The following is a 140,729-nucleotide window of genomic DNA, read 5'->3' as shown; positions in this document are numbered from 1 at the left end:
ACATGGGTATTCACATGGTTTCTTCTCATCTTTCCAGATCTGCTGTGAAACCCAATTTATGCTCAGCATAAGTGGGGGGGGCTCCCTAAGGGAACACTCACTTGAGGGAGTTGATTTCCAGGACCAGGTTGTCACAGGAAATGTTTTCTTCTTCACCCCTCTGTAACGTGCCCAGAACTTCATTCTGGAAAACTAATGACAGAAAGGACAGGTATTTAGAGACAAGAGGGGACAGCACAGACTCTTTAAACTGTTTCTTACTGAACAAACTACGGCCTTGGCATGTATGAAACAGAATTTCCCACTTCACAGGGACAGAAAAGTGTTTGGGTTAGTGCTCAGACATTGTTTAATTTAGGGTTACATGTATTACCTTCCTTTGCTAAGGACTACAGCTTTGAAGAGGAATTCAAGGACTGATTAAAAGCACAAGCATGCTCTGCTAAAATGTATCCTTGAAGGAGAGCTGCAAAGACCGATAAAGAGGAAACACCCAGCACTGTCAGGCACAGAGAGCTGGGGCATTGCCAGAGAGGCCTGAAGTCAACAGAAATGGGCAGGAACTAGGGCAAAGGGAAAGGTGTGTGTGGGAGATTGTGACCACCCACCCAATTGAAGGACTATGTAAATTACCTCCCTCCACACCTTTAAGGATCATACCTGCCAATTTAAATATGCTTGACCAATAGCAGTTGATGCAGTAATTACTAAACAATTAGCTTAAATTTAGGTGGGTCTTTCTAACCCTGTAACAAGATAGGTATGTTGTAGGTTCTGTGTGCTAGCTCTGGGAATTATCAGCTAGCACCTGCCCCTGCACAGTGAAACCAACCAACCACCTCTGCTCTGTGGGTATGCTGGTGTACTGTAGCACACCAGGCCAACGAGCCCACTTTTGGGACAACAGCCTGAACAAAGAGACCGTTCTGACACAATGTTTGTTTGCCAGTGTAAACTGGCACAAACCCACATCACTGTACTTATCAATAGTGGAGTATAATTCCCATAAAGGAGATGGCTACTAGATATCATTCACCTATCCACACAAACCAGAGCAAAGCTATTTGCCTCTGCAACCTTTCAAAGCAGAGTTTCTGACACCTTCACAGTCCAGCCTTACCTATTCAGAGAGCCTCACCTTCCCCTAACAATGTGAACTCAAATGTAAATGTTACTGGTTTCATTTCTTTTAGGGACATTTTATCATGAAAAAAGCTTTTTATTTTCTTCTTTTTTCCCCAATTTGGCTTGAACCCCTTTCAAATCCAGGTAAGCCTAACACAATAAAACAGAAACTCAAAATGTATTTGCCAAAAGAGGCAGATCCCATGAGGACATTTAATTCTCCAGTACAATTACAGCATTAAGCTGTCCACACAGAGAAACTCCTCTGGACCTTCCTACAATCTCCAAGTTCAGGCAATGCCATTTAAAGACAGCCCAGGGAGGTCACTCTCATGACTTTGATCAGGAGTGAGAAAGACAGAGGATCTTTGTCCAGCTTCTCATCCTTGGCCACTTTGGGTTATCACAACAGTAATAGAGGGAGTATTAAAGAACTGAGTGGAAAATGCAGGAAGTGAGGTCAGGAAGCAAACACAGACATCCACAGAATTTCAATACACTGAGAGAAAGCCGCACGAATCTCACACTCACTGCATTATCTGCAGAGTCACCTTACTTTTAACAGCCCATCTCTCACCTTTGATGTCATCTAGCTGAGGGGATGCTGCCCGACTGTCTGGCTCCTCAGAGCCCATGCTCAGGTCGCTGTCTGACTCACTCTCTTCCTCTGAATGCATAGCTGGGCCTGATGAAGAAGAGAAGATGCGCCATTCAACACTCAAAAACTGCATGAGGAACCAGGTGTCCCAGGTTCCCAACCAAGTCAGCAACTATATGTCCTTGCAAGGAACCTTCTACTTTCAGGTCCATATGATTAGATTTGCTGCAGAGGGAATGCTAGAGCTGGCACAGGAGAATGGGACTTTTTTTTTTTTAAGGATCTGCAGGCAGACAACAAAGGACAGGGACAGAAGCAAAGGCATTTTGTGCAGACTGCTGACTCACCACGGAGCAATGTCAGCAGACGCTGTCACCAGCAGGAAGAAAGCCAGCAGTACCCAGAATAGCCAAAGCATATTCCCTCTAAGGAAGGGCCTGGTAGCCCACAGTGCACCATTCACAGCGGAGAGTTCCGTGTATGAATGTAGGGACACATATAACAAACATCTTCCACAGAGCACAGGAGGAGAGAGAATCTGGTCCACCACCTGTTTCACCTCTCACCTTGCCCCCCAACACGTTATCTGGAGGCAGTCTGCTTCCCAAAGCACAGGTCTTATTCTAGACACAATTATCAGCATCCCAGTCGGATGCTTTCCCGACACAGGTCTGTCTGTCCATCCCCAGATGACCACACCAAACTTTTCCTCACCCCATAGGCTTTGTCTCTGCTCTTCTTCATCCTCTTCATTCTTGTCATCTGCTTTCCAGAGATAACCTCTGCCCTCTACACCCACATCCTTTTTGTTGTAACCTGAAAAAGAAATGACAATTAGGAGCTACATATACTGGATCTTCTGACAGGCAAACCTGAAAGACACCGGGGTACAACCCACACATCACTGCCCCTAAATATCCTTCATCAAGAGGGAGCTGGGATTCCTGCAGATGCATCAGGATTTCAGCTTTTATTTTCTCACTTGTCTTGAGAAGTGACCAACTCACTCCTCCCTACAGCAGCCACATTGAGCTGACTGTTTAGATCCCTCAACAAACCCCATCTGGTAGAAACAGCATTTTGCAAGGACAAAGCTCTAGGACATAGTCCAGGTACAAGGACACAAATCTTGCAACCTCCCTTGAACCAAACATCTCTTCCTTCTTCAGCTTACTGTGTCCCACAAAGTTCCTACTCTTAAGAAAAACACAAAATAGATGAGTCTCCAAAGATTTTTAATACTGGGGTAATGAGGTACATCTCAATGTCCAACTTGAGCCAAATATCCTTGCTTGCCCTACTAAAACCACACATGTTCCAAGCTGGTGGCAGCACTGAGCTCCAGCCTGGCACTGCAGAGACCAGAATGGGGGAAGGGAAAGACCCCAAAAGATCACAGAAGGCAGAACCACCTGCATGGAGCCAGAGCCTCTCATACCTTTCAGTCTCACTTTGCTTTCCTCCTTGTTCACACCAGAATCATCACTGAACTGGTCATCATCCTCTTCCTCCTCATCTGGTGGGTGCAGAGAGATCACTGTTCCCTCAGAAAGAGTGATGCCAGGACCTACTACTACCTGCAAATATATGCAACATCTTAATGAAGAAATCACTTGTACCTCCACCAGCAGGGACAAGAAGCATGCTAACAAGTGTAACTGCAGACATCAGCACTGCTAGGTCACATGCTGTCCTACCCATGCCAAACAAAAGGAAGGAAAAGGTGGGAGCTGTAGCAGACACCCCACCTCTGCAAAAAAGGTTTGGAGCAGCCCCATTTTCTGGTATGGCCTGGGGTAAGTCTAGTAGCCTGCCAAGAGAGGCAGAGAGTGGCACAGCCACAGATGCAGCTCACCTGAGAAGAGAGGACACAGCGGGGCTTTAGCTTTACTTTCTCTTTCACTTCAGCTTCATCACAGATGACAGAATGGCAGATCTCCACATTGTCTGCTATGTGTACTCTGTCCCAGAGAAAAGCTCCGTCCAAAATGACTTTATCACCTGGGATAAATCACCAAGCACAAATATGTTAATCAAGGCAGTTGGCGGCCTTCCCACACTCCTGAGCCCACTAGAAAGTGTCTTACTGAGTCCCAATGCCCTTGATGCATGACAGATGTTAGATGAAAGGTAAAAGTTTGCCTTAGAGGCCTACAGCCACTTCTCACCCAAAGCTGAAAGATGAGTGTGTTCTCTGGAGAGACTTAAACAAGTTGTCAGTAACAACTGACATCTTAGTTTTGCACAAGTACAGCCAAACCACAAAAAAATTCCAGACAAGACAAGAAGGGAGTACCAGGCAGCTCACAGAGCCAGGGACCTGTGTCCCTCATTGGCAGGATGCTGGTGGATGATAGCCATTGATCAGTAAAGGTCAGGCATTCCCTACAGCTGAAACAACTTAGTTGCATGAAACGCCTTCCACCTTTCAGCATCACTATGTTACTGTGAAAACTTTATCTCCTCTACTGAAAAAATGTCCTTTTTTCCTTTCTTCCCATTAGAAGTCAGTCAGTACCCACCTATCACCCTGCCAAATGCACTTTAATAGCTAAATCCCAACAACCTGCACCCTCAGGTCCCCGTGCCTGCACTCACCTATCCTGCAGTTCTGCCCAATGACGCTGTTCGTTATGGAGCAGTCGCTGCCGATGACGGTTCCCTGCCCGATGAGCACGTTCTCCTGCAGCACGCTGCCATGGCCAAGGCTAACGTCCACTCCCCGGTAGATGTTGTGTTTAGAGTGGGTGTAACTCTGGTTCTTGTCATCACTGAAGTTCATTTCTGGAGTCAGAGGATAGACCCAGCGCCGGATGATGTCAGAGCACACGGCTTCGTACATCAGCAAGTTGCATATATGGGCCCCGTACTCCTCTGTTGTTACATGCATATGGATCTGGTTCCCCAGGACCTGGAGACAGGCAGGAGTGCATCAGAAGCCTCTCTACTGCAAGGTAACAGGATCTCCCTTGAACAGCCCTCTCCTTACCTCCTCGTTCACCAACAGGCCACGCACAAAGTCATCCCGTGTCTGGTAGTCAAAATTGTCTGTGAACAGCTCAGCCACCTGCCAGGAATAAAATATAAGGAATGTACATATTAATATCTATAGAGTGTGTATATGTATATATATAAAAGATAAGAAATACATAGTTAGCAGCAAATGTTCCCAGGGAAGCCAGATAATTAACAGCTGCTCTCAGAGTGCCGAGTTTCACACTACAGGAAAGCGATGCTCTTGCCTAGAATAAAGCTTTGATTCCTTCTGCTAGGAGCGTTGACCTTCCCATCTCCTTCTAGTGGAAGCTGTGAAGAGATTCTGGTTTTCCCAAGGGGCAAAACATTACTTCAGCATTTCCAAGCAAACTACCCATCCTTACTTTGCAGCTTCACTCCCAAGGGAAGGCTGTAGACCAGCTTTTTCAGATGTGGAAGAGATGTTAGCGAGCCTAGGCTGGAATAACCCTGAATGTTACCCTAAAATGGTACCAGCTTGCATGTACTGACACTTTTCCATCTCACTTGGCATCACCTCAGCTCCACAGATGTTACTACACTCAGGGTGAAATCACTCATTTTCCAGAACAGTTTCATCCCATGCCTAATCAGACAGTCTACCAGTGCATCCTCTGCTAGCTCTACCTGTGCTGGAGCAATGGCAGCCTGGTACAGACTGAGCACTCTCCCAGCCCGCAGAGCAGTGCCACATTCAGGCTCTCAGCTCAGTCACTCAGCACAACTGGGAGTTCTGGGATCCAAACCCAGCACACACAGGCACACCAGCAGAGAACACCCTGAGAAGGGCAGAGCTCACCTGGGGAGAGCAGATGCTGATATGACAATCCAGCAAGTCGTGGCGCACCTCGATGTTCTCAATAGAGTTCTGGAACAGACTCTGAAGGAAGAAAAAATTCAGATGATCCGAGTGCCTCACACAGTACCAAACCCAAAAGCTTTCTATAAGACAGGAGTGGTAATGACTGAATAATTAAACTAGCTGAAGTTCTGAAGATCAGAGAACTCTACAATCTACACTGAAGCACAAGCGTAGCAGGCACAGCCAGCTCACACACACAGCAGCGTCAGTCAGCAGCGACTGCACTCGTCCTTACAGAGTGCAGCTCTCCAAGAAACAGCTTGTACTTTGAACAACCACTTTTCATCCAAGAGACTCCTTACCTTAGTTGCTGGGAGCTACCAATGTACAAAGAACAGTAACAAATCAAAATGCAATATTCATGGCTTCCGTTCCCCCTGTGATTGTTACAGCTGTGGGGGTTTTGTTGTTGTTGGGTTTCATTTGTTGGGGTTCTCTTTCCCCGATTTGGTTTCATAACATTCATTTGTGCTATCCTTTGAAGGAAACAAGGAGATGAAAATGCCATATAATGAGAGAGATGCAAAAAAGAACTCTCACTGGACAAGGATGCCTCCACAGGCTTTTTCAGAGCACTTACTGCAATATTAGCAGAGCCCATAACCTTTTTTGGTGAACAGTACAGGCAGAGGTAACAGTAGGCACCTGCTGTTATTCCACTCCCTGTGCCAGGCTCGGTGCTGCTCCAAAATGGTTTGTGTATGACAGTGACAAATGCATCTCAAATTGGGAAATTGTTGGAATATCCACAAGTTGTCCACCTCCCTTGTTTCACACAGGAGAAAACAAGTCAAATCCAAACACTTAATTGAGAAATAGGTCTGCCCCGTCTTCAGACTCTGAAATGAGTCCCAACCACACACAGGTCGCAGAACAGTTTCACCAAGCCTCAAATAAAGGTTAAAGGGGGAAAATAAAAAAGCCAGTTTACCAAGCGTTACTTCCTACCACCTGCTCCTCCAAAAGGAGCAGCAAGCACAGCTCCCCAGGCCTCTCTCAGGGAGGACCTCCTTGGGAAGGGGCGGGGGGCTGATGCACTACCGCAGCCCTTTTCCACCCGTCAGGTTCCTGACCCACCATCGGAAAGCGGAAGCGTTTCAGCCCCTGGGTTCTCTGGTAGTGAAGGACACGGTTTGTGGCGCTGTCCATAGCAATAACTATGTCATCCTCCTTGCACCTGGCATGGTGCCCAGGTGAGGACTCCTTGAATATCATCGTCATCACAGAAACGTTCTTCTCCATCTTACGACGCAACCTGAGAAAGAAGGGCAGGACTTGAGAGACTTAAAAGCCCAGAGCGTGGGGCACACCAGGTAAGTGCTCCTTTCAACACCTACTTGTGCTCTTCCAGGGCTTTGGATATATTGAAATTGGACACCACGTCTCCAGTGACGAGAATGAAGTCAGAGCGAACCAGGGACTTGGCGTCCACGTCTCGCAGCACGTCGCCCAGGGAGCGGTACAGGTCCGAGGTCACGAAGCGCACCGTGTTGGGAGAGGTGTGCCGGCACCACTTGGATTTTCTGGAAGGAGAAAACTGCATCAGGAAGGCATAAGGATGATATTCCTGCAGAGAACAGACTAGAACACGCTGCCCCAGGGCATGCCACATGCGTAAGAGAACGCAAGGAGAACGCTAGGAGCCCGCTATCCGTAGGCGCACAGCAGGTGAACTGAAGAGGGTTCGACTTTTGAGTAGCTTATGGAAACTTAGGAAGCCCAGCTTCACCAGGAGCCAAGTTTTGACACAGCAGAAGGAAAAGTTACACATAACCCAAGCTTAATTTCCACCCCCCCTTGGAAAGCAGCACTTCAGACAGGGGAAGATTCTGCATGCCAATTCTGCATGCTCCTCTTCAGCTTGCAAACCTGCAGCATGCAGAGGTAAAGGTGCTGAGAGAGCTGTTTCTGTATGCCACATGGTGCACCAAGGTGGGGCATGAGGCAAAAGGGGGCACTCTAATTTACACAGCTACCCACAAGAATTCCCTGCTTCTAGACAAGAAGAGAGAAATGCTAATATAAACCCTATTCCAAAATACCCAGCCCTTTTAACACACCCCACAGCCCCACTCCCTCACGGGAAGAACGGTCCTTTTTGAGACACAGTAGGAGAACAACTGTTGAAAGGAATTCCCCTGCACACAGTTTTCACCAGAAGGATCAGCGAGACCTTTGAGGCTTGTTGGGGGGATGCAAGAATCCTTTCCACAATAAAGTTAAAGAGAAGATTCTTACTGTAAATGCTCTTTTATCTCAGCTGACTTCCAACAGCAGAAAACAAAGGTTTCTTCCACTCCAGTTGCTGTTAGGAACTCCAAGGTATAGTCAATCATGGCCACATTTGCCATAGGTAAAAGAGCCTAAAAAATAAACCAGGGGGAAAAAATAGCTCAACAAACCATCTGTACCTCAACATCAGCAATAGACCCTTCCAATTTGAGGACACACCATCATCATTAGTACCAGAAAAATAACTAGTAATGTCTCCACCACCTTTTATCAAAAGCTTTTAGAGCAGACCTAAACAGTAAGAGCTAGTTTCTGGGCAGATCTTTGGTTCAGAGAGGAAAGCATAAATAAAAGGGAGGTTGTCACACACAAATCTCTTCAAGAGGATTCAAACAAATAAGAGACACTGGGGGAAAAAAAAAAAGTCCCAGAGTGCTGATTCCCTGACTCAGGCTTTAACTGCAGCAAGAAAAACCTGTCAGACATGGATGATGAAGCCACTGGAATATGAGCATCCAGAATTAAACACAGGGGGGAAAAACCCAACCCAAAGCACAGCAAGTGTTCTCTTGACTTGAGAGTGCAGCCACGCTTCCCAACCAAGTTACTGATTCACAACTGAGCGATCTCACACTATTCCTTAACTCATTCCTGGTGATGCTTTGTTTAAGGCCTGAGCTCGCGTCTGTAATTATGACCACCCCAAACATTTAACCAGCAGATGAGGCAAGATAATGCTTCAGACCCGAGTTCTCCAAAAGCACTCTTCTTTCCTGTAACACACAGCCTTCTGACCTGGGTAGTTAAAGCGCTTTGCCCACCCGTTTTCCCGGCCGTGCTCCTTCACCCACCGCTGCTGGCGAGGGGAAAGGCTTTGCCCCTGACCCTGCCAGGCGGGCGCCTGCCCCAGCCGCCGCCACCCCCGCCACAGACAAGCACGCGGGGCAGCCCGCCCTGCCATATGGACAAGCCAGCAGCGGCGCTCAGACCCGCGCTGCCTCTCCGGCGGCGGACACCGCCTGCTCTGCGCGGGGAGAACCGGCCACGGGCCTCCGCGGGACGGCGAGAGAAACCGTGGCGGTGGGGGCCGCCCGGGCGCGGGGCGACGCCGGGGCCCAGCAGCACCCGGCGCCGGCTGAGGCGCGGGGAGAGGGTCGTCTCCTCCCGACCCGGCCCGGGGCTCTCACGCCGCGGGCCCGGCCGAAGGTGCCGGCGGCTCCAGCTGCCCGGGGGGCCGGGGCCGGGACTGGCGGCCCCGGGGGCACCGGCCCGAGACGGCAGGCGGCAGGCGGAGGGGAAGGACTCCTCACCCGCGGCCGGTCCTTGGAGATGGGGAAGAAGCGGCGGTTGAAGCTGTCGGCGACCAGCACGGCCTGGAGCGGCGGCGGCGGCTCCTCCTGCGGGTCGGGCCCGCGGGCCGCCCTGGCGCCGGCCCCTCGCTTCGCGCTGCCGCGGGCCGCCATCTCCTCACGCTGCCTCGGCTCCCCTCCCCCTTCCGCTTCCGGGCCCGCGACGGAAGCAGCGACGGGAGCTCAGCGGGGTCAGAACAACGCAGGGCGCGGGAGCTGCGCGTTGCCTGCTCAGCCTCCGGCCCCATCCCGCCGCTTTGCTGGGGCAAAGCGCGGAGCTGGCGGGGGCCGCCGCGGGTGTCCCGCGCCTGTGCCCCGAGGAGAGGCGCCTTGCCAGCGTCCCAGGAGGAGGGCGAGGGCGGAGAGCAGAGCAGCGCTCCCTGCCACCCTGGGGCCCAGCGGGTGTGAGAGCCAGGGCTGGGTGCAGGGCTGGGTGCCCCCCCGATGGCCCCAGGGAGCGTGGTTTCTGGGGGGGGGCATTTGTCTTTCCCCCCAGTTTGGGTGCCGCAGGCGATGCTCCCTGACTGTGCACCCTGCTCACACCCTGCCAGCTCCCCGAGCTCCCCAGACACCCCGGCCCCAGCCCTGGTGAGGGTCTGGTTGTTCCTTCGTGTGTGTTTCAACACTGGGCTGGCGCTCAGGAGGGGATGGGCACAGCCCTGGGCACAGAAGCGATGCCCTTGTCCAGACTGCGCCGCCAGTCCCGGTGCCGCAGTCCCTCTTGCCTGGCACAGCTCTCGCAGCGCTGCTGCCCGCTCACTGCTCAGCCGCAGGAATCTGTGTGATAAGCCTTGTGTCCCGAACCAGGGAAACGGGCTGAGAGGCTTCCCCAGGGAGCTCCCGGCAGGCTGGCGGCAGGAGGGCTGCTGAGAGCCGGGAGCCTGGCAGCAGGAGGGGCACTACCCATGCTTGGTGCGGCAGGATCTGGTGCTCGCTGCCCTGCCCCATTGTCAGCCTCCTGCCCCTCTCCCACACGTGGGACAGGCGTTCACAGCCCCTGCTCTGCCTCCTCACCAGCCTCCCTCGGATTCCAGTTCTCCCTCACTCCCCACAAACCACACTGCTGTGAGTGTAATATGTCACACACAGCAGCCCTTGGCGTCAGTTGAATTGCAGGTTCTGGACTGACTTGGTAGAAAACAACTCTCCTCTGTCTCCTGAAGGACTCTGCAGTGCTGGGTATTCCCTGAAATTTTCTTACCAGTTAAAATATTCAGGCATCACTTACGTGGTGCCATCTGCGCCCAGTAACTTGTGACTGGGCCCTTGCTGTGCCGCCCCTCATGGCTGAGTTCCTTGACCTTAGCTGGTGGTTTGGAATAAAGCAGCAAGGATGGACACTGTGAGAAAATAGAAATGAGCTGCCCTAGGGAAATAAATCATCCCCATCCTTTTCAAAAATAGGTATCCGCATACCCTTGGGAGTCCTGTTGCCTCGGCAAAGAAGCTAACCCCGGAACAAAAGCTCCCAGATGGTTTCAGCCCAGGGGTTACAGCTTGAGGAGTGATCCAAGAGATGGATTTGTCATTGCCTGAGGGCAGGACAGCATCTTCTTCCTGCCTACATAGCACTAAGTGCATAAACAGCACCAGAAATCAGGTCTGATCCAGCCTGTGCAGCCACGGCCCATGTAGAGACCAGGCACACGGAGCTCGATAGGAGAATCAGCAGATTATCTGGCTAATTACATCCTGTTCTTTCCAAATGAGGCAAGTTTCCAAGACGTTGCCCTGGTAAGCTGGCAGGAGCAGGGTAAGACAAATCAAGGTAATTGCTAATGAACTGAACTCCAAATCAGCCTGATAAATATTCCTCAGGCTTCGCACACACATTTCCCTTTGGTTTCACTGGGGACTTGCAAGCTGGTAGCACCCAAGCCAAATATTTTCTGAAAGCAATATAATTCCAGGGAAGCTTTTAAAATTGAAATTAGCTCATGAAAATTGAAGTGAGGCTTAGTCTGGAGGTCCATCAATCCTGGTGTCCCACAGGGGCTGGGCAGGGGGCTGGGCAGACCCACAGACCGCAGGGCTTTTTCTCACTCCCTCACCCTGGGATATCCCTGGAGAGCTGGTGGCTGCTGCCCCATGATGCATCCTTGAGTGCCTCAGCAGAGCTATGGGATGTCTGTCACCTCAACTCCAGGCCACAGATGCGATTAGTGCCTAAACTCAACTCTTCCTCTCCCATTCCACACTGGGAGGGACCCTGGTTTGGTTTGGGTGACAGAGGTGACAGAGGCATGTGCCATGAACCTGGCACAGGGTGTCTGGGCTCAGGGGACTGTCCTGAGCTTACCCAGGATGGCTAATGCTCACTTGCCAGGTGTAGAGAGGGGTCTGCCTGCCCCAAACACCCTTGGGAAGAGCTTCTGCCCCTGGGCAAAGGGGTGGGCAACAGCCAGGATGTGCCTGTATCATCTAACCCTCCTGTATGCCTGAATGGCTCCGTGCCTGGCACAAGATGTACCTGAGCACCGGACCAAGTCCTGCAGGTAAAAAGATAACTGCAGACCACAAGTAAGTCAGCAATGTGAAAGTCCAGTCGGACTCTGCATCCCAACCTTTCTTCCTCCCTCCTCCCACACCCTGGGCTCTGGCCAAGCTGACAGCAGTGACACTGAGTCACAGGTTATTCCTCTGCTCTTTGCTCATTTGGGCCTCTCTCCTGTGCTCCTCAGCAGAGTGTTTCTGCCAGATGAACTGCTGGTCTTTCTCAGCTCCCAGCACCCTACTGCTTCTTTGTTGGCAGCCTTGAGAAAAGGAGCAAAAGACACGAGGCCACCCTGAGTTTCCACCTGCCCTGGGGTGCTGCTCACAGAACTCCCTGGTGGCCCTTTCCACCTGTGAGATGCTGGGCACAGCATCATTCATTCACCTGCTAACAGGGAGGAGGCACTACTGCTCCCCTTAGCTCGGCTGCCCTGTGTTTGACATTGCTCCTGTGCCAGGTGGAATGTGCAATGAGACGGGCGGCTCCAGCGCTGGCACCTCCCCAGCTGCCAGGATGGGGCCGGGGAGCAGAGTGCAGCAGGAGGGTGCTGCTGATGGATGCCCATCCTGTGTCACTGGGTACCATGCAGCTATACCAAGCTGAGCAGGTTCCCCATGGATGCCACAGGTGTCTCCAGAGGGACAGGACAGCTCAGAGAGGGGACACGCATGTGACAGTCTGTCTGCCACTGACAACCCTGCCTGGAGCTCAGGAACCTGAAATGAGAGGAGATGCAGAGAAAGCACAGCTAGGTCTCAGAGTAAACTCTAATTTACTTCTTCTCTGGGGCTCTTCCTGGTGCTGGGCTCTCCCCTCACAGACACAGACCGGGCTGCAGGCTACACTGCCCTGGATACTTTAGCCAAGTTTCCAGCCCTTTGTGAGCCTTGCTCCAGTTTCTCCCCCTTGCAATGGTTTTGCACTCATCCCATGGCCTCAGCAAGAAACAGCTACCTCCAGATTCCTCATGTAGCTCTTGGGTGAAGTCTGTACGATGGGATACCCTCCCCATCTTCCAGGACATTGCTTCCATCATCCCTCCTCAGTTTCTCTCCCGAGGAGAAACAGCATGCCCGGAGCAGTGGCACTCACACCCAGCTAACAGACATGGTCTTGTGCAGGTCACCACCGTGCAGATGCAAGGATGTGGGTGAGCTGCTCTTCTGCTATCGCTGCTCAGGCTCTGGCTCCATCCTTTGCTGATCAGTCTCTCCAGTCACTCTTGGAGACTGATGAGGCTTTAGGCATGGCAGGCACAGGCCTCACATTTGGCTCACAGGACACCCTGCCCAGGGGTGGGAAGTGAGTCAGCGCCCATCTAGGCTTGGCATGTGCTCCAGCCCCAGAGACAGCAGCGCCCGGAGGCAGCCACCCTGCGTGACCCCTCAAATCTGAAGAGCAAAACACAGTTCCCATGGGGGGGGACGCTGCTGGAGCAGTCATGGGAACCAGCACTCCCGGTCACACGAGGCACTGCCTGAGCAAAACCACCCTGGAGATCCCTTTGGCCCTGAGCAGGGCTCAGGAGTCTGCTGACTTACACTTCCCCTGTGCTTTCACTGTTCCTTCTTCACAAACAACTTTCTGTGCCTCAGCTACACTGGTCACACCTTCCCTGTGTCCCTGGCCTGCACAGTGTAGGTGCATCCAGGGTTTACCCCCAGCTTAATGCTCCCGTTTGGCTCCGCACTGAGCTGTGCGAAATGATGTGGTGGCCCACGAGCCCGTGCCTTTTCCCAGGCCAGTGATGCACAAAGTAGGAGGTAGCAGAACTGCCTCCTGTTTTCTCAGCTCACCCTTTTTCCAGCTCTGATCCGTGTGGATTCCTGTAGCAGGAGAAGCTGGGAGCAGCCCCTCCCAAGCAGGTGTGTAAGGGTAACCCGGAGAGGCTCGCGCTTGGTAATAAACAACATCTGATAGGAAGGGATCCATGGGCTGAGCCAGAGAGAACAAGGTGTCTCCTTTGGAAAGACAATGGGCTGAGCAAGACGATGAGCTGGACAACCTCACAACCACAGCCTTGAGACTGTGGGGATGGGCAGGGAAATGCTGTGCTGCAGAGGGTTATGGGGAGTGGACCTGGTGTTGCCTGCATCACGAGAGGGGAACCCATGGTGACAAACCAGGCTGCCAGGGGCAAGGAGAGAATTTCCTTGCTCTAAACATCCAGGGAAAATACCTAGGAGAAACACGACTGGCCACTTTCTGACCCAAGGCCTCATTTCAAGAGCTCCTTAGCTGGCTGCATCTCACCCCTCTGCTCCCTCCCACCCAGGGGCCTTATGCCACCAATGCAAAGCAGCTACCAGCAGGAACTGCTGCTCTGCTCCTGCTCCCTTGGTCCCCTGATGGGGCTGCTCCCCTCTCCTGTGTGAGGGCAGGAGGCAGGGTTGTTCCTCATCCCTCATCCCTTCCAGGGGAGGAAAAGAGCTCTCGCAGCATCCCCTCCTGGAGCAATCCTTGCTCTGCCTGGAGGAGATGCTGAAGGAGGAGTTGTCCATCCCTCAGCCTCCTCCCTGCTGCCAGCACCAGATGCATCATTTCAGAAGGAGGCAGCCCTGCTTCCCACCACTTCATCTGCCAGAAGGGAGAGCTTTGATCAAGGCACAGCTATCTGTGCTCCCATCGCTGCTCCTACAAGGGCCCCGTTCAGAGAGGAGGACACATTTCCTGTAACCCTTCCTTCCCTGCAAGCCTGGAGCTCCACAGGAAAGGCACATTTATCAGAGCTCCCAGCCCAGGGGGCTTCACATTTCCAGGGGTGGTTGGGAACAGGGCGATACTCAGTAGCTGCATCATTTCAAGGACCCATTGAGTTGCTCCTGCACCCGCAGTTTTGCTTTCAAGAAGCTTTGTGTTGGGGCTGCCTTAAGACCTAATTACTAAAGAGAGAGAAGGGAAACTTTCTCAGGGGAAGCCAGCGGCCCCTTCTCATCACATCAAAGCTGGTGAGAGATGCCCTTATCTTGACAGATGTTGTACTCTGCAGATCTGGTTACCGAACTTATGTTTCCCATGGACTCATTCCAACACTTCTTTCAATTTTTCAGGGATGTATTTCAAACTGTAATATGCACATGGCTGCAGAAAAGTAGAAGGAAGTAGCTGATTAATGACCTTTTTCCTGGTAGTGTAGATGTGCTGGTTCCAGCTGTAGGAGATACCAAAGAAAAGGTAAATATACTGGCAACCAGAAAAAATGAAGCCTCTTACTCTAGAGGTTCCTTTTACTGTTTCTTCCAAGTCAAAGCAATTAATAATGTTATGTGTTAGTAGAGAAATATATAATAAATAAATAAAATAATGTGCTAAGCCACATGATGAGGGTCTGTACCTAAGATACACTGAGGAATTCGCAGTGCTGCCACTTCTCTTCTGTCACATCAGTGGGAATGTGATACCTCGTCTCTGGGAGCAGCTTCCCAGTCTCCACTTGCCTGCAGCACCCTGCTTCGAGTCCTGGCTTGGGTGCCCTAAGCAGATGTACTATTTCTACTTCTTTTCATCCTTCTGCAGTCAAACACAGTCCGACACACTGGTGACACTGCCAGTCAGAGGTTTGGTACCTGCCACCTTGGAGCTATCAAGCACGTTTCTCGCTTGATGCAGTTACCTGAGATGAAATTATTAGCTCTACAGGGCAGGGATACACCCCTCTTTGGCACTCAGGCAGCTCCTGACCCAGTCAGGCTTGATGCAGAGTGCCTCTGGTGCTGTCTGCCCCCATCACAGGGCCACTGCTGCTGAAGAGGGACTCCAGGCACTGCTGCACTGCCAATGCTGTGGATGGGAATAAACTCTGTTAGCAGGATCATAATACCCTAACCCTGTTAGCTTTGATTGCAGGCACTTGGAGATAACCCCACAGCTCTGATCCCTGCTGTGCAGCCACACAAACAACCTCTTGGGCAGAGAGAGACATGTGCAAAGAGCTGGCTTGGATTTTGAGGGGGTGTCCGCAATGGCGCAACCACGCGACGTGCCAAACAGGGCAACGGTAAACCCAGGGACACCATGGCTGTAGTAGCTCAGCTCTGATGCAAGAAGAGAGTCCAGAGCAGGCAGGGCTCAGCTCGGCCCCCACATCTGGATGGTGGAGGGGTCACCCCTGCACGCAGGCATCACCCAGACCTTCTCTGGGTAACGCAGGTTTTCAGCCAGGGATTTGCTCTAAATTGCATCTCTGCCTGCAATCACAGGACGTCAGAGCGTGATCTGACAAACACCAGCAGTCAAATGTGTTCTAAGCCATCTCTGTGCAAAGCTCTGCCAACACACCAGGGAATGGAAAAGCAACAAACCATCCTGGAAAGCTGGACACAATTCGTGTCAGGCAGGAGCATCCTATGGGCACTGCAGGCAGCAGTCCTGGCTGCTTTAAAGGCAGAGGAGGCAGCAATGGGACTCACAAAGGCTGTGCAATGCCCAGGCTCATTTAACCCACCCACATGAAGAGCTGCTGTATTTCTCAAAGCAGGAGCAGCTGGTGATTGATGCTGGATGCGTCTCACTGACAAGGAGCTGAGTCTCAACAGGGTATTTTCCATTAGTTCAAACTGGTTCAATCTTCTGTCTTTAAGAGGGAGCCAGATGCTGCTCGCTGATGGGGAGGATCTTTTGCACAGCAGTGGCTTGAGACCTTGCTCTGCTCTTCGTACGGTGACTCTCCTCTGCCTCTACCACACGGTTTTCAGCAGTCGTGCATTTTTTAGGAGGAGGAACTGAGCCATGAGTTGGAGATGTGATATGGTAATAGAAGAAGCTGGTGACCACCCAAAGGACTGAGCACAGTCACCCCATGCTCATCCTGTAACCACGGGCTGGAGGAGGTGGTCCTCATGTTTTCAGTCTTTACATCCCCCAGCTCCCACGTGCTGTGGTCCCAGTCCTGGACAGAGGGCATGGGGGGCTGGAGGTTGGGCTGTTCTTTCGTTATCAGTATTAGCTGGGGCTGTAACTGGGCTGCAGACCCTAGAGCTGCTTCTCACTCATCGAGCACCAGCCTCATCTCTGCAGCCATGGCTGGGAAGGTTCCTGTCCTCCTGCATCGCGATGGAGAGGAGCACACAGCAGCCGGGGCCCTTTGTTTCCAGTTGACCTGACTAAGCCATGATTACACACAGGGCTTTTCCTATCAGTAGCTCAGGAACAGCTGGGGGACTCCCCCCACCCCCCACCCCCGCTGTCTGCAGAGCATGGGGCAGGCACGTGTTATGGCTGTTCTGGAAAGCAAACCTGCTCCAGACATACACTCTCCTGTTCAGGGCTCTATGTGGCCTTAGCACCAGCCTCAAGGTTTCAGACTGATCAGTAGTCCCTTTTGGGGAACATCTTCACTCCAAGCTTCACCTTGCCCAACCCAGGCTGTTGCCTAGGGTTTGTCCCAAACCTTTTGGTGTCCCACAACAGCAGCCCCCATGGTGCCACCGGTTGATGCAACAAGGGGAGTGGCCACCCAGACTGAGACCCATCCTCCCTGCACTCTGGCTCTAGTCCATCACCCAGGGGCCAAGAGCCCCCCAGGACACACGTGGTCATCTGCCATCTACTGCAGCCCCACACAGAGCCCCGTGAGGGGGGTGGTTTGCGATGCACAGGGGGTGCGTGGGGCTCCCAAGGATGTGGGGACCTGGGTGTTGTGGTGACATGGGAGTGTGGCTGCTGGTGCTCAGGCAGAACTTCCTGAGGAAGCAAAAGCAATTAGCTCAGCAAAATGAGATCCATGCAGGGGGGTTGTCTCAGGACCCCCCAGGGAACAAGTGCCGCCGCTTCCTCCCCCAGAAACAGAGCAGAACAAGTCTCCCCAGGCCCTGCCAACTGCTCACTGCTGCTGCCTTGAGTTCCCACACCTTTACTGCCTGGACACAGAGCTGCTCACCTTCCCCTGACACCCCAAGCATGACTCTCCAAAATCCTGCTCCTTGCCCCCTTCGCCCTGCTTGCAGCGAGGCTGGTCCCTGGTCCCTGACCACCTTGGGACCCGGCAGAGCCCCAGCTCCAGCTGCTGTGGCAAGGACAGAGCTGTTTGACTTCCAGTTTCCACTTTTTCCCAGTTTCAGGAGCACAGTGACAGTCCCAGAGCTCAAATGCTCTCTGACCTTTGTGTCCTCATTTGCTTCTAAAACTGGCTGATCACACTGGTGAGTTCCGAAACCGGTATCCCAGCTGGCCCCTTCCCCTCCATGTGGGATTCCAGGCACCCCTGGGGGCTCCCAGCATGTTTAATTATTTTTCTCCTTTTCATCTCTGCTGCCTGTGGTGTTTCCAATAGGGCAGAAACCTCCTTTCCCCTTGGACTGCCTGATGTGTGGTTGCTCAGGCTGCTTCATCCTTCCCATGCTCCTCAGAGGGATGCTTGGGAGCATGGGGGCAAACGCAGGCCAGTGGTTCCCTGGTTGTATGTGTGAGGCTGAAGAGCAGGGATACACTGTGGAAAATCCCATGAGATTGAAAACACATGGAGAAATAGAGACCTTAACTCCAGCAGTCCCTGCAGTGTTGCCTTCCTTATGGACCTGCTGCCAGGAGCTGGGGAAACATCCCATCTTGCAGGAGTGTGGCTTGCACAGATGTGAGGTACATTGTGACCAGCTGGGCTACCACCAACAAGCACCTCCAGAGGGCGAGGGCCGGTGGTGAGAGAGCTAATGGCATCTACAAACTGTGTCCTGGAGGAGGAGAAAGCAGCAGAAAGTGTTTGGAGTCACTGCTACATAGCATCACCGAGACCTTCAATGGATGCTGTCACTGCACAATGGATGTAGGAAATGGGGAGGATTGGGGGAACAGGAGGGAAGGCATGGCTACTGGCAAGCTCATCATCTGACAGAAGATCGAAGAGGTGGTGCTTGAACTGGGTGCTGCTTGGGGGAGCCCCAGAGTTGTGGGTGCTGGAGGGGGAAGTTTGCACCCTTACACAGAGCTGTCATGGCTGCACCCACACGTTGTTCTTCCTCCAGCTGTACAAAAATCACACCCAGCGCCGGGCAGCCGAGTGACCTTGCTGCTGTGCCTGGCTCTGCTGTTTCCACACAGCTGGAAGCAGTGACCCCTTCACCTCGGCGAGCCCACACCTCTGTTTTCGCAGAGGCAGGAGCAGACCGAGCACACCCTGTCCTGGCAGCAGGCTGTGACCGTGTCCCTGGGAGCTGATGAGATGGTTGTGCTGCGTCACAGCCCTGATCACCACCTCGGGGTGTTTTAAGGTTTAAACCAGCTCCCCCACCACTGCCCACATGCGGTGCAGCTCTGGCCTCGGCTGCCTGGCCAGCCCAAAACCAGCTCCAGAAAAGCAGCCTGAACTCACATGGCTGTTGTCCTGTCCTATGCTCTGGCTTGGGGACAATCCCAGACTGCTCTCAGAGAGGTATCAGAGGAGCTTTTCCCTGCGTGCTTAGTGCAGGAGTCACTGAAGCCGCTACTGCACATCTACAGACTGCGGCTGAGAGCTGGAGGGGTAACTCCCAGCGCTGGCGTGTAGCTGGGACGCATCCCAGCCTGTTAATGCTCACCCAGACACATCTCCAGCTTTTTTATGGCAGCATTGCTTGGCCTTTCCCCTCACTTCATCAAACAAGCAGCTACACAACACAGCTATGGCGGGAGTCAGTTGTGCCAGTGGCACCAGGCGGGCTGCAGCTCGTCCCATGCTGCAGCTCTCAATCCATTACTCATTAACCGTGGGTGCGGAGCGAGCTGTGGGGAATCACACACAGCTCCCGACCGTGCACAGATCTGCGCCGGCTTCTAGGCTGTGGGCAGCACTCCGCCCTTGAATTGATCTTGTTCTCTGAATCATCAGGTTTTTAGAGGAAAGATCAAGCTCTGAGTCTGGAGATGAACTGCCTGGAACTGGTTTTCCTGCGCTGGGTTACGCTTTAAACGTTGCGACAGCTCGGAGAGTTTCTAGCTCTTCCCCGTAAGAAAAAACCCAATTTTGGAGTGAGTTGCTGTTAATTGTGTTGGGAGGGTGTCAGCTGTATCCCACCCTCCCAAAGGCCAAAGAAAGCAGCATGTGAAAGGAGATGGTGTGCTTTTCCCCATGCCCTTGAGCTGAGCGACGAGTTACAACCCAAATTTAATGCGCGTGGCACAGCGCAGCATCACACCTGTTTCTCCTGCGCTCTGACAGGCATGGATGCTGCAGAAATGGGTCAGGATGACCAAGCCCTAAACAAAATACCAAATAACACCGAAAGGCACTTGTTGCAAAAGCGTGGCTATGTGTAGAAGCCTTTGAGAGCAGGAGTAAAACATCGTTAGCTTGGCTCAGGAGGTTCATCCTCCCACATGAACTGAAGGTGATGGATGGTACCGCTGTAGTCTGGAGCGGCGTGTCTGCCTGGATCAGCCTAGGAGACTTATCCTTCTAAACACGAGCTCAGCGTGAACGCCCACACTAACAGTTTTGCACAAACATTAAGTACAGTTCGTTTCCAGGAAAGCTGAAGACACAGGTATATTAAGATATTAATGAACTCCTTCTGCCTAAAACAGGTCAGGAGGAGAGGGGAGGATTTGTTTTTTTTTTTTCTCTAGGTCCAAAAGCATCACATCCTTGTTCTGTATTTTTCCATGGGAAGGGCGCGGAAGCCACAGCTCCCTCTGCGCTGTGTGAGCTGGCCTCCACTCTCCCCAGTTTCTGATCCGCAACACAGACTGTTCAGCTCTGAAGCAACATAAAGCACATGGACTTGAGTGTCTGAATGAGTCATTTGCAGAGCTGCAAGCACAGTGAGGCTGCAGTGATGAACAGCTGGGAGCTTGGAGACTGTTTGTGCTGCAAAGTGAGGGGTCTCTGAGGTGTTGCTCAGGTCTTGAGCACCGCACAAGATCCCATGCCCCACACACCCTGGAAATCACAGCAGCCACATGGAAAATGCCAAGTTCCTGAAAACAATTGGCTCTGGCACTGGGACTTTCATGCTCGGACCCTGCGAACCCCTTTCTGTGCAGCTAAGACTGGGATAGGGAGAAGGTTTTGGCACCAGGTCCATATGGGGAGGTTATTAGCTTGATGCTGTGGGTTTGGATGGAACCAGGTAGGCATGAAGTATGTATGGTGGTGTTTGCATAGTCTGTGGTTCAGCAGGCAGGGACATGCCCAGCATGCTTGGACTGGTGTGTCTAACCAGGTGCTGCCACAGGCAGCTCTGAGGGCAGCGGTCAGAGCATCCCCAGAGCCTCTGCGCAGCAGGGAGGGCTTTTAGGAAGACTTGGGCACTAGCAGCTCTAAATGTGTGCAGGGAATATTTGCAACTCTTCTTGTTCTTCAATTACACCCCGTCACCAAATCCATTAGACACCATCACTTCTCTTAAATCAAAGGCAACCCTGCCCATTTCTGCTGTAACAAGTAATGACCTATTATGCAACAACATCTTTGACGATTATTAATGTCTTTTCTCTGCAGGAAACTGAACGGTGGTTTCCATGTGACAAACCCACCCCAGTGATGTCCTAAATAGTCTATATGCAAGTGGGATTTAAGAGAGGAATGGTTGAGCAAGTCACAACAGTCTCTGACGTCTCTGCTACAGCTACTGCACTGGCTGCTGCTCCTGTCCCCATCTCCTCAATGGGATGTTAACCCTGGAGTCTATGGATGATGGACTAGGAGTTACTGTTCTCAGTGATTTTCTTGTTAATTTAATGTTCTTTGTTTGCCACAAATATTTTCTTTGTCTTCTTAAAACTGCAAAGGTGGATACAAGTTCCAGAAGAAAATGAGCAGTCATATCTTTCCACTCTCCAATTGTAGGCAGCACACAGGTATCTCAGCAGCACAACATCTCTGAGGCTTGATTCCATCTGCCAAGCTGCCCACAGGGGTTGGTGGCTCCTAGGAAAAAGAGCCTAGGAAAGCCATTATTGCTTTCCAGGAGAGCAACTTGCAGTAGCTGCAGCACAATGGGAAATCTTTCAGTCCTCTCCAAGAGCTCAAAGTCCTGAACTAATAGGCTGTGTATGAGAGGGAGACCTGGAGGTAATGGGTAAGAAAAGATTGGGCACTGCACAGGGATAGAGAATTGGGAGCAAGCTGATGAACACAGTCTCTCCAGACCTCCCTATTTCTGGACTTGTCATGGTTTGCAGCGCTGCAGGGTACATTTGAGGTTATGGGACTTTTACTTGAGCCATCTAATTAATTTTTGAGTTCTGCACTTCATGGCTGAGAGCTCTGATCAGCAAGAGAGTAACAAAGGACCGGCAAGCGTAAGAACTGTCAGCATGCCCATCAGGAGCGAATGAACCCGGGCATCTCGTGCTGAAAATGCAAGTCTCAGCAGCTGGGACCAAGTACACCAGCGGGGAAGGGTAAGAAGAAGATGTCCTTTGTGTATGAGGTACATAGGAAAGGAAATCTGGGGAGGCAAGCGCTCTGCAGGGTTGTCTGGATTGGTGTCAAAGATGTCTCCTCAAGCACCATCCACTCTGATCCAAGCATGTTGCATTCCTCAGCCAGCCCTGCAGAGCCCACAGATCTGGAGGGAGGTGCTGGGTGGGTAGCACACCTGAAGTGACAGTTCCTGTTAGCCCAAGGCACCTCCTGGTATTCCACATATCTCCAGAGACATCAGTCCAATCACATCCTGCTGCTTCTTCGGGCGGGGGAGAGAAAAGCCATTTCATCCTAGCGCCTCATCACAACGTTTTGCCAGCAGTAACCTGGTCTTAATCGCGGTGCTGCAAACCCAAACTAGTGCTGCAGAGCTCCTCGAGCTTGGAAGTGCCCCTGAAAGGATGTCTGTTTGTTTCTGTCCAAGGTTCAGCTCAGCTAAAGTCGCCTGGGAGACACGTGCTCCCTGCTTCCCGAGAGGCAGCAGCAGGTCTGCAGATCCTATGGGGAAAGATGCGGTAGGAGAGTCGGATAAATAAAAACCATCACTACCACCAACTGAGCCTTGGTTTTCCTAGTCAACTCAGAGATACTCCATTATCAGCTCTGATGGCTCAGGTCAGTTTGTTTCAAGCACTGCTTCAAATTTGTTGCTGATGTTTGTTTTGGGTTGGGAAGGACCAGATTCTGGACACCTCTAAGAAAACACATTGTCAGGTGTTGCTGCCTTGCCCACACGGGCCGTGGGCTCTGGCTTTGAAGCTGCCCATGGCTCTTTGGTCTGGCTGTGCTTTTCTTGCTGCAGTCAGGGCTGATTAAGGCAAATCCCAGATCTTGAATCAGGGCAAGTTTTAATGCTGCCCAGGCCCTGTTTATGTAACAGCTGCCATCCCGCAGGGATGAATCGGGGACGTGCAGCAGTAAAAGCATTACTGCTGCCACTGCAGCTAAAGATGTAACTCCTCTGGTTGGTAGCACCAGCACATTTATATCCTTTAGAACAAACACCGACGGAGGCTTGTGACACACTTACTCACAAGTGGGTTGTGCCTACATCAGCATTTTCCTCTCACCATCATATTATGGGAGTACGTACACTCGCAGGACCACGGGTGTGAAAACCCTGCTGATGCTGCCGCCGGCCCGTGGCCCATCGCCAGTCTGAGTGGAGTGTACATCCATCATTATTTACCAGCACAGTTTCCTACTAGTACTCACGTCCTCCCTTTTACTCTGAGATCTGCTCCAGAAACAGAGGACAGAACAAGTGTTGGCAGGGTGCTGCCTCCCTGGGCTTATCGCTCGCTGCTCGGCCAACCTAACACATCTTGGAGCCACTTTGGTGTAATGGAGGTTCATGTTCTTCTTTCCCTTCAGGCACATGACGCAGAGCCTTTAGGCTTCATCATGTCATCAGCTCCAAACCAGCCAGAAACCTCTGAAAAGCAGCTCTGGTTCCTTACACAGCCAAGGGGCCAAAGATGTGTTCGTGTTCAGTACAATTTCAGGTCAACACCCGAAGATACAGTACAAGTGATTCACCTCGAAGCTTTAACAGCTTCATCCTCTCCACCATTCATACTTTGTCCTTTCTGTTTATGCTGCTTGAGTACATTGCTCAGTAATTGCACATCTCTGCGCACTCCTGTGTGTTTGATGCAGACAAAGGTCTGTTAATGACTTTCAGAGACTTAACTCTAAATTGCCTCCAGGCTTCTGTCTTAAAATCCTATTTTTTTTTTTTTTTTTTGCTGGGACATAGCATTTATAAAGCATGAAGTTCACCTTGGAGCTTCTGCCCCAATAAAAAAATCTCAGCCAAACCAATCCGAAATTGCGTAACTGTGAGTCTCAGGGAACAGACTGCAGGAAAACGCAGCAGCCATGTGTGCTGCTGTACCATGGAAAGGGCTCTGCTTCTGTGCACCTGTCAGTCCTCTTGTCCCATAATGTGAGAACACCGGCAATGAAGCCCGTTCTCCTTTGTGCCAGAAATTGAGTTGGAGCTCTGCAGGATGCTTAGCTGTGTGTCAGGGAGCTCTAAAGGGATTCTCTGGTACTTTAAGGGTGTCCTTGAACTGTTCCTTGTCCTGCTAGGCTGTGGCCTTGGAAGGAATATCCTGGGTCCAGTTTTACTTCCAGATTCCCATCTCCCATCTTTAACTGAGTTTATTTCAGCTTTTTTATCAAACCGACTCTCACCAACATTCCCGACAGGAGAGCAAGGACTGCGGTGCAAACAGGCACTTGTTATATAAACCACTTAAATGAGACATCAGCCAAATTTGGCTGGTGGAAAGATGCCAGATGAGGACAGGGTATTTAAACACAGCAGGGGAGAAGCTACAGCTCAGGGTTTGTTAAGGATATTCACAGCCCTTTGTGAGGAAATGCATCTCCTCCTTTGCTGACTTCCCTGCGGTGGGGGCTGGATACCCTGTGGGCAGCTTTAACTGGGGAGCAGGGATGCTTTACTGGGAGAGCTGGGACCTTGCTGCCCCTCAGCCACGCTACATAGGGATGCGCAGCCACAGTGTCCCTCCTTTTCGCTTCATCCCTTTCAGCGGGCAAAGCTTGACTGGGAAAGCCCTGGGACAAGCTTGCAGCCCCTTGGTGTGAATCCCTTCGGGAGGCACAGCAGGGACTCCCCTTGCTGCCTGCGTGTCCTGCTTTAAGCCTGGCTTGCTGTAGAGTGTGGCAGGCCTGTGGCCATGGCTGACGGGCTGTGGCTAAGAGGCCAAGGGGCTGAGAGGCTGTGGCTGAGGGGCCAAGGGGCCGTGGCTGAGGGGCAGCCCAGCACACAGAAGCCGAGAGCCCAGCCCCGGCTGCGGTGAAGGTTAAGCTTCAGATAAGGACACTGTCGCGCTTTCCCCGGCCGAAGGGCTGTAAATAACCGGCCGCAAGTGACAGAAGCGGGTGCAGCCGAGGCCGAAGCGGCGGGCGCTGCCTCCCCGGCTCCGGCCGCCGGGTCCTACCGCCGCTCCCAGCGAGGCAGCGCCCTGCGGCAGCTCCCGCTGCCGGGACCGCAGCGCCAGCGGTGGTACCGAGCGGGAACCGAGGTCTGCCTCCTCCTCCCCACGGCTCAGCGCCAGGTCCCTCGGCTTCGCGTGTGGCTGCCCGAGCGGGGGTTCACCTTCCCACCCTCCGTTCTCTCGGGGCGGGCGGCTCGCCCCGTCCGTCCTCCCCACGGGGCGCACGGTGCTGCACTGCGCTGCCTCGCACTGCGCTGCCCTGCACCGCGCTGCGTTACGTTGCGTTGCGCCGCACCGCATCGCATTGGCACCGCAGCGCGCTGCACTGCACTGCACTGCACTACTGCCGCCGTGCCGTGCCGTGCCGCGCCGCGCCGTGCCGTGCCGTGCCCTGCCGCGGCGTGCGGCGAACGTTCCAGACCCCCCACGCTGCGGCAGGAGCGGCGGGAAGGGACCGGGAGTGGCCCGCCGGGGAGGGGCGGCCCAACGGAGGTGGCCCGCGCGGAGCCTTCTGGGAAGCGTAGTTCTCGGGCCTCGAATCTGTGGGCGGTCAGCGCGGAGGCCCGGACTACATTTCCCGTGGGGCACCGGGAAGGAAAGGTCGCCGCAGTCCCCGCCCTCCTCTCCGCGCAGGCGCGCCGTGGGCGCCGGAACCGCTATAAGGGATGTTTGGCTTCGCGGCCGCTGAGTGGAGAAGCCGCAGCGGGGGTAGTCGCCGGGCGGAGGTGAGCTGGGCTGCCCCGCCCGTTACCGGGGGCGGGTGCTGAAGTGGGGGTGGGAAGCGGCCCTTTGTGTGGGTGAGGGGGCCGCCTCGTGGCTGAGGAGGCGCCTTTGCCGCCCCTCTTCCCCGCGAAGAGACCGGCCGAGCAGCCCCCTCGCCCCCCGCCCCGTGCGGAGCGCTGCGCCGTGCCGTGCCTCCTCCCGGGGGGAGCTCGGGGGCGCCGCTGCCCGTCCCGCTGCGGCTGGCCCCGCGCGGGGAGGGCCGCTCTTGTTTACACCGCCGCGGCAGAGGCACGGGGAGGCGGGAGGGAATAGGGGAGGGGGGGTTCCCGCACCTCCCCCGCACTCGGAGGGGGTGGCAGGTCGGTGGAGCCTGGCTCGCATCCCTGTTGCAGGAGGGATGGAGAGCCAGCAGGGTGCAGCAGCCCCGGCCCGGGCCCTGCTGCTCTGCAGCATCCTCGTCGGGCGCTGGCACATACGCCCTGGGAGCGGTGAGGGGGAGCGGGCGGGCAGCAGCGCTGGGCTGTGCGGGTTGGGGGCGGCCGGCGAGCTGGGGCTGACCTCTGGGGAGCGGCTGTCAGGCCGCCTTGGAGGCGGCTGGGGAAGGGGGCTGGCTCTGCCGGCGGCAGAGAGGTGGCAGCCCGGTGCGCCAAGCCGAGCCTGCTGGTGCGGGTTCTGGCTACATCAGGGGTCTTCCTTCGTGTCAGTCTAAGGCAAGCGATGGAACGCGATGAAGCAGAGTTATAAAGCAAAGTCATGAAGCCTGCGGTTCTCTTTCTGACCTGAGTGCAGCTTGGTAGGTTGAGGGAAAGCCTGCAGCGCTGAGGAGGTGCCTGTGCATCCCAGCCGTAACCCAGCCTGTGCGCAAGGTGAATAATGCTATAGCAAAGGAATGCAGCTTTCTCTACAGTGGGTATGGAATGACTAATTCTATCATGTGATATACGTAGAGAGAGAAGTTTTTTGCAGAACTTTGTACCAGTGAGTTGTTGGGTATGAGCAACCTGAGATGTCCACGAGAGATTTTGGGGATTTGGTCTCCCAAGTCAAGTTTCTCAAGGTTTCAGCAGGTGCAATAGCTCTGCCTTTACTCTGTCAGATTGCATAATTCTGTTCTGGAGTTGTAAGGGAGGAAGTATGGCAGTGCTCTAGTGCATTGAGGGTTGCTGAGCTTTTTGCTTACCTCAGGGCATGTTTAAACTAGTTCAGGGGAAGTTGGCCTCGTGCAGGCTTCCACAGTCACGTTATGGGGGTCCTGTGGTAATAGAACTTCTACAGCTGTTTTCTGATTCTTATATCAAAAATAAAACTCTAAAAGTAGATGTCTAAAAGTAACTGTTGCTTGGCATAGCGCATAACAAAGTGGAATTTGATTGTTTTTCAGACTTCTGAGGTGAAAACACACGTGTAAACCCTGGCGTTTACAGAAGATGAAAGACATCGACATAGGAAAAGAGTACATTATACCCAGTCCTGGGTATAGGAGTGTGAGGGAGAGAGCCAGCTCAGTGCAGCATGAAGATCAGGAGGGGTCAAAATTTCAGCATGCTAAACATAAGGTCAGTTTATTTTTCCTCACTTGTTTTGCAGTCTGTTTATTACGTTACATGCAGCAGCAGCAGCCTTTTTGCTGTGCCAGCTCTATGTAGGTTCACTGCTCTGAAGGTCGGTAATGAATATTTCCTTTTGTGTGGGAGAGGTCATTCCAAGGGGTGCTGTAGCTGTCTTAGTAATGAGCCGGACAACTCAGTAAGCATTTGCACTGTTAAATGTGGCTTCTTGGTAACATTTGAACAAAATAAACTTTTCTAGTATTCAGATCTTGATGTAAATCCAGGAAATGTTTTAACCTTTTGTACTTTAGAGAATCACTACAACCAAGTAGGAACAGTGAAGAGCTCAGCACAAATCATGCACCATTCAGTGCTGGCAGCTGAAAAAAACCCCTTTAATCATGCCATGTTTTTCTTAAGGATTAATTTTCTAAAGCAGATGTCTAGCTTGCTCTAGTAGCAAGACTCTTGCTTTTTCCCTCAGATGGAAGTAATCTCTATAGTTCCTTGGGCATCTGTGTATTTAACATGGTAAGGTGCTGTCATAATGATTCTAGTTTAATTTGAGAGCTGGGACTTAACTGCTGGCTTAGAGCTTACACATCAATGTTCTGAGCGTCCAATTTTTAGACCATGTTCTTCCTGAGAAAAATGCATATGCCAAGTGCAGTAGGGCAAGAGAAATGCTCAGGTAGATGGGAACACCAACACCAGTGAATGATATGACCTGAAAACCATAACCTGTGGCACTTGAAGATTGGAGATATTAGTCCAACTTCAAGCACCAAAATATTTCTTTGCATGTCCTGTTCTTAACCTCTCTTAAAATACTAACATAGAACTTTGTGAAGTCAGTTAATAGTGCTTATGTCTGATTTTTGTAATGACAGGGCGCTAGCAGCTGTGTTGCTGGATGTTCCACATAGATTGGCTGTGACAGTCTTGGTGAGAGGGTTGGAAATAGGGGCCCTTGCTGTATTGTTATGGAAGAATTGTGAAGACCTTTTAAAAAGGCTGAAGTTTTGATGTCTTATACTACACACCGAATACAACATAGTTAATATAAGGCTTGCCTTGTTTCACTGGGGCTTGAAGGGCTGTAAGTGGGGGTTTTTTTGTAGGCTGGCAGTGGTGCACTGCTGGTCTTTTGAGATTGGAGTGATCTGCTCTGCGCCAGGCTGAGTGCAGTTCATGCTTGCAGGCCCTGCAGCTCCTGGTGTCCCTACAGGCTCTATGACTCAGCAGACTATTGCTGACGGTGTTCAGAGGCAGGTAGTGTCTGATTGCATTAGAGCAGGCACTGATGCAGAACTAAGAGCCCTCGGGAGTCACAGTGCAGCTTTTAATGGCATTTATTACGTTGATGTCATGGGCTTGCCAGCCACTGTATGCCCTCTGGTAGCAAATCTGCTCTGTCAAATCACTGGTGACAACAGTGATGCCATTGGTGGACAGCTTTCCTTCCTGGCCAGTGGCAGTGCAGTTAAGCAGTAATCACAGCATGTTATCCCTGCCCGTTGGTCTCTATCATTTAATGTAGATGTCTGGTTTAACTCTTCAGGACAAAAATCTTTATTTTACCTTTAAACTTTCTAAATTAAGGGAATCAATCAAACCAGCATATTTGCTTACTTCTAGCCTTCAGAAAAAAAACAAAAACAAACCAAGTCCTGCATATCTATGTGGTGTGGCATTAAAAATCTCTAACTTTGAGGCAGTTTCAGGTCAGCTTAACTGTTGCTATAGCCTTGTTTACCCTCCTGCCTCTACCATTTGAATCAGTGCCTATGACTGCAGGGTAGTAGACCAAGATAATTGATTGCAAAACAGGGATTCTGCAATTACTGATGCAAGAAAATGGCTCACCCTAGCTCTTAGCTAGAACTCATACCTGCTCTAGTTTCGCTGAGTAGAGCGATGAACCTAACTTACTTGTGAAAACAATCAGCTAGTTCTGACAGGTTACCTGTTTTATTGCTAGTTACCTTGTTCAGTATGTAAGGGTTGAGTTAATTTGTAGGTCAAGCATTGGTACCCTGGTTGCTTTGCTAGCCTTGTGGCTTGGATGTATATAATCCATAACCACTAACAGCTCTGAATTTGTTGCTGCATGTCAGTGAGATTAAATCCTGCATGCTTGCAAAATACTGAAGGTGAAAGGAGCTATGGTCATAACACCTTATCTAAGTTACATGTTCACATTTGTGTACCAAGTTCCTTCCGAGTTGAAACAAGTTCTGGCTTCATCAGCATTCTTGTCCTTATCACTTGCTGGAATGCTTTATACTGTTGGTATACAGTATGACTTCTCTTTCATAATGTTGGTCTTTGCCCATTTGATCAGTCATTTCTCTGCTTGCAGTAAAAGGTAAGGTAGAAGCTACGTCACCCTGGGGTTGGGTCAGATGGGCAGGTTGGCTTATTTGGCACATGTTGGTGCCCATTTGTACAGTTGGTGATAGAACACAGTGGATACGCTGGTGTGTGATGCAGAGAGGTAGATCCAAAGCTGTGCAGATAGAGGGGTTAAGCTGTAGTAGAGCTCTGTCATTTGACCAACAGTTCAGCCTGCCATCAACAGAGACTTTGGGACTCAAATTTCTAGAAAATTTGGGACCTAATTTGGGACTCAAATTTGTAGAAAACCTAGCTCAAGACTTGAACTAGCCAGACTGGAAAATAGCAGAGCTGTAAGCATCCTCTCTGTTGCAGGTGACAAGCTGCAGGCAGATCAAGGCTGCTATTTCAGCACTACCTTAAGACTTCTGTGGAGTGGAGGTTTGGGACTGTTCTGCAGTGCAATTGTACTGTATGAGGTAGACTTTTGGTAGCATGTTGTGTGGTACCTCATACCTCAGAGCAGGGTAGAACTGTGTAGCTCCCTGTGAGGAGTAGGTGTGAATGTGCTGCTTCTGTCAGTCAGGGACCACTGGTTAATGACCTGTGGTGGTGACCACTCCTGGCAGGGCTGTAGGTACATTTGACTGATAAATAATGTTTTCCTGTTGCCTGTCTAGCTGCGTTTTTATACATCCTTCTTAACTTGAACAAGACTAGCTGATTGCCTGATCAAGATCATTAAGTGACAGACCTGTCTTACTGCTGAGCCAAGGTTGCAGAGCTTTTGTACATCTACTTCCTCGCCTTGCATAAATGTTCTTGTCAACTCTGCCCTTTTTGGCCTGAAACCTCCATACTGGTGTTCAGGTTTCCTGCTGAGAGGATGCTGTAATGGGTGTTCATGATAATCATGGCAAAAGAACTTGCCATTCTTTCCTTAAAAGCTTAAGCGCTGTTTGGTCCCAGCCTGAAAGATCACTTCTTTGAAAGACAGGAGCCTTTCAAATAGGCTTCCTGGAATCATAATTGAAATCATGCTGCAATATAAGTAGGTTTAATCCAACATCTCCTGGTGCTTAATGGGAATGTTGCTATAGAAATTTGGACCTCTGAAACAGGCACTCTGGGACTGAAATTCAAGAAACAAATTTTATGCAGCTTGTGAATGCATAGAGTTACCTCATGAATAAGTTTCTGCAGTGTCATCTTGTAACAACTGTTTTTTAAGCCTTTGTTGGAGACATGTATCTTACAAAATAGGGTGTTAACTAGATGTTTCCAGTGCCTAATACAATACTAACTGGGCTTATGGTCTGTGGGGTATGGTTCTGCTGAATGAGGATAACTTGTAGGTGTGCTTACTGCCTACCACTGTAGCCAGTAGTCTTCATCTGTGAGAAGCTATTGCCTTACCAGTGAATAAAAATTAAGGGATGTTTTGAGATACTGATTTATACTTAACACCTTTAGAATTTTACTCCTGGAGTGCTTCATGTACATATCTGAAATCATTGTATCTAGGCTTTTCTCATGAAAGCCACGTGTCCTCCTGAGGAAGAGGAGAGATCCTATTGTGTCCATGAAATAGACTAAAAAATGTCAGATGAGGAAGAGAACTTGTGCTCAAAGTGATTTTTGGAATAGGCTCTTCTCACATGTTGGCTTCATGTTTATTTGATGGAACAGCAGGCAAGTGAGTATTTTGCTCCCCTACCCCATTATCTTCACAACAGAAGAGGGTGTAAAAGCAGCTTCTCATGATAGGCCATGCTTCTGTAGTTCTTGAAATTCAAGTCCCTAAGTTAACAATGCTGGAGCACTAATTTATCAGTTAGACTCCAAGCTGTAATTGGTCCTGACTGGTAGGTAGCATTCAAGTTGAGGTTCTTGCTGCTGCAGCATAATGGCTGCACCTACACCAGCTGTGGTAAGCTTCAAGTGCTGGTTGCTGCATCTGAAGATGCTGGGCAGTGTAGTACTGTTGATCACTTGTAGTTTTGGATGGCAGGGTTCTGGTGGAGGAGGGGGGCTGCAGGGATGTCTTCTGCCAGAAGCAGCTAGAAGCCTTCTGTAGGCCTGACAGTAACCACCAGCCAACTGGAGTCCAGACTTGCTGTTGACCAAGGCATAGGCAGCCAGCTATGGTTGCAGCACCTCTGTGAATCACACCTGAGGGGGAAAAACGCAAGCAGCTGCTTTTTGCCACCAGAGGAGGAGGGAGTGAGAGATGTAAGAAACTGCAGACATCAAGGTCAGTGAAGGTGGGGAGTGGGTGGAGGTGCTGCAGGCACAGGAGAGAGATTCCCCTGCAGCCTGTGGAGGGAACCATGGTGGAGTGGCTGTCCCCCTGCAGCCCATGGAAGATGATGGGGAGTGGAGACCCCACCTGCAGCCCTTGGAGAGGCTGCATGCTGGAACAGGTGAAGACATATGGAAGATGCTGTGACCTGTGTTGGTGCAAACCTCTGCCAGCACTTCCAGCCTGTGGAGAGAGACAGACACAGACATCCATGCTGGAGCAAGTTTGCTGGGGGGAAGGAGTGGGGGAGTGTGGGGAGCTTGTGACTCTGGGGGGGAACCAGACTGGAGCAGTCTGGGCCTGAGACATTGTATGACTTGATGACTGCACCCCATAGGAGTGACCCATGCTGGGCAGCTGGTGAAGAGCTGGAGCCCTGTGGGAAGGGACTCAGGTTGGAGAAGTTTGTGAAGGACTGTCTCCTGTAGGTGGGACTCCACACTGTAGCAGGGAAAGGTTGTGAGGAGTGCCCCCACCCCCCCCATTAAGATGGAAAACAACTTGAACTGACAGAAACCCCCAATCCCTGCCCCTCCCTGTACCACAATGAAGGGGAGAAGAAAGGGGTGAAATCATGACTCAAGTGAAGTCTGTTAAGAAGGGAGGGGTGGGGGGAGGTGATTTAAGACCTGGTACTTCTTATCTGACTCTGGTTTCACTCTGTGTGTGTAATAAATCAGTTTTCTTTCCTTTATTCTGTGTTGAGTCTGTTTTGCCCATGACACTGACTGCAGACTGGTCTCTGCCTGTCCTTATCTCCACTCCTGAGCCTCTCAATATATATTTTCTCCCCTGTCCATCTGAAAAGGGGTGTGATAGAGCAGCTCTGGTGGGCATCTGGCCTCCAGCCAGGGTCAAACCACCACATCACTTTAAACATGTGGGGAAAAAAATATGTTGCTAACTTCAGCTCTCAGAAGTCTTGCTAATACTCCTGCATGCCAAACTGCACAGCTTGGGTTGCAGGAATAAGTGGATTTGATGGGAAAGTTTAGAACCTCTCACATCAATACTAATGCTTGCCAGAATTCAAGGACAAGGTCAAATAAGCAATGTTCCTGCAAGAAACTAATATACCTGTCTTCAGCAAGGACTTTATGTGCATTAAGTAGAAGTGCTTGGTGCATTTGACTAAAATATTCAGGCTCATCAAACACCCATGTCTGGCTGGGCAGCCCTGATGTCCCTGCTGAGCACTAGTGGGAGACTTCTGCTCTGAAGATGCATGAACTCAGACTGGCTTTGAAACCATGACTCAAGCTAATTCAACTTCTGCTAATCCTAGCTCAGGTGACTGACTACAGAATCCTTGTGTGACATGTGTCTTACAGTAAATGACCAAACTTAATGCTTTCAACTCTTGTGGTAAGTCACAGCACACCTGGACAGCTAATTCTTGATTTCACTTAAAAGAAACATGGCACAACTGGATTTACTCCTGCATTTGGATGCTTGGTTGGTGGTGCAGAGAGTTGTTCATTCTTGTACCAGAAACTGGGAAGGCATCAAGGGCATGAACTTTCACTTACAGTCTGCATGTCAGGAGGTGGAAGGAAATAGAGGCCCTGACAGTGGTTCGTTGCAGCAGTCTTGGAAGCTGTAACAGTAACTTCCAGGCACCTAAAGCTGTCTGGAGGTCTCATCTCAGCACTGTGAATTCAGCTCTGCTGTCTGTACTTTGCAATCAATGCATGTGGCTGTCAAAAGGATCGATGACTCCTTCCTCTTACATGCTGTGTGATCTGGCTCAGTGCCTGCTCCTTGCTGCCCCTGCTTCAGGGAGACAGCTGGAATGGATGGATGATACACCAAGCTAGTCTCACCTAGGCCAATGTTTTAATTAGGATGTTATAAAGTATTCTGGCTGCAGGGTAGGCTGGCAGTAATGCTGTGAATCCCCCAATTAATACTTCTGTAGATAGTGTGTGTGGCATTCAGTCCAGTGAAAGAAGATGGTCTTAATGGAATATGAAGTTCATAGAGTGCTTGCTGCTTCGTAAAGACATGATGCATGTGACAATGTTTGGACTTGCAGAGCTAATACCTCACTTTTAGATACTCCTGAGCTGAACTTCTGGAAGTCTGGACAACAGCTCTTTGGGGGTTGCCTGTGGTACTTGCAAAAGGAGTGTATGAAACCCTAAATATATTCAGATGGGGTTATGCTTGTATTTTTGGGAAGGATGTAATTAAAACTTTGAAGTATCTTTTCCTAGACCCCTGGTTTATTTTGGTTTAGCTATCTTTAAGGTAACTGGGACTATTGATCTTACCTTCCTTGACCCATACAAACTAGTAACTAACCTTGTTCTGAAATACCAGATTTCATTTCTTTAATGAAATAACTTAAATATTTAAGACTGCTGTTCCGTGTGGAATTCTAATATTGAGAATCCTTTAGGCACAGTAGTGGTCACATAAAATTCTACTTCTTCCCATACACCTGCCAAGTCCCAAGCTCTCTTGTGCTGGTCTGTTAGGTTCCCATGTGCCTCTCCTTACTGGGACCTTGAGTGAAGAAGTGAGGAGGCCTGCTGAGCTTTGTCTTCTAAATGCAAGAGGTGGGAGCTTCTGTTCTGCAGCACTGCTGAGTCAGTGTTCTTTATGAAGATAAAGCAATTTTAACTTTGTGCAATACAAAAGCCACTGTGGTTGATTTACTATTCCATATCAGGTGCAGGGCTTAATAAAAGAAGTCTTCATATGTCTGCTCAACTTTCCTGTCAGGTAGCGGTAGGACCAGAAGAGATGCAGCTTCTCCCCTGCAGTGATTTGAGCCCTGGAAGATGCTCTGCCTTATGGAAGAGGAGTTGTAGCTGTTTGGTGGGTGGGCTTTGGTCCATATGTTGACTGCATACGCATCAAATTCTTTCTCTGCAAGATGAGAAAGGGATGGAAAATCTGTTTTGCTTGGCCTCCAGGCTTGTCTGGTCTTGCTGTTCTAATCTGATGTTACAGTTGTCAAACCAATAAATTGTTACCCTCTGTGTTGAGTATGAGATTGCCTGTGTGAAAGGCTGGGATCTCACTGATCCTATGTAACACAGCTGTCCCCTTTCTCTTTGCCTGCTCCCCATCCTTGGAAATAAATGCCCAGGTTGGCTGCTTAGCAGAATCTCAGAAACTTCTATTTCACATGTTTGAGTTTGCCTTTCTGCAGGATGGCCTTGATGCCCCTCTTGCTTTCTATAGAACTTTATATTTCACATCTTTGTAGCTTGGCCCCTAAATTTTGTGTATTTTCCTGGCCTTCTCACATGATCTGTGTGTGTGGATTGTGAATTTGGCACTGCTGTATTTTTCCTTCCCTTTAAAAAACTTATTTTCTTTACCTTACCAAGATTTTGGTCGTGATCTTTCTTTCTTGAGCCCTCTGTCTGCTTTCTGTGTCTCACATTACCTTGCATGCTTACTGTTGCTATGACCAGTGTGTTGGACATGGAAATCATGGTAACATGTGCTGGTGGGGCTTTGTATTGCTCTCAAGGTGCAGCAGGTCAGAGGGGTAGGTATGCTTCGTGGTAGCAGTGCCACCACCAGCTGCTCTTCTTTCTGCCTGCCTGTGAACTGCTGTGGGGGTAAAAGAACAAGGCCAGGTCCTGTGTGTATAGCAACACCTCCTCAGTACTCTGTAACCTTGGGGATTGCCCTCAGGATTAAAAGTTTAAGTATTGTCTTCATCTGTTAACTTTTCCAGTCACCTGCTGAGTCATATCAGCCTGTGCCTGGGTGTAGCACAGCTTCACCAAATGTGGGCTGCAGAGCCCTTGCCCCCTGATAGGAGCTGCCTGTGGCTTCAGAAACTGCCTGGAATCCACTGGCTATTAAGCTGCTGGGAAATGATAGCTGCTGTGCTCTGGCATGCCTTTAGTAAGCCATGATATGCTGCTCCTGTGCAAGTTTAATTACCTCATTTTTAGTCCACTAACACATTTGAACTTTACAGCATCCTATGACAGACAACTCAAGTATGTGTTGAGTGAAAAGCATTAATTTCACTGAGTGTTCCTGGTTCTTTTGGTGTAAGAACGTTTGGTGATCATTCCCTAGTTCTCCATGCCATTCATGACTGGATGGACCTCTCAAATACCCGTACCATACCTTTATTCCTTTCTTCAGCAGAAAAGCTTTACATTTATGCTCATGTGGCAGCTGTTCTGATCCCAATTAGTCTTACTGCTTGCACAAAGTAATTTTAAGTGTAATACCCTTTTTTGACCTGAAGTGACAGGGGACTGACTGGTGTTACCAAGGAGGCAAAGCCTACTTGTTTTTTTAAGAATGAAGTATGGAAATGATTTCTGCTTTATTCTTTGGGTCTTTTCTAACAGTTCATTGTCTCCTGGCCTTTTTGGTGGTGCTGAGTAGTGAGCTGCTACTTCTTAGAGAAGTCTGAATGATTCCTCCCTTCCAGTCAGCAGTACCTGGTCTAGGCTTATTTTGTGTATGCAAGCACTTCTTTAGATGTATCAACACTGTGTATCACCAGGTCCATTACTTGTTTTTCTATCTTAATAAGTTGTTGAATTAGAAAAAGTGCTGCCTGGTTTCTGTTTGATAGCACAGCCGTGATTTATTAGACATTTGTTTCAAGAGCAGGACTGAGCCTGTTACATCACATGGGTAATGACTTCCAAGCTTTAGTTTCCAAGAAATCAGTACATTCATGCAGCCTCAGGGTGCTGCTGGTTTCTGAACACCTGGAAAGAAACCAGTAGGAGTTCAGGAACTGGAATTGGGGGTGTTGGCGTTGTTGCTAGTTTTTGTACTTCAGTCTTTTGAACTAGAAATGCATTGTACAACTGCTTAGGAGTCTCGTTTCTTCCTGATAAACTGAATGCTTTGAGGATTTTCTAATGTGGCACAGAACTGTGTGGTCTCTCTTAGAATCTTAATTGTCTGTTAGCGTGCTTTGTTTGTTTCTTCATGGTCCCAAGTGTGGGATTTTGATAACTGTGCCCAGGTGGGGATGAGGGATGTTCTTGACTAGGAGCTTGTGCTTAGACTTCACTCGATGGCAGGAGGTTATAAAAGCCTTTCAGAGGCAGTGTCCTAGTCTCTCACTGATGCATCTTTTCTGCCTTTGCTGAGAGATTTGTACATGTGTTTGAAAGATGGGTAGATGAGGTACTAAGGGATATGCTTTTGTATAGGACAGGAATGGTTGGACTCGATGATCTTAAAGGTCTTTTCCAACCTTGTGATTCTGTGATTTCTGTTGAGCAGATCTGGAGACAGTTTAATTATTTTTGTAGTGAGGCTTGAAGTGTGTTATCTTTAGACTGCCTAAAAACACAATATTGTGCAACTGTGCTTTCTTATTAAAAAGCTGGTCGTGTTTGAAGGTTGTGAAAGACTTTGTTTATGCTGACACAGAGTATTTTTGATTTTGGAAAACTTTTTTTTAACCTTGTAGGCACTTTTAGTGTGCTCTGAAAAACAGTGATTCTGCAGAGAGCTGTGTCATCTCTTACAAACAGGCACGTTGTCAGCAATAGGGTGTTTGGGCAGGTCTGCCTGGGGCTCTCAGAGTGGATTCTCTGCTGTAACTGGAACACAGCAGTGCAGAGCTGTTCCTGACTACCGAATCCTTTGGGATGTCTTTGGCAGGTCTCATATTAACACACATTTGGGTACAGTTAGTGAGCAGGTATTGCCCTTAGTGAGCCAGTAATTAATATAAATTGAGAGAGAAGTCTTTTAATTCAGATTTCAAGAGTTGCATATTTTTGAGTCCTGTGTGTCACATCATCATCATGTTTTGGGGTTTTTCCTATTAGTTTGCTGTCTTTTTTTTATCCGAAGCTTTAGGTTTAGTGAATAAGTTTTTGACATGAAGACAGTGGATTGTTGTTGATGTGCTTAGGCACTATTTAAGTACTTCTGCCAAATAAAGAAAGGACAGATTTATGCTATTATCAATGTCCTCTGGGCCTCCACATTAGTGGAAATAGGTGTCTTAATGAGCTGTGTGCTTACATGCTAATGTAGTACAGACTAAGTCTCTGATAAATAATGGCATTTCTGACAAAAATTGTGTGTGTGACGTGAGGTTAGGAACGGAGTGATTGATTACCCATTTAGTGCTTTGCAGTTATTGCAGATTTAGGAGGCCAAGAGGCACTTCCAGTTGCTTGTGTCAAAGAAAGTAAGTAACTTTGCTTTGATGAGTCAACTAGTAAGGGTAAATATAGTATCTGTGTGTGTGAGGCAGCCAGGGGGGATTTTTTTACCTCAGATCTACTTCTTTCCACAAAATTACTCCATTTAAAAAGCCAAACTGGGATACAGACAGGATAGTGTGGCTCTGCATAAACGGGCCATTAAGTTAGCAGAACCAGTAGTGAGCAGTCTGCAAGTGTAGATAGCCAGCTAATCTCCTCAGATAGCTTCTTGCCACATCTAGATTCTAATCAAAAGGTTTGTTTGAACGCTGTGGACATTGGGATTACTCCATATCATGGCTGTTTCCTTTCTCCTCTTAGATTAGCATTTAGGTTTGCCTGTCGCTAGGGCTGTGGAAAGCCTTTCCTCAGATAAGGCTTTCCTTTTAAGTGGCTGGTGATAAAGTTGCTGAGCCACTGAGAAGTGTGGCTGGGAGCAGAGAGAATGGTCATCTTTGCTGTCTTCAGTTTAGGGAAAAAAGAGAAAGCAGGAAACGTGGTGAAAGAAAGTACATTTAATTAAGGGTATTTTTGAAGAGGGAAGTAAATAATTTGAATTTTCTGTGGATAAGAATATTTAAGTTATACTAAGAGGGTGGAAAGTCATCAAGAATGTATGTCTTAATTCACTGTATAAGCCGGTCATTGATTTCCTGAACTTGATGTCATAGGCAGTTAACTTTGTAATTTTCCTCTATTTTAGTTCCTGTGGCAAGGTGCAGCATTAGTCTGGTCTCTCCATTTCTCCTTTGAGTGCACAGGCACAATGCTGGTGTTAATTTATATTTTACAAATGCAGCAATCTGATGCAGATCTGGAACGTGTGTGCCTGCCATGTCTCTGCTGCTAGGCTGAAGCCTGTGCTCCAAGACATTTAATTCACCATGATTGCTGTTGCTCAATAATTTAGAGAAGGAGGGGGTGCAGAGTTGCTGGGGTGAGGAGTCATGGGCCTTAAACATAGTTTTGAAGCCTGACTCTGCTGTCTGTCCTGTAAAAGCAGATCGAATGCCAGGATGCCTTGGAAGCAGCTGCTCGGGCAGAAGGCCTGCCCCTGGACACCTCCGTGCATTCCCAGCTGAGAATGCTGGATGAAGAGCATCACAAGGGCAAATACCACCATGGCCTGAATGTGCTGAAGCCCATAAGGACTACTTCCAAGTAAGTACAGAAGAGCTGATCTCGCATTTGCTTTTCAAACCAGTCACAAAGCAGGACTGCAGCTGGAGGCCTGCTGACAGATACCGAAAACATGAGAATTTGTTTAGCGAGTATGAGTGGCAAGGGCCATTTGGTACTCTGAGTACTTTCAGTGAGAGGAGGCTTTGTTTTTCTCAGGGTTTTACAATCCTGTTTCCTCTCATTTGTCTGTGATTTGTTTTTTTCTTTCAGACATGAGCACCCCGTTGATAATGCTGGGCTTTTCTCCTGCATGACCTTCTCCTGGCTCACTCCCTTGGCCCGCAGAGCGTACAAGAAAGGGGAATTGTTTATGGATGATATATGGTCTTTATCAAGGCATGAGTCTTCAGATGTCAATTGTAGAAGGTAGAGACATCTAGTTCCTTATTATTTTCTTTTTTCCTTTTTTATGTTAGTTCACAGGCAATGATGTAGTGTTGGCCTTAGAAAAGCACATTGATATTTTGTTCTGCCTTTCTAATAGTGGAATTTAGTTTTATCCTTCATAGGCCACTTCTTCCTGCTGCACTGTACCTGTACTCCTGCTGGTTTCAGTGAACTTGGAGGATTCTGTCTCCAGGAGTGTTTTGCAGTTGGTTTTCTGATTTTGCTGAACTATTTTTATATTAAAACAAGGTTCTTTCTCCAGGCTACACTGAAAAAACTCTTGTGCTAAAATACTGAAAAGTGATACTGACAGTAGCAAGGTGATTTGAATCTGGGTCAGATCTCACGATCAGGGTAATCTTTTATGGCTAGTGAGAATTTTTCTCAGGTTTTGGCTCCACAAGTCTTCTGTCAGATGAGCAAGGAAAGACTGTGGCAAGTTAAGGTTGCCAAAGAGACTTCAGGCAAAGCAAAAAGCACTGAGTTTTTCATCCCTGTCTTCTGTCAGGGTAACACAGCATATATATCTCAATGCATATATTTCTCTTACCTCACAGAATGTACCATGTATTTATTTCTCTTGATTTCTAGTAATTTTTGTTGCTCTGAGCCAGGAAGCACTTGGAATTTTCACAGAGTGGTACCTATGAAGTCGTACCTTCCCTCATGGTGAAAATCTGTAATGTGAGGCTTCTGTTTCTATCAGGCTGGAGAGATTGTGGCAGGAAGAACTTACAGAAAGTGGGCCTGATGATGCCTCTCTCCGGAAGGTTGTGTGGATTTTCTGCCGTACCAGGCTCATCATTTCCATAGTGTGTCTGATGATCACCCAGCTCGCAGGTTTCAGTGGACCAGTAAGTAATATCCATCCTTTTTTTTTGAAAACCCCAGAGGGCTCCATCTCATGGCCAACTGTAAAATCCTAAGGTGTCATTGCAGAATTACTTAAATGTTTTCACTAGTTAGAAATTTTAGGGGAAAACTCCAGAGTGATATAATAATTCAAGATAGGCTTCCTACAGCTGGTGGATCAGTTGCTGAATATTGAGGCCACGCTCTTGGAGAAGGGGAGGGGGTGTTTAGGTATCTTGGAGGAAACACATACTTGGTTTTTCTCTTTGGTTCTGAGTATAGTTTAAAGTTCTTCCTTAACTGGTATTTGGTCTTTTTGCATAAAATTCTAACGTGCAGGTCTTTAATTGTTTTCTCTCTGCAATTCTGTAAATTTATCTTGGAATAAAATTCAGTCTGATAAAACCCTAATCTTAGATTATTGGCATTAATAGCACAAGCTTCGAGAAATGGAACAAAAGGATTTTATTAGAGCTCTACTTAAACGAATGTGAGCAGGTCTCAAAGTCTGTGAGTATAGTTTTTACCTACAGAGAATGGTCAGACAGGTTTCATGTCCAAGTGTTAGGCTGCGTTATTGCCTATGGAACTGCTGCTGTTTGTTGCTGTGGGTCGTAATGAAGATAACAACATATGGGACTTGACATTCACACCATTTTTTTGTCACCTGTTTGTTGCACGTGCTGTGCAGATTTGCAGTTGAAATTTTGACTAAATTTATTCTCTACACATTTCCCTTGAGGAGTAGGAGCAGTATTACTGCTAGTAGTACACGTTTCAGTGTGCTGGTAAGCTGAAGGTTCATTTCTTGGGTAAGTACACTTGGGTGCACTGTTAGGTGAAATGTCTTTTTGAAATGTTTTCCTGCTTTTAAATGTCTTTTCAAAATGTTCTGTTTTTTTAGCCTTTTTTAAAGTTTGCCTTGTTTCATGTAATGTGAATGACAATAAATGTTTCTGTGGTACTGTTTTCTTGGTAATGATTTTTAATAGCTTGTATTATTAAACATATGACCATGCTTTGATAATTAACAGTAAATCATGATTAAGGTTTTAACAGCGTTAGTTTTCCCCAAGAAGAGCTTCTGTCATTGTTTCACTTCAGGGCTTTAGTAGCTTTTATCTTTAGCAAAGAGCTTGCAGCAGGGTTGCCCCTCATTTCTATAGTGTAATTTCCTCAATTCGTCTCAGCCCAACTGGTGAACGAAAGAGTGGGAAGGGAAGGAGAAAATCCAAGGCACCTGACTAGGCTGGGGGCTACTGCTGCAACTGGTGCTCGATTTGGGTTATTTAAAATTATCTATAGACATTTGCCCATTTATAGGCAACCTTATTCATGTCTCTGAATAAGGAACAATTCCCTTCTGGTTCCATCATTTGGCATGAAAAATAAGTCCTTACCATCCCTCCTCCCTGGGTTTTAAAGTGGCATGCCTCATAGATATGCCTATGCTGTCTCCTCAGAAGTATCAGTGCTTTCTTGTACTGTTACACCCTTTCAGTCACCTGAAGGTGAAAAGGGAGATCAGGAAAAGCACTTGGCTTGACCTCATGTATTGCTAAAAATTACAAAAATGGAGTTAAACACTATATTAAACTTCAAAAATTGTAACTGACTATCTGTGACCATGACATAAGAAAAAAAAAAAAAGCTCTGGCTTTGCTAATGAGCATTGTGATGGTTATACCTGGAAATGAGTTGTTGCAGGCTTCCTGTGGGGTTTTGTTTAGGTTGGTTTTTTAAGGTCTGATAGATCCTTCAAGGATCTTCCTTAAAAAAAAAAAAATTTATAAATTCTGCATCTGACACAGTATCCAAACCTGTCACCTGGTGAGACAGCTGCAGTGTCAGACTGCCTTGCAATAACCATCAGAATGTACTGGTACAGGTGAGATAATATTGATCTCTGGCAAATCTTTGCTGCCATTTGGTCAGCTACCAAAGCTTCCCGTGTTCGGGTTGAGGAGCAAAGAAGCTTTTTCATTACTAAACCTGCCGAGTTTAACTCCGGGTCTGAACAACATACCTGTCTGCAAGTGTTCAGAGCTATTCTTCCTCTTTGGGAGATGGGGAGACTTGTGATCTTAGTGGAGTACAGCTTGACAGTTTGGTCAGTTCTTGGAGGGGGGAGTGGTAAGCTGCTTTGGAGGTAAGTTTCCCGATTTCCCCGTTGGCTCCAGTTGCAGCCTGCCCTGTGCTGTCGCACGCTGGCTGCAGCGGGGATGCTGGCGCTGCAGTGGGACCAGTGACAGAAGCTGTTCTTTAGAATTTTCAGGATGGCTGTTTTCTGCGTCAGAATGAGACAGTCCTGCTGGGCAGAGCCAACGCCAAGAGCAAAGGTAAGGTAATGTTTATTCCATGGGAATGCTTAAGACAGCCAAGCAGCTAGTACCAACTGCTCCAGTAATAGTCACCGGAGTTCCTTGCTCCCTGGTAGCTCGAGTTGTAGTGTTTTTGCACTGTAACTTTCTTGTTTTGTAAAGAACTTTATGCTGGATTCTTCTGATTAAACTAGCTTGAATTCCAATAGTATGTCTTCTGATGTAAATGTTAATTCTGTGTGACTTTTTCCCCCCCCCCTTCCCTCCCTTTTCAAAATTCTTTAATCTGCTGTTTCCTCTTTTCTTTCTTCCGGAAAACAAAACAAAACAAAATAAATGGGGGTATAATGTGAGCTGGTCTCTTTCATCATGGGAGATGCTGAATCTATAAAACAGTGCTGAAAATGGCACTAAAAAGTTTTGGGAGGAATGAGACCCCAGGAAACATCTGCTATCTTTATACATCCTCTCTTGGAGACTTTCAGCAATGCTGTGGTGTGCGAGAAAATGTTTGCAGTCTGCGACCATGCTGAGTTACAGCTCGTGAGGAAAAAGGGGGATTTTCACCCCAGTTGCTCAGTGACTCGGTTGCATATGTTGGATTGAATACTGGAAAAAGAAGTCAGTAATCTTCTTAGTAACTGCAAACCAACTGTATGCAGTTGTGGTCCAAACAGTTGATGTAAAACTAAATCCAAGTAAGGAGGAAGTTGGAATGCAATAGATCTGTGAATGTGAGCTCCTCACATTTGTTCCAGGATTGGTATGTAAATTTTCCCAGTGGCCGTTCTAGAACCTGATGGACATCTGGCTTTAAATCACACCTGTGAAAAAGAAAGAGCAAAATTATTTACAGCATGTTTCCTTGGTTCTGACGTGCAGAATTATTTTCCTCAGAACAGACGAATTTGATCTCTATTTTTTCTGTTACTTGGTGCTGGGCTGTAGCTATCGATGCCTTTGCTGAAGTAGTGGGGTTTTGGTTTTTCCCTCTCTCTTCAAACTATACAGAACTCTTATTTGCAAAAGCTGGTTTAGCCAAGAGGACTTCAACGGACTGTGATATGAAAAAGGCTTCACAAATACTTACTTTGGTCTCAGATTTTTTTTCATTGCTTTTTACTGTGGGCAAAGGTAATTCTCCGCTCTGTACTAGCGTATCGAAAGCACCAGTATCTTAAAGCATCATTTGTTGAAAAGCTCTCTAGGACATCTCTGGTTGTCTGTGAAGCCTTTACTATAGGATACTTTTTAAAGCAGATTTCAGAATTTGTGCAGCCTCAGAAGCCTCCTCTGTTGGCACCTGGAAGTTTGACTCCTTTTGGACTTCATGAACAAATACTGTTCTGGTTTTGTATCTTTATAATTTTGCATGTAGTTTCAAATCTAGTCTGTTAGAAGCTAAGACTGTTAGATATTAGCCCTTTATAATTATCTTGTATATGCAGATTGTATGTTTATACAATGCTCTACCTGTTGTACAGTGTTTTTGAGATGTTACCATTTAAGATGGCACTTTATTTCAAATAAAAGCCTATTGTTTCTCAGTCAATAGTATTTAATATTGCTGGTGATTGTGAGTTGTATGATGTTATGTTGTGCCGTTGGACCACAAAGAGCTGGAGGTGGGAATCGGTGGTTCTGGGGGCTGTCCTCTTTCTGCAGGTGATGTTTGAAATGTGATTCCTGAGGTAAAGTGTTTATGTTTTGGGGGGGAGAGGGTATGGGGAGGGATTGAATGGTTAATTTTTTTGTCTTTTTCTTTCTCCCCTACCCCCAATGATTTGTGGTATTGCGTACCTTGTGCTTTCTGCTTGTTTTTTTCTTTACTATTAAACTGCTGATGTTTATTTCCAGGAATGTTTTGCAAATGTCCTTCTCACTCTTCCCCTCTACAACTGTAGGTACATTGTTCCTTTTTATCAAATAAGCACGTTTGAAGCAAAACCAAAGATAAAATAAAAGGTCTTAATGTCACGTAAAGGAATGTTTCTTAATATGTGCAGATGTATAAGTAGTGACTATATTTTAAAACTCTTCTATATGATAATGCATTGCTTTCAGCTAACTGACAGATTTATGTTAAGTTAGAAGACACGGAGGATTAGACGCGTGCTGCGAGGAATGTGGTTCCAAATTAAACTCTCTTTACTTACTAAATTTGACTCAGTGCTTGGCTCTCAGCAGGGCTTTGTGTTACAGTACTCCTTGTATTGACACCTTTTACTTCTGGAAAGAAGATGCTTTCTATTTCAAACGGCTCTTTAAAAAGCAAAGTAGCCTACTTATTTCTAACTTAACATAAAGTTGTTGCATGGTCCTCTGGGATGATGGGGTGTTCATGCAAGTTTGCATTTCTTCCTGTAGGCGTTCGTTGTGAAACATCTTTTGGAGTATACCCAGCAGAGTGAGTCCAACCTGCAGTACAGCTTGTTTTTAGTTTTTGGCATCTTTATGACGGAAATAGTACGATCCTGGTCCCTTGCGCTGACCTGGGCTTTGAATTACCGCACGGGGGTCAGACTGCGTGGAGCGATCTTGACAATGGCATTTAAGAAAATTCTTAAGCTGAAGAACATCAAGGAGAAGTCTCTTGGAGAGGTAAGCTGCAGCATCCTTTGGGGAATTGCAGTGTGAGAAGGGATATGCAGTATGTTCCTTTGAGCCGTGCCTTCAATCTAAATCACCTGTTACTTGTATTTTCCAGCTCATAAACGTGTGTTCCAATGATGGTCAAAGGATGTTTGAAGCTGCAGCAGTTGGCAGTTTGTTGGCTGGGGGCCCTATCGTGGCCATCTTAGGAATGGTTTATAATGTGATTGTTCTGGGTCCAACAGGCTTCTTGGGCTCTGCTGTCTTCATCCTTTTCTACCCAGCAATGGTGAGTGAGAGTTAAGACTTGCTTAAGTTTTATTAGGTCAGACGTGTTTAGTTCTGAATAGAGGGTGCTGAAATGTGCAAGGTTGAGCCCATTTATGGCACTGTGTGTTAGTGATGGAGTTTCTAAAGATGGTACATGAAACAGGAAACTCAAATTGAGCATTAGAAAGTGGAAATAGGAACACTGATTATTTGACTGGGATAAATTTGCATAGCTAAATGAAACTGCAGAATATTCGGGTGCTTGTGGTCGAGGTTGGAAAGACACAAGGTGTCCACTTTGTATGCTGGGGCTTGGTGGTGCATGAGTACATCATTCTCGATTTCAGCAGAAGATGCTGAAAAGCACTACATCTGGGACAGGGGTGTTCTTGCTTCGTTACTGCCGCCTCTGCTTCTGCTGAGGTGTGAAGCAGGCTAGTTCAAGCCAAAATCTTCTTGCCTCTAAAATACACCTTAAGGCTGCTGAAGATTTGTCCTTGTATTCGTAATATACATATACTGTGAGATCCACTTTGGTCCTTTTCCTGGCAGACATTAAGGATGGAAATAATGGGATTTGTGTTTTAAAGGGGGGAATGAGGAGTGGAGTTCAATCATGTTCTTTGGTTCTTTCTGTCAGCCTTCTATTGATGGGGACTCCAAAAGAGATTGCAGGAGTACAAAGAACAAAAAGAGCTGAAAACTTTCTAAAGTCATGTGTTGGTGTCCTGGTTTCAGCTAGGATAGAGTTAATTTTCTTTCTAGCAGCTGGTGGAATGTTGTGTTTGGGAGTTAGGATGAGAGCAGTGCTGATAACACACTTCAGACCAGGAGTGGGATGAATCCAGGAGTACCAGATACTGCGAAACATGGGAACAGCTATTTATTTTTAGATGGGTTTAGTAAAAATGCTGAAGCTGTTTTACCACCCTCATAGCTCAGGCTTATGGTAGGGATTGATCTGGAAGTGCAAAGACCAGCTCGCTCTTCTGCCCTGTGGGACCAGGTTAAAAAGGTTCTAGTGTTCATTTGCACTTAGGGTCAGCTTGATGTGTCTTTAGGTGAATGCATTTGTAGTCTTCAGAAACAAACCAGGTGCAGTTCAATGTTGGTAAAAGCCCACACCTTTATTGTTGTGAAACAATGGTCAGTGTAGAGCTCAGTGCAGGTGGGGTGGGAGGATGCGAGTAGTATTTCCAGCCTGCCCTTTATGTTAGAAGAACAGTCTCCTTGTCCCATCCCCAAATTCCTTTTTCAGCTTCAAAATTGGCTTTTTCTGGTAATCAGGAGGAGTTGAATGTGTTTGTTCTTTCCCAGTTGCCCTTAATGTTGCACGGTGTTGCCTTTTGTTTCAGATGTTTGTGTCACGCCTCACGGCTTATTTCAGAAGAAAATGTGTATCGACAACAGATGAGCGTGTGCAGAAGATGAATGAAGTCCTTAATTACATTAAGTTCATTAAAATGTATGCCTGGGTGAAACCATTTTCTCAGAATGTTCAAAGTGAGTTCACACAATCTGTAAATGTTGCTTTTTGTGAGGATGCCCCATTGCTCAGGAGCCTGGTGCATCCTCCTAGCTCAGGACCATAGATGTATGTGCAGTGTAGTAAATCTTTCATCCTTCAGGCTTCCAGTGTGTGATGGGTTGGGCAGCCAGACCTTCTTCTGAAGGTTCACCTTCTAACATAATGATGTTTGTGGCTTGGCACTGATCTTAATTTTTTAATTTCTACTCCGTTTTTTATCATTTGAAAAATGTGCTGGCTGTTTATTTTTTAAAGTAAAAAGACCCCTATTCTTACGGAGATTTACAGACCAATATAGTTTGTTCTTCTGCAACTAGGCTCTATCTAAGAAGGTATATAATGTGATAAATGCTAAAGCATAGAATTAGGCCTCTTTTGCTCAGGGTTTGCAGTGCTATGGTAGTGTCTGTTGTGTGTGTACCCCCTGCCTCATACTTCAACTGTGGTGCCCCTATTTATATTCCTAGAAATTCGTGAGGAAGAACGTAAAATCTTGGAGCGCGCAGGCTACTTCCAGAGCATCACTGTGGGTGTGGCTCCCATAGTTGTGGTCATTGCTAGCGTGGTGACCTTTTCTGTCCATATGATCCTTGGCTATGACCTTACAGCAGCTCAGGTAACTACTGCAGGGTTGAGTATTCTTCACAATATTGCTACTGCAGTTTCTGCTAATCCATTTTTCTTTGTGGTATTCTTTACTTTGTGGCTGTGTGGCCAGGCTGTAGCCTTGCTCACAGAAGTGAATCTCTGATGGGTGTGACAGCAGCAGGTGTAATCTTCATGTTTTGCACAAAAACTCTTGGTGCTGTTTCAGTCCTGACCTTCCCCAGGACAGGTTTGGAACGTGCACAAATGCTCCTGTTTGCTGTTCAGATAGGGCAGTGGGATCGCTGGATGCTTTCTGTGTGCAGTGTGCTTGGATGCAAGCAGCACAAATCTGTCTTAGAACAGGATTTGGACTTGGGTCTTCACAAGTCAAAATCCTGTTGTAAGACAGATTTGTGCTTTCAGTAGGCCTACCATCCATCACTGAAGATGTGTGTCTTGGTCTGATAAAGCACTGGAGAACAGTTGGGGTGTAGGTCTGCTGTTTTCTGCTGTTCAATAATATCTTGAATATTTAAATGGTTATTCTTGGGCTGTGGGCCTTTTCTGTGGCTTCGAAATGCTCCTGTAACATCTCAGCTTTTAGAAGGCTGGAGCTGTTGTTGTATTGTATCCCGATGTGATTCTCTTTCTTGTCTCATTTTCAGGCATTCACAGTGGTCACTGTCTTTAATTCGATGACTTTTGCTTTAAAAGTGACACCTTTCTCAGTGAAGTCTCTATCCGAGGCATCTGTTTCTGTTGACAGATTCCAGGTAAGCAGCCTTCTGGCCTTGCAGTTTGAATTGTAAGTGTGGAGTGTTGTATGGGCATAAGAGATGCTAAGGGAACTCTTGGGAGGTAATGTTGTCTTAATGACCAAGGAGTTCTTTTTTCTTCACACTTAGCACTTCAAAGTACTGGAATCTGCAGGAGATACACAGACCTAGCGAAGGGATGTTAGAAGTTGAAGACAACTCCAGTGTGGGAAGCGTAATATACTTATTGCAGGATTTTAGGGATCTGATGTTGGCCACTGAAAGGGTAGAATACAGGACTTAGATGGCTCACAGTATAATAATGCTTAAACTCTGTTTTGAGACCATCTGCATGAAAAGACAGTGCAACATGTCTGCAATGAAATTTCAAGTTTTGCTAATGAAATTCCTTTTGGAAATGTCATATGTTATGTAGGCAGCTTTGCACAAACCATCCGAGTTTTATTTGTAGTCATGAAAAACTGAGGTTTTGTGTTTCCAGACCAGAATAAGTGACTGAAATGCCACTATATGAATAAAATGCAGTTGTGATCTGACAAAGCAGAATCTGTACCAGAAAATTAAACCCCCTATAACAAATAATCCCATCTTATCTTTCAACCCCTGTGAAGTGAATATACTGTTTGTGCATTAGTATGGACTCAGAGGACAGGGCTTTATTTTGTCTTCTCTTGTAAAGATGAATGCATTGCACATTGTGGAATCCTCTTTGGAAATTTCTGCAAACTTGGAAAGCTATATGTATCCTGTGCAATGTGTTTATGGACCTAATTTGGGTGTGAGCAGAAAGGCATTTGAGATCCCATTGCTCTTCAAAAATGTTTTCAAAAATGAAACATTTTTGTTTCATCTTCTGAGTCACCCTAAATCAGGCTTTCTTAAATCCCAAGCGCAATTACAGGAGGTTTGGGAAGGGAAACAAGAAATAGAGGTGAAATTGTTACATCCCTCAGATTGCCTCTAAGCAGTGTAATGTGTATAGGGAGTGTAACAAGGTGGGGGATACTCTGACATCACAGTAAAATTTAAACCGACTTTTTGGCTCTGTAAATGAATTGGAGCTTACTTAGAGTAAAGCTGAGAATTGAGAGGTCTTTAATCTCAAAAGGCTTCTTAGTCTGAAACATAAATTGATTTAAGTGGAAAGCATTTTATCTTGTAATTAAACTGTGTGAAAAATCTCTTCTTAATCTCTGTTGATTGTAAATACTGATGGATGTGGTGGAAAACATGATACAGTGGACTTACTGGCTTTCTTCTTACTGTCAAGCAGCCCAAGATAGGTCAGCTAAATTTGTGTGAAATGACTTTTTCCCGGCAGAAAACTTGAAGGGTAAAGGCTGGAGTTAGAAGTCATTCTGTGCCCTTCCTCAATACTTGATGTGCAGGACAAGTCAGTTGCTTTCTCTCAATGTGACCTCTCCTCTCCAGCCCATGTATGTTACATGATTTTAATCTGGAAATTACAGAGCTGCATTTGCAAACAGTGTCAAAGGAATAAGCCCCTCTCGTATCCCACCCAAAGTATTGCAGTTCTGTGAAAGTCTTAGTGTATCTACGTGCTTCCACCACGTCCAGGAATGCCCTGGCCACTTAGCAGGCCTGGAGTTAGTTTACACTAATGAGCTACCTTTTGCTCTTCAGCTTCCTCCTACTATATAGCCTGATGTGTTTTGCTGCGTGAGTGTGCCGTAGGCTTGTCTCCCAGTCTTGATCAGGTGTCTCATCTTTACACCTCTCTCACAACTCCTATCAGAGTTTATTTCTAATGGAAGAGGTTCATATGATAAAGAAAAAACCAGCCAATCCTCACACCGCGATAGAGGTGAAAAATGCTACCTTGGCTTGGGACTTCTCCCACGCCAGCGTCCAGAGCTCACCAAAGTTGACCCCCAAAGTGAAAAAAGACAAGAAAGTCACCAAGAGCAAGAAAGAGAAAATGAAGCTGCAGAATGAGGGACAGCAAGCTGTGCTGGCAGAGCAGAAGGGGCATCTTCTAGTGGACAATGATGACCATCCTAGCCCTGAAGAGGAGAACAAAATCATCCACCTGGTTAACCTTCGGCTTCAGAGGACTCTCTACAACATTGACTTGGAGATAGAAAAGGTAAGAGAAGAAAAGAAAAAATCTGAGCTTTCCAAAGGCCTCATTTTTAGCTGCCTGATAGAGCAGTGTATCTTTGCATGAAATGGAGCATATTGCTTTTGTGTGCTTCTCTGATATCCATGGCAACTGCAGTAGCCAATTTGCAGTGTCTGATCTTGATGTAAACAGCTGTGCCAAATGAGATCCTTGCAGACAGCCTAGTAAACAGCTGCAGGTCGTACAGCTTTCACCTCTCACTGATGGTTTTGCTGGTTGTAGCGCTCACTACAGCATGAGAGCCATTGAGCTTAGAGAAGAAACAGCAGGGCAACAGGGGTTATTAGTAGGGTATTGGTGGATGGTGGATTCCTGCAGCTGTTGGATAATCATGTGGAGTCCAGTTATCTTCTGAGTGAACATTTTAGGTGATGAGATGTTCTAATGGAGCGTAACCATGCTTTTCATTGAAGAAGGTGCAATTTTCTTCCCTGAGAATTTTTGTACAGTAAAAGGACAAAGAGATTTTCAGGAATTTAGAAGCAGCTGGAGTCCGCTTTCCAAGATGGGTGAAAGCGTCTAAAATGTCAAAGAAAAAGTGCTGAACTTAAAACATAAAACCTACAAATACAAAAGTTTTGCAGTCTGGCGCTTGGATGCTGTACTGATGGGATCTATGTGTCTGATCAAGATATTTATAGTTAAATTGCTCTCCTGTAATCCTGTGAGTAGAGGGCTAAACTATTTACACTATAAAACACTCTACATTTTAAACTTTTGAGAAGGTTGCTTACGGTTTAAAAAAGAGCCTTGAAAATGGAGTACGCAGTAATTTGAAAATGTAAAGGCCAGTTTACTGTCAGAAGCTTGTAACCAAGAGAAGGCCAGCAATATCACAGAATCACAGAATGGTCAAGGTTGGAAGGGGCCTTAAAGATTGTTGAGTTCCAAACCCCTGCCATGGGCAGGGACACCTCTCACTAGACTAGGCTGAACCCGGCCTTGAACAATTTCAGGGAGGGGGTAGCCACCACCTCCCTGGACAACCTGTTTCAGTGCCTCACCACCCTCAGAGTGAAGAATTTCTTTGTAATATCCAATCTAAATCTACACCCTTCCAACTTAAAACTATTCCTCTTTGTCATATCACTGCATGGCCTTCTAAAAAGTCGCTTCCCAGCTTCCTTGTAGGCCCCTTCAGGTACTGGAAGGCTGTTATAAGGTCTCCCATGAGCCTTCTCTTCTCCAGGCTGAACAACCCCAGTTCTCTCAGCCTGTCTTCTAAGCCCTCCAGCCCTCCAGTCATCTTTTTGGCCCTCTGGACCTGTTGCAACAGTTCCATGTCCTCCTGATGTTGGAGACTCCAGAACTGGATGCAGTACTCCAGGTGGGGTCTCAGAAGAGCAGAGTAGAGGGACAGGATCACCTCCCTCAACCTGTTGGCCACACTTATTTTGATGCAGCCCAGGATATGATTGGCCTTCTGGGCTGTGAGCATGCATTGTCGGCTCATATCAAGCTTCTCATCCACCAGCCCCTCCAAGTCCTCCTCTGCAGGGCTGCTTTAATATGTTCTACAACTGGATATATACCCTTTTGTCCACTTTACCTTTATTTTTTTCTCTCACAAGGAACAAAATTAATTTTAATTGATTAATTGTTCAATGTGGGTGTCAACCCACCCATTTTATCACAGAGAAATGCTTTGAAGTGACTGGATTCTAGCCTTTTCTTGGTTCCTTAGCAAGCTGCATCTCATAGACAAGACTTATTGGACATTCATATCCTAAATTCTGGGGTTTTTTTCAGTCTTTCCCTTTTAAGTCTTTCCTTATCACCTCTTGGGAACATGTCAGCACATTCTGTTCCAGCAGGCCTTGGCACTTCTGGCTGAGCACAGCATTATCTGGGCCTGTATCAGGCCCAGTCAAAGGGAACCTGATCATAAAATACATTCACTTTTTTTTTACCTGTGGATTTGATTCTGGTTTTAGTCCACTGTGGGATACTATTCATTCTTTATTGAAGAGTTAAAATACTGACTGTCTGGCTTTTTTCTGTCTGTTATGTCTTTTTTCAGCTGCCATTAATATCCAACTGTCCCCTCTAAGGTACTAAAGGTGGTCTGAATTCTGAAAGGGATGGGGGATATAAGAAATGAGTACCATAATTTTTTTTTTCCTGTCTAGGGAAAACTTGTTGGAATTTGTGGCAGTGTGGGGAGTGGAAAAACTTCACTTATCTCAGCAATTTTAGGACAGGTGAGAAATTGTTTTGACTGCTGCTGCTCTTTCCTATCTCCTGTTTCACTTGTTTGTACTCTGTAGAAGAGAATCTGTTCTAAAGATGGAATAGCATAATTTCACAGTTTATCTTTCATTTCAGATGACCCTGTTGGAGGGTAGCATTGCAGTAAGTGGAACGTTTGCATATGTGGCCCAGCAGGCCTGGATTCTCAATGCTACACTTAGGGACAACATTCTGTTTGGAAAGGAATATGACGAAGAAAGGTTTGTCAGAACTGTTTGCTGATTTTCATGAAAGCTCAGTAATTCTTGGCTCCACTACAGGAAAACAATGCAGAGTACACTGCAGTTAAAGCCTGTGTATGCTTTTAGACTCTGTCTTTAAGACTTTTCATTTAAGAGCCTGCCTCTGCCACACAGTCACAGTGACTGGCTGTCAGGGCGTCTGTCATCGCTCACTCGCAGCGAGGGCTGTCCCTCATCCTGGAGCACTGTCTGACTTCTGTCCTTAGCAGCTGCTGTGCAGCAGCACTGAAGTGACATTTCTCTTGCTGTCCTGGCCTTGCTCTCTTTAAACACAGCAACTGCTGTTTGCAGGGTACTGGAGCCTTCTGGCCCTCCCGCAGTGGGGTCTTTCCCTGTGGCCTGCACTAACTATCTACCCTCCTTAACTGTCACAGTACTTCAGAAGTAGGCAATTAATTATTATCCTCAGTTTCCTCCTGGGAATCCAAGGCAGGTCATTTGTTTTAGGCTGCTGGAATGGCTACTCTTAATGGGAAAGTGAAATAATACTTGGGGGAAAAAACCAAACAGTGCTCTTACCTCTTATCTAATTGTTCTTTAGATATAATACGGTGTTGAACGGTTGCTGTCTAAGGCCTGACCTGGCCATCCTTCCAAATGGGGACCTGACAGAGGTATAAATTTTGTTTTTATTAAACTAATTAGTAAATGAAGCAATGTATAGTTAAGCCAGAGCTGTTGAGTGCATCTCGTTGAGCTTATCAATGCAGGCTCTGTGCTGTTGAGACTCGTGCCATGTTTTTGGCTCAGATGTTGACAGTTTGAGGTTTTAATTGTGTTGTAAATTTAGCTGCCTTAACAGGACCTAGCTGAACTTTATTTAAAATGACTGTGCTAATACAAAAGAAGTAAAATAAGTACAAAAATACTGCTATGTTTCAAGCATATTAAATTTGCATTTGAATGTACAATACATTTCACAAAGAGGAGGACACTAAACAAGAGTGGGGCTTGTTCAGCCTGGAGAAGAGAAGGCTCTAGGGAGACCTTATAGCACCTTCCAGTACCTAAAGAGGCTACAGGAAAGCTGGAGAGGGACTGTTTACAAGGGTGTGGAGTGATACAACAAAGGACAAACAGTTTAAACTAAAGAAGGGGAGATTTAGATTAGATATTGGGAAGAAGTTCTGTACTATGTGGGTGGTGAGGCCCTGGCCCAGGCTGCCCAGAGAAGCTGTGGCTGCCCCATGATCCCTGGCAGGTTTCAAGGCCAGGCTGGATATGGTTTTGGGCACCCTGGGCTAGTGGAGGGTGTCCATGCCCGTGGCAGAGGTTGGGACTGGATGGGCTTTGAGGTACCTCCCGACACAAACCAGTCTGGTTCCATGATATATATATGTATTAAAATAATATGTAATGTTATAGAGAGTGTGTGTGTATACATTAAAAATGTTATGGTCCGTTTCATTCCCTGGATTTTGAATATCTGTGTTGTACTGTGCTGTGGAAATGAAATGATGGGTGTATGTCTGTACAGATTGGTGAACGAGGGGCTAACCTGAGTGGAGGACAGCGTCAGAGAATCAGTCTGGCCCGAGCCCTGTACAGTGACAGGAGTATTTACATCCTTGACGATCCCCTTAGTGCCTTAGATGCTCATGTTGGAAATCACATTTTTAACAGCGCAATAAGGAAGCACCTGAAGTCAAAGACTGTCCTTTTCATCACTCATCAGCTTCAGGTACTGCATCTCTCATACTTTCTTTCCTGGACTTGAAATGTTGTTTAGTTCGTTGCCTTCATACTGGAAATTTCTCTGTCCTGACCTGTTAGAGTACAGCCCTGTCTGTAGGGTGCATGGTTTATATTTACAAAATAGGGCTGCAAGTGGGTATAGAGCAAATCCAACTGTTAATTCAATCTGGTGCCAGTGATACCTGGTGTCTGGGGTAGGTAACACTTGACTAAAGAAAATTTACCAGAGAAACAAATACCACATTCAAAGCCACTTTTGCTACCTTGCTATAAAGCTAGTTCATCACCTCAGAAACCCCTTAGATCTGATGTCAGTAAATCAGCTGATATGTTTTGAGCTTTTAATTTTTTTACTGTCTTCTGTGCATAGAAATATTAATAGTTAGTAAGTTGGTATTTGTGGTGTTAAAGTATCCTGAATTGTGTCTTCCATACTAGCTTGGCTTTGATAGAAGGTAACAGTTTTATTTGTATAGAGTGAGGGTGATGACAATGGCCTAGTCCTTGCAGGACCTTTGGAAATCAGATGTCTGTGACATGGGAAGAGGTGTGTTGTGTGCAAATGTCTATAAATACTGACAAGAGTTGTGTGGGAGTGTGAGTATTGGATATAATGAGAGACTTGTTCTTGCTGCCATTTTCTTCAGTATCTTGTTGACTGTGATGAAGTGATCTTCATGAAAGAAGGCTGCATTACTGAGCGAGGAAGTCATGAGGAACTGATGAATTTAAGTGGGGACTATGCAACTATTTTTAATAACCTACAGCTGGGAGAAACACCACATATTGAGGTACTTGGGGTTTTTTAATTCTAAAGTGCTCTGAATATTGGACTCTTCTTGATGTAATGAACCAAATGACATAGTTGGAAGACTGGAAAATGGCTTCACATATTGATGTGTTGATCTGACTGATAGATTTCTTGTGGAATAATCTGTGCTTCATTAGCACTTGCAGTCACAGTTGGTATTTAGGGAATGCATAGCAGAGAGGATTCTGCCGAGGAGCTCGTGAGTTGAATGTGGAATAATGAATTGTCTCCTCTGGTGATGCTCAGAGCAGGAAGCTTGTCCCTCTTAGTGTACACCTCACTTTTAAATTTACCTACGAATTAGCACAGACCTGGACCAACCTTTGCTTGATTTTTAACTTAGGGTGTGTCTGAGCACAACAAAAGTGACACAACTTGTTAGATGTGTCAGTGTTTTGGAAATGTAACTGAAAATGCTTTGTTTTGGGGGTTTTGAGGGAAAAAAAAATCATTGCCTGACACTGTTTCTGATATGAAACAATGGCTGTAAATGCAAGCTTGGATTTGTGCTCTAGTATTTTAGTCAGTGGAGAAAATGTAAATCTAGAAAATAACAAGACCCCTTCAGTAGGATGTGTATTTAAATTTGCAGCAATTTAATTTTTCCCACCTTTGTTTCCTCAAGTTATTGTTTGGATTAAACAATTTTGCTGCTTTTATTTTACACTTCCTTAAGTGTGATGTGCATTTTCACTTAGAAGAGATTAAAAATCCTATCAGCAGTTTATTTAGTCTCCTTATTCACAAGTTGCAGACATTTAAAAATAGAAAAGCTTCTGAAAAGATAGCATTGTGATAAATACACTGGTACAGAAGGTGCTGGTGAAATTGTCTCCTGGGAGATGTTATTGAAAGAAAGAAAAGAATATGATGTGTTGCTCTGCATATCCTTTCTGAGGCATGAAGATTATACTTCTGCCATTTGAAGATTAAAGTAATGATAGTTAGCACGAGACTCTGCAGTCTGCATGCTTGGCTGACCTTCACTGTCCTTCTGTAACCACAAACTCATGTGAGGAGCATGAATATGTATTTCCTATGGGATAAGAAGAAATGGATGGTAAAGTTAGATGCTTTGTGGTTTGACATGTGTGAGGTGTGGGAAGGTGATCCTGAAGATGGTGTCTAGGGAGTTTCAGTTAATGTAGGCTGTCCTGGAACAGGTAGTTTCCATTTGTGGGAGGATGACTTGCTTTGGAACCGTAATTGTGTGTCCACATCACTGTTTGGACATTTGATTTCTGGGAGACCAAGTTAACCTGACTTTGTCCTTAGAGACATTTCATGAAGACTTTCCTGAGTGAAGTACTAGCATGTTTGGAGAAAAAAAATGGAGTTTTATTTGCAAGGGACAAGGGGATTGTATCTTTCAGTAGTAGGAGTGTCATTCCTCTACCATGTATGCTCATACTGTCACTGGTTCTGGAAACATACGTCACAGACTACCAGTACAGATTGGTAGCTGTTCAGATTAATAGAGGAGGAGAATTTAATCCACCAGAGCTGGCAGTCATCCCTTATAGCAGTGAAGTTGGTATCCTGCTTGATATGAATGCTAAACTGTGGAAATCCTTTGTCCTTAAGAGGGAGCTACTAAAAAGTTTGGGTTCGGGGATGAAAATGACAAAGCAAAGTACTCTGGTATGTTCACTGCCATTGTCTTCCTACAGATTAATATAAAGAAGAACACAAGCAATTCACTGAAAAGACCCCAGGATAAAAGTACCAAAACAGGGTCTGTGAAAAAGGAGAAAGTTGTAAAGAAGGAAGAGGGTAACTATGTAATCAGATTTCTGGTTTTAATTACTTTATACACCACTAGGATCAAAACATTCACTTCCAAGGTGTATTATTATTGCACTTCTCAGGTTTTGAAAGCTGTCTCAAGTCCTGGTCATTCAGTGTGGTTGATAGGACACAATTAGTGGGCAAAGAGCATTCATTCATTCTTGAAATGTGGGTGCCTGCACAATGTGTTTAAGCTTAATCAGGCTGTGGCCAGTCAGAAGATATCAGCATGATGGAGCTTGTGGAACCCTGTGTCCCACACTACGTCTCCCTCCTGTCCTAAGAAGCCATTGTGTGTAGCTTGGTGCTCATGGAGTCCTAAGCAGGACACAGCTTTTATGTATGAGTAATCATCTCTGTTTAATGCTAACTTTGAACTTCAGCAGGGTTTAAAAAGCAATAGTGAGGCCGATACCAGTGTGGTATTTAAGTCTGTGCTAATTACCCCTCTTCAGACATGCCATGGTGTGAGTAGTTCTCCAGGGAAGATGTGACTTTGAGCCATTGCCTTCTGCGTATCTGTGTTTCCAGAAGTACTCGATACTGCTTGAAAATGGCTGTAGTTTGGTGTGTGGTCACGAACTTATAGAAACTTTACAGCTTTCTTTTCCTCATTCATTCCTTCCTCTCTTGTTTCACAGGCCAGCTGGTCCAGTTGGAAGAGAAAGGCAAAGGCTCTGTCCCCTGGTCTGTTTATGGTATCTACATTCAGGCAGCTGGAGGCCCCTTTGCATTCCTCGTCATCATGGCTCTGTTTGTGCTGAACGTGGGCAGTACAGCCTTCAGCAACTGGTGGCTGAGTTTCTGGATCAAGCAAGGCAGTGGAGTAAGAGAAACAGCTTTTCTACTCTCTGGTGCCCAGCGGGCAGGGGGGTTGCTCTCCTGGGCTAATCCCAAGCAGCCCTATGAGACCAAATGGCGCTGCCTAATTTAAGCAAGTTGTAAGTCTCCCCAGGAGGCATCTTGCTAGGGAGTTCATCTCCAAGAACAAGACCTCTGCTAGTAAAAATGATATAATCTTGTGGCTTTATACTGCTCTCCTCTTCCTTGTTTTGGTTAGTCTAAGAAAAGAAAGTGAAGATGTGAAAGGGATCAACAAGCTGCAGGAGGAATTACTAATTTTACTGCTGGTTTCTGTTTGAACATGACCTTACATCTAACAGGATAATCTTGTTAAAATACATAGCTTTAAGACAAATGACTTTTGGGAGTTGCTTTGAAGATTGAGGTGACCTGGGGTGGTTTGGGACTAGAGCTCTAGAGGCTTTGATTTCAAGTCTTGTTGTGTTTAAAGATTCAGATAGAACTGCAAGATTTATTTTTTTGGGGGTGGAGGGAACAGGCTGTTAACATCAAAGAAGAAATAATAAAGTGCAGATGGCAAACAATGTTTAAATAGGCAATGAAGTCCTTAAAGATGATAAAAAAAAAAGCAAATGAGAATGTATGATAGTGTGACAGTAAAGAATGTACTGTATAAAGGGCTGCAAATCTGTAGGTCAAGTGTCTCTGCTGCAGAGAACTTCCTGGTGCATTCAAAGATCACTGAAGTACTTTTTAGGTAAAGAAATGTCAAATATGATGGAAGGGGACAGAGGACAGTAGTTAAATTCTACCATGTGTCATGTGGACATGCTTAAACTTTGTCTTAACTAACTATTCACTTAAACCTTGAATTTTCTGCAGAACACCACTGTGACTTTGGGAAATGATACTGTCATCAGCAACAGTATGAAAGATAACCCTCACATGCATTACTACGCTGGCATCTATGCGCTGTCAATGGCTATTATGTTGATCCTGAAAGCTGTTCGTGGTGTTGTCTTTGTAAAGGTATGTGCCAGTGCTATTGTTTTTTTTACTTCTGCATGTTGCTGTCACCATGGTCTCTCTTGGGAGGTAACTGAAAGAATTTTGAACCAGAGGGAGTCAGATCACGGTTTGTGAGGTTTCTGTAAGTTCTCTTGGGGCTGCACTATGCTTTCTGTTAAACTTTTGCCTGAATGAATGGCTTCCTTCCACTGGCTGAAACCACAGAATGCAAAAAAAAAAAACTCCTTAGGGTTGGAAAGAGAAAATAAAATGAGCAGAGTGTGCTGGTGCCCAGGGGAAGGGGCAGTGACAGGAAAGCAAATGTTCTTTCATAACACCGCAACGTTATATGTGTTGTCAGGGAACTCTCAGAGCATCCTCAAGGCTCCATGATGAGCTCTTCCGACGGATTCTGCGTAGCCCCATGAAGTTCTTTGACACTACACCCACTGGGCGGATTCTCAACAGGTTTTCCAAAGACATGGATGAAGGTATCTTTCACCGTAGGCACTGTAGATCCTACATTCAGAGCTCCCAGTTACCTTAACACTCTCGTCTCTCAGGGTGATTACACCCTAAATCCATCACCAAATGTGCATTTGTAATGGAGCAGGAATTGGGATGTACCTGGGTTATGGTTCTTGAAGGCAGCTGATACCTCAGGTCCTTCTGGTCCCTTACAAAGATGAAAATATGCAGCTGCTTTTGTACCAATAGACTCTGTGTGGACTCTGAGCTAATGCAGGGGGAACCGAGAGTATCAGGGTGAAGCTGATGTGCAGCAAAGGTGGTAATTAGGTCAGAGTTGCATCAGTGCTATTTCTGCAAATTGGAATAATTGGATCTCAGAAGATAAAAGCCACCCCTAATGGAAATGTGCATTTTCAATTTGAATAAGCCATGAGGTATCACTGCCCTTGTCAGTGGTGATGTACAGCTGCACTGAATTGCTTTTTCTAGGTTGTTTTAACTTTCTGTACTCCAGATCTTCCTCTTTTCCCTCCCATCTTTTCCAGTTGATGTTCGTTTGCCGTTTCAAGCAGAAATGTTCATCCAGAATGTCATCCTTGTGTTCTTCTGTGTGGGGGTGATTTCTGGGGTGTTCCCCTGGTTCCTGGTGGCAGTGGGACCCCTCATTGTACTGTTCACGGTTCTGCATGTTGTGTCTAGGTAAGTGCATCAGCTGCTTTGACTAACAGTAGAGATACTCCGACCTCTTAGTAAGGACACAGGGCTCTTCCCGTATATATGCATCGGTGTAGTGGCTGGCACATGGTGGTTGCACGTGCCACTTAAAAGTGCTTCTTTCCTTCCAGAGTCTTTATTCGAGAGCTCAAGCGTCTGGACAACATCACACAGTCTCCGTTCCTGTCTCATATTACATCGAGCATACAGGGTCTCTCCACAATCCACGCCTACCACAAAGGGCAGGAATTTCTGCACAGGTCAGTCTGGATACCCCTCTGCGAGTCGTGGAGCACAAGGCGGGGTACAACGGGTTTACATTCGAAAAGATTTATTGATGGGGTCTGTAGCTGATGGCATATGTTGGCTTTAAGGGTGAAAATTACCTTTTAAGGGAGAACAAGGAGAAGGGCGAGGGAAAACTCCCCAGTAGCCAATGGGGCAGAACAGTGATGGGTCCCTGGTGAATGCCCTCCTCTGGAGTTCTCTGCAACATAGCTCATGGCAAGGGCAACTTTTGGGCCACAGTTTTCCCTTTTCATCAGGTCCTGCTCATAATTTCCATTGGATGTTTCTCCTTGTTGATGGTATTAGCACTGGTTAGAGCATGCTAACCAAACCTCAGTGTGCATCTCAATGAGCTGTTAGTCTCTGTGTGCTTGTGTAATTGGATAGCATTTATCAAGTATTGCAGTGATTCTTAGCCACCTTGTTATGCACTAGGCCTGATCTTCTTTAGTATAAACTAAAATATGCAAAACAAATGATAGTGAGTGAAAGTGAAACATCCTGATATGAGTGAAGGTTGCTTCCCATGAGAACCTGAGCAATATCGGGGTTTTGCAGGTACAAGGTCGTGAGACCAGCAGTGGTGGGAGCACAGGGAAAGTTGCCACAAGCTCTGGAACGATGCTGCTACTGTAGCTTAGATGAAAGGCTGTAGAGGTGCGAACAGCAGTCACGTAGCATTGCTAGTGCTGGAGTACTAAGGTGCTGCACAGACTGTGCAACAGTGATTGCTGTGAAATGGAGTTGCATGGTCGTAAAATCTAGTTTCTGGCTTTGTGAATCTCTCAAGCATCTCCCCTTAAATGTACTTTCTTGGCTCTGCAGTGTCAGGGTTGCAAATTAAATGCTTATTGGTGTGTTTTAATTAGTGTCACCACCAGTCCTGTCAAAACTTTGTGTAACTTTACGCTTGTGTGTACACATTTTGGGTGCTGCTGTTACTCATGGAGTAATTGGTAACCAGTGAGCATCCTGTGGGAGGTCTTGCATAGGTGAAGTTGTGGTGAAAGTGTGTGTAATGTCTGTGAATTTTGATTCACCCCCAGTATAACTCATTGTTGTATACAGAAACTTGGTGGTTTGACTTCTGAGAGTTTGAGCTCAGTAGAAACCTGACACTGAGGAAAGCCTGTAAACCCTGTTTTCATGGCCTAGTTTGAGACACTGTCAATGACATACTCATCTTCCCACCTTGAATTCTGATACTGGAACAGGGGTTTAAGTACCTGCTATTTGTAGAACATCAGGCTCTTGGGGGTCTACTAACCTTTCCTCCATTTGTTTCAGGTATCAGGAGCTCCTGGATGACAATCAGGCACCGTTTTACCTGTTCAGCTGTGCGATGCGCTGGCTAGCTGTTCGGCTGGACATTATCAGCATCGCTCTTATCACAACCACTGGCCTTATGATTGTCTTAATGCATGGCCAGATTCCTCCTGCCTATGCTGGGCTGGCGATCTCATATGCTGTGCAGGTGAGTGTGTCCACAGGCTGGAATATACAGTTTACTTTTAACATAGTTACACAGTAAATGTAACACACTGCTGAAAACCTTCCTTCATGCACTAGAATGGAAAAAGATGCTGTTGCCCCTCTGGATGATGGAGGGGAGAACGATTTGGTGTCAGGACCTTTTCCTAGCAGCCAAATCACAAATGAGGAGAAGCTAAGCTAGGTGCTTTAGGGCAATTGTTTTGGGCAGCTGCCTCTTTTTACATGATGAAGTAGAAACCGTTTGAGGCTCTTCAAATGCCACATATTGCAATTTTCCTAGGTATTTGCAGAAATTGGATTGCTGGTGCATCAGACATCTGCCAAAGTGATGTCTTCATGTATTGCCTGCAGGATGTTTTGACAGCGGAGAGCATCTGGTGGTGGGCTGTGTGACTGGTCAGATTTAGGGCTGAGATCTTTGCTCTTAAAGCTGCTCTTGGACCGTTTCTGCCACCCGGTGGCAGTAAGGCGAAGTGACAGAGCTTGGGCGGCTAACACTTCAAGGTGTTGCTTGTGGGAAACCTTTCTAAACGGCTGGCTTTCCAAGCCATTCATAAGTTATGGATATTTTTTAGATTAACTATCAACTAAAATTAACTTGCCTTGGGCACCTTAGCTATGTGCAGCCCAGTGGCAAAAGTTATTTGTATCAAATATCATAGAAACATGTAAGTTGGGAAAGACCTTTCAGATCACTGAGCCTAACCATTAACCTGCCAAGTCCACCGCTAAAGTGTGTCCACAAGTGCCACATCTACATGTCTTTTAAATACCTCCATCCTATTCTTTGTTACTTGGGAAAAGAGACCAACACCCTTCTGGCCACAACCTCCTTTCAGGTAGTTAGAGAGTGATAAGGTCTCCCCACAGCTGCTTTTCTCTAGAGTAAACAACCCCAGTCCCCTCAGCCACTCATTGTAAGAGTTGTGCTCTAGACCCTTCACCAGCTTCATTGCTCTGTGGACACACCTCAGCACCTCAGTGTCCTCCTTGTAGCAAGGGGCCCAAAACTGAACACAGTGTTCAGGGTGCAGCCTCACCGGTGCCAACTACAGGGAGATGATCGCTTTTCTAGTCCTGCTGGCCACACTATCCATTAGGTTCATCTCTTAATTCAATACTAAGTCACAGCTCTCTAAATTTGTTTTTCTTTTCTCCCATCACTCCAGCTAACAGGGTTATTCCAGTTTACGGTCAGACTTGCATCGGAAACAGAAGCTCGCTTCACCTCAGTGGAGAGGATTGATCACTACATCAAGGTAGGACAAGAATATGTTCAACTGCCTGTTGTAATATTCCTGGTTTCCTGTTAGTTGCTGGCTTAGGAGAAGGGAGTCAGCCCTAGTCTGCCTTAGAAAAGAGTGTATGCTTCTGGTCTTACAGACACACTGAAGCATACTGTGACACTACAGGAGGGCTTGTTTTATGAAGCATGTGTGTAAGCACTAGCATGAGCTGGTAGGTAACTGAGCTTACAGGTGTCCCTGAAGTTACATAAGGATATTGAAAGGTTGCTCACTTTCTCAGTACAGAGTGGAGTGGGTGAAAGGGGTAGCTGGGAATTCAGTACAGTATTTTATGGTGGAAGGGTGGTGTTCTGGCATCCTTCACTCCAAACCTAGTGGAACTCCTTCATTTAAACACAGATAACTGTTACTTTATCTATATATAGTTCTGCTTTGTCCCAGTAACTCTACTTTTCCACAGCTGTCTTTTTAAGCCTATAGAAATGTAAGTCAAGGAACGCTGTCATTGCAAACACGAGAGAAATGCTAAGCTAAACATGAGACACTTAGCAAGCTGCTCTGCTTTTCTGTAGCCCTTTCTTCATATCTGGGATTTGGGTATGCAGACTGAGCACAGGGCGGTGGGGAAAACCAGAAAGCCTTCTACTGGGGGTCTGGTCTGTGAGGTGAAAGGCTTTTTTCCTTGATACATAATACACATTCTCTGAACTTCAGAGGGTTATAGGTATATATGTGTAGGTAAATCTGGGCGAGGTGGTAGTTGATAGTTGTTGAACGTTTTTCAGGCTCTGAATTTAATACTGGAGAGCTGCCTACTGCCCCAGTCCTCTTGTGGCATCTGGGTAGAACATTTCTGTGTTGGTGACTGCACAAGCTGAGAACAGTGTGTCACAAACTGCCTGGTATCACTTGCTGGGCTGACGTGGGTTTATTGCTGTCAGGCCTTCAGTGGCAAAGCCTGTAGGCTTGTTGGCTTATGTCTTTTATGGTCTACCATTTTATATCACTCCTGAGCAACACTTTCTGTGACTTAGCCAAGGGGGATCTCTAGACAGCCATTTCATTGCAAAACTGTAAAACTGGTTGGATTCTGAAGTGAAGGGGTGGGTGAGGAGTGAAGCACTGTGGAGATTCTGTGCCTTACCAACTCCAAAGGTTGGATTCTTCCAATGCAGGCTCTGAGGTTGCTGTTAATGAGCACTGAGCTCAAAGAACTGGAGTGCTATTGTAGAGCTGGCTGCTTTTCTCAAATCCTTGGGGTACAGCTAATCTGCCTCTAACTAGATCTTGCAGATGTCTGCAGCTGACATGGTCCCTGTGGGACCTCTCCACAGCCGATGGAGGAAATGGCCATCTCCAGAGGGCAATTTGTTATCCCTTCTAAGTGTGTATATTAGAATGAGAAAAAAATCACGCTCCAGCAAGGCTAACTGCGTTGTGGTGACTGCAGGGGAGGTGACAGAGATTGATACTTTGTGTGTGGTTAGTGTTAGATGGGATGTTTGCTGTTATCTGAGGCTGCCCCTGCCAAATATGGGGAAATGATGACCTTGGCTTTGTGCTGAACGTGCTATAAAGGCATGTGTTTGGTTTTCAGAGGTTCTGCTTTTCTGTTTAATCTGTGAACTGCTTAATGAGGGGCAGAATGAAATAGTGAAAGTGAGCAAGCTGGAAGAGGGCCTGACTCAGTGATTTAATAGAACGGAGAGCATGAAGAGGAGGAGGAAGGTAGCATTTGTACAACTTGTCATGTGGATGGATGTTTTCTTCTGTGTCAGAATCAACAGAGGTGACCTTGGCATGGTACAGCAAATGAGACCTAGAAATATGGCAGAATTTGTGTCCAGAAGCAGCCGGTCTTTGGAATGCAACAAAAGTCAGTAGGATTTGGCTCGTAAATAATAGGCCCACAATATATTTTGAATTCCATTCATGAAAAACATTCTTGTGTAGAAGGACCAGTGCCATAATTGAGGCAGTGAGGGTGGGTGGGGGTAAATAGCAGTGTGGTCAATGTAACACAGCAAACTTCTGAGCCACTGGGCCTGCATCCAGGAACACAGCTCATTGTAAAACTGCCATAAACTGATACAGGCTGAGTCTGCAGGGCAGAACTCCTGCTGAGAGCTGCAACTGATAATTTTTCTTTCTGGTGTTTTGTTTACTGGGAACTGAACTTCTGGTTTTGTTTTAAAGACACTTTCCCTGGAAGCTCCTGCACGTATTAAGAATAAAACTCCTCCTCTGGACTGGCCACAGGAAGGTGAAGTTGTTTTTGAGAACGCAGAGATGCGGTATCGAGAGAACCTCCCTCTAGTACTTAAGAAAGTGTCCTTTACTATCAAACCGAAGGAAAAGATTGGCATTGTGGGAAGGACAGGCTCTGGTAAGGATAAACAGCAGCGTTGAATTACTACTTTCACACAGTGGGAAGCGAATAGAGTGGGGCAGTCATGTTGGTTCTCCTCTGCCTTCTCTGTATTTGAATAAGTTGAGAATTGCACAGGACTGATCCATTGCTGGCAGGCTGCTGCACCCTGTTCACATGCATACATAAGTAGGATTCCTGTAAACAACAGTGAAAACAAGTTTTCATTTAAAGTAGAGAGATATCTTCCTGCCCCTGAGCCAGTGTGGTCGTAACACCCCAAGCTGCATCTCAGCACAGAATGCTGCCCCATGCTCATTGCAGCTTACGCGTGCTGCAGCCAGGCTTGACTCCGAGCTGTCTGAGGTCTGTAATTCAGATTCAACACCCCTCTTTGTGAGATGATGTAAACCAACTCCAGAACATAGTTTCTAAATAAGCAATTAATATTGCTGGTTTGGGTTTACGTGGCAAGGTTTGGGTAGTGTGGGGGTGTGGTGCCACTGCAGCGGTGACTTCTGTGAGAAGAGATTAGGAACTTCCTCTGCCATTGCTTAGAAGTTTAAATGTTGAACCCCAGCATTTACCAGCATTGTTTGCTGGGACTTTATGGTATTTTAAAACAGTTTTCTTACCCATGGTCAGCTTTGGAAATGCTTTCTCATGTCAAAGCTCCTATGACTATAGAAATACTGGAATTGTTTTTTCCTGTCTCGCTTTTAGGGAAGTCTTCCCTTGGGATGGCACTCTTCCGTCTGGTTGAACTGTCTGGAGGCTGCATTAAAATTGATGGTGTGAAAATAAATGACATTGGTTTGGCAGATCTTCGCAGCAAACTCTCAATAATTCCTCAGGAACCTGTGCTGTTCAGTGGCACTGTGAGGTTAGTGAGACCTTTAGAAGGCGAGAAGGAGAAAAAGGATTATCAGCTTATACTTGAACTCAAATAGGTGCCTGGTGACATGTCAGCTCTCAGACATCCTAGCTCCTGTTCCCTGGTTTTGAAACAACCCCCCCCCAAGTAACAGCTAAGTAATTATAGCTGGCAGAACTGGATGTGTTCATCCTCTCTGAGAGTCTTGATGTGTATTTAGATGTGCTTGAAGTCTGTATCTTTGTTTTCCATCTGTACTCTTTTCCTTTTGACTACTCTCATCCTAGTGTGCTGAGAGCATCTGATTTCTGTGGCAAGTAAATTCTGTCAGGGGAAAGCGAGACAGGAATCATCTGTCTGGATGAATCAGCACACTGCTGATTTGCCATTCATTGCTGAATAAAAACTCTTGGTTACGTTTTCTGCTTCCTCCTCCAGATCAAACTTGGATCCTTTCAATCAGTACAGTGAGGAACAAATCTGGGATGCTTTGGAAAGGACTCACATGAAGGAGTGTGTAAGTATCCTGTGAGATGCATGTTTGTGTTTTGGCTTTCAAATGTATGTGTTCTTTTAGTAGCTGTTCCAGAGATGTTGAGGTGAAGCTGTTTCTTTGTAGGTTTTTTTCCCTACTTGGTTATGCTTTATTTCTAGTAATGAGACTGAATTTTTGGAGAATATGTCATATTTTGGATGTTTACTTTTTTAGCATGCAGCATAGCAGAATGCAGCTTCATCACGGGGACCCCTAGGGTGTTACAGTATTTCATGTGATGTTTTTGATATGCCTTAGAAATGTAGAAGGCACACACCTGTTTGTGAGTGTAAATGTCACACGTGCACGTTTATACTGCACTTAAAATCTGCCCTTTGTGAGGCAGATTTTCTGTCACTGCTGGGATGTTTCCACTTCATTTCTTGCAAGTCAGGTGGCACGGGGCTGCGTGGGTGGCTGTAGTGCGTACGCTGCAGCGATTCCTGCCTGACTAGGGTCACTCTCTTCTCTTAGTGAGACAGGCTGCCAGGAGATTTGTGTTCATGGTGATAGGATTTTGTACATGGAACACTTCTTTTCTAGAAATCAAATGTCTTTCAGTTGTTTTAAAGTTGCCTGCTGAGAGGATAGAGCTCTTCTAGCCTAATGAATAGTGTTCTCAGGAACTATCACTGAGTCATGGGCATTTCAACTGGGCTGAGCAGGTCTCATATGTTGTTGTTGTTGTAGCATTGGCTGCTCGTTCCTAATTTCCTGAACCGAGAAAAGGTCAGCAAAGTGTGATGGCAAAATGAGATTTGTGGGAAGAGCTCTGCTTGTCTCATGACATGGAGATTGTAAAAGTCTGTGCGATGCTTTGAGATTTTTGCCTCTTCTTTCCCACACAGGTTGCCCAGCTGCCTATGAAACTTGATTCGGAAGTGATGGAAAATGGGGATAACTTTTCAGTTGGAGAGAGACAGTTACTGTGCATAGCTAGAGCTCTCCTGCGTCGTTGCAAGGTGAGCATGGTGGTGAAAGAAATAGCTGGAGATACCAAACTGATGGGAATGAACAAGCCTTTTTGTGGGCCAATTCATTCCATCTGTCAGAGGAATCATACCAGCAGTTATTGTGAGCCAGAGGTGTAGGGTTATAACAGCCAGGAAGGAACCTGTAGCCTGTAATGTCCTGCTATCAGAAAGTTATTGCTTGTTAGGATGAATAACAGGGAGTCAAAGTGGTGTAATCATTTCTTCAATGTCCTGGTACTGGTGAGCACCTGATTTTTTTCCTTCTTCCACCTTTCTGTGAATGTCAGCCAAATATTTTCCTTCTACCTGGTGCTCCATTGGAATGCACTTTGCAAGGGGAATTTGGGACCATGCTATGCCAGCAAAGCTACAGGTTTTGCAGGAATGGATGACAAATAATGATTGCAGTGCGAAAGGAATTTTGGATTGAGATTGACCAGAATTCTGATTTTAACATCCATTTTTCTTAAACATTGCATGCCATAAGGTATGCATCTGTTTTAAAGCCAGACTACTCAGCGGAAGTTACTGCTCTCTCAGAATTAGCTGCTCAAAACAGGTCTAGTTCAGCTTTGACAAAATACCACTCCAGTTTATGTCTGAGTCTGGGAGGAAGGACATACACAAACTAGTAAGCCTAGTCAGCATTGACTCATTCCAGAAGTAATGTCACCACCAAGGAGGTGTCAGATGTGTTTAACAATAAAATTTGCATTTGAGATTCAGCTGCTGAATGTAAAACTGTAAATAGTGGAAACCTGAGGGCCAGGTCAGAACCCAAATGCCTCGTGGCTCTAGGACATGGCCATAAGATGCAAGTGTGATCTGTGGGGCAACTCTGTTGAAGGCAATTACGTAAGAAAGAAAGACTGAGAGGGTGCTTGTAGAAACTCCCTGTGTGACAGCAGCTCCATGAGGACTGCCAGTTGTGACAACTCCTGGTCGCAGTAATTCTGCAGTTCTGAGTGTTTTCATGTTCAGGTGGGAAAAGTGCTATTGTGGGTAACAGCTGGGATTATGTGCTGCTTTCAGATCTTGATACTGGATGAAGCAACTGCTGCTATGGACACAGAGACCGACTTACTGATTCAGGAGACTATCAGAGAGGCGTTTGCAGACTGCACTATGTTAACAATTGCTCATCGCCTGCATACGGTACTGGGCTCTGATCGGATCATGGTGCTAACTCAAGGACAGGTGAGCAGACAGACTTTTGTGGCTGTGGTTCTGTTGCAGTCTGGTGGTGTCATATGCAGGCTGAACTGAAGGAACAGGTAGAAAATCCTGTGTTCATTCACTTTCACAGTTGGACTTGATCTTAAATCAAGTCTCTTCCAACCTAAATGATTCAATGACTCTACGTCCTTGGGAGTAATACTCTGATAGAATCAGTTATTTCCTGACTGTGACAGGATGAAAAGAGAAAATTCCTTTTACACTTCAAGAAAGTATCATGGACTTAAAGTCTGTCTTTTAAAGGGAGTATTTTTAAGTAAGTGTCTCTGCTGGGGCTCTGTGGCAGTTTCCCATTACTTTCATGAAGCTCTGTGCTACCAAGCAAATACAGAAGAAACACTTTACCTATTAAGCTTCCATGTCAGAACTATAAATAGTTAAACATAAGAATATTAGGGTGGGGAAGGCAAAACACCATAGCATTTGCCTCTGTTTGCCAGAGCCTCCAGAGATTGCTTCCTGCTGGGTAATTCCAGTGTTTGAGCTAGTTTGGAGCGTCCCAGATTACAGTATGTGTGCATAAATACACATACTTTTACTGCTTGCTGACTTATCTATAGATAAAACCCATGTTTTGGCTTCTTTACTACAGTGTCTTAAGTCCAAGGGGTGGGAATCCATTTTCTATTGGATTTTACTGACATATTTTACCTCCTTGTTTGCTTTTAGGTAGTGGAATTCGACACGCCATCTGCCCTTCTGGCCAATGAGAACTCACGCTTCTATGCTATGTTTGCTGCTGCAGAGAACAAGGTCGCTGTCAAGGGCTAAAATTCAGGGCAAAGTCACTTTAATTTTGGAGAGCTATGTGCCCTGCCTGTGGCAGGCCAGCTCTTCCTCCTCCTCTCCTCCTCCAAGCAGATTATTGCCTTTTCATCTTTTAATTTTTAGCACAATGTGTCAAGTCAGAGAGTTTTTAAAACCGTGTCAGAAGACTTCTTCATGTTTTTATTATTGTATTTATTCCATAATCATATTAATTTTTTGTTATTAAATGCACTCTACAAATGGCTCAGGGAGCCATAGTTATAAATGTATCAGAGGCCTATAATGAAGCTTTATACATGTAGCTATATCTATACATAATTCTGTATATAGCCTATATTTACAGTGGAAATGTAAGCTGTTTATTTTATATTAAAATGAGCACTGTATTAATAACAGTGCATATTCTTTTCTATCATTTTTGTACAGTTTACGGTTCCAGAGATCTGGCTTTGTTATCAGACTGTATCAGGCACCCTTTTGTCTCTTACAGTTGGTCTTTTCCTAGCGCCGGATTCTCTGCGTGTCTGAGTGGAAGTGAAGCTTTGCGATGGTGTCCTTTATTGTCACATCTTTGTTGTCTAGCGCAGGGGGGAAGAGCTCTGTGGTGTAACTCTAGTGCATTGTAATTTATCAAAGCTGTTTGGAGCATCGCTTAACGTTCACCACGGCAGCGGCCGCTGCTTCCCATGATGCTTTCCCAAAGCAGGGTTTTGAGTGATCTCCTTGAGTGGAGAACCACTTCTGGATCACAATAAGGCCTCCTGTTTTCTCAGTGTCCTGATGCAGTGTTTCCTACTGTATCAGCAGGGTTTATTTTGACGCAAGCAAGCCTAGGCTCTTCCTGCTTCGCTGATCTAACACAACCAAAAATCAAACTGTTTGTAGAGTGATCTGTAACAAACTAATAATAAGGTTCAAATCACACCCTGTATGCTAGTGGGAAAGCCTTTTCAGAGTTGCTTCGGCTGACCGACTCCTTTATCTTGAAGCTGCTAACACTCCTCAGAGGTTTAGGTTGGCTTTCATTGGCATGGGTAACACTAACTCCTTGTTCTGCTCACTTAGACTAAGGTTAAACACAATTGATATTTCCTGTTTCTCTATTGCACACTTGTTAAGGAAACAGTCCCCTACCCCAGGTCTTCTGGAACTTTAGTTCCTGTTGATCAGGATGTAACGCTGGTGTAGGACATTGTTTTCTTACTATAAAGAGACCTACCTCAGGTTACTAGGTCCTGTGTAGTACATTGCCACGATCACTGTACACCATCCCTGTTTTACGGGACCTGTGGCCCGGGTGGGCACAGTTGCTCCTATAATAGCTGTGACTTACTGAATGGTCAGCGTTGCATGTCTTTGTCAACTTGGACATTTTGTAGCCTTAGCATGTTTGCAAAATGTCTCATGGAGGCAGGAATCTGAAAAGTAAATAAAACTATTTTGGGTTTTGTAAATTGTATTGGCTTAAGTGGTTTGTTTTGGGCACATAAATAATTTCTCACCTTTTTGAGCCCTTGGGGGCAGTTTTTGCAGGCTGGTTTTTTTCCTTGTCTGTGCACCGTGGTCTAATCTTCAGAGTAGAAGCATTTCTTTAAAAGCATAGTGGGTAGTTTCTGTGCCCTCCAGCTGGGGGTGAGTTGCAATATATATATCTGAGCAGTACTCTGAGTAATAATGTATAGTGCAAGTATTCAAGCCAAGTAGTGGGGCGGGGGAAGTCAGAGGGAATACAGAAGATCCTGCTTAGGCTCCAATTTGTCCACGTTCTATACCTGCAAGTGTTACTGTTTTTATAATGACACGACTGTGAAGTCACACCAACTGGCATTTCTACCCACCAATACTACAGGCAACTCATGGCATTAACAGCATCATTTGTTGTAGCTGTCCTTTAATGAGTCTCTTCCTGAGCGAGCATTAACTAGCACTGATCTTACCCTGCTCCCAGGCCTGGACCCGAAGTCGGGGACTGGCCACTGTTTTGCTCAGTGTTACACTCACTCTGCTCCTTGAATTAAGTATGTTGTGGTTAGGAAAGGGAGAAGTAACAGGCCTCTCTCCAAAGACCACCCAGTTAAGTGGGGGGTTCTCTTCTGATCGCATGTGAGGAACAAAAAGCAACTGGGGAGAGGCACGAGGCAGCAGGGGTGATAGGCCGAAGAGGTAATGCCCTACCTCTTCCCTAAAAGTGGAGCTGCATAGAGTGTGGCTTCACTTTACAGCTAAGGCTGAGCTGATGGCAGTTGGGGCAAAAGGGGAGCCATCCTGATGTTGTCCTCCTTCTTCTTCCAGGCTGGGAGTTCCTTCCACTTTCCTGAGGCCAGCGCTGGCTCTTGCCTGGTCCAGCAGCGACCCAGTTCAGAAAGCTAACTTGCAGAAGGCAGGAATGCTGTACAAAGGAGGAGACAGGAAAGCATACCTGGAAGGGAGGTGAAGTGGGGCTGCTCTTTTCAGTAGGTGCTAACTGTATTGCAAGCATAGATGTGAGAGGAAACTGCTCAGGATTTGTTGCCCCAAACTGCTGCTTCCCAGTTACGCTCACCTACAGAGGTGCATATTTTCCTGCTGCTTCAGGGAGCTGAAACAGGCCCTTGTTTGACACCTTGTTGAGCTGCAAGGCAGCAGGTGAACAGTCCCTTATGCACAGCAAGGACTAGCTCAACTGTTTTGTTAAACCTTAGCTCTGGCACTGTTACTTTGGGATTAAGGAGACAGACTGCCAGAGGGAAACATTCTTCGCTGTAATTGTTCACCTGCTTCATTTGGCGCTTGTCTCGCCGACGGTGCAGCAGTACTGCTCCTGCCAGGGACAGCGGTCAGGTGTTCATTGGCCTTTGTCCTGAGCCACAGGAGCAGGCTGAGGCCTGGCCCAGGGCCCTGTCACTGGCAGGGAGGGAAGAAACATCAATATTTACAAGTGGGACTGCGTTATCTTTATCTTCGAAGCATTCTACGAGAGGCCGGTGATGGGAACTTTCAGGAATTGGACCCTGCTTTAGCTTATAGGGTGGTATCCCAGAGAAGACTTCATCCTGTGGGGAGTAGAGTAAGACTGCAGGAGTAGGACAGAGGCTGTCCTTAAAGAGATCCTACCCAAAATATCATGGAGATAACACATCCTTATTCTGTAGCAAAGGCCCAAGTCCAGCAGGCGTGCAGCTCGGGGGAGATTCACCTGGGATAACTGGTTTGCTTTATTACCCATGGGAATTACAGTTGCATCAGTTCTGCTTACGCTGTCCAAAGGCAGCAGTGCAGCTGATCCTGACTCATTACCGTGAGCTTAGAGACACATTCTGCTCATCACATCTATCCAATGGGTGGGATGCTTGGGACTTCAATCAAAACACAGGTAGGATTCTTCTCAAATTACCCAGTGGAGTCAATGTGCAGTTAGATGGGTGTAATTAAGTCTAAAGTCAGGCCCTGAAGGTGCGCTGATGAGAACACCTGAGGAGACTTCACTGTTACCTGTGGGGGAAGATCACACAAGGTCAGATCTCAGGGGGCTGGGGCTCTGGTCTGCATGTCCCTAAGTGAAAGCCAGAGGGTGATGGAGCGAGCAGTCTTAGTACATCACTGGGAATAAAGTTTGACAAAGCACCATTATTTCAAAAAGCAAATGGTGAGAGAAGGTAGTGGGAGGAGAGGATGAATGCAGAAAATTTTATTTACAAAAGGAAGAGAAAAGGTGTAAGGACAATTTTTTTCTCTTAGCTAGAAGGGAACTGGGCGAAGACAAAATTGCTTCTCTTGAAGGTGCTTCAAATGAACATACTGAGAAAATGCTGCTGGGTGGCTGTAGTGCCCTCATCAACCAAAGAGGTTTCCTGAATGCCACCCTCTTACTTTTTACTGTAACACTGGTCTGCTTTACTACATATAAGCAATCACACAATATTTTCTTTGTAGTCCCGATTTCAGGTCAGTCTTGGGTAACACTGTGATTTGTTTTACCCTTGGTTCAGCAGGAAGCAGCAGGCAGATTGTGCCGGGGCTGCAGTTTCTGCCTGGAGTATGACGACACAGTGGAAGCTTGATTGGGAAATGGTGCAGATGCTGCTGTAGCTCATGTAAGGCTTGGGAGGCTTTTAGCATGTACCACCCCAGGTTTGTTAAACCTGCAGCCGTGTAATAAATGTTCCTGTGTCAGCCAAAAGCTGTGGCTTGAAGACCTGTCAGGAGGCTGAGGGAGGGAAAGTGTGGCAATAACTTAGAGAAGGGTCAGTACATGGGGCAGGGAGATCTCCCATATGCTGCTCTGGGGCTGCACAGAACTACCTTCGCAGACACGTCCATCACACCTCCTTCCTTCCTTCCAGCTTGCTGTCTCCAGCTGCTGCTGTGCTGGGAAACAAGCGGCTGTATAAAGATGATACCGTTGTGGTTTCCTTTGGGACTGAGGGAGGCAGCAGGGGCCGGTGTGTGATTGTTTGACTCGAGGAGGGTTGGGGAAGAGTCGAGCGTGTTACGTGTGAGCTTGGGAGGGTTTGGAGTGTTGGAGGCAACCGCAGTGGGACGGAAGAGACCAAAAAGGGGGTGTGCGGGGCGCTGGTACAGGGGGCTGTTCGAGCTAGAGGTGCGGGGCGTGATGCGGGGCCGGGCCAGGTACCGGTGGGACGGGGATGTGCAGCCCCGCAGGGAGCGGAGGGGCGGGCGGATTGGAGGTGTTTGTCCCGGAGCTGAGGCGGGGGAAGGTGAGAACGAAGCGCTCGGGGCGGCGGAGCTGGGCGCCAGGCTGCTCGAGGGCGGGAGCGAGCCGAGAGGGGCACTGCCCCGGGCCCGGCCCGGGCGGGGCTGCGGCCCAGCGCCGCCGGGCGAGGGGCTGCCGGTGGCCAGAGGCGGGGCGCGCGCGGGCGCAGCGGGCACACGCACCGTGCGCGCGCGGTGCTCACCGGGAGGGGGGCGCGTGTGTGTAACGAGCGTTCCCGCCCGCCCCCCGCGCACGGCCCCGCGGTAGCGACGGGCGGGGAGCCCCCGGTGCGCGCGCAGCGGCGGCGGGCGGGGCTCCTCTCCCCTCGAGCGCCTCCGGCGCCCCCTGGCGGCCCTGCCCGCGGGCCGCTGTTCCGGGCCCGGGCCCTGCGCTCCCTCGGCCGGTGCCGCGCGGGGCCTGCGCGGCCCTTTCCCCCCCGCCCCCCCCCACCCCGCCCCGGTCGCTCCGGCCGCCGGGGCCTCCCTCCTCCCCGCCCGCCCATGGATTTCACATAGCAGCCGCCGCCTCCGCCTCCTCGTCCGCCGCCGCTCTATGGCGGCTCCGGCTCCGCGGCCGCCCGGCCTGTGCTGCTGCCGCAAGGGGTCCGCGGCCGGGCCGGAGGCGCCGCCGGCCCCGCCGCCGCCTCCCGAGCCACCGCCGGACGTGGCGTCGGCCTCCAGCTCGCAGCTCTTCAGCCTCCGCCACCTGCACCTGGGGCTGGAGCTGCGGCCCGCGGCGCGGGCGCTGGCGGGCTGCCTGGTGCTGGAGCTCTGCGCCCTGCGGCCGCAGCCCCGCGCCCTGGTGCTGGACGTCCACCCGGCCCTGCACGTCCTCTCGGCCGCCTACCGCCGCGCCGCGGCGGGGGAAGCGCCCTGCTCCTTCGCCTTCTCGCCCACCGAGGCCGCCGCTGCCCCGGCCCCGCCGCCCCCGCCGCCCTGCCCGTCGCCTCCGCCGCCGCCCTGCGCGCCGCCCTGCACCGCCGGACCGCCCTCCACCGCCACCTTCCTCTCGGCGCCTTGCATCGCCGCCGGACCCCTGCCCTCCGCTGCCGGCCCCCCGGGGGAGTCGCCCGCCAGCCCCCCGCCCGCCGCCGAGCCGCCGCCGCCGCTGCCCCTCTTCGCCCAGCCGCCCTGCGCCGCCTGCCCGCTCGGCTTCAGGGTGGACCCCTTCACCGACTACGGCTCGTCCCTCACCGTCTCCCTTCCCGCCGCCCTCCAGCCGCACCAGCCCTTCCAGATCATCGTCCGCTACACCACGGCCGACGGCCCCGCCGTGAGTACCGCGCTGCGGGGGGCGGCGGGGCAGAGGTGGGGAGGTAGGACAGGGAGGAACTTGGCGGTGCCCTCCTGTGCCACCCGCGCCTCTCTCACGTATGTTGCCCCCGCCCGCTGTAAGGGGCGGTCGGGGAAGCGCCCTGGCCCCGCAGCAGAAGCAGCGGGAGACAGTTCACTGTCAGACCGTCTTTGTCCGTCCCCGTCCCGCCGCTGCCTCTTCCCTCCCCTCCTGACAGCCGCCTTCCTGCTTGTCAGCGGCATCAGCCCCCTGTCCCCTGCCCGCAGGAGCTCTCGGCGCTGCCGGTCCCCACCCTCGGCAGCGATGCTGGTACCGCCCCGTGCTTCCCCCGTCGCCGTGCCCCCCGACGGCATCACGACGGTCACTTTAAAGTTTCTCGCCCTTTAAGGGCACTGCGGTTGTTGGCCGGGAGCGTGAGCGTCTGAAAGCTCCTGCCTCGACCGAAATATTCAGGACAAGTTACCTGGTGTGCAGATCTCAGAGCTTCCCTGTGGGTGTTGCCTGGTGCTTACAATGTCAGGCCTTGCGCACCTGGGATGACGTTCCAGGGAGCCGTGGTGAAGAGCTCTGAGACAAGCAGGGGTAGATCCTGTGTATTCCTACAGGGTACCTGCTGGGGGGAAAAAAAAAAAAAAAGGATGAGAAATGCCCCAAAACGCCCATTTCCCTGTGGCCAGTGGAGGTGATTCTGAGTGGATTACTTGCCCTGGGTAGTGACATGCTTTGTAAAGTCTGGCACATCTTTTAAATCCCTGGCGTTTAGAAGCACTTTGTTCCTGGCCTTTTAGGTGCTGTGTAGCAGATATCCCGGGTCTAAGAAGTTCTGAGACAGCAAAAATACAAAGTTACTAGTGGAACATCAGTTCTTTTAGTTACTGTGTAGTCTGTTCAGGTTGGGAGTTAAACTAACGCTAGTTCTCATCATGTGGTCCATGAAACTATTTGCAAAAGGAATAGGTTTTTTTGAGAGTCTTGCAACTTGGACACCTCTGGCTTGCCTGATGGCATTGGCTCTCACCATGCTGGGGTGATACTGGTATCGCTGCCGCATTGGTCAAAACCAGTCAAGATGTAGATCCTTTTGACAGTTATAATGTATTTAACAAGAGAAGGAATTGTTTACCCTAAGTTAACTGGATAGTAAGTATATGCTAGGTCTTATGCGAGTGTTGCCCAGTAGAATGAGTTTGCTGGCTCTTTTTCTGCCTAATTTTAATGCTACATTGAAGCCCACAAAGTAACTTCATCCTCTGAATAGGTGCTGGCTCCTTGCAGTACTGAGCTCCACATGAAGGTTTTTATGGACAGAAGTTCCCTTCTGTTACACAGTGACCTTTTGACATGCTGGCCCTCACCTAAAAGGGCAAAACCCAGGGGGAATTCTGTCACTTTTAAAATTCATTTGTAGCTGAGGATGTTGTTCCTTTACACCGCTGGAGCTCCTGGGTTTGGTATTTCCTTGTACAGTACTCTGCTGTAGTTTTTCTGCACTGAAGGGGTACTCAGAAGGTGTCTTTCAGGGTCCACAGTGTATTCAGAAGATTCTGTTCTCCCCCCAGTTTTTATGAAGAAACCTGTTTCTTTTTTCCATTTGGTGCCTTGTTTATAGTGGGAGGGCTTTAAAGCTCTGGCTGAGTGATGCCTCTGAATGTACACAACATACTTTCCTCCTCTTGAGCAAATGGTTTTATTTTAGGCTGGCCTGTGCCTTCTCTTGGGTTTTGCCAGTGCTGTTGCTGAAGAGGCAGACTGTCCTGCTGTGCTGGTGGAGGAACAATCGCAGGGATACCCACCTGAGACTTGGCTTTAGGAACCATCAGAAAACCACTGGAGGGTGCAGGGTGCTGATCGATGGGACGTTCACTCACTCCCACCTTGTGTGTCGCATCCTCAGCCCCCCACATGAGCCAGTGTGAACATTACATATTTAAGGATGCTGAGAGTAGGGTATTTTTTCCATTCCCTGGTCTGTTTGCCTTACTTCCCCTGGATCAGACATGAGCTAGCTGCTTTCTATCCTGCCTTTCCAAGCCTTTGTTGTACCTTTAATGGCATGTACTGCTTTGCTTGCAATGAAACTACAAGGGCCGGTGTCAGAAGATTATGGATGGTTAGGGTGTCAGGGGCATGAGCTGCCCTTTTCAAGTGATACTGGAAAGTAGAAGCAGGCATGCTCACCGACAGGAACCACACCACGTTTCCTTGCTCCCTGTTGTAGATTTTGGCTGGCAAAATATTTGTCCTCGAGTAGCACCTGTTCTAGCCCTTCATGTGCAGCACGCTGCTCAACTATTTTTGTTGGCTCCAGAGGCATTTGGTGCTATTGTAGTGCTGGCTGCACGGCTGCTCTCAGCCTAGCCTGGCATTCTGAGTAGGGGTGAGTAGCCCATACGTGTATGAGGGTGAGCTGGTTTATACTCATGTCTAGTGCATTTCCTCGTGGTCCCTTTTCTCTGTGTAAATGAAGCAACTTTAGAGGTTTAGACCTCTCTCTTCTAAAAGTTCTATTTTCTTTGGCCTTTCTTTGAATGTGCTCTTTTTTAGGTCAGGGTTTATTTTCTCTGGGACCCTTAGCATACTTGTGGGACCTATAAAACAGTAAATTCATGTTACAGTGCAGCCCAGACGTGTTGGCAGTAAGATCAGCTGCAGATAGTAGTCTGTTTAAAATTGGAAACCTGTTGCCTTGGTATACTTTGAGCCATCTGGATATGTTATTTGACTATCCCATTATTTCTCATGTGGAGGAAGGAGCCAAGATCTTTCGTTGTTTGATGGACACTGAGAGACAGCTGAGAGATTAAATCTGCCTTTCACAGAGCATTCCAGCTCCCTGGGCTGTTGGGAAACCATATGCTCAGTACATCACCGATTCACTTCAGAAGCAAGACTGTCATAAATATTGTGCATCTCTCACGGTGTGGGCTGAAGGTGCACACTGATCAGATGTGTCTGTGACAGCAGCCCTGTGCTCCCTCCTCTCCTTTTCCCTCACCCCTCACTTCTTGGTTCCACAAATACTCTTTCATGGGACTTATTTTTCCCCCCCCCATCTCCTTCCTCAGAGAGGAAAACCCTGCATCTGCCTCTTGCCCACTGCCAACGTCTCTGATTTGGCAGTGCACATCTTAACACAAATGCTCTTCTCTTTCCACACCAACCTGAAAGGCAACCCCCTACCCTGTGTTCTGGTGTAAAAAGGGACAGCATTCCCTCATCTTTGGGATTCAGTGAAATGGGCAGCCCTTTCTGCAGGGCTGGGAACTTCCCTGTTGTTCCATTTGACTCCTCAGGCCTCTCAGTGCCTGGCTGCCCGGGCGTGCCTTGCTCCTGCCACATCCTGCTCCTCACGGATGTGCAGTTCACTTTGCCTGTCGACTGACTAGGACAGAAGCTGTGGTGGTGTTGCAGCTCTTCTCTGGAGCTTCACCAACAACGTAGGTAGAGACGTGGAGAGATTTAAAACTGAAAGAGGCTTAGCTAACTGCCTTTGTAATTCACTGGGTTTGGGTAAAATTAGTATAATCCTAAATCAATAGAAATTATATTCCTGGCAGGTGCCTTCTCAATTGTGAGTTTCTTTGCAGGATATGGGCAAGGGAAACCTGGGCTGCCCAAAGGCTCCGTTCAGCAGAGGCACTGAGCAGCAGTCGTTGCTTAAGAGCAGCACCACAGAGCGGTTTTAACGTGTGAAATGGCTCTGCTGGGCGCATGAGAAACCAGATAAAAATGTTGAGTGTTACGATGATGTCATGTGAATTTCCAGAGGGGAGGGCAGGAGGGATTTGGATGTGGGGTGGATGGTATGGCCCCAAATCTTCCTGTGTCCCTGAGAGCTGCTCTACCCCTGCCCCCAGCAGTGCCCAGCGACTCACAGTCCTTTCTGGGACGCTGCTTATGCTCCTTTTCCCCAGTTCATAGTCTTCCCTCTGTCCAGCAGCGTAGCCTGGTCTATTTATATTACAGATCTATTTATATTGTTTCAGGATAACTTTCATCATTGTTCCAAGTGCATCTGGAAAGAGAGACAGAGGCTTGCCATGGAGCTGCAGACATTAGGAAACAGGGGAAAAAAATACTTCATCCTCTGCAAATGTTTTTTTTCCCTCTTGGCCTGTGGGGCCGGTGCTTCATTTAACTTCAACCAAATGTCAAATAAAGGGGGACTGCTTGGCAAGAAATTGTCCTTAATTTATGGAGTTTCTTGTAAACATGAATCAACTTCTCAGTTCCCCTTTGCTTCCTGCTTATATTTTCTTCCTGTGCTGCTCGGGGACAACTTCCTCTTATCTCTCTGCTCTAAAGACACCGTCTGTCAGCCCTTTTTCCTTCCTACTGTAGTATTGCAACTTAGGTCTGGTGGTGTCTTATCTCTCTGTTTTCTTTGTTAAACTTTTCTGCCTGAAAAAGCAAAGGGAACAGAACCTTTTGAAGGGGAATCTCTTTAAAGGGGCTCACAAGTCTGTAGGTCAGGCTTTTTGTGATGCTGATCAGAGGACATTGGGGCACATCTTTAGAAACTTGATTTCTGAGCCTCCTTCCTGGATCATCAGGAAACTATTACCCTGGATGAAAACATAGTTCTTGCATTTTTACATGTGTGTGTGTTCTGGGCTGAAGCTATTAGTTTCAAACTGTGGGTTTTAATGAGTCTTGTGTCACAGAACCACAGACTGGTTTGGCTTGTAAGGGACCTCAAAGCTCATTCCAGTCCCAACCCCTGCCATGGGCAGGGACACCCTCCACTAACCCAAGGTGCCCAAAGCCCCATCCAGCCTGGCCTTGAACCCTGCCAGGGATCCAGGGGCAGCCACAGCTTCTCTGGGGCCTCCTCATTGCTCGCAGGGAGGGTTTTTTCCTTCTATCTGTCCCCAAATGCCTTCTGGAATAATTGTCTCCAGTTCTACAATGTCACATCATAGAGGAGACATTAATCACCACGAAATGCAGGTATCCCTGGAGTGGAAACCTGCAGCCATGTAGTGTGCCTCAGCTGTGACCCAGGGACTGGGCCAGTGATAAGCTGAGCGCAGCGCGGGGATTTGAGCAGTAGTCTCAGCCTTTGTGCTCTGAGTGAGGTGGGTTCATTACAAGTCATGCTGTAAGCCTGCTTTTGGCCCAGCAGGCTTGAAACAGAAGAGAATAATCTTAAAAGAAAGAATGTTGCTCTGAGATTAATTTTACTTCTAGATACAGGATTTTAACTTTGCAGTGGCACCCACCTAAACAATCCCTGTTTGCCAGTGGAGGTGTGAACCTCTAGATGAATAACTGAAAGCTGCTGGTAGCATGTTTTCTCGCCTTGTGCTGATCCCCAGGGATGCTGCTGAAGCAGATGATTTCAGAAAGGAGCACACTGGCATCTGAGGAGAAGGGTCTGAAGGCAAGAGAAGAAAATGACAAAGAATAACCATATAGGAAAGAGGGAGAAGGAGAAAACTGCATTGCAAGTTTCACAACATTCAGTATTTTCCATAAAGGTTCAGTTTCAGAGTTCTAGGATTGCAAGAAAAGCTTTATTTACAATTGTTCCTACACTTCAAAGTTTGAGGCAGGGAGCACATGAAAGCATAAGTGTTGCATTTGAAACTGAAGAACCAGAAGGCAAATAATTGCACATTTTTTCATATTACGCTTAATGTGTTCTAATTATTTGCTGAGGGTCTGACTCATAATTTATTTGCTGCCTGATACTGAAAATTGACATGCTGAGTGGGTTTTTTTGTTGGTTTTTTTTGTGACCACCCACAATCTCCTTATCCATGCTGTAAAAAGAGGCCTCCAGTGTCATTGACCAGATGTTTCTTGCATATACCAACTCTTTTGCATAGTGTCAAAATGTTTGATGCTTCGGCCAGCAGGTCAGTGTCAGAGATAATGCTGTGTACACTGCTCAGCCTCAGGGCTTTTTGGTTTGAGGCTGAGTTTGGGTTTTTCCCCCCAGCTTGTGCTACCAGACCCCCTACTACTCCTGTTCTTTTTGAGTAAAAAAATAGAAGGTGTTAGGAGAGCTCCCTCAGAGAAGGTGGTTGTGTGGATGTTTGTTAGAGACTTGATAATTAACCCAGCAGATCCAGACAACAGTAGTAGTCAGTGACTGGAAGACAGTATGTTGTGTGGCACCACTCAGTGCTCAGTCAGTGAGAAGTGACTCTGAGTAGTCACAGCAAATGAACAGGAGCAGAAAGATGTGTTGTTAGAGTTGGAAATGTGCCCTGTGCCAGGTATGCATCTGGGGAGCCATGCAGGTCCTCCTCCACAGCCCTTGTGGTTTTGGGTTTTTCTGCAGCTCATCCTTATGGTTTGTCCCTTTCCCTCACTGCTTCTTTCCATCGTGTTTCCACAGATCTGGTGGCTGGACCCAGAACTGACGTATGGCAATGCCAAGCCATTTGTCTTCACGCAGGGCCACTCAGTGTGTAACCGCTCCTTCTTCCCCTGCTTTGACACACCAGCAGTGAAGTGTACCTACTCAGCTACTGTCAAGGTAGGTGACCACGAGGGTTTAAATGCTTCACAGAGCACTTAGCTGCTGTTAGCTTGTGAAAGCATAACTTCATTGTGACAGTGTTATAAAAACTATACAGGGTTTTTTTTAGATCCCATATTCTGGTTCTTGAAACACAACCAGGGTACTGCCACAAAAGCTGCTCTGTTGGCTGTTGCCTTCCCCATGCTTAACACTGAAAGGGTAACCATGAAGTGGATAACGTGAAAGAAGTTGGCTGGTCACTTCCAGCAGTGGTTATTGATGGTAATACTCTATTTTATCAAGTCTTGAAAGGAAAAATCCAAAGTTTTATGACAGCAGCATCAAATAATGTTGTGTTCTGTGTAGATGCAATAACTTATTTGGTACATGGGCACCCCTGGAGCAGCTGGCATAAGAGCCCATGCAATATATGAGTAATATCTTTAGTTGGTATATTTTCATGGACTGGGTAGATTGTGTATAAAAACTCCACAGAATTCTCATCTTTTGTGTTTTCAAATGATTGTAATGTATACCCACTTAGGGCATAGATGGAAAAAGCCCCAGGGAGATCTGTGGTGCAGTAATTCAGCTGTGATCATCTGGTGAGCTGATGTGTATGATGTTGGTCTTCCAGGCTCCAGAGGGGATACAGGTGCTGATGAGTGCCACCCAAAGTACCTACTTAGAAGAGGAAGGTGTATATCAGTTTTACATGGAATATCCAGTTCCTGCCTACCTAGTGGCCCTGGTGGCAGGAGACCTCACACATGCAGACATAGGTCCAAGGTAAGATGTTCAGTGAGTTGGTTCAGCTTTTTGTGTCTCTGTGCAGTGCTTCAGGTAATAAGTAGTAAATACTTTGAGTTATTGTTAGGGGAACAGTTGGGACTGTGAGCTGGGAGTATTGTTCAGAGAGGTTGAGGTTTAGTTGGGTATAAAGGACTGCATGGCAGTGCTGTGGCAAAGACACTTTCCTCTTTCAAAGATGTTGCTTATTGTCCTCTGAAGTTGTTCCAGCTACTTGCCTTGTTGCCTTATGGCAATTTAAAGGATCTTTGATTCTCTCTTGTCACGTGTCTGTGGAGGGTTAGCCTAAAGAAGGCCAGAGTCTGATGTGAGAGCTCCGCACTGTTGCCATACATGGCAGTGTGGTGTGAAGTCAGGCTGTTTTTTTTCTGAGAGATAATTCAGTTTGCCGAAGTATCACCTGATGTTTTCTGTTTTCTGACAGGAGCAGAGTGTGGGCAGAGCCTTGTCTGCTGCCAACAGCCATCAGCAAGCTTTCTGGCATGGTTGAGCGCTGGTTGACTGCTGCAGAGAGTCTGTATGGCCCCTATATATGGGGCAGGTGAGTTTGATAACTCTCCCAGGAATGTGTAAAGGGAATAAAATAAAACAGTCTTGAGAAATTATCATGCTTTTCCCCTACACTAGCAACAGGAGGACAAATGAGCCTCTCAACAACTTGCAGCACTGTAGTAGTTGGAAACAAACTGAGAAGTTTTGTATCTGCCAGTGGCAGAGAGGGACCATGGGGGCACAGTAGTGTTTCACCTGATGTGGTGGACAGATCTCCAGGTTTCTAAACAGTGGATCTTCCCTAAGGAGTGAAGGTTTTTCATAATATGGTGTTTTGTGATGCAAATCCAACGTTGGACCGGGCACCATTTAGAATGTGTGGTAGTTTTATTTATTTTGATATATATTTATTGTGGCACAGCTGAGGATGCTGAAAACCTGACTCAGTGCAGACTCATTGAGAATCGAGCCCCTAAAAACAACATCAATAGTTTCTTAAGCTTGCCTGGGTATTAAAAGAGAATAATGTTTTTGAGATAATGCTTTCATTCTTTGACTGGGAGAAAATGCTTGGAAAGGCTACCTATATTCCTTTGCTAAAGGTAAGGAGGAAGCACTTGCTGCTGCTATTCACTTACAAAATGTGGCCTGAAATAGCCTGAGAACGTGACCTGGTGTGCCAGTGCTGGCAGAGAAACTTAGAAAATCAAACAAATAGTATTGTTACAGTCTGAAGCAGACAGGCTAGAGGCATTCTGCTGACAGTGCAGGTACACCAAATCAATGAATTCACTTGATAGCTTCCCAGCCTCTCTCTTCCCTGGGAGCCTCTGTGTACTCAACACTGTGTATATGGGGTATGTAGAGTAAACTTACTGGTTCTGGCTCTCAGATATACAACTGCTGTGTGTGAAGGGAGAGTGATGCTTCTGGGAAGTGCTGGACCTGCTGCACGTGGGAAGGCTCTAGTCTTATGTCCAAACATAAGCAGGTGCTTAGCCAACAGAATAATCTCTGTGATTCCCTGAGTAGAAGAGTTAGGCACTGCTGGCCTAGGAAGTTTGCTCCTGAAGTTACAAAAAGGTCTCAGAAGCACCTTCCCTAAGGGAATTTAAATCCAAAATTTTCTGTGTATGTCCCTTGAAAAGCTGTAACTTACCTATCTCCTTTCTTCTTTCTTCTCTTTCCCTAATTTCAGATATGACATTGTTTTTCTTCCTCCATCCTTCCCTATTGTTGCCATGGAAAACCCATGCCTGACCTTTATCATCTCTTCCATTCTGGAGAGTGATGAGTTTTTGATCATTGACGTCATCCATGAAGTTGCCCACAGCTGGTTTGGAAACGCGGTCACCAACGCTACCTGGGAGGAGATGTGGCTGAGTGAGGGGCTGGCCACGTACGCGCAGCGCCGGATCACCACTGAGACCTATGGTAGGGATGCAGAAGTGCTTCTCCTTACCATGTGTCTAACCAGTGATAGAGGGGTTGGCTCCACAGACTTTGAGCTCCCAAGGCAAATGTTCTGCAGGGAGCTGTTTTTTTCTTTTATTTCTGGAACACACACGCCCCCAAACTTTACGTTGAACATCTGGATACTGAGAGTCTGATGGTGTCTTGGCTTTGGGTGGAATCAGTACCCAATGCAATCACAGGGGCTTTGATTGAGGTGTGTTAGTGCAGCAGTCGTTGTAAGGGTGTTTGTAGGAACTTTGGAGCTGCTGTTGGGTACCAGGAAGGTTTTGTATGTCAGAGCAAGGTGAGCAGAGGATGCTTCAGAGAAAGATGTAAGAAATCTTATGCTTAAATTGTGAAACAACTATCCTACAAACAAGTGTCTTTCCAATCCTCATCAGTCAGAAGTATGGTTAGTATGGTAGAGTTAGCATGGTACTGCCTTTAGAATATATAAGTAGTAAATTATTCCTATTGCTTTCAGTTTAGCTGAGTTTTTATGGAAGTGAATCATGGGAGCATTCATTTCTCTAGTTTGTCCTGTTGTGTTCCTAAAAGCCTGTAGCGTGTGTCTTCTCATGCGTCCGCTATAAACAATCTTGGAAAGATTCCTGGAAATCTTGGCAGCCAAAGTGTTTTGAAGGATGCCTTTGTTTCTATTCATGTATGTTGTTTTTGGAGATGAGCTGATGATAATGAAATTTAGAGAAAGAAGTGCTCTGAGCATATATATGGAGATACTACAATGTGTGTTACACATCTTTGAAAACTGTTCTGTGTTGAGCAATTCACAGTGGTTAGTAGTGTTCTCATAAGTCATGTTATGTTCTATGTGGCAATGGTATGAATAGATCAGAAGATACTGACCTGTTCTCTGATCCTATCTTGGCCTGTATGCCTGACACAGGATGAGATTCTTGATGATTTGGGTCTGTTCTCTTGAAATGGGGAATTGGTGGTTTCAAGAGGCAATTGTCCAGGAAACTAAGAAATGCCTTTCCCCAAGCTGTTCTTTCATAAGCTATCTTTGCATTCTAGTTCGCTTCTAGGACAAAACTCGGATCAGAATCTTGCCATTTCTGACATCATCTCTGGACTATCTTCTGCTGTTAATAAAAAAAGGCATCTTTGTAATGACATTGTTTACAGAAATTGGAGTCCAGTGACCACCACACCTCTTGGATCTTCTTAATCCTCCTCCCTGTAACTTGAAGTAATTGCTGTTAACACTGGCTGTCCTGGTTCTTGGCTTCCTCTGCGAGGCAGATCCACTCCTTTCCTTGCCAGTACAGACTTGTTTGTCTTCCAAATATATCCTAATTCTTAATTCTCATTTTGCTCGTGTCTGATTCCTCTGCATGTGCATTGGGAGATTGTAGCTATGTAACGAGCCCTATCATTGAAGTTGAAAGCTGAGGTATTAATTGTGCTGGATGTTAAACATCTTCTGAATGTGAAAAATCTGTTTTCTACAGCTTCTTACATCTGCAAAGGCATAGGAAAGATCTTACCAGTGGCTTGGTAGCATGTGACGCTCTAAGCTGCAGTTAGGAGTTGCCTACCCAGTGGCAGCTGTCAAAGAAGCCCTAATGAGTGAACAGTGAAAAGTGCACAATACAATATGGGTAGGGTCCTTAAAAACATAAAAAGCTTGAAAAAGATCCACAGGACCTGTAATACAGCAACTACATCTCATCCTTTTCTATTTTCACCCGAGAGGCGATACTCGCTTAGTAATATCCCTGGCACTGACCAGGATTCTGCTGGGGATGTTCCTTTTTTGTAGCACTTGGATTCTCCTTGAAAGTTACCTGTTCAATACTTATTCCAGTGCTGCTCTGCTTATCTTGCAAGAACTGGCAGGATGATGTCAGTAATGTATGCTTCAGCATACTTTTCATGCTGCTTTTTTCAGTTCAGCCTGCAGTGTAATCAGAAAGAGTAAATGCACTGGTTTAATTGGAAATTGGAAGCCTGCCTGCCATTACATCACTGTGATTCTGTCCTGCTACTGTTGTGTCTTTTACACCCACTGTCAGTAGCTTTTGTTTTGTACCTGTGCTAGTTCTGCACAGGTCAGGTTTTGCTAGTCCTTTTCCCCACAACTCATATGTTTCTTTCTGGGATAGGAGCTGCCTTCACGTGTTTGGAGACTGCGTTCCGCCTTGATGCTCTCCACAGACAGATGAAGCTCCTTGGAGAAGACAACCCGGTCAGCAAGCTTCAGGTTAAACTGGAGCCAGGTATTGCTTTTGGCTGAAACTGCTATACATGAAACACCTCTATACTGATGCTGGAATACAGACCAAAAAAAGACTGATTTTTACATAACCTTTACAAAATAAAGGGGGAAAAATAAAAGAAATATTGGTTTGCAGTCTAAAAGTAAATAAGGAAACTTGCCTTGAAGTCTCCTTCAAAGCTGGGTAACTCATCCTTACAAATATTGTTCTGTTTAGAGTGGAACAGACTTGCTGTGTAGAACAGTGTGTGAAAAACTCAGCCTTGAAAGCTGTGTGGTTTGAGCTTCTGAATAAAGTAGTTTATGATGAAAATATTTGGAAACATCAAATAAAATAATGTGCTATTAAATGTTGGTTTTACATCTTCATGTCAGAACCACGTGTGTAGGCATAAGCATAGAGATGAATAGATGTACTTACGCTCCTGTCGAGTGAGCTATGCAGGGCTGTTTGGTTATTCCCTGAGCCAGACAGATGTCTGCACCCCAGCATCATGCATCTTCTTCACTGATAGATCTCTAGCTGTGTCAGCACTGCTGGAGGTGTGAAGCAGTCTTCAATCTAGATTAAATTAAAACCAATGTAAAACGCAAATGGAGATGAAATTGGCACCAAACGAAATGGAAAAGCATGTGTTTGAAGTCTCAGAAAAGAAACAAGTGCCAATCACCTTATATTGATATTGTGACAGATTTGAGGTGTGGTGATTGCCAGGGTTTGGCACTAGGGGGGAAAAAAAAGAAAAGGATTTGTCTTCAAATTCTAGGTGTGGTTTTGGTGAATTCTAATTTGAAGTGACATGTTCCATTGAGAATTAGTACTTGGCTTACAATAATTGATTTGTATTTCTCCCCTTCCCCAAACCTGTGTGTTTGAACTCCTGTTGAATTTACAGGCTTGGTTTGGGTTGTTTGGGTTTTTTTAAAAAAAATCACTGCATCTCCACTTGGTGATCTCTAAGGGGTCTGTATATTGAGAAGGATTGGAAATTAGTATCCTTATTACAGTGTCTTAGAACGTTGTTATCTCCTCCTTTCAGGTGTAAATCCTAGTAATTTAATGAACCTCTTCACCTATGAGAAAGGCTACTGCTTTGTTTACTATCTGTCCCAGCTCTGTGGTGACCCAAGACATTTTGACTCCTTCCTAAGAGTAAGTGTGAATAAACATGTGCTTCTCTTGTGATTCAGAGCTGGTTTTTGTTGGGTTTTTTGTTTGGTGTCACTGTGGCTAATTGGTAGGGGTAAAGTTGAATACAAGTGTGTCTGAGATGGAAGAATGGTGTAAGCCCATCTGCTGCCCTATATGATTCCTTCTATGTCTGACAGGTTTTTATTGAGATTTCTCTTTAGTGAGTGTGCTCATGTTCTCCATCTCAGATTCTGAGGTTATGAGGTGCCAGACACAGAGCCCTAATGTATTTTTTGTTACCTCTTCTTCTGTGCTCTAAATAATTAGAGAGCTGTCCCAGTAGAGATTGTCTATGACTAGAAGGATGTGATTTCGTTCATTATTGAACAGTAACAGCTTGTGGTTTCTCTACCCAGGGTGACAGAGGGTTTCCTATACCAGGGCAGGTCTGGTGTCTTGGAGCACATTTGAAAAACCTATATGAAATGATATCAGCTGTTGACTTGTTTTTGAAAAGTGATGCAACTAATTGCCTTTTTTCCTCTGCATGAGTGCTTTTCATGTCCTCTTCCCACCATTGCATCTTTCTCTTATCTATAGTTATGTAGGTGTGGCTTTAGTCCATAATGCTCAGGGAATAGTAGCCTTCTGATTTCACTAGTGTCAAGTATGAGGGAATGTTTTCCTTGATTTTTTTTTTCTCTTTTAAAATTTCCAAATACTTGTTGTCACTCTTCTGTGTCTCTCTCTCTTTTTTCAAGGGCATGCAGTGCTTCCACATCAAAAGGAAGCTGTCTTTCTCTTCACCATAATTTCTTCTTTTTGCTGTTGCAGGCCTACATTGAGAAATACAAATTTACCAGTGTTGTGGCTCAAGATCTTCTGGATTCCTTCCTGAATTTTTTTCCAGAGCTGAAAGAGCAATGTGTTGAGAGCAAAGCAGGTAGGAAATTTACTTTGTTTACTGTAAACTCTGTAGAAAATCAGCTCTTAAGGATATGAGGTTCCTACAGGCTTTGTGGAAACTGCCTGTGGAGAGATGCAGGTGAGTAGGTAAAGCTGCAGCATGTGCTCAGCAGTTGTATGTTTTATTTGGCTAGTGAGTTCATCACAGCACAGGCTAATTTTTGCCTGTCTGATATTTAGGGGCTGCAGGAGAGAGGTTTAGGCTAGGAGGTGCAGAATGGGAAGCATTGCCAAGGGTTAGGAAAGTGCTGAGGTGGTAAAGGGTCAAGGGTAAGAGCTGTCTTGGAAACCAGGCTCTGCCACTTGCAGGGAAACGTTTTTTTTTGTTTAGTGATTGTATAAATAAATGTTAAATGGCTTGGGTTTGGTGGTGGGTAGGAGGAGTTTAGTCAGCCCTCTCACCCTGTTTAGTGGGTTTTTTGTAATGCAGCAGGTTTTCCCCATATTCACCAGTCTTCCTTAGAATTCGTGGAAAGAGAAATGCAGGCACAAAAAATAATCTTCTATTGTAACAGTTTGATCACAGACACACGTTATTAGCCTGGCTGTCTTAAGAGCATGTGTGTTTCTTGTACACAATGCTGAGCTTTGGGTCACTCAGTTAAATTTGGAGAGGTGTTGCTGGTAGCCTTCCAGGTGCAGTGCAGGTCAGCCTGATGAGACTGCTGAGACTGTTATGTCGCTGTAACTATAGGTTGGTCTGATTTGCTATTGTTAGAACCTCTCTTAACTGTGCTAGAAGCAGTCCTGAACCTTGAGGCAGCCAAGCCACCTGCAGAGACTCCTGCTCGACATTTTTGATGCTCCTCATTCCAGGACTGGAGTTTGAACGTTGGCTCAATGCTACAGGACCTCCGTTAGCTGAGCCAGACTTATCTCAGGGATCCAGTCTGACCAGACCAGTGGAGACGCTCTTCAAACTCTGGACCACAGAGCCTCTGGACTCTGTTGCTGCTGCCAGCAGTGTTGACCTCACTAAATGGAGAACGTTCCAAACTGTGCTTTTCTTGGACAGATTGCTGGATGGGTCACCACTGCCACGTGGTGAGTACTCTATCAGTATTCCTAGTATAATCAACTGAATTCTGAAGAGCCATGCCTCTCACTGCCCTTATCATTCACATAAAGTTGGCTTGGATGGGGCTTTGAGCAACCAGATCTAGTGAATGATGTCCCTGCCCATGGGATGATCTTCAAAACACCTTTTCACCCCAAACCTTCCTATGATTCTGCAACTTGTATGACTTGTTACTCTCTGACGACCCTCCAACTTGAGAAAATCATAGTTCTTTCTCTGTGTATGTGCTCTCTTCAGAGGTGATCAGAAAGCTTTCGGAATGTTACTCCTCTCAGCTGGACTCCATGAACGCAGAAATCCGCATCCGCTGGCTGCAGATCGTAGTCCGCAATGACTATTACCCAGACCTTTACAAAGTCCGTCGCTTCTTGGAAAACCAGGTACTAACTGCTGGATTAAAATCCCTGCACCTCTCAGTGCATGAGACATGTGCATGAGACATGCGACGTGAAAGACCTTGGAACTTCTGCTTCCTGGCCAAGTGTAGACCAGGTGTGTTGCGAAGGGGCTGAGCGTGGCTCACCTGCTAGCGGGTGGGGAGGAATGGGCAGATGAAACTTGAAATGCCTACAGACAACCTCTGCTTTTCTAGCCTGACTCAATACCCTTGTCCCAGCTCTGCCCAGTGTGTTCTTTGTGTCGCTTTGTAGCAGCCCTGACTTTTCCAGACCAGAAACTTTCACGCTACTAAATCATGTGATTGTTTGAATATTTACACTTCAGGCAAGGCCAGGGCTCATTAAATTCCTTTCAATAGTTCTTATTGTGTAGGAGTGAAAGGTTAATGCATGTGTTCGCTGTGGCCTCTTCTTGGCCTTTAAAAAATACTTCTGTTATTTGTAGAAGTAGCTCAGTCTTAGAGAGCAAATTTTTTTATTACCATTCATAAAAATCTTCTAATTAAATTTATTTAGATTAGACTCAGCTGTCTTTTTAAGATATGTGCTGCTCGTCTCCAGTCAGAAGTCACTCAGGGCTGTCGGAGCGTGGCTGCAGAGGAGCTGAACCTCCTGACTGCTGTTGAAGTGACCCAGTTTTCCTTTTTTTGCAGATGTCTCGGATGTACACGATTCCACTTTATGAGGACCTTTGCACTGGCACCCTCAAGTCTTTTGCCTTAGAAATTTTTTACCAGACCCAAAACCAGCTGCACCCCAATCTGCGGAAAACCATCCAACAGATCTTATCACAGGGCTTGAACCCACTTCCTGCCATAGACACTACAGCCGTCACTACAGACACACCAGCAATGGTGCTTGAGGACAAAGTCTCAGAGGCCACAAATGGTGCCATTTCACTCAGGGATGTTAACGTGTCTGCTTAGATCACCAGCTCATGCCAGCCATGAAGTTTGAAAACGGGGACAGGAACAGAGGAAAGATACCAAGTGTCACCTCCTTTCCCTCAGCCCTGCAGCTGCAGCGTGGTGTTGTAACTGGATTCCTCTCCCAAAACACAAAGCAAATGTGCCTTCAAATATCCAGCGTGTGACACTGCCAGATTTCAGAGATGTCCTTCAGCTGTGGGATGGATATTTTCATTCAGTTTATACTGGGCAGGGACTCCTGGGCAGTTGCTTCTCCGTGGAAAGTGGATAGTTCCCTTTCCCGAGGCTCTTCTGGATGGTTTCTACAAGTCTGTTGGATGATGGTGTGTTTTTCCTTTCTCTTTTTTTTCCTCTTGTTGTCTGGGACCGCTCAGGCATGTCCCACTTGCTGTGTGTATGTGGCTGGGGGTGTATACATGTCAGGCTGCCATTATCCTGATATTTGGGCTGATGAAGTTCTGCAAAGGAGAAACTCAGGAATTGTCAGTGGCGGCAAACACGTTTACATGTTACGCTCCTTACTGTGACAGACGTGTTGTGATTTGGGAGGTAGGGGACTAATGCTTAAATAATTAAGAAACTAATTTTAAATAACTCCTGTTCCCTCCTCCCCCCAGGTGGCTAAATAATAATAATAATAATAATTTTTATATATATATAAATAAGTATATATATATAAAAGAAGAGGGAAAACTTATGATGGATTTGAGATCCTCCTGTACCTAACCCTACCCTCAGTTTTCCCTTTGCACTCAATGGGACAAGCAATAAAGAAGCGTGTAGGCTCAAATTTTCAAAAAAGTTAAATTTAGGTGCCCAAATGCCATCAGTTCTGGTACTAGCTGGGTGCCTAAATCTCTTTAACTGTTTTGACAAGTCTAGCTGCAACCTTTGTTCGTGTGTTAGGATGCGTAGCACGTACGTTCATCAGATGTGCTGTGTGTCTTCTGTCCTCTTGGAAGAATTAACAGGACCTTTAATTTTCAAAAGATCCCTAGCATGAGTTTGGCCTCTGTCAACCGTGGAGATACCCATGCTAAAATTTTACTGCCTTCAATAACATTTGCCTGATTAACAGTTGCCCTGAATGACAGTCTGAGGGGAGCACCCTCTTCCTTGATGTGAAATTTTTAAGCCCCACTTTACCAAGGTCTGTTTTCTGACTCAGGGTGGTGGTAAGATGCCATTTCATTTACACAGCTTGCTGTTCCTCCTGATCACTGGCCAGGCAGGCGAGGTGGTGAGACACTCTCTTCTTCTGTCAGCGCCGTCTGGTCCCAGGAAGCTGAGGGCAAAGCATCGTTTGGTATTGCAGAGGACAGGTGATGGGCCTTAGACTCTGTGCCACTCTTCCATGTGCGTACCTGTGTGCCTCTCGGTGAGCTCCCACGGAACATCGCTGAGCTGAGGGATCACCAGGAGAGAGGGCTGGCTTGAAAGGTGAAACATTTCGAAGGGGCTCAGCTAAGGGAGATGTGAAGCTCTTACATGCTTTGGGGCAAATTTTAGCCCTGCTAAGGGGATCTGCATAGCACAGGAAGAGAGGAAATTTGGGAGATAACTTTTTTGTTTTTCACCAAAAGTATCTGTTTACACCCATGTGTGGATGGGGACTTAGGTGCTGTTACTGGATCTGCATTTTCTGGCTTTAAATTAGTTTGGACTTCACCATAGCCTTAGCCTGGGCTGAACTGGGATAAAGCAATAATAAACTCAGGCCTCCGTATCGTTTCATTAGTTTTCAAAGTGGGCCATTGGCATTGCTGAGCTTCAGAACTCTGAGCTCTGCTCTTTGCTCCTTGAATGGGATTATCCTTTTCGTTCTGTTTTGTTTTCCCAGAAAGGATGGAGAATGATGTTTTCTGTACAAATCTCTTTCCTTTTCATTTGTTGTTCTGCTGAAAGAGATTTGTGCAAGCTGACTTTCCACTTCCTGAGTTGCTGCTGGTGGTGCTGCGTCTCCTGGACCCCACTGCCAGCAGCAGCAGCCTGGCCAAGACCAGTAACCACTGGCATCTTTGGGAATCCTGGGCCTCTGTTTTAACACGTTTTATTTTGTGGGAGAATGTATGTGACCCTGGTGGGAATTTTTAATTTACATGGATGCCTTATGATGATTGTCAAATTAAACTAAGCTTTGTGACAAGTTTAGCTTTTTGGGCAGTTTTTCATGCTACAGATGTGTGGAAGGGCCAACTCGGTACGTTGTGTCTGTCCTTTTCTCAAATGAAGGGGACGAGGTGGCAGGGATTTAAAAGCTGCACAGGAAGGAGCCTGACAGATGGTGAAAGCAAATAATCAAAAGTAAATATTATGTATTGTTACTACAGCTGACTGAAATGCACCAGCTCAGCTGTGTGTTTGCATATATACACATCAGGGCAGGGAAAGGCTGGCTGAGCCTAATGGGCCGTTTCCTGGTTAAAGACCATGAGATCCAAGTGCTTCTGCTCTCATCCTGGAGATCCCATCAGGTGGCTGTTTACATAAGACTTGTTCTCTGAAACACAGGAACAGAGCAAGACTTGTTGAAAGTATTCTATGCATCCTTTGTCAGGTACTTTTGCTCCTCCAGTGAGCAAGGAGTGCGTTTTTATTTTGAAGAGCCAAAAAATTGGCAGCAAGTTTGTGGAGATAAGCCTGCCTTTTGTTGACACAAAATAAATTAATGCTTCAGGCTACTTTCTGCTTGATTTGTAGTAGACTTCACAATGTCAGGCAAATTAGGCTGAGATTAAATAGAAATGATTTATTTGCCTTATCGTTGGTACGGTCATGTCTGATCTGTTAAAGTGAGATTAGAACAGCAAATTGGGTTTATTTAGGCAGATGCCAAGAGATAGGGCTATTGTCTCTATTTGGAAAATGAAAGCTATTACTTTATTTCACTGCAGCAGGGCAACATGGGATCTAGACTTGTGGAAAAGCTCCAAAGAGCCAGACTCTTTAATAAAATGGAACATTACTAACATAATTCTTCAGCGTTTCATAGCCACACTGGTTAATACTATAATTCTTGTTAGCCACACGTATTCCTGTTAAGCTTGTGCCTGTAATTTTGTTGTCATGATACATTGCAACATCCCAACCATGCACTCCATTAACCAAGAGAAGTTCTAGCCAGCGTCCCTGACTGAACCAGAATTGTCCATGTTCTCACACCACAGTGACCTTGGCCATGGCTTTTTTTCAGATAACACAGGCCCTTCCGTACATCTACACTGAGCACGTGTACTGCACAGTTCACTTGGGTCAAGTACACTCCTCCAGCCTGCTCTCCCTGTTTGTGTTTGTCCAAAGATAAGACAATGCAGCCAACCCTTAGCAATGACATGACACTTGTTACCACACTTCTTACTTTAGATTGATAAAAGCCTAAAGTCGTGATTACCGTAATATCAGACTGTGTGTGCAAAAGAAACCACAGTGTGAGATTTACCAAGCCACTGTCCTCTGAGACACAGAGCTATTTTTCTGTTGAGAGGATCTGATTGAAATGGCACTGAATTCGTTGAAGCCCCAGGTAAGTTTGAGCTCTTGGTTACATGCATTCCTAAAGCTGCCTATCTCATTTCTAGTCTGGGTTGGTCTAGTTTCAGCTTCCAGCTCTTGGAGCTACAGCTTTGTTTGTGAAACAAACCTCTTGCTGTTACTAACCTTCTTCCCATGTAAGTACCTCTTAATTCTTAAAGAAAACAGACTGAGTTGTGTGGTCTCTGGCTGCAGGGTGTGTCTTCCATGGTTTGTGGATTGCTTTAGCTCTGGGGTGGAGCGTGAAGTTTCTGCATCCTTTTAAAGTGGAAATTGCGCACTGTTTCTCAAACATTACCTCAAATGTTGCTGTGTATTCTGCACCAACTTAAAAAGAATTTTTTATTCATATTGTGCATTTATCCTGGTTTTTTTTTTTAATTAATTTCAGTAGTGATTTGGGCAGCAGTTAGAGCATGTCTTACATGGACATGGTGACTTACAGATGAAGGCATATAGAAAAAGCTGTTCCAGATTCTGGGGGTGACTCTTCACTCTGTACAAAGGGGGACTGTCCGGTTGCATTAAATGACTGAGCCTGTGTGAACACTTCCCCTCACTCCTTTATGCACCTTCTGCACTGCAAAACTCCAGTCTTAAACCTCTGATTTCTTGTCAAGACGCTTCAGGATTATGTCAAACATAATCTCTGTGCCCCACAAGGAAGATGTTCTAATATACTAGAGACCAGTCTTTAAAATTTAAGAAATGGCCTTAAGGGGTTTGCAGAACTTTGCACCCTTTTCCAGAGGCGTACCTGCTGGGATGCAGGGTCTTAAGGAAGAGTAAGAGATGATCAGAAAGGATGGGAGGTGGGATATTCTTCATGCACCTATGATTTGGTGAAAAGTGTCACAGGGATCAAATAATAATAAGAAGAATTAGTTGCATTCCAGGTGTATGACCTAGGGAAACATCACCTTTGTGCATTGCTTTAATTTTGGTGTCTTGTACTGCCTTGCTCTTGTGTGCTGTGGTAGCCAGCAGGGAAGCTGGGGGCTGTGCTCCATTTCTGGGTGTGCCTGAGGTAATGAGGGACATACTTTGAGCAGTGAGTGTCTTCCTCAGGCCAAGCCACTCCATCCTTCTAGAAGAAGGCTCAGTCTGTCTTCCCAGCACTGTCATATCAGGCTGCTTTTGGCTGGCTGATGAAAACCACCAGAGACTTCTTCCATACCATATTCTTATCATAAACCCCAAATACCCCTTCTAAAAATCTCTCTTAGGCAAAATGACATCCATGCAGTTCCTCTGACACCGCTGTCAGCCAGATGATATTGCAGGGATGACGCTGGTGCCTTCCCAAGTCTGGTGTTGGGATCCAAAGAACTGGAAGAGCTCCCCTGTGCAATCTGAACAACTTCTCTGTGTCAGAGTTTGCAGAAACAAACACATGCATTGGGCCCAGCCACCATTGCTCAATCACTTGTCCCCGCTGCCCTGTCCTTGAACCATCTGGAGCTGGAGATGAAAGCAAACGTGGGGCTGATGAAACCCAAAGCCTGGAAAATGATCCTGAAAATATCAAATGCTACTGTCAAAGGATAGTCCTCATTCACATGGAAATGAGCTGGCTATTTAACTGGATGCAAATCCCTCTTCACTGTTTAAATTGCCATAGCAACTGGACTCAGCCTCTCGGTGTCTGCTTTCCTCTTTTAGGAGGAAACATGAGGCACCTGTGTGAAGTGCACTGAGCAGCAGATTGACAAAAAGGCAAGTGCCATAGTTAACTAGTTCACTGGTCTATGTCAGATCTGTATGTACAGCTAGAGCTCAACACTCGTAACTGCTTTCTGGACTCTGTCCTTTATTTATGCAGTTGTGAGCTGTGATCGCCGCTTCCTAAAGAAAGCAGCGTGGGTGAAATCCCAGAGCTGAGAGCCTCGCTGTTCCCCAGACAGAGGCCTTTTTTCCCCTTTCCCTCCCCCAACAGACCTCTCCTGTCTCAGCTCCCTTGCAGTCCGTGCAGCTGCAGCTCTCTTGCATGAGCTGTAGACAAGAGGGGTCCTTATTCTTGCTGATGGCAGTGTTTCTTTCGCTTCTGAAAGGGTCAAAACTCGAACATGGAACGTCTTGTCTGTTGATTAAATTAGCTGTATGAGGGGGAGAAGTCGTGTGTCTGCACAACAGGCATAAGCAAGGGCCAGAGGATGTTTTTCTGGATCAGCCAGCACTCAGACAGCTACTGCAGTTACCTGTGTTTCCATTCTGTGAAGGCAGAGGTTTTGAGAAGGATTTCTGCATTCATTTCTGATAGATGCAGATCAGACAAGTGTTTCCTGTGGTCACCTCTTGACAACCTCTCTCCCCAAGCACCGGGGGACATAACCCTTAGATTCAAACTCATCATTGTGAGCGTGAAAACCAGCTTTATTGGTAAATGTCTCCTCTCAGGCTGGCTCAGCAGCCTGCTGACTTGGCCACACCTGAACTTCTTGAGGAAACACTTAACATAAAAGGCCTGAATACAAAAAGGAAAGTGGCCTGGTTCAGTATGCCTTCACCTTGCCTCAAAACCTTGGAGCTAGCAGTGGCCCTGCAAAGGGGCCTTGTACCTTTCTGTTTAGAGCAAGTCACTATTTTTAATGTATTTTTTATATTTCACTAGGCAGTGATTGCTGCCCTTGTCAGTTCAGCCCTTGGACATTACTTAGTGGCAAGCTGTCTGAATCACAGAATGACTAGGTTGGAAAAGACCTTTAAGATCATTGAGACCAACCCTTCCTATCCTATGCTAAACCGTATCTCTAAGTACTTCATCTACCAGTCTTCTAAACACATTTAGGGATGGTGACTCAATCCCCTCCCTGGGCAGCCTGTTCCAGGCCCTGACAACTCTTTCAGTGAAGAACATTTTCCTAGCGTCTAATCCAAACCTGCCCTGCTGCAGCTTTGTGCCATTCCCCCTTGTCCTATCACCTGGCACCTGGCTGAACAGACCATTGCCCACCTCTCTACACCCTCCCATCAAGTAATTTTGGGCAGTGATAAGGTCCCTCAGCCTCCTCCAGACTGAACACCCCCAGCTCCCTCAGCCGCTCCTCACAGGATTTGCCCACCAGCCTGGTTGTCCTTCTCTGGTCTTGCTCAAGGACCTTAATGTCCTTCTTGCAGTGAGGGGTCCAGAACCGTACATAGTGCTTGAGGTGCAGCCTCACCAATCTACAGGGGCACAACCACCTCTCCAGACCTACTGGCCACACCATTTCTGACACAAGCCAGGATGCCGTTGGCTGCCTTGGCCGCCCGGGCACACTGCTGGCTCGTGCTCAGGTGGCAGTCACCCAACACCCCCAGGTCCTCCTCTGCCTGACAGCTGCCTTGCCGGTCTCCCCCAGGCCTGTAGCGCTGCAGGGGGTTGTTATGTCCCAGGTGCAGGACTCTGCGCTTGGTGTTGTTGAACCTCATCCCGTTGGTCTCAGCCCATCAGACTGGGAGTCTGTTCTGGTCTCTCTGAGGAGGCTGGGGCAGACCGCCGCTTCCTCCAGCTTAGCGCTGCCCACAAGCTTACTGAGAGAACGTTCATCCCTTCATTCAGGTCACTGATAACGATGTTGAACAGAACCGGACCCAAGACGGAGCCCTGGGGGACGCCACCTGTGACCGGGCTGAGGCTGCGACCTTGCTGCTACCTCGGGAAACCGCTTCGTAAGGGCCAGCGGCCGCCCGGCGGGACCTCCCTGAGCAGCCACTTCACGTCTCCCCCTCAGAGACGCTCTGTTCCTCCGCTGCTTCTGAGGAGCGGGATTTCTACTTCCCGCCGGGCGCGCCGCCCGGGGCTGCCGGGTTCCCCGCCCCGGGGCTGCCGGGCCCCGCGGTGCGCGGCCTCATGTTTCCGCCGTCACCCGCGGGGCACGCTGGGGCCCGCCCCTGCCCTCTTGTCTCAGGCTGCGGCGGCGGCGGATTGGTGGTGCGTGCGGCGCGTGCCCGCCCTCCGCTTCTTCATTGGTCGGCGGCCCAATCCGTTACCGGTGGGCTGACCGAGGGAGCGGTGAGAGTGCCCAGCGTCGCCGCGGCAACGGCCGCCCCGGGCATGGCGGCCGGGCGCGCCCCACGGTGAGGAGGGGGCCGGGGTGATGGTGGTAGTAGTGAGGGAGAACGTGTATGCGGAGGTGGCTTGGTTGAGGCCCGCCGCGGCGAAGGGTGCCTGCGCGGGGGTAAGAGGCGGAGGTGTGTGGGGCGGGGCTGTGTTGGGGCTGGGCGTGAGGAGCGGGGCGGTGGAGGAGGGGGCCTGGGGACAAGCGGCGGGGAAGGGTCTGAGCGGACTCCCGGGGCGCAGGTCTCCTCTGAGACCCCCTCCTTCTCTTTCCCAGCAGAGCGGGGAGCCGCTGGGGCGGTGCTGGGTGCTGGGCGATGGCCGAGGTGCTCGGTGCTGAGAGCCAGAGAGGCTCCCTGTGCCCGGGGCAGCCTGCCTTGCTCGGTGCTGAGAGCCAGAGAGGCTCCCTGTGCCTGGGGCAGCCTGCCTTGCTCGGCTGCTGCGCGGTTACAACCCCCAGTTAACGCTTCTTTGCGTTTTAGGTCTGCCCTTGGCAACGTAAAGCCGGGCAAATAACCGGCAGGGACCCGTGGGGCTGCGGTGAAAATGCTGGGAGAGACAAAGCCGTTAATTGCGAAAAGAGACCTGTACGCCGACCCCGCGTTCCCGGCCGCTGACGCCTCTATATTTTTTGACTATTGTACCCCCCTTGCCCAGTTCAGAGGCGAGATATCGTGGTTGAGACCCCAGGTGAGTGAGCCTGTGGCTTCAGCAGGCCTGGGCTTTGAGCTGGTGAGTGGTGGTCAGCACTGAACGCCCGGCTGCTGCTGGGTGTTCTTGTCGTTTAGGAGTAGAGCAGTGATGAAGATGTAGGTCAGAGTTAACACTATAAACGTTACAGGTTTTCAGACTCTGTGCTTTCTTGTAGGGTTGGTTTAAATCCTCATGTAAAGCTTCTGAATTTCTGCAGTGGTAGAAATTAACATATTGTATAATAAATATATATTTACTATGTAAATAATATGCATACCAAGTTAAAAATAGCTTTATCTTATTTTTTTAACACACTATATAGCTCTTGTGAACAAACAACCGGATTTTAGAGTTTTTTCAGAAGGCTATTGCATTTTTTTTGGTGATTGTTGGGGAAAATTGTGCTTTGGTAAAACAAAAGAAAACTTTTTTAAGGGTGTAACTTGTCGTCTTGCTTTTAAACTTACAGCTGGGTTCCAGGTCAAACCGTAGGAGCACTAAAAAGTTTAGGAAGTATTTCTGCATTTAAAGTGATTTCTTCATTTAAAGTGAAGTGTTATGGTACTTCTTTTGTGGGGGGAGGAAAAAAAGGCTGTAAAAATGTGCCAGAGAAAAAAGTACAATGTCTTTGCTGGTATTGTTATTCTCCTGTACATCTGGGGATAGGTGTGGAACAGGGATAGAGCTATGGGTTATCAGCATTGGCAAACAAATGACTTCAGAGCCCAGTGTGCAACTTCCTGCCTTTGTACCTTATGCCTTGATTACTACTGAGGGCTGATCAGTTAATTTCTGTCTCTTGCAGCATTTATAGGTGAGAAAAGAGCAGTTTTTAATACTTGCCTCCAGAGCAGGTGCAGTTGTTCAGGAGTTTGCATTCGCAATCCCTTTCACTCCCAGTAATCCCTGTGATCTGCCGTAGGGAGGATTCTCCTCTTACGCAAATTTGGAGGTTCTTGTAACTTGGGCTGTGCAAGGCAGTGTGAGTGGCATCAGGTCTGTCTGTCACAGCTGATCCTGTGTTTGCACAGCTGATGACATACATTGTCTTTCACTTGCTGGTACCTCTGCTCAAATTGCACCTGGTGGTGACACTTATGCACTAAATCCATGTGGGAACTGGACTTACCTCACATAAATTACCTGTGAAATAGCCACGAGGCAAAAACTTGTTATTGCTTGCCTAGGCTGTGTCTGCAGAGGAAATGTTTTAGAGGTAAAAACTCCCTTATTTTGTGTGAGTCTCTGGACCCCTTCTATACCCTGAAACACAGGCTTTAACTCCCCTCCTTTTCATTTTAGGACATTTGTTCTACTCCTCGGTTATTTTCAAACGATCTGCAGGATGTGCAAGTGAAACAAGGAATTTTGGGAGATTGCTGGTTCCTCTGTGCCTGTGTGGCTTTGCAGAAGAGTAAATACCTACTTAATAAGGTACAGAGAAGTTTCTTGTTTCGTGTCTCAGAAGGTTTTGTCACCTAATTTACACTTGTGTGTTCTTTCTGTATCCCAGGCCTCAAAAATGAGTATCAGTTTTGTTATGCTTTGTCCTACTGGTTTTGTTGGGATTTTCTTTTCTTCTCCTGTGATTATTATGAACATTTAACATCCAGCATATTTTAAAGAAGGTTTGGTTTTGTTTTTATTAATAAACTTAGCTGTCTTGCTCTTGGCTTTTGCTGCCTAGGTGATCCCCCCAGGTCAGCCCAGCTGGACTGATGAGTCGTATCAAGGCTGCTTCACTTGCCGAGTGTGGCAGTTTGGGCACTGGGTGGAAGTGACCATCGACGATCGCTTGCCCTGCCTTGGTGGGAAACTCTGCTTCTCCCAGTGTCAGACAGAGGATTTGTTTTGGCTCCCACTACTGGAAAAAGCTTATGCAAAGTACGTGAAAACTCTTGTCGGGGAAGAAAAGGGGGGTACAATACTTGTCTACTTTCTGCTTCCTGATTTTCTCTGCCTGTTTTGGGCATAGGTCTGTGCTTTGTTCAATGTTAAAGCACAACACCTGCCAGCTTTCCCATGCTGGGTTGTGCAGGACTCTGTCTTTAAACTGCAGATCTGTAACCCGTGTTTCTGTTTGCATATGAAGTAAGATAGTGTTAGGGAGAGAAATTTTGATGAAAAGAGCTGCAATAAATTGCCAGGACTCAGATGTTCATTAAGTCACTATACTTTGGTCATCTAACTTATTGAAGGGAAGTATTTTACTAGGGTATCTGAGGGCTCAGTTCAGAAGGCAAATATTTTCATGGAACACAACATTACATAAGTTTATACTAGTTGAGACTCTGGTTGTATGAGTTTTCACTGCTCTTTTGCATGATTTGATAATGTTTTATTTTTCCTCAAAACAACCATATTGTTAATGTGTTTGAAAATGCAGCTACTTTTATGTTTTATGACCCATCCATCAAAATGCTGTCCAGATGGACAAAACGATTTGGAGACAATGTGCACTGGTGATAGACATCAGATGTCCAGGAGTAGTGGGACTAAAGATCGTGTGGTTGCCAGCAGAGGGCAGAAAGAGACTTTAAAAATGATGCAATTTATTCAACTGTAGATAAATTGAGCAGAAATTGTGACACGGCAGCATCATGTTAAAGGTTCATTGTAGGTTTGAAAGGCAATGTTCTTTGTTTTCTGTGGAGCCCTATTGTTGTATCTGGTCTTAACATCATGTTTCCACCTTGATTTCTTTTTCCATCCTCTTCATTGGGTTAGAGTAGTCTCTTGATTTACTGAAATTGCTCAAGGAGGTGCTGCTCTAGTCGTTAGTGCAGAGTGAACAAAGAATGAGTGAAGAGGAGGAAGAAATGTCATTTATTTATACAGAATGCAGGTAGTATGTCACATGTGTGGTGACAGATGATCCAGGGCACGGATAATAGGGGACAAACAACTAGTACCAGACTAGAGTGGTTTCTGTATGGGATGGAATGAATTGTAGTAAACTTCCCACCAAACAATGGGATGTTTGGTGGCTGATGTGTTCGTTAGGTGTTGTGTTCTGCATAAATGCAATAGTATGTTCTCTCACTTGCCTGGGGATATGAAGTAGGGTACAGTCATAACTGTGATAGAGAGTGGGGCTGAAAGTAAGAACCACGTTGCTTTAGTTCTGCTGCTTATAGAAACTTATATTTGAGTGTTTGCTGTTTTTTTTACAGGGTGCATGGATCTTATGAACAGTTGTGGGCAGGGCAGGTGGCGGATGCTTTGGTTGATCTGACTGGAGGAATTGCTGTAAGATGGACACTGAAAGGCCCTGGAAGAAACACAGAGAAAGAGAAGACTGGCATGGTTTTGGAGAAGGGAGTGTTTAGGCGACTAATGAATTTGAAGGAACAGTGTGTAATAAGCTGCTCAGTCCTCAATTCCAGACAAGGTAATAGTAAAGTTCTAGACTTTTTAAAGGGTGAGTCTTGATTTAATAGTGCATAAAGCAGACAGCAAATCCCCTCCAACTCCTTGTGCACCCCCAGCCTAATCACTGGGGTTTGAGTGAGGAGCAGAAAAAACCTTGGCTCTGTGTGAGCACTACTGCTCAGCAGTAATTAAAAAATCTCCATATTATTTAATGCTATTTTCAGCACAAATCCAAAACTTGGCCCTGTTTTGGCTACTATGAAGAGAATTGTCTCAGTCAAAACCAGCACAGCTTCTTTCCCAGACTAGTTTAATGCTGTTCTGTGTAAAATATGCAGCAGGTTCTTTTGTTTACTTTCAAATACTTTTTTTTTTTTCTATTCAGGTGCAAGTGAACTGGGAGAATTTCATGCCTTCATTGTGATAGACACGTTGAGTCTGCCTGAAGTGTCAGGCAAAGAAGTTTTCCTACTACGAATACGAAATCCTTGGGGGAGGCGGTGCTGGAAAGGCCCTTGGTGTGAGGGGTATGTAGGTTTAATTGTATTTGGAAAATGATTTAGGAGAGTTCTGAAGCACAAAGTACATCAATGTATTGCAAAGGCAAATATTGCTAATAACCTATAGCAGGGGAGGGAGACTCCAGTTTGTGTGTGATCCTTTAGGGAGTTCAGTAGTTCACACAGCTCGTGGGTTCTAAGGCTACTCACTTTCATCTTTTAGTTATTGAAATGTTTAAGAATTTGTTTGTTTCTCAAAGCATCGTATCTTCATGATAGAAACTGAAGATGTTGGTTTCTTTTCAATTTGATTTTTGTGGTTTTGTTGTTCTACAACTGATCTACATCACTGCTCATGAGATGTTTGTAACTTCTGAGGAGTCACTTGGCTTTACTTGGCTCATCTCATTTGATCTTGTCTCTGTCGCAGAAGACAAATGAAGGAGTACATGTAAAACAATATAGCAGAAGGCAGGATGCTTGTGTGCTCTTATTTCTGTAGATTAACATGAGTAGCAGAAGCTGGAATTGAGTATATAGAAAGAAGAGTAGATGGAGATCTCTTTCTAAAGAAATGCACAAATAGTTGAGCAGTTTATACAGCACAGTAACAAGAATGAAAGGGCAGACCCTGCTTGCTTATTTTGAAAAGAGTTAGCATATTTAGACTGCACAAAAGAACATGCAATTCTTGACCCAAGGAGCAGGCCTTCAGCATTAAATTATGGTAACAGTATGATCATGTTAATAAACATTTTAGAGAAATAGGGGTGTTTTTTGGTCACTATACAGCATTTAAATTCTTCCAGAACAGTCACCGTGCAACTTGATTTACTTCTTGTGGCCATTGTTAACAACTGTTAAAGTATTTGTGCTGTGGACTGTACTGTTGGTTGTAAGCACAGTGGCCACTTCACCTAAAGGTATGCTGCTGTGTCCTATCCAGTGTTAGGTTTCTGAGCTTGCTTTGATATGTTGTGATCCATACCTTCTCTTACCCCTCTCGTTGGCTAGCAGTGTGTATACAGAAGCATTCATTCAAATATTTGAGAATAAAATGAAGAGACTTCTTACTCTTCTGCTCCACAGAGTATCTGATAGAATGTTGTTATGGATCCTTACTGGGCAAAAAACTAATTGCTGACTTTTCTCTGATGTGCAGTGGTCAAGGATGGAGCCAGCTGGATCCAGCGGTTGCCTCAGAACTGCTTGCTCAGACCCAAGAGGGAGAATTCTGGGTTGATGAAGAAGAATTTTTTAGGGAATTTGATGAAATTACAATGGGCTTTCCAATCAATGAGGAAGGACACCTTCAGAGCCTCTATACAGGTGTGGTGTGAGGTATTTATCATACAAATAATGTTATGACAGTGGGAAAGACGGTTTTGAATTGCAAACAGATGCAACTAGACCATAAATCCCCTTTCTCAGTCTTTCCCTCTTCTTCAGAGCTATAGGCCTTTTCTCTCTCTGCTGGGAAGAATAGCCAGACAAGAGAAAATGGAAGATCTTAGAGGAGTCTTTGATATTTCTCTGAGATCTAGTGACTTACTAGATTGAGAGATTAGTGTTCTCTATTACAAGGCTGTTGCTCTAGACAGCCTTGTGATAGTTAATTTTTTTTAAGCAGGGAAGAAACTTCAGGTTCTGAGGAACAGCATTGTCTTCATTCTGGTCTGCCACTGCCAGGTGTAACATTCATTTTCACGCCTCTCAAAATCTGGGTCACGAATATCTGCTTGGTGACAGCGTCAGGGCTACAGCAGCCTGTTTTCTTGGGCTGGGGAATCTCTGCCGTATATCTGCTGTATGAATTAAGTTGCCTCTGATGTTTGACATCCACACTTTGTTGTTCTTCTTTTGCTAGAGAAAGTGCTGTGTCACTCGCAGAATCTTTTCGGGTGCTGGGTGAGAGGCCTGTCCGCAGGCGGCTGCCGGAACAACAGCAGCTTCCCTACCAACCCGAAGTTCTGGCTGAGAGTCTCTGAGAAGAGCGAGGTGTGCATCGCTCTGCTGCAGAAACACAGGAAATACAGTGCTGACTGGGCTGGAAGAATTCAGAGTCTCACTCACTTAGCAGAGGAGAATCTGTCTTTGACTGAAGGCACGCAGGGGAAGAATTACCAGGCTGTGGGACTGCATGTCTGGAAGGTAATCCAGGAGCGATGCTTTCCTTTTTGGAAGTAGAAGTTTGTTAAAGCATTACTGAAAGATCTGAGTAAAATCATCCATTCCCTGTGGCAGTGATAGAATTCAACTGTTCATGCATTTTATAGCTCTGATTTTGGAACAATCCTGTTTATCTCACGATGTGGTTGCTGCCTCTAGTACTTTCTTCTTATCATTGAATGCCAAGTAGCAGAACTTTTGGGATTGTTGTACACTAGTCTATGACATTTTACTTCTGAGTATTAACTCTTACTACACCTCTTTGATGTTCAGCTTATCTGCTGATACTCTCCTCCTTGTTTCCTTTTAGCAATGTATGCATGTTTAAAACTTGTGTTAAACAACATTTAATCATTGTAAGCTTTATTTAAAAACTCCTCATTGTTCCTAAAACACCACGCATCATTATGCATCTATTCTAGGTGGAGAAGAAACGATTTAACCTTCCAAAGACCCTCTCTGCTCCTCCAGTTGTAGGTACCGTCTGCCATTCCTATGATAGAGAAGTGCATGTGTGCTGTGACCTTTCGCCTGGGTTTTATCTTGTTGTTCCCAGCACTTTTCTGAAAGATGCAGTAGGGAATTTCTTGCTTCGTGTGTTTTCTACGGGAAGGATCTCTCTCAGGTAGGTTTAAAACAGCCCAAAATTTCTTACAATCGTTGGCACAAACAAATAGGTGAAGCATAGCACTGAGTGTGAATGTTGAAAATGTTCTTGAAGGGTTGTGCAGAGCACTGAGTAACAGGATTCTTTTCGCTTAGAACTCTGCTCAGATGATTTCAGTCTCCTTGGTTTTGGCATGAAGCTGCTACTGCCTTTTGCTGAAATCTCAGTCAGAAGTAGTCAAATGAGTGGCATCTTGACTGGACTGCAGCCTAGTGTTTTGAGACAGTGTGTATTTTGTAAAGGAACGGGATAGGCTTCTGCAGAACACGTTACTCAACACGGGGAAGTTCTTTCTTAATGTATGGAAAAACACAGGTGTACCACAGGGGTTGAAAGCAGCTTTTAATATTGCAGTCAGTGGCAGAAAAGGAGGGCAGTGTATCACTGTGTGTGCTGGAAGTCACATGCTGACAGATTATCTGCCATACAGCAGTGTTACTGGTGAGCAGTGCAGCTTCAAATGCCAGTGGAGTATCAGCAGTGGACTCAGATGACATACAGCTCATCTTTTCAAGGCAGGTGTAGAAAATAGCACTGACATTTGCACTGTCATCTTTGGCTGAACAAAGAAATGTGTTTTGAACTGAAGCATTCAACAGCACTGATGATCCAGCTGAACTCAATTGTGAAGGCCTCAAGGAGTTTACGTGCACTATGGTGAAGTTCTTGGAAGGATCACTGGGTATTGTGCTCTAGCTGATCTTTCCTCATAAATAGTGACACAAAAGAGACTTATGTAATAGACTTGGAACAGTCTTTTTGTTTCCCAATGCTTGGCTATCCAACAGAAAACACCAGCAATGTCAGTCCAGTACCTTCTGATGACTTAATTGTTTTTTTAGCTGTAGCAGACTGCCTAGCTTCAAAGCCAATTATTTGTGAGCAGTTCTGTGTTGGTGATCATAGCCTTGAAACAAATACTTGAAGAAGACACAGTGGTGTGTATTTGTATGGAATAAGCAAAGTTGTACCTTCCAATAAACCTGAAAATATCTTTTTGTCAGCAGCTTGTGCCAGGCCAGCTTCATGTAGAGGGAAAATGTACAGTTGACAACATGTTTAAAAGCTGTTCAGTTTTGGAGGGTTTTTTAATGTTCTGTACTATGTTCACTACTATGTAGTGCACTATCAATTTGTTTCTCCTTGGAGAGAAGCTGGCAAATCACACTACAAAGCCAGAACATGCGTTGATCATCTACTCTGTAGAAGCTGGAAGCTAGGTGGCATAGTTGGAAGGTAGGGTGGAGTTTTAGACCGAATAAAGGTCTGCAAAACTGTGAGGTGAATTTTGCAAGGTGTGTACTTCTTACCAGGAACATCTTTGGGTTTTACATGTATGTAACCTGCAGTAAATGTTCCACTCCCAGCGATGGGATAGACTTTCCAGCATTGCTATTAAGTATAACACTTCCTCAGGCTGAAATGGAGGTGCCGACCTGGATTTGTGTCTAAACCAGACAGTTGTGGAATATCATAACAGCTGTTACGTGTTCCTAACTGGAGTATTGAAATTAAGAACAGATGATGTGTTTCAAGTTGTGCTGAAATATGTTTTCAAGTTTTGTGCAGCTGAGAATGATACCAAATTGTTGATGGGGCTGTGAAAAGCAATGCTGGGCTAGGATGGAGGTCGGGTTAATGTTACAGCAATCAAGTCAGCTGGTGAAGTGGTAGTTTCCTGTGATTAAAGACATAGTGAATATATATATATATATATATATATATAAAGGCTGAGTGAACTGGGGTTGTTCAGCTTTGAGAAGAGAAGAGTGAGAAGGGATGTGATTAAGGTTTATAAGTATCTGAAGTGTGGGAGAGAGAGGGAAATGGCCAGCCCCTTCTCAGTGGTCTGTGGAGACAGGACAAGGGGCAATGGCCTCAAGTTGGAGCACAGGAAGTTCTGCACCAATATGTAGCAGAACTTTCTCACAGAGAGGGTGACAGAGCCCTGGGACAGGCTGCCCAGGGGGGTGTGGAGTCTCCTTCTCTGGAGATATTCAAGACCTGTCTGGATGCTGATCTGTGTGACCTGTCCTAGGGAACCTGCTTTGGCAGGGGAGTTGGACTCAATCTCTGGAGATCCCTTCCAACCCCTGTAATTCTGTATGCTTTGCACTTACTGAGGTGCTCATGTTTACTTCACAAGACACTGCAAGTGGTATTGCTTCCCAATAGGACAAATAGCACGAGGGATTTGAGGAAAAAATATGTAAGCTGCATTACTGTGTGAATGTACAAAAACCATTTCTGATTTTAGGGCACTGTTTGTATCTGCTGTGGAGCTCTTGTGGAGTCCTGAGAGTTATCCAAGAGCTTAAGAGTTGTACAGCTTGCTCTTCCTCTGTGCTCAAAGTTTGGAGGAATTGTATTCATATAGGTTTATGTGATGCTAATTCATTGTTGTGTGCTCATGTTCCAGGTTTTGTGAAACCATACAGGTTTTATACATGCTAGTTTCTTTTCTCTCTTCCTTCTGATAGTGAGCTAAAGCCACCACCCACAGACGCTGCCCTCTCTGAAGAACTCCCAGCAGGTGAATGGGAGACAGTGCAGCTGCATGGATGCTGGAAAAATGGGCAAAGTGCTGGAGGTAGCAGGAACTTCCCCTCCTTCCATATCAATCCCTGCTTTCCCCTCTCCATTCCTACAGGACCAGGAAAAAGCAGTGTGAAAGTTACGCTCCGTCAGCACTGCCAAGATAGCAAGTGTCGCCCAATAGGTTTCCATATTTTCCAGGTAAGACTCCTGGTGTTTTGATTCCATCTGCTGTCCTGGTTCTGGCCAGGCCAGAGTTAACCTCCCCAAGCAGCCAGTGCAGGTGAGCTGAGTTAGCCTGGGCTGTTTTCCTCACCACCTGACATGGCTCCCCCATAAAAGGGGCTGGTTGGGGAGGGGGGCTCCTAGGTGCCTCTGGGGCAGTCTGAGCATGGCCGGGGCATTGGGTCAGTACTCTGTTATCACTGGGTGTAAGTGAAATTTGCCATGGGCTGTTACTGTTCCCCTTTCATGGTGCTTTTGAAGGTAAACTGTCCTTATTCCAACCCATGGGGGCTCTGTCTGTTTCTCCCCTGGGAGCAGCGAGCAGCATGTGGTGCTCAGTAGCAATGTCCTTGAAAGATATGGGATAACTACACACTGGGTGGCACAGTGACCGGATAATTGGTTCCACAGAATCCTTCCAAGCTTCTAAATTAGTTTAGAAATTATGAACTATTTTGAGGAATTCTCAAGGTGTTAGTGACTGGGGACCTGACCTTTTGGTAATTCATCATGAAAACTTAATTTCTTCATCTCTAATAACTATTTACTTGTTCATTGGCAAGTGATGTTGGATCTCTAAACAAGGTTAGGATTCAGAACGACTGATAAGTTGAACAAATCTGAAACAAAAGAAGATATAATTTAGTGTGGACAAATATATGTTCTACATGTATGTGCCAGTGATTAACAGCAGAAATGTAACATGGGAAGCTTCTGCTTTTGCTGTTTTTCAGGGGAAAATAGCTTTATTTTTTGAAAACATGCTCCAAAAACGATGTTGCTTAATTGGCCAGCTTGAAGTTGAGTATCAGGGGTGATCCTACAACTTCAAATATACAATATGTGAAGTAAGATTGAAAGAATCCTATTTTTCATGCCTACAGAAGGCTGAGGAGAGGTCTGATATGAATTTTTAGTACAGGTAAGGCCACTAGAACAAGGAAGGACACAGTCTCCTCACAGTATCCATGAGGTGAAAAACAAGCGCATTAGGCTGCAGCGAAGTATAGCTGGACAATAGAAAAACCTTTTGAGCTGTCTGGGTAGTGGGGTTTATAAACTGTCTACAAGCAAGGGAGGAATGATTTGTCAGTACTTCATACCAGTGTCTGGGGTTTCTGGAAGCCTTCCCATCACTCTCCTACGGCTCTGTACAGAAGAGTGAGCGTTTGGAGCTGGATAGGCGCAGGACACACCATCTTGTGGTATACCAGGAATTTAACAGTGAGACCTGAAACATACCAAAAGATAGGCATGTCTTCATCCTTTTTTGCAGGTGCCTAACAGCAGCTGGAAACCACATACTTCCTCTTTTCTACACTTAGAGCCACTGGTTAGCTGTGTACCTCACTGCTACTCACAGGAAGTAAGCCAACTCTGCAGGCTTCCTGCGGGAAGCTACGTCATTATACCCTCTACCTACTTGCCCAATACAGAGGGTGATTTTACAGTGGTCATAGCAACCAAAATAGAAAGGTAAAAATCCACTGCCTCTTATTTGCATTTCTGGTATTGTCTGTGCATGAATCACGGGGTGTTGGGAAGCAGTAACTCTAGTAATGCGTTCTCACTTTGGGTAGAATTTTGTTGTGTCTTTGTTGCTGCTGTGTTTGCAAGCACTGTGTGTGGCTTTGACTACATGGGAAGGATGACTGAAAATCAAAGTGTTTATTAAATCTTCCTGCATCAGTTGTTGAGTAACAGATATCTGGTGCTGGAGAAGATGGCACTAAAGCAACTATGTATTCACTGTACTCAGATACTGGGATTTACAGTGAAATTTTACAAGGCTTTTAAATAGGGTCATTTATTGAGAAGCTGGAATGTGCTGCAAGCCTTATTGCAGGTAGCTCCCCCTGAAGGAGAATAACAACAGGTCTGAGTCAAGAGTTTGTAGATTCCATAAGATTGCATTAAAAGTCTGTGAAATTGCATCAAGATTCCACAAAGGAAAGGGTGTGGAATAAAGCTGAGCGTAACAGTCTTCTCTTTCTGAAGTGGGATAAATAATTAATGATCATGGGATTCCCCAGTGCTTTGTGCAGAAATAAACATGCTTTGGGTTTTCAACAGGAGGCGCATTCACAGCCGGGAGACGCTTGGACAAGTGCTGCAAGAAGTGAGTGACACACTTTAACTTCAGTTGTTCTAAAGGTGTCTCAGAGGCATCATTGAGGCTGTTGTGTTAACTTACATGGGGAGTTGGGTGCTATGGACTGGACTTTGAATGTTCTCATTTACTTGCTGCAAACTGATAATCAGTAAAGCAGTTAATTTTTGCGTTTTTCTCAGCCAGGAAATGATCCTTATGGGTCCCTTCCAACTCAGTATATTCTGTGATTTGTTAGCAGCTAACAAACTTCTTCACACCACTCAGATATCTGGAAGTTTCTGAATGACTCTATTATAGAGAGTCATTATTTACTCCGTCAGTCCTCCCCAGTACCTGCAGTAACACCTGTGAGCAATTGGGACTGTTAGTGATGTTGTACTTGACTCTTACATTTGCTTTCAGGAGTATAAACGCCCTATACATTTGTATTTATTGCTGCATTCATTCTTGGTGTCACCATAGATCTGTTAGCTTTAGTTTTATATGGTATCCTTGTTTATTCTTCTGAATCTTACAGATTTCATTTACAACTGTGATGAAAAGGTAATCTGGAATTCTCATGGTGTCACTTGGAGAAACGTTGGAAAGCCAAGGAATGCCTCACTACCTGCTACTTTCAGTTTTAAATGGAATAGTGAGAAGAGACTCTTCACCCAGCTGTTTTCACTGGTACCAACTATCAGACCTTCAGTGACTTGTGTGTAAAAATACCTCCTCAATCACCTACACCCTGAATATTTATTCATCCCGTTTTTTAGAGCCAGCACTGTACAGCAAATCATAATGTACCTCAGTTCTTCAGAAATACAGGTGAAGAATATGTGCATGATTTAACCCAGGCTACAGTTTTAGAAGAAAACTGGAGAATGAAAATGTGTGCAAAATTAAATAATACTTTTGGGGGAAAACCAAATCAAGCTTACAGTGTAACTTCAGGAGACCGAATGGGAGAACACAGAGGAAAGAAACCAGAGGGTTTTTTCAGGTTGGACATACCTCAAGAACCATAAAACCACAGTGGAGTAGAGAAAGCCCAGACTTGTCTCCTGCACTGCCAGTCGCACTGCTGAGCACTTTATCCCAGCCTGTTGTTGAACTGTGCAAATGGTGGGTTGAAAAGAAGGATTTGGTTTTTTTGGTGAGTTTTTCTTTAATGAACACCACAAAGGAAGAAAGATAAGACCTGAAAACTCTTGTTCCTCATCGATCATGTCAGACTGCTTTTGTAAATCTCTAAGAAGGTTTTAGGCAAAATCTGCCCTTGCTGTAAGAAATATGAAGTTTAAGAGATTTTTTTCTTAATTTCTCTTTGAAAGTGTTTCTTATTCAAGGAGGACTTTTTAGATGTTATATTTTCCTCAATAAAAATGAAGTAATGCTAAAAGTTTTTAAATGTCTTTTATTAAAAAGGTGAAAACTGTCAATGATGTCAAGTTCATGTTTGTTTTGCAGTAGCAAACTTTACAGTGTGTAAGAGCCCTGGGGCTGTCATCAAACAGAAGGGGATAATTGGAAGTATTTGAGAGAAGAATCAAGTTTTCCATTAGTTTTATGTACGTGAAATATGTAGTTAAAAGCAAAAATAGAGTATTACATCCCAGCATAATTTATGCTTCTATTGAACTTTAAAAATTGAAAGCATCTAGTAAGCTTACAGCTGAATTGTAAGTGGTCAGAACTTTGCCCACCTCTTGTGGAATGATGAGTTATGAAACCACTGTGAGCAATAAATCTCACCTGTGCCTGCCTTTAACAAACATTGCATCTTCGCTGCTTATCTTAATTTCTTGAAAGGTTGTTTGTTCCTCTTCAAATGGGAAATTTTTGGATGATAAAATATTGTTTCTAAACAGAGTAAGGAATGGTTCATGAAAGCACCTGGCTCCAAGTGTTCTGATAAAATAAGGAATGGATACAGATGGAGTAATGAAAAAAGATGCAAGGGTGCCTAATGGACTGAGAGGTCCCACTCCATAATAACATAGGTATGTGTGAAATTTATTCTGCAGTGAAAGTGTGAAAGGAGTAAGAGTCTAAACCGGGTGTGAGTACTTTGGTACCTTCTGTGAAAGGACAGAGGAAAAGATGGCCTGTGAACGCAGAGGAGCAGCAGAATGCTGAAGAAAACCTTTTTACTCATTCTTGCTGCAGCACAACACTTGTGCCATTTCGAGTGTGATACCTGCCTGAGCAAATACTCAGGAAACTCTGCTTGATATGGATCACCTCTCCAGTCCTACGTTCACTGCTAGTGTAAGTGTGAAAATGCTGCTTTTTGTGTGTGTGTAGCATATTACTGTGTAGCTGTGTGTGCTTAAGATGCGATTAGATGAGCTTTGGCAAGCACACCCCATTTCATGTCAGAAAGCTCCAGTACATGAGACCAGACCTTGTCAGTAAAACTGCTCTGAGTTCCTACAGTGAGCTACCTCCATGTGCATGTTAATAGCTGCAGTTACTGGCTGGTCGGAATCCCTCTGCGTGGCGCAGGCTGGCGTGGAATAGCACAGAGTTTATATGGATGTGGCTGCAGTATTGCACCCAGGATGTACTCTGAATTGATCTCCTTCACTCCCTCGGGGAGCTGGAACAGGAATGACCGCAGTAGGTTGGTGAAGAAGATGAACAGTTCAGCTCGTGCCATCTGTTCCCCCAAGCAGACGCGGTGCCCTGCAGAAGAAAGGAATGGCAGGCAGTTGTATAAAGCTGGGCTCTGACAGAGAGCTTCCAGCAAAGTTCTCTTGAATTCCATACATTTTGTTAATGTAAGAATTATTTCCTTCAATGCCAAAGAAAATATCTTTGAAGGTGAGGGGAAACATTCTCTAATTGTGTCTACTTTAATTATGCCAACTCTTTGGGGTGGTGGGGTTTTTTTTCTTGATTGGTGGTGGTGGTTTGGTTTTGGTTTTGGGCTGATTTCTAACACCCCTGGAGCATGTGTAAGCTTCTTCCTTTTCATTTTTGCTGCTTGTTCCATGAGAACCATGACTGGCTTCTCTGTTAAGGGAAGGGCAGATTTTAAAAGGCTTCATGTGCTTCAGAGTCTTGTCATTGGTCTGTGAGGGAGGGTTGGAGCGTTGTGGGACTCAATTCTGAAGTGGTGTATTGCAATCATGCTTTCTTGAACAGCAATTGGGTCGGTGTTGGGTCCTTGTAGCCCAGTGTCTCTAACACTAGCCAGGAGCAGAAAGCTAATGGAACGAAACAGAGGCGTGCACAGTGATACACAGACTCAGGGACTTATTTTGGTGTATTGTCTTTGCTTCAGGGTTTCTATCTGTATGTTCCAGACTTCATGTATATAAAATTTATTATATTTATATAAAAAAATATTTTTTATACTCAGGATAAATAAATCCTTTAATGATATAAACAGAAAACAGCCAAAGGAAGCTGGGAAAATTTTATGCCCGGGTTGAAGCGGTAGCCTCAGGTAGCTGTCAGTGCCCCTGAACTGGTGGGCACTGGTGAGTAGAGGAGCTCAGATGCTAAGTACCTGCCTGGTAAATAGGATTTTGGGATTTGTGGGCAATTTGGGCAAATGATTTTAGATTAAACACAGTAAATCCAGACCCTAACTGCTTTGTACATTGCTTGGTATACTGTTTGCTTTTTATCTACAGCAATTGTATAATGGTATAATCTGCCATAACAACATAAAAACCTCAGCTGCTTTCAGTGGTTTTATTGTTTAAATTTTATATTTCAAATGTCAGTAAATAACACCAGCTTCCTGTTTTATGCTGCTTTTCTTTGGACTTTGATTATTGGAGAAACTGGTAATCTAGAGACATTCTCTCAGTTGCATTTTGTACTGCTTTTCACTCCTTTCTTTCTCCCCACCCCCTATGTCTTTGCATCACTGCATTTTGCACCATCACTTAGCTAAGCTGTACATCACTACATGCTTTTGAAAACCTTTTGTTGTTGTTGTGGCCTAATTATGTTCTACTGAAAAGACAGGATTTCACTAGTTTTCTGGAGATACAAGAGAAGCTGCTGCTGGACTATTACTGTAGACCTGAGGGGATGAGGTTTGTTTTCCTGCTTTAACACGGTTTTTCTCTGTGTATTTTGACCAATTGCATTACTTTTGCCTCTGGGCTTCCCATTTGTAAGGTTAAATTAATTGATTATCCGATGTGAAGGTGTTACCAGGAGTTAATATGCCAGGGACTGAGGCGCTCAGGTGCCCTTAGAGCAGGAACCTGGTACCTGATACACCAAGGAGATTGCACTTTGTTTCAGCAGTGTGAGTGTATGAAAAATATAAAATGCCAGACAGTATCTGGGGCTCTCTCACCTGTCTTGAAATCTTTGTGTCAAATTCATTTTAATAAAAGCTTGCTTTTAAAATTTTAGAATTCAGGAAGGGTGTTTCCAGCCTTGCTGCAGCGACCAGGAATACCCTACATCAGGACATTACCTGCTGAGAAAGGCAGGAATGCCTCTCTGTTTACGAAGTTGCCATCCAAATCCAGGAAGTGATTTGGGTTGAACTTCCAAGGGGTCGCCCAATGCTCGGAGTCAAACACCACAGAGTGCAGATTTGGCAGTATGAGTGTGCCCTGCAAGAAGCAGCAGAAGGTTTGTTGTTCGTGTAGGATTGATTCTATTTTTCTTTTTCTTACCATCCTTCTTTCTATTAGATAGATAAATGCCACCCTGTGCCTGCAGCCCAGTGTTTGGATGGAGCTCTGTCTGTTCCTGTGGACATTCAGGCACAGCAAAAAGTATCTTCTCTATTGTAATGTGTTTTGTGTTTGCCTTTGTCTAAGTCAGGACTACTGAACTGTCTTCATGCCTAAGCTGGAGCCAAGCTTGGGTGGTTTTATGCACTTGCCAGACTAATAACACATTCTATTTTATTTTTTGTACTCTTCACTGGATCTTTCAATTCCATCATGTAAATTTTATGCTTAATATATTTGGGACATGTATATAATGGCAGTGTGATGTTCAGAGCTGTCACTACTGAGCTGCCATCGTCCCAACTGAATGTTTTTTGTGTGTGTTGGCTTTGTCAGAAATGACTACAGATTGCTCCAGGCTGCTCCCTCACGTGAAGAAGTTAGCTGGTTTGATGTTCATTAAATGTTTCTTCATCGTTCCTTTAAACCCATGTTCTGCTTTGATGCCCAGACATGATCCATATTTGCCTTGTGGGAAGAAAGAGTTGAGTTTTCCTTGTGGTTGTGTTTGCTACTTGTGCCATTAGCCTTCTCCTGAGCTTTCTTCTGCACCTGCTGATGCAGACACAGCCCTGGTTCAGAGCACTCAGCGATATCTCACACCTGTGACATGCTACCACATGCTCTCTATGCCAGGTTAGGAATTATAGAAGCTAATGTTATATAAATATATAGCTAGGGAGCTGCTTTGGCAGGGGGGTTGGACCCGATGATCTCTCGAGGTCCCTTCCAACCCCTATGATTCTATGATAAATACTAAATATTAACAACTCCAGCCTTAAAGAAGTATGGAGGTGTAGTTTGTACCTTCTTAATGTGAAAACCCAGCAGAGTAGTGTTCCTCACACACTGTCGAGGGACCCCGACAGAGGTGACGTTGCTGTACCGCAGAGCCTCGTGGATCACCGCGTTGGTGTACGGCAGCTTCTTACGGTCCTCGTAACTGATGGGCTGGGAGGGTTCCAGAACAGCATCTATCTCTCTTTGAACCTTTTCTGCAGAGAAAGGAAAATACTTTAACTTCTACCCTCTTTCTTTGCAGCAGATTCTGTACGAGTATGGTGCAGACTACAAGGGAATAAAGAAATCACGTTGCTGTGAAATGCGCTGGCGTGGGGTGTGACTGCTGTGTTGGGTTCAGTTGATTGAGAAAGTGCACATCCCCAAAGCACAAGGTGATCTCTGATTGTGATGCAGCCCACTTGGTGATGAAGATAATACAGGTTTGTATTTGTGTTTCAGAAAAAAAAAGCATTTAAAATTTGAAATTACAGGTGTAATTTCTCTGTAAGTACACGTCAGGTCAGGTGTCTCTCTAAAACTTTGCCACTTTGAAGGTTAGGAAGAGACTAGGACGTGTATGAAATGTCTTTACGTTGTCCTGTCTTTGCCATCCCCTTCCAGTGAAATAAACTAACTTGTGCTACTGTTGCTGCTTAGTGAACTGGTGGGGAAAGCACACTTGTTTCGTTTATTACTCTTTCATCTTCTAGATCTTGGGTCCTGTAGCACCATTCATACATATAGTTAAGGGTTATTTAATGTATTGTGAGTGATTGAGCTGATATTTATGCTTTAACGATGTTCGTTGTGATGTAATGTTGAATGCTGTTCTCTGACAATGCTGTTGCTCACCTTGTATTTCGGGGTGTTGTACCATATAGAGCAGTGCCCAGAGAAGGGTGGTACTTGTTGTTTCTGTCCCTCCCAGCAGAAGATCAACCACAGTCTGAATAATATTTTCTTTATTAAATGTGGAAGTAGGGTCATCTTTGGTCTGTAGGGTACATTTGCAAGAAGACCATGAAGTGGGTGATTTCAGACATTTCATCGGTCAGGTAGAAGTTGTCATTGCTGGATGAAAACAGTGAGCAGCCCACCAACACAAAACCCTTCAGTGCTGAACAACTCAGGTAGGCCTATAAAAGTCCCATAGCAGTTACCCTCACAGCAAGTATTTATAGCAGGCACTGAGGCCAAGGAGGGGATAGCGTGATAAACAGGTACTTACTTTTCTTATTTGAGCTAGGTAGAAGTCGATGAGATCCTGTGGATTGCCAGTGTTCTGGGTCTCATGAGTCTGGACCTCCTTCACAACTAAACTGTGCATGAAGTCACTGTAGGCAAACACTTTCTGATGAGGTCCAGGGAGATGGCACATAAGCCATGGGAAAGCATCGTACATCTGTGATTTTAACCAGAAAGGAAGAAACATGAGCTCTCTTGAACAGAGAACCCAGTTCTGATTTCCTGCTATCCTGTGAAGTCACTGCAACACATAGGCTCCCAACTGAGGATGAGAGGCAGTAGACACAAGTCCGAGAGAGATTAAATGCTGGGAACAGGTCTCCTAGAAAGTCTGTGTGAAATCTCCATCCTTGGAGGCTTCAAGACTTGACCAAACAAGTCAACAACCTGATCCATTTAGGCTGCCTTTGAAAACGGAGCTGCTGACATGCAGAGGTCCTTCCAATGTAAATTATTCTATATTTCTGGAAGGGATTATGAAACCTTTACATTGATTTCTAAGTGAACTGGCCTTGAGGAAAACTTGTTTGATATTTGTTAATGAACTATTAATAATATGCAGCAGACTGAATTGAATATTGACAGCTTGATTGTAACAACCCACACTCTCTATCCTTAACAGGTAGATACTGAAAAGGTACAGAAGCTGACTTGACCTCTGGGTCTCAGAAGGCTTTCCTCCAGGAGAAATTGGCCTGTGGATTTGTTGAGGGGGGAGAAAATTATAATAATTTGTGTTGTGTATGTTTTGTGAATGGAGGTCAGTCTCTAGGGCTGCTGGTAGAGACTTTGCTTAATTTATGGCCTGTGATTAAGAATCTATTGGCTAGTGCATCCCCATCAGCTGACCAAAATGTCAATGCCAAGTCATAGTGAGCATCAGGTCACAGGAGAATGAGTATATTTCAGAATAAATATTTAAATTTTAAAAGTTGCTTACACACTAAGATTTGCAGGGTACTGTGCATGTAAGATTTGGAGATAGTCACTCATTTGAAATACATCATATATATTGAAAATATGTGAAAACCAGTGATGATCTAGAATTTTAGGACACATGACTTATAAGGCAGCAATGACACACACAAGGTATGTATGCATTCCTGCACGATGGCTTGCAAAATAATGGTGTGGAAATGTCTGGGGATAATCCTCAGTCGCTGCCTTTTAACTTGTTTGACTTTTGAAATGCAAATGAACTTTCAAGAATAAGAGCAAGAAAATTAGGTTCTTACCCTGCCCCAGATAGTAGCCTGAAAGTAGATCACAAAGTAAACAGCTTTGATAAGCTTGCTGAAGGATTCATCCTCACTGGAGAAGCGATGACCAAAAACGACAGCACAAATGACATTTGCAACAGCACGGACGGTGGAGCTGTGGGGGTCGAAGGGTTTCCCTGTGAATACAGGAGGTACCACGGTTATTTCTGAATACAATACAGTGTATTTTAATAGTAAAAACAATAGTAGGTCAGACTACTTTTAGAGTTTACTTGTGTGAAATTTATCTAGTTTAATATATTGTGGGGAATTTTATTTTCAATCTGCTTTTTGCTCTTGTAAAATACCGTGATCAATGCTTGTCTTCACAAAACTAACAGGCCTCTTTTCCCTTCTCTGACTTCGTGGCTTGGGTTGTTTGAAAGCACAAGCAAGTAATTAGGACATATGCCTTCAAATCTGGAGGCAGATATTTAAGTTTGGCAATTAAAAACCCAGACCAAGCAAGCAACCGCTTCCCTCTCTCCCCCCTCCGTCCCCTCCCCAAATGAATTTCTTAGTCATGTGGAAATAACTTGGATCCTTTTGGTTTTCAAGTACAACTATGTTGGGTTTTTTGCCCCCACAGACTAAAAAGGCAAAACTGACATAATGCTTATTTTACAGAATGGAAAACAGGTCCCATTAAAAAGGGTTAAAGTAAACAGGAGGTAAATCCAGACAAAAATAAATTCAGTACATGTTTTGATGGTGAGGATGCATCTTGAACTAGACTGGTAAGGGAAATGGTGGATTATGCATCCCTTCCTTCAGTTCAACACTTGTAGTCCTTATTGGAAAGAGTAACTACAATTTAAAATTGAGGAAGGATTGCATGGAAGGTAAAGATTTAGGCGGTACAGGGACTTGGTACATCAATAAACTTGATGGTTTATTGATCTCTTACATTTCAAATTTCCAAATGCTGTTCTCAGAGGAGAGCTGGGCTGTTTGCTGTGTTGTGTGGAAAGAGAGTTGGAGAGAGACCTTAGGAGACTTGTCTGTGTGTTCACATCAGTATGGAATGTGATGTGGGTGAGGGATTTGGTGGTTTGGGATATTTACACTTCATTGCTTTATTTTGGCATCTTGCTAAAAATTCTGTTGGTTTCTATTTCATCCAGACCTTAAAAAGAAGTTTTGTTGGACAACTGAATGACATGTTCCTTGTGTTGGGGTTCTTTCTCTGCCAAATCCTAAAGGCCTGCTGTCCTAGAACGACTCGCGGCAGGTCACAAATTGTGTATTTTATGGAGAAGAACATAGGGCTTTTCTATACTCCTCAAATGTAAGAGTAGTTACCAGCTGTCCCCATGATTGTGTTGATAACAAACATTTTTCTGCTATCCTTATTTCAAAAAAAACAATTTCATATTACCCACTGTGCAGACAAAACATTGTTTGCAAAGAATGCAATTAAGAAGCCAGTAAAGTCACACTAATGTAAATAATATCTATATTACTTGTAAAAATGTATTGCAAAACTTTTACCTTCCCAATCCACCGTATTTCACAAAAAGGTTCATTTATTCTTCTAGTGGATTTACCTTTTGTGCTTGCGAAGATGTCCACAAGGTGACAGGCCTCCGTTTGGATCTGATGCTCCAAATTGTTCTTACCAAGTGCCAGGCTTCTTATAATTGTCATGCCAAAGCGTCTCTGCTGCTTCCAGGTGTGCCCACTGGTCAGAAAAATACCTGAGGAAGGGGTAAACGTTTATTTCATGGCTGGGATGGAAAATCCGTTCACTGCAGGAGACAATTTTACTGAGGTTAAGTTATGTTGTGCTGACGAAGATACCGTGGGGGTTGGACTCAATGTTCTCTTGAGGTCCGTTCCAACCCCTATGATTCTGTGATTCTTTCAGATACTGACTTTTGGTCTGAGAGGTTTGGGACTCCCGGTGATACAGCTGCTTATAAATGTGACTCTGGCAGCTGGGTGGTAGTGGGTTTTGGTAAGGACAGAACAGCTTTGGCTAAGAAATGTCTTCTAAAACACAGAGCTGTTCATGTAGAAGTGAGGCAAATAATCCTTTGAATAGATTGGGAAGAATGCTTCCCTTAAAGAGGTTGGCTTTGTAAGAAGAAGCTTTTTGCTTCCCCTGTTCCTAAGGGGAACCTTTCTGCAGTGTAGGCCCAGTCGCACACTTGTGAGCACAGCTCAGGGACGTGTGTGTGCATAGGAAAGTGTCTGTGGTCTTTGGGTGTTGTGTAACACCTTGTACCTTTCTCGCCCATCATATCCCTGTAGAACGGGGTGAGAGGTCTTCCAGAAAATTCCTCTGAATGGGTGACAATGCCATCTTTCACTGCTTTGTACCCATTTAGTACAACCATAGGCGTCTGTCCCATCCACAGTGTGTAGACGTTGCCGTAGATGCTGGTTAGCTGAGGAGTTAATAACAGTAAGTAAAAAGAAACCAGGGAATGTGTACACCTAATTACTCATTTTGAAAGTTTTCTGTAGTTGTAACCAAACCAGTCTGCTGACACTGGATTGAGCTACAATTTCAGGAAAATGTAGCTTTCTGTTGGAATGTGCTTTGGGAACGGCAGGTAACCCGTATGTTATGGAACAGAAAGGACGTCTCTCAGAAGACCACCTCTGAAAATTTAACAGAAAGAAAAACAGAGGTCGCCAGCACAGGATTAAAGAACACATGGGCAGAGGTGAAATCCCAGAGCTTTTCCCTATGTTTTATTAATGAACCAAAACAATTAGATTTTCTTGCCTCTAACTTCTGGAGAAAGCCAAGCAATGTTTTTTGCATTCTTTCTTGTAACTTCCATGTGATTTTTTTTTTCCCTTGTGTTTCTCTATTGTCTTTTCTTCAGATCACGCTTATATTTTTCCTTAAAATAGTTAAAAGCGAGCACCTTGCTTTTTTTAATAGTTTCAATGAGTTTACTGTGGAATCCTGCTGTGAACATAACAGCAATCAACTTTTCCTGCTTCATTTCAGTGATAATGTTTACTATGAACAATAAAGCTTTTTACTGTAGAAACAAGAAAAAAACCCCAACCATTTAGAGAGAATATGTTTGGTCATCTAATGGACATGGGACCAGTCACGGGCTGGAGATGTACCAGTGACTCTGGTGTCAGGCAGAGGAAGCTCTACTAGAGGTGCTTTACAGGGCTGGATGTTAACACAGACCTAGAGACTGACACTGTCGATGGAATATCCTGCTGTCGACAGTGTGTGTGATAACGTTACGTGTGGGTGTTGCTGTATCCAAATGAGAAAATAACAAGGAGTAAAGAAATTTTAGTGTTTGTTACTCAAATGTTTTCAATAATTCAGAGTCTTTGGATTCTCTGAAATCGGCTGATAATCAAGCTTTTGAGATTTTAAAACCAAACCGTCAAGTTTAGGCTGTTCCTGTGCAAAGCACAATTAAACATAAAATAGATTCAGGCTAATTGTCAACCAAAGAGATAAATACCTTGGAGAGAGTTTCTCGATGAAGCTTGAAGTCCAGCAGCCACAAATTTCCAATGATGGGGAGGGGAACTGGTCCCGGAGGAAGCTGGGTACGCATCCATTGCATCTTTAGGAACTGGAAAATTAGGAGGCATCCTACCAGAGCTATAAACAACTCGGTGATCCCCAGCATCTTATAAAAAACTTCCCTTCTCACTGGCTTTTGGTGTTTGGGTTTAGGTTGAGGTTTTTTGCATGTGACTGCCTCTGAAAGCCTGGAGTTGTGCAGATGAGTTTGCTTCTACCGAAGTCAAACTCCTCTCTCTGACAAATCTAGTTTTCCCAAGCTGAAGTCCTGCAGTTAGCCAAACCACACCTCTTTTTTTTTTTACATTTTTTTTAATGATCTGTAATTGTTTTCTGTCCTTTTTTGTCTTCTTTTTTTCATTTAGAATTTTGTTTCCTCCTTGGTATTTATCCTGGCTCTAAATGCTAATTATCCAACAGTCGTCCAAGGATATCAAGCGTCTTGCACAATGGGAACACCTCATGCACCTTTCTGTAATTAAACAATAAAATACCAAGGTTGTGTTACTTACCACCTTGCTGAAATCCTACAATTATTACGTGGCTTCTTTTCTAGGCAAAAAAACATCGACAGGATTCCTGTCTGTTAGGATATGGTCTGAGATGAAAAACAATTGAATTCACAGAGCATAAACCTAAAATAATGTCTTAAAAATTAAAAAAGTGTTTGGAGAACCTCTGCTTTCCTCTTATATGATATTCTAGGTTAAACTATGATGTTTTGTGGAACACAGGTGAGAAATTATTGTTCTGTCCAGTAGACTGTATGGTGTTTTCTAAATTTTAGATTTTATTTATTTATTGAAATTTCCTCTGAATTTTAGAAGGCAAAGGAAAGATGATGTGACTCAAACATACGTGGTACTTGCTGGGTGTGTGATTGGTCAGACTTTGGTCCTAAACACCATCTTTTAGCTGAACCTAAGGCTTAGCTGCAGGAGTTTACGTCCCTTCTGCTGTGACTGAAGCAGCTCGCTTTATTTCTCAATTATTTGGTCCTCAGTGGATCTCTGTGTGAAGTCTAACTTTGTATGGGTTTTTTTTAATTAGCTGATTAAACATCTCTGCCTGTGAGCTCTTGCAATAGGATTTGTCAGATAAGAACGAGCAAGGCTTGCATGGAGAGGTGCTGCTCAGATAGAATGAAGATACAGGGACAAGGAAAATGGATTTTTCCTAAAGCAATTGGCTTGCATAATGCTTCTCTGTACAGCTGCCTATGCCTGCTTAATCCATCCATTACTTTATTTGTATTTTAGTGCTAAATTCACACTTTGTGCACATTAAAGGAGTTAATTTAAATACTGTGAGTGAATTGTAACCTACTGCCATGTAGCATCTGTCACTTTAACCCTCCCTGTCAGTGATAAGACACCTAAGCTATCCCGAAATAAAAACAGCTGGTACTTGTAACCTTAGAGGTATTATTTACTAAGGTTTTCTCAACACAGGATTCTGATTAGTTTATTATTTTTCAGGCATAGTTCAAGGCTGTAGCCCGCTGAGAGAGTGAGTGTCACTGACATGCAGCAAGAACAGGATTAGTAAAAGCTAGAGCCTTAGCTGTTAGGGAGGAAAGTGGCTTGTAAAAATTCCTCCACTTGTTTTTTTCATTGCTTTCTGGTTTGGTTTGTTGGGTTTTGGGGTTGGGCAGTGTAGGTGAACAGCGAGGCACCGTGGTGGGATCGATGCAGACCTCTCCTGGGGGCTGTGGTGCTGCGTATCCTGATGGTGCCGGAGCTGCAAAAGTTTGATCTCCTTTGGGTTTCACTGGTTTAAGTGCTGTGCAGTCTTGGCAGCGCCCTGCAGCCAACTGCTGAGGAATTTGAGACAGGAATTTCATAGCCTAAAAACTATGAAACATAGTACATCAAGTCTGTTGCCCTTTTCTCACTGAAGCGTCAGGAAGAAGTAATGAATGCTGTGCAGCCTTATTTCTGGCATTTCCTAACCTTTGAGAATCTGCAGCTTCAGCATTCCTTTTCCACAGCTTCTCGGAGCAGCATCTAGTAGCCCAGATGCTGCACTGGGAATGTCAGAAGTGGCCGTGCCCTGAACAGCCACTGACAGGGGTCTACATTGTTGGAGAACATTCAGAGAAGGTAGTAATGGTATGTATTCCTCCTGATACAAGGAGCTCATCTAGGTGGAATTGAAAAGAAAAGCCTGGTATGGTGTGTGTAAAGGGTGGGGCGTTTGGGGTTTTTAAATGTATATGGTTTCTTCTCCCACCTTTCTTTTGTTCTGTTACTGGATACAACACACAGTAAGCAATGGATGCAGGAATTGTGGAAAAGGTGCAGAGTAGAAACCTAGTAAACAAAAAGCCTGGAGGAAAATCTGGAATACTTGAATGATTTTCCTCCCTCTGATGTAAAAAAAAAAAAAAAAAGAAAAAGTTAAATATTGAAAACCAGTGATGCCAACGCAGTATGTGACCTTTGGCTCAGTGCAGTAAACAAAACCTGAGGTTTTTTCTGTGTCTTATTGCATGGATGACTTTGCCAGGGAGAGACAGTCTAAGATGAGCTCCTCCTTTCTTGTAGGACAGTATGATTATTGCAAATATATACCGTCCTGACTGACTTGAGCACTGGAAGAAACCTGTGGAGCCCAACTCCGGTCAATTCCTACCAGAGAAGCCTTTTTACCCTTCTCAACAGGGACTGAGACTGGTATTGAAGAATTCATATGAGGGAATAAAATATAAGAGCCATCTTTCAAAACGTGCTTGATGTCCTTTCTGCCAGTTAATTAGTAACAGCAACAGACTGTGCGAGTGGAAGTCTAAGGATGGGTTGAATTTTGTTTAGATGACAGACCTTGAGAGAGAATGGCAGCAGGCAGGGACATCTTTGCTCTGATGAGGAGCAACAGCCTCAAAGTGCCTGACACTGAGGAAATGAGATGCCAGGGGCTTCTGAAGTTAAACCAAGGGGAATTCTTTGCCCTAATGGCATTTGCTAGGATGTGGGACTAAACTACTGTGGGGAAACCAGTCCGTGTGCCGCCTCTGTTTGCCATTATAGGCAGGTAAAGAGCTTGCCATGTGAAATGTCAGCACTAGAGGAAACTTAGGAAGCAATTTGCATCTGAATTATTACAGTTTGACAACAAACTCTGTAAAATCCCGTAATTTCCTTGGCTCCCTTATTGTACTCATGGTAGTGAGCTGGGGGGAAAGGGAAAACGGTGCTCAGGACGCATGGATCCATGGTCCAGCTGTGCTGGGTCTGAATTTTCCCTTCTCAGCTCACTTCCCTGAGGACTCTTGGCACAGTAGGCAACTGAGAGAGACACTTGTTCAGCTTCTTCCAGGCACAAGCTGCTTGCAGGCCAGCTGCGGGTAAGTGCTGGTGCGTAGCCCTGAGCAGCTCAGAAGAGCACGTCAGGGGGATGCAGCCAGGGCTTTGATGTGTGGAAGAAGATTTCTGAATCCACCAGAATCTGTCTAGAGAAAGCTCAGCAGTGTCTCCTGAGACGTGATGAACTTGGTGTTTCTTCACATACGAGACGCTTCTTGTCCACAGCACCAGCTGTGTTATGCTTGATCCTTCACCGTGCCACTTGCAGTTCATCTGAGTAAATACAGATTAAAGCTCAGATTACACCACTTGGTTTTGGCTCCTGAATCTGTATTTGCAACCACTTTATACACTGTTACTGACTGCTTCTTTTTGCCTCTGCCTAGAGAGTGCTACCTGGGGAGAGTTCCTGTCCTCGTCAGTGTACCCAGAACCTGGGTGGTAGCCTCAGCTTTGTACCTGAGCTCTTGGCTTGTATGTAGTCAGTGCTGTGAGTGACGTGTGCTGTCAAGCTGATTGCTCAAAGGCATGTTTCTGAATGAGGTGCCCGCCTTCCAGGCTCTTAAAGGATCTTAAAGGATGGTAGCTATTAGCATATTGCAGCAGAGTGTTGTATTAAATACACTCAAGAATGGGAACGCTTCTCATTTGCTGGGAAGAGGAAGTGTGGCAGGGAAGAAGGGAGGAGAAAAATTCAGAAAGCTTCAACGTGACAGGGAAGAGTTAAGCAGAACAATAGGAAGTCATTTCAGCAGACAGATTCGTAGCAGTTTTCTTGGTGGGAGCAGAGTTTGGAGCTGTGAAATGACAATAGGTGTGTTTCTCATATACCTGGTTTTGGTTCTCCTGGGTGCACAGTTCCTGAAACTGCAATGGAAAACTCGTGGATTTCCTCCTGGACCAACCCCGTTTCCCATCATCGGCAGCCTCTGGAGGATAAATTTCAGAGCTGATCATGGGAGCCTGAAAAAGGTATGTGTTTGCAGATGTCAGCTAGAGAGCTCTTGAGGCAAACACTGTAAAAGCTGATGATGGCTGTCGACAGGCTAATGCGGTAGGAAGGAGACGTGATCCTGGGGCGAGGTGAGTCGTGGAACTTAAATGCCTAAGAAAGTTAAGTAAAACCTTCAGAGTCTAATTCCTGTGCAAGTTAATAAGTGTGTGAGTTAAACCGAAGTGATAGTAATTTTGTCTCAAAAAAGACTTCTGTTCTGAAGAGGGATTTTGCCTTGAAAGGAAGAGAATGTTTCTCAGATTTCCCATCACAGGAGTATACAGAAAATCTTCTAGAATTCCTTGAATTCTGAGGATCTGAAAAGTGCAGCAGTGTGTCTTCTGCTATTATGGGATGGGAGCAAGATTCCATACAGAGACAAAACCTTAAGTCTTTTGTTTTTCTGAATACCAATCTAGGAACTGCTCCTTGGAGATGAGCTAAGGATATAAACGATAATGAAAGGAAGGAACTGATGGGAAGAATTAGGTCCACGCTAAGCATGGCAATGCAGGTTTTTTCAGTGCTTAGCATCCTCTACTGAGCCAAAGTTTCATGAATTAATTCAATGTGTTGGTATCATTTCCATGTCATGACCTTAGCACTTCTGTGCTAAGTGCAGCCTGCATGTCAGGGGGTACCTGCCTAGAGCTGGAGAAGGTTGGCTTCAGAAAAAGGGAACTTAAAAGACCTTGATGCTAAACTTTTCTGATTGAGTATGTGTTCATCACTGTGGAAGGACAGAGCTATATTGTTTCTTTACCTGGAGTCAGGGCTTGAGAGTAATCCCCATCCACTGCCCAAACAGAGGTGAGATCTGTGCTCAGCTGCCTCAGTTGACACTATTTCTGTATCAGAGGGAAAGAGGTCCTGCCACTGGAACTTGAAATGTGTAGTACGAGAAGGAGAGTTACACCTGGAATATGTAATTTCAAGAAGTTCTAGTTGTTGGGTGAGGAAATGACATATGGAGTTGAAAAATGTAATCAAGAATTGGCAGGTGAAATTTTGTGTGAGACCTAATAAGGAGCTGCAAACAATCAGGGGCAACATTAATCATTAATATTGCACAGGCAACCCAAGTTTTAAAAAGAAGAGCATCTGTTCTTCCATCATTCATGTTGCTGTGAATAGTGGGTTCCCAGAGAGAGCCCAGAACCTTGCTGTGGTAAGTACTCACTGCAAACAAAATCAGCATCACTTCCTGAGCAATGCCGTGCTGGAAGCGAGCAGCCCATCGTATATGTTATGGTTCATGTTTCTCCCATGGGTATTTATGTGGCATTGATCTAACCTACAGCTGGCAAGGCTCTATGGCAACATCTGCACCCTGTGGCTGGGTCACAAGCCTATGGTGGTGCTCCACGGATTCAAAGCTGTGAAGGATGGTCTCACCACAAGGTCAGAGGATGTTTCTGGGCGACTACAGACCTACGTCTTCAACAAGATGGCAAATGGAAAGGGTAAGATGTTCATATCTGTGGAAGGACTTAAACCTTGACTTTCTTTGTTTCCTCTCATGTTTTCCTTACTGATAGGCCCTTAGCTCCCAATTCACCTTTCTGTCTGCTCAGGGGGAATGATGTAACTCTGCAGTGTTACTCAAAGCTGTCTCCAAAGTGACACATGTATTTTGGAGTCTCATCAGAGTGGTGGTATTTGTACCTGGCTAATTCTTGTGTGTCCATTCATAGTGCTAAGTGTGTGTCCTGATTTGAAATAACCTGGGGCTTGCAGCCTCCTCTGCAAGCTGAGCTGTGGTAATTCTTTATGCTCCCAGTTGTTTATCTACAGCAAAAGCTGCTGTAAGGAAAGTGTGTACAGAGCTGTGGAACAAGGTCTGGCCTTTTGGGAAGTCTGAAGGCACAGAAAGGTCACTGAGGCTTTAAAAGTATTAGCCAGAGTAGAGGTGCAACATGTCCTTATTCAGAGCTGCTTATTGTACTGTCACTTACATCACATGCTGCTTAATTACAGTGGATGGAGAATAAAGAGAGTGCTGGGTTTCAAACAGAAATGATTGAACTTGTTTCCACCACCTGCTTACCCAGAGGATGCGGAGTAGATGCCTGTATCCTCAGTCAGGCTTTGTTGCACGTGGACTGCAGTCCAGAAAGCTTTAATTTATAACACCAGCTAGTGTGAGTAGAGGAAACCATGCAAGGAACTGCATTGATTTGGGCCTTTTCAGCCCTTTTGGAAGAACTTTTATGGCCACCTTTTACATGGGTGATGTGGAGCACAGCGGCTGGGCTGTGAGAAGCTGCCCCAGCTCCCGCAGTTTGTAGCAGGGGGGTGGCTTTAGCAAACGGCTGCAGCACTGGCTGCAAGCTGGCAACTCTGCAAGATAAACCCCTGCCTGCTGGGCTGGCTCCTTCTCTGCTAGCCCAGGCCCCCCATAGAGCATAGAGCATAGACCACGTGGCTCCCTGAGTGGAAGTGTGATGAGACGCCTCTGTCTGTGTTCCTTACTACTATACGAATATTAATGTGACATAAAATTGATTCTTGGTGGTTGAAGGTATCCTGGTCTCAAATGGTCTCATCTGGAAACATCAGAGACATTTTGGAATTGGAAGTCTCCGAAAACTGGGAATGGGGAACAAAGGAATGGAGCGTGGGATACAAACCGAGGCCCGTTACCTGGTCGAGTTCTTCAGGGACAAAAATGGTAGGCCATGGCAAGGTGCTTGGGCTTTTGGCACAGTACAATAGCCTGTGTGGGTCCAAGAGTAACTATTTCTGCTCCAGAAAAAAATGGGTTTGGAGCACAGCTTATGTTTAGAGTGCAAACCTGTTAGTACAGTCCGACTGCAGCAATGTGTGCTTTGGTACCAATGGGAAGATTGAGAATGGAAAATAAACTCAGCCAAAACCAAGCCAACCCCCCAAAAAACAACCAAGAAAAGGAAAAAAGAAGGCAGGTGTGTGAGTCCTGACAGGAGTGGGAGTTAAGGACTTGAGACCTTCCTGTCCTGTTTTTGAACGTTTTGTCTTTGGTTACATTTGCCAGTGAATTTTGGGTGTTCCAGGGTAGTGTAGATGACATCCACTATAAAATGCCCTTGGGATCTTGCTTCTAAAATGGCAAAGGATATAAAGGAAGTGCTTTGGAGATGAATGCATCTCTGTCTCTGCAGGGAGAGCTGTGGACCCTTCCTTCCCCATCGTTCATGCTGTCTCTAATGTGATCTGTGCTGTGGTTTTCGGCCATCGCTTCTCACTGGAGGACGAAACCTTCCAACAGCTGATTAAAGCGTTCAACTGTATAGTGGATTTTGGGAACAGCTACTTCTACTACGTGAGGAAATTATTTTATTGCAACACAATTCTATTATTGAGTTATAGTTATTGCATGTTAAATGCTGGTAAAAATGCTGACTGTGGTTATGAACTGGAGCTACAGTTCTTTGGGCCCGACATTGTTCAACTGGCATGTTAATTATAGAATCACCTGGGTTGGAAGAGACCTTTAAGACCACGGAGTCCAACCACAGCCTAACCCTGCCTAGTCCACCTCTAGACCATGTCCCCAAGCACAATATCTACAGCCTTTTAAATACCTCCAGGGATGGCAACTCCATCAATTCCCTGTGTAGCATGTTCCAATACTTGACTACCCTTTCAGTAAAGAAATTCTTCCTGGTATCTAACCTAAATCTCCCCCTGTGCAATTTGAAACCGTTTCCTCTCATTTCCTATCACTTGTTACCTGAAGAAGAGACAGATCCCCACCTCTCTACATCCTCCTTGCACATAGTTGTAGAGAGTGATAAGGTCTCCTGTCAGCCTCCTTTTTGCAAGACTAAAAGGCCACAGTTCCCTCAGCCACTTCTCACAGGACTTGTGCTCCAGACCCTTCACCAGCTTTGTTGTCCTTCTCTGGACATGCTCCAGCATCCCATAATGTATTATTAGTAGTCTTCATTAGAATTTCTCAGCGAAGGTGATGTGCTTGGGATGCTGAACTTTTCTATAACAGGAACACCAGCATTGTGAAGGTGAGAAGCTGATACTCTTTGTGTCAGAATGAAAGGGAATGATTTCTTTCTTAATGTGTGTACATATAAATGCATTTTAATATTAAATTTATTGCTATTAATACATGTTAAATCTGTGAGCAAAAGTGGATTATTTTGTTGGTGAATTAACAGAGCAAAGACAAGTAGAGTAAAGACAGGAAAGGAATCCAGGGAGGGAACTATGTTGTCTTTAATTCATGGTTTTAATGTGATTTCATGCACTCAACATGTACCAAAGGTTTCTCTCTCATACTACAGGGTTTCCCCCAGAGAAATTAATTCAAATTAGCACCAAAACTATACATGCCATGTCATTAGGACAGCCTGGGTCATGTAGTGTAACTTACCACATCTGTGCTGAATGCTTGCCCCACAGGTATGTGAGATCTTCCCGTGGGCTGCAGACCATATCCCAGGACCTCCACAGAAAGCAGCATTTTCCTGTGATTTTGTTCGTTCTTTTATAAAGGAGGAAATCAAAAGCCACAGGGAAAGAAGCAAAACAGATGAACCAGAAGATTTCATTGACTTCTACCTGGATCAGATAGAGAAAGTGAGTAATTCATGTGATGTGGGGGACAGATTCTGTCCTAACAGGTTCCCTGCACCTTTCCTATGGTTGCCTGTACGTGGTAGTTACAACAGAGCTCTACACATGCAGTTTAAAACCTCTGCTGTCAAATTACAATATGAACTTCAAGTAGTTAGTTTAGTAACTTGTTGTAGAAGAGCAAATTAGTGACACTGGTTTTTTGTTAAGCTGTGGAGTCCTTAGTTCAGGCTGGGCAGTGGGTTGTGCAGAGGTGCAGATGTGCAGAGGGCTGTGTCACTCTGAGTCTTCACATCTTATTAATACCTGTATTTACATCTTTGAGCTTTTTTTGCACTTAGTAGCACTGCATGGTTATTGTGACTGCCTTAAAATGATGGCAGTCTCTGCTCTAGAGAAAGCATAAACCTTTCACAGGGCTAACATTCTGTGTATGGTGGATAGGTGAAAGCGGCAGATGTGCGGAGTGGCAAGGGTGGGATGCAGCTCCTCTGAAAGGCTTTTTCTGGCATGGAAGTTAGCAGGGGGATGCTCCACAAGGCAGCGTAACTGGTCCTTAGACACCTGGCACGCTCAACAGCACCTACAATTTTACAGTATCAGGGCACTTCTTTGAGAAAAACCTTTGCATAAATCTGTTTCACTCAAGTAAATTTACCTCAATTTTCTCCGTCCTCTAGAAATTCCGTGTGTTTGGGTGTAGCGATTGCTGTCTGTCCCGGTGCCGTTACACCAGTGTACACCCTGTTTGACCTTTCTCGTTGACACCTGTAGGCGAAAAGTCTCCCCAATTCTACGTTTGATGAAGACAACATGGTGCAGTCTGTTTTTGACCTCTTCCTGGGTGGCTCAGACACCACTGCCACCACTCTGCGCTGGGCTCTGCTCTACATGGTGGCTTATCCTGACATCCAGGGTGAGTTGTAGACACACACGTGGGTGTGTTTCGAGTAGAACAACCGCCTGTTAAGCTGTTCATTTTGTTGTTAGGATCGATTTGGTTTGATGACCAAACGTTTTTTGAGCTTTGCTGTTAACAAGCCAACGAAGTAGAACAGTTTCAGATGGATTTTAAAATAATTTCAGGGATGTTCACCTTCTAAAAAGAGATTAGCAGTTGGTGATGGCTTGGTAAGATTATCCTGCTCCAGTTCTCAGCCTTACCTATACGTATCAGATTGATATGATGGCTGCCATGCAACACGCCGATTAGTGTGCTGAGAGTCTGTATTTAGCTAGAGTAAAAATAACAGCTTGAGTAACTGAATTTGATGTCTTAATAAGTTCTTGTTTGATTTACAGCTCGATCCTCTTAACCATGAGGCTCAATAAATCTGTTTGGCTTATGGAAAGATGATCTGAATGTAGAACCTATAAACTAGGAAATAGCAGAATGTAGTAAAATCACAACTAGGCAGTTGTTTTAAATGTATTTACATTTTAAGATACTGTAAATATAAAGTATTTACATATTTTATGTCTTCATCACTATGATAATCCAAAAAAGGAAATGAAAGCTCTGTTTCATGCAAGACAGTGTTCTTGATCCTGTAATGGACCTTTGTTTTTGTAGAAAAAGTCCAGAAAGAGCTAGATGCTGTTTTCAGTCCCTCCCATCTCATCTGCTATGAGGATCGTAAGAAACTGCCTTATACATATGCTGTCATTCATGAGATCATGCGCTTTGGTAGCATTATTTTAATCACAATTCCCAGACGAGCGGTGAGGGATACAACTGTTTTGGGATACCAGCTTCCAAAGGTACAGAAATCCTTTCTATTCCAATGTGATCTTTGGCCATGGGTTAAGTTCCTTGCAGTCACGTTTACCATTAATCCCTTTTCCCTCCAGCCTGGGACAGATGGGTGTTGGTGCCATCCCTGGCAGACAGCAACTTGTCCCTCCCACGCTCCCTGGCCTGTGCCTTTATGTCACAGACAATGAGTGGGAACGCTTGCCAAAAGCGCGGTGTCACGCCAATGAAACTGGAGCTGTCGGAGTGCCGCAGTCCTGCTTTCCAAGAGCCCGTGATTTTGCAATGCTTTAGAAGCATTGGAGCTCTTACATTTCCAAAGACCTCAGAGAAGGCTATCAGAAGCCTACAGCAGTGTCACTGGGGAAGGTGCAGCAGTCTGTTCCTGCTGGGCAGTCATCTGCTGTGCAGACAAAAGGGAGATGGAATGTGTTCTTCATTGGTGATGCCTGAGACAGTCGTCTTTGTTTGCTTAAGGCTTCTTTTTCTTATCACTACCTCTCTGGCATCATGTCTGAAACATGAATATGCTTCCCCACAGCTTCTGAACTGCCACCTAACCTCAAATAAAAAGCTGCTTTGTCCTACCCAGCCTTCCCAAACTCAACCTCAATGCCAAATATCCCCATAGGCGCACACGGAGGCATCTTCCTGCGTGTCCCTGCTCCATGGTGTTGGTCATGCACACCTTTCCCCCCCTCTGCCTTGATAATTTCAAATATACTAATTCCTTTCCAGGGTGCTTTATTCTTCACTTGTCAAAAGCCTGTCAAAGCTCGTCAGAAGTGGGGAAATTGCATTACTAGAGTTAGAGTAAGGTACTACAGAACCCCAGACTGCTCTTTCTGTTGCATTTACTAACAGAATGGAAGAAAAGGAGCCATGAAGGAATACAACAAGGAAATTTCTGAACCTGAAATACTGATGTTTCTTTACTTTTTTAGTTTTTGAAGGGAAAACTCCCTCAGAACAGTTTGAGACTGATTACTTTTTTTTTTTTTCCCTAATAAACCAATCTTTCATTTCTGCTGCTTCTCCATGTGACCAAGCTGAATTATAGCTGGAATCTGTCTGTGTCCTTTTCTTCTTGATGAAGAATTGAGCCAACAGCATCTTCCTTTCAGGGCACTATAATTATGGTAAACATAGACTCGACTCTCTTTGACCCCGAATACTGGGAGACCCCTCACCAGTTCAACCCTGGTCATTTCTTGGACAAGGATGGAAATTTTGTGATGCGAGAGGCCTTCTTAGCCTTCTCAGCAGGTAGGTGACAGCTGACAGCTGCACTCATTTGCATTGGGTTAGAGTGTGAGTGTGGAGCTCTATTCTTTCTGTTGCAGAGAAGGCTAGAGGGGGTGTAATCCCAAAACATAGGGACACATGGTTTTCAGAGCCCAGAAAAAGTCTTGATGACAAAAATAAGTTGTTTGGTAATTGTGTAAACCGTGGATCTTAGAGTTTTGTGAAAATGCAGAGAAAATAGAAGAAGTAAAGCCCTAGAATTGCCAGTAATTTGGGAATTCAAGTCCATACGCTGTTCTCTTCTGCCATCCTCTGCATATGCCAGGCTGTGCTGCTGTAGTGATTGTTTCATGGCAGGTTGCTCTGCTGGAACTGATTTCTTTTGTATAAACATTAGGGCAGAAATGTAAAGCTGGATCAGATACACCCCAGATGGCTGTGTCTTTCCTGGGGAGCTTCTGGAGTCACTGCTTCACCCTGTGTGAGTTTATAGAAGCTTGAACAAACAAATGACTGCTCTTTCCCCTGTCCCTCTGCAGGCCACCGTGCGTGTCTGGGAGAAGTGCTGGCAAAGATGGAGCTGTTCATCATCTTCTGCAGCCTCCTGCAGAAGTTCAAGTTCACTCCACCAGAAGGAGTTAAGAAGATCAACACAGACATTGTCTTTGGTAGCACCATGAAGCCCCATCCATTCAAGCTCTGTGCAGTTCTTCGCTAGGTTGTGGGGTATCACAGATTTGAGAAACTGTCACAGGTTTGCTTGTGTGCTTTGTGTGGCTTTTATGGTTTTCATGTCTGGCTTGAACTCAGGGGGACGCTGTCCTTGTTGTGTTTTATGTCTCAGAGGCCAGCTCTGAAAAACACCCTGGTTTTCCTGCGTTGGGAAAATCTCTGTATGTTTATTTACTGCTGTGTTACAAATGAAATAAACACAGAAAATCATTACAGTGTCTGGTCTTACTAGAAACTCAAAAGGAATCTTACTGGAGGGAGAAGGAATGATAAGGATGGGTGTTGGGGGGGGCAGGGAGGGGCTCCCCCTCATTCCCATGCATTCTTAAATCCAGTATGGGGTAGCCCAAACAAAACAGGTGTAAATGGTGATGGACCAGTGGGCTGGGCTGAGAATGTGTGGGGCTGGGTTTTTTTGTGTAGGTTATGGTGCATTTGAGGAGTGGTTCTGTGAAAGAGGAGTCCTCTCACACAGCCGCGTTTGTGATGGTAGTGGTACAGCAGTCTAGGTCGGTTGCATCTCCCTTGATGCCTGGAAGCAGTTACAGCAACTGCTCACAGCCTCGTGAAGCAAAGCTTGGTGCCTGCCAAGGAGGGACAGGACAGGAGAACTTTCTGTAGTGTGTTCCTGAGAGCTGTGTGAGAACCAAACTCCTTGGGAGCTGTCGGTGAGCACAGGGGCAGTTTCTGCAGCTGCTGAGCTGAGGGAGGCTTGGCCGAGCTCCCGAGTTAAGTGTGTGTGAGCATCGGGAGCAAGAGCTGTGCAGCAAACAGCTGGCAGGAGCAGTGCCCAGGCAGGGCTAGCAAAGAGCAAATGCCACAAGCACCCTGGCATGGTGAGGCTGGCCTTGGTACCCTGCAAGATTTAAAATCGAGGTCGGAGCGAGGGCTGCTCCTGGATGTAGCAAGCGCTCTGCTGCTCTACCAGTTTCCTTCCTCGGGGAAAAGACTTCACCATTGTTACTGCAGTTATACTTCCAGGATTAGTTGCCGTTGCCTTGTTAAGGCACCATGATGGAGTTTTCTTTCTTTAATGTAATGCTCTTGGTTAAAAAGATGTGCTTTTGTCAAAGAGCTCAGTACCATAAGCATCAGTGCTCTTTTCTCAGGCCTCTGAGGAACATGGCTGGGCTCAATGGGATGCTTTTGTCATGGCATGGATTTGAAGCTGTCACTTGCTGCTGCTGCAGTGAGTCAGAGCTTGGCAGGAGATGTGTAAGCTTCCTGGGTCAAGCAGATGAAGCTGATGTGGCTCTCATGCTTTCTAATCCATTTCTAGCTCTGTGCTGCCAGATTGTGTGTGTTGGCCTAGGTTCTGTTGGGAGTGGAGGGCGGGTTGTGCTCTACAGCAAACCTGGGATTTGGTTCTACTAATGAAAAGGTGATGTTGCAAAAACAGGTGCAGCGAGGTGATTGGGTAGCTGGCGGCTGCTGTGTTGACACCCAAGTCAGAGGCATCTCTGTGAATGTAGGATGGATGAGAGACTGAAGGAGAGGTAAGGTTTAGGAATAGGCACACAGGACCTGTATTGCTTTAAAACTTCTATTCACTTATTTTTTCTTTAAAAACACCCCTAAACAACCAACCAATGGAGGTACGAGTCCGTCTACAGATTTTTACAAAGGAATTCTATCTCCACTGGGAGATGTTTTTTAAAGAGACTATAAGTGAGAAAGGTGTTTATATGTTGCCAAATAGCATTTACGGTTCTGCATTTCTTAATCATCTTTCACCAGAGCTTAGAGGCTGTGTGTGGACCCATTGGGGTCTGGAGGCTGCTGGGCTGGATTGCATTACTTCTGCAGCTGGTAGCTTGCTATTGGGATTTCATTTTCCAAATGGGAAGGTAAAAACTCTGGTAGGCAAAAGGAATCGTGGTAGATAAAGAGAGAAACTAGCTAGCACTGGAAGAGAATTCACTCAGAAACTCTGTGTTTTTAAATAGACCTACAAGTCTTGAGCTAGTTTAGGCTTTGCTCTGTAGTCTTAGTGGGAGAAACTTCAGGAAGCCGTATTTTGTGCCTGTCTCTTTGATTGCCTGTCACACTGTGCTCTGTGTCACATTCCCCATTTCCATGCGTCTCAAGTTTTACAAGAAAGTGAAATCACTGTAAGAAAAATAAGAAATCAGTAGAAAGGGGTGGGTATGTAGTTTATTTGGGGCCACCTGGCAATGAGGGGGGCTGCAGCAGTCCTGGCCCTTCCTTTCATGCCCCAAGAGTTAGACGTGCAGTGAACATCACAGGCGACGTCTTTTCCAAACTTGGTCTGGCTCTGTCTGGTAAGTTTTTACATTCCTTATTAAAGAACAATATTAAAGAGTGGGGAAAAAAAACCCACAACAAAAATATTTCCATAAGTGGCTATAACATCTGCAGTTCTTTTGTTGGAAGCAGATCAGTGTTGCAGTCTGACTCCGTAACAAGCTGTGCTGCTACTTCTGCCTTGACCTGAGGAACGTCTTGTCCAGTCTGCTCTTCTGCCCACAGGATGGTCCTGCACCTCCAAAAGGCAAACACTGGCAAACCTCTGGTAGTGTGATCCTGTGCCCAGAAGGGATTTCATCAGCACAGTGACATGGAGACCAAAGGCTTTCACATCTCAAACCAATAGAGCTAAGACAGCAACATTTTAAGCACTGGCTTGACCCGTGCAAATCAGCGTTGTGCTAGGAGTTGCCACATGGGAACAGTCTTAACTTGAATGAAGTACCATGTGAAAATTACTGAATGGCTTTCATAAACATCTAATAAAGAAACATCTAATCTGAGCATTAAAAAAAGTCTTACAGTTAAGCTGGTCAACAAAGGAATTTAAGTTTTCATGTGCAGTCTGCTGACCCACCCTGGTAATTTTGATAATACCATGTTCTTTAGTTTGTCATTTAAATATTGCCTATATTATTACAATATTAGTGTGATATTTATTAATTTGCCAATTTGAATGTCTTGATTTTTTTCATATATATAAAGCCAAATGCAGGCCAGATGGGCAGTCCTGGTAACAATACTGATACATTAATTAACAGGGATTGTGATTTGAGTTTCACAGCTGGATTTTTAGTTTTAAAAAAGCCCAACTGGTGAGAGTCTTTGCATAAAAGGGCAAATTTGTTAGAAATATAACTGTGAGCATGTTCTCAAGCTCATTAGCTAGTGTGCAATGCAATATAGCAAGACCCATATATAGGTGAAGGCTTAATTCCTACTTTTTGGTCTTTTGGCTGTCAGACACCTGTGTCCTCTCCTTCCCACCCCCAGCTGTTAGTCATTAACAAATTGCCATTTGCTGGGAAATATATTGGGGCCAGTGTTGGGGATTTGTGGAACTAGATGAAGAGGTAAGAGCTGGTTTTGTTTGCCTTTTGCAGTGCCTTTCCTGAATTTTCTGTTCCTTTCAGTTCTTCCTTCTTCTCCCAATATTTAGGGGTTATAAAATTTGTTGGGAGTTGGATATAACAACTCTTAGAAATGTCAAAGTCAAGTATAAATACAGTGAGGAGCTGATCTAGAAACATATGAGAAGAAAATTAAATTTGAAGCGCTCTTATTTGTGACAGTAAATTCTGCCAAGTCAGCTTCAAGGAGCAAAGCAATTAGATATAGGCTTTTGTAGAGCTGGGGGGAAGAAGTAAGCAACCACCCTGGCATACTGAGAGGCCTGAATTTTGCTCTGAGGGGGAGAGTGAAGATAAACTGGTGCAGGAAGGGATTAAAGAGATTTAAATTGATGACGATCATCTGTTAACTTGAAACAGAATTATAAATGCCATTTAAGTTACATTGCTTTAAAGCAGCCAGCTTTGTGTACTGCCAAACACCTCAGTGCCTCCAAACGTGGTTCCTTACGCTCTCAAATGGGCACCTGAAGTCAGCACATGTGTGTGATGGGTTTCACTGCAATAGTTAATGCTGCATTTTCTCCTTTTTCCTTTTTCTTTTCTTTCCCTGGGGTGTGTGTGCTCTGTGGCAGCCCTACATGTTACTTCTGCTCTTCGTAGCAAGGCTGCAGCTCATGGCTGTCCCGTGCCTTGGAGCTCCTGACAACGCTTGTCCTCCCCTGGGCTGTGAGAGCACCAAAGTCATGAGAGCACTAAAGGAGGACTGATCTCTGGACAGTTCATGGAGGGTGATCTTCTCATGGAGGCAGTCGCAGTGATGCTATTTCCTCACTTTCATCTCTCTCTGGCACAGCTCCTGCCCTTGCTCAGAAAACAGGGGAGAGCAGAGGAGCACATCCTGCTCCTGTGCCTTCTCCTGGCCAGGCACGTCTCACTGCTGGGCACAGAGACCTTGTGTGGCACCAGGTAGGTGCATGCAGGAAAGGTGCTGGCTGCAGGACCCTTTCTGTCCCCAGTTTTGGCAGGCAGTTTGCAGAGAAGGCAGCTCCTATGGAGTGTTTCTTTCTCCTTCTAGAGCCTGCACGCTGTGTCCCAAGCAGTTAGCAGCGAGCTGATGCAAGACAAGTGAAGAGGAGGAGGCAGAAGGCTGGTCTAATCCTGTGAAGGGACCTCTGCCCTCACCAAGGACTGCCACAAATCTGGGGTACCAGAGATGTCTC

General features: G+C 45.8%; 6 protein-coding genes across 7 annotated transcripts in view; 4 read left to right on the top strand and 2 right to left on the bottom strand.

Moving 5' to 3' along the window:
- EIF2B5 (eukaryotic translation initiation factor 2B subunit epsilon) overlaps window positions 1–9,298 on the bottom strand; it is an 18,624-nt gene extending 9,326 nt beyond the window's left edge. Inside the window, exons 1-12 of the mRNA XM_084267625.1 lie at window positions 9,143–9,298; window positions 7,839–7,963; window positions 6,938–7,123; window positions 6,678–6,855; window positions 5,538–5,618; window positions 4,713–4,790; window positions 4,322–4,634; window positions 3,579–3,724; window positions 3,162–3,300; window positions 2,438–2,539; window positions 1,703–1,810; window positions 102–192 (exon numbers count right to left, since the gene is read on the bottom strand). Of these exons, the coding sequence (XP_084123751.1) occupies window positions 102–192; window positions 1,703–1,810; window positions 2,438–2,539; window positions 3,162–3,300; window positions 3,579–3,724; window positions 4,322–4,634; window positions 4,713–4,790; window positions 5,538–5,618; window positions 6,678–6,855; window positions 6,938–7,123; window positions 7,839–7,963; window positions 9,143–9,295 (1,700 nt within the window). The 5' untranslated portion in view covers window positions 9,296–9,298. The remainder of the gene's footprint in view (window positions 1–101; window positions 193–1,702; window positions 1,811–2,437; window positions 2,540–3,161; window positions 3,301–3,578; window positions 3,725–4,321; window positions 4,635–4,712; window positions 4,791–5,537; window positions 5,619–6,677; window positions 6,856–6,937; window positions 7,124–7,838; window positions 7,964–9,142) is intronic.
- Window positions 9,299–25,648: 16,350 nt separating this feature from the next.
- On the top strand, window positions 25,649–70,537 carry ABCC5 (ATP binding cassette subfamily C member 5). Of its 2 annotated transcripts, XM_084267695.1 has the most exons (30): window positions 25,649–25,711; window positions 27,091–27,265; window positions 39,066–39,223; window positions 39,455–39,610; window positions 40,338–40,485; window positions 45,172–45,405; window positions 45,512–45,685; window positions 47,022–47,169; window positions 47,662–47,810; window positions 48,448–48,555; window positions 50,315–50,665; window positions 52,831–52,902; window positions 53,027–53,151; window positions 53,735–53,807; window positions 54,671–54,874; window positions 55,536–55,679; window positions 57,370–57,472; window positions 58,129–58,313; window positions 59,174–59,320; window positions 59,661–59,790; window positions 60,316–60,469; window positions 60,616–60,744; window positions 62,060–62,246; window positions 63,436–63,525; window positions 65,710–65,899; window positions 66,605–66,764; window positions 67,194–67,272; window positions 68,139–68,252; window positions 69,297–69,461; window positions 70,170–70,537. In XM_084267695.1, the coding sequence occupies exons 2-30, from the start codon at window positions 27,137–27,139 to the stop codon at window positions 70,269–70,271; spliced, it is 4,308 nt and encodes a 1,435-aa protein (XP_084123821.1). In that variant the 5' UTR covers window positions 25,649–25,711; window positions 27,091–27,136; the 3' UTR covers window positions 70,272–70,537. The 2 variants fall into 2 exon arrangements, with proteins under 2 accessions (XP_084123821.1, XP_084123822.1); XM_084267696.1 differs by lacking the exons at window positions 45,172–45,405; window positions 45,512–45,685; window positions 47,022–47,169; ... (20 more) ...; window positions 69,297–69,461; window positions 70,170–70,537 and adding an exon at window positions 40,918–41,438.
- A 4,976-nt stretch (window positions 70,538–75,513) lies between these two features.
- Window positions 75,514–94,379, top strand: RNPEPL1 (arginyl aminopeptidase like 1; the record flags this gene model as incomplete). Its single annotated transcript, XM_084267697.1, has 11 exons — window positions 75,514–76,233; window positions 82,601–82,741; window positions 83,364–83,515; window positions 83,961–84,077; window positions 85,227–85,462; window positions 87,613–87,726; window positions 88,766–88,878; window positions 89,692–89,800; window positions 90,640–90,867; window positions 91,139–91,281; window positions 91,953–94,379. 11 exons carry the CDS (start codon window positions 75,514–75,516, stop codon window positions 92,223–92,225), a joined length of 2,346 nt encoding a protein of 781 aa, XP_084123823.1. The 3' UTR covers window positions 92,226–94,379.
- Window positions 94,380–99,774: 5,395 nt separating this feature from the next.
- On the top strand, window positions 99,775–113,829 carry CAPN10 (calpain 10). The gene is made up of 13 exons (XM_084267204.1): window positions 99,775–99,818; window positions 100,281–100,488; window positions 101,794–101,925; window positions 102,179–102,375; window positions 103,665–103,882; window positions 104,249–104,390; window positions 105,526–105,692; window positions 106,231–106,514; window positions 106,955–107,157; window positions 109,680–109,935; window positions 111,236–111,435; window positions 112,033–112,078; window positions 112,831–113,829. The coding sequence occupies exons 2-13, from the start codon at window positions 100,345–100,347 to the stop codon at window positions 113,080–113,082; spliced, it is 2,241 nt and encodes a 746-aa protein (XP_084123330.1). The 5' UTR covers window positions 99,775–99,818; window positions 100,281–100,344; the 3' UTR covers window positions 113,083–113,829.
- A 698-nt stretch (window positions 113,830–114,527) lies between these two features.
- LOC311194170 (cytochrome P450 2J2-like) lies at window positions 114,528–123,673 on the bottom strand (the record flags this gene model as incomplete). The annotated part of the gene is made up of 9 exons (XM_084267191.1): window positions 114,528–114,742; window positions 116,502–116,643; window positions 117,574–117,761; window positions 118,402–118,543; window positions 118,778–118,951; window positions 120,030–120,190; window positions 121,601–121,750; window positions 122,281–122,443; window positions 123,503–123,673. 9 exons carry the CDS (start codon window positions 123,671–123,673, stop codon window positions 114,528–114,530), a joined length of 1,506 nt encoding a protein of 501 aa, XP_084123317.1.
- Window positions 123,674–127,676: 4,003 nt separating this feature from the next.
- Window positions 127,677–136,154, top strand: LOC311194431 (cytochrome P450 2J6-like; the record flags this gene model as incomplete). The annotated part of the gene is made up of 9 exons (XM_084267529.1): window positions 127,677–127,844; window positions 129,167–129,329; window positions 130,388–130,537; window positions 131,007–131,167; window positions 132,265–132,441; window positions 133,213–133,354; window positions 134,012–134,199; window positions 135,316–135,457; window positions 135,976–136,154. The coding sequence occupies 9 exons, from the start codon at window positions 127,677–127,679 to the stop codon at window positions 136,152–136,154; spliced, it is 1,470 nt and encodes a 489-aa protein (XP_084123655.1).
- Window positions 136,155–140,729: the final 4,575 nt, after the last annotated feature.

Source organism: Gallinula chloropus, assembly GCF_964237585.1.
Source record: "Gallinula chloropus genome assembly, chromosome: 8".
Taxonomy (NCBI): domain Eukaryota; kingdom Metazoa; phylum Chordata; class Aves; order Gruiformes; family Rallidae; genus Gallinula; species Gallinula chloropus.
Note: the sequence above shows the minus strand (reverse complement) of the source record. Positions and strands in the feature narration are given on the sequence as shown.

Bases quoted from the DNA above. Each gene is read 5' to 3' on its own strand.
- ABCC5 (XM_084267695.1), top strand. From the start codon at position 27,137: ATGAAAGACATCGACATAGGAAAAGAGTACATTATACCCAGTCCTGGG. The intron at 47,811-48,447 runs GTAACTACTGCA...TCTCATTTTCAG, and splicing joins ATGACCTTACAGCAGCTCAG to GCATTCACAGTGGTCACTGT. The intron at 48,556-50,314 runs GTAAGCAGCCTT...AACTCCTATCAG, and splicing joins TTTCTGTTGACAGATTCCAG to AGTTTATTTCTAATGGAAGA.
- CAPN10 (XM_084267204.1), top strand. From the start codon at position 100,345: ATGCTGGGAGAGACAAAGCCGTTAATTGCGAAAAGAGACCTGTACGCC. The intron at 100,489-101,793 runs GTGAGTGAGCCT...TTTTCATTTTAG, and splicing joins TATCGTGGTTGAGACCCCAG to GACATTTGTTCTACTCCTCG. The intron at 106,515-106,954 runs GTAATCCAGGAG...CATCTATTCTAG, and splicing joins TGGGACTGCATGTCTGGAAG to GTGGAGAAGAAACGATTTAA.